This window comes from Salvelinus namaycush, chromosome 25 (genome assembly GCF_016432855.1).
Source record: "Salvelinus namaycush isolate Seneca chromosome 25, SaNama_1.0, whole genome shotgun sequence".
NCBI lineage: Eukaryota > Metazoa > Chordata > Actinopteri > Salmoniformes > Salmonidae > Salvelinus > Salvelinus namaycush.
The window spans coordinates 3,858,701-4,002,879 of NC_052331.1; the positions used below are offsets into that span (position 1 = coordinate 3,858,701).

Genomic DNA, 144,179 nt, shown 5'->3' on the forward strand with positions numbered 1-144,179 from the left:
CTCCACTGGCTCCCAGTCAAAGCTCGCATCCACTACAAGACCATGGTGTTTACCTACAGAACAGCAAGAGGAACTGTCCCTCCCTACCTTCAGGCTATGCTCAAACCCTACACCCCAACACGAGCACTCTGTTCTGCCACCTCTGGTCTCTTGGCCCTCCCAACCCTACAGGAGGCCAGCTCCCACTCAGCCCAGTCCAAGCTCTTCTCTGTCCTGGCACCCCAATGGTGGAACCAGCTTCCTCCTGAAGCTAGGACAGCAGAGTCCCTACCCATCTTCCCAAAACATCTGAAACCCTACCTCTTCAAACAGTATCTTAAATAATCCTCCTCTTCACCTCAACCCCCTCAAATTTTATTGAGGAAACATGTATTTTCTATACCTGTGATATGTGGTTGTCCCAACTAGCCATCCATAGATGAATGCACTAAGTTGCTCTGGAGCATTTTCTAAATGAGTAAATACATTTTTTTTTTTAAATAACTATTTTCCTGAAATTCTACACATTTTGCCAGGACAATATGATATCTGAGTAACAAAATAAATTGGGGCATGTGTACTTTGTGCACAGTGCAGTGCATTCGGAAAGTATTCAGACCCCTTGACTTTTCCACATATTACGTTAAACTGAAATATCACATTTACACAAGTACTCACACCATTTAAAATCAGTACTTTGTTGAAGAACCTTTGGCAGCGATTACAGCCTTGAGTCCTCTTAGGTATGACATTACAAGCTTGGAACACCTTTATTTGTGGAGATTCTCCCCTTCTTCTCTGCAGATCATCTCAAGCTCTGTCAGGTTGGATGGGGAGCACCACTGCACAGTTATTTCAGATCTCTCCAGAGATGTTAGATCGGGTTCAAGTCCGGGCTCTGGCTGGGCCAATCAAGAATATTTAGAGACTTGTCCCGAAGCCACACCAGCATTGTCTTGGCTGTGCGCTTAGGGTCGTTGTCCTGTTGGAAGGTGATCCTTCAACCCAGTCTGACGTCCTGAGCGCTCTGGAGCAGGTTTTTATCAACAAACTATCTGTACTTTGCTCCTTTCCCTCGATCCTGACTAGTCTCCCAGGCCCTGCCGCTGAAAAACCTCCCCACAGCATGATGCTGCCACCACGCTTCACCGTAGGGATCGTGCCTAGTTTCCTCCAGACGTGACGCTTGGCATTCAGGTCAAACAGTTCAATCTTGGTTTCATCAGACCAGAGCATCTTGTTTCTCATGGTCTGAGTCCCTTATGTGCGTATTGGCACACTCCAAATGGGCTGTCATGTGCCTTTTCCTGAGGAGTGGCTTCCGTCTGGCCACTGTGGTACCTTATATAGATAGGTGTGTGCATTTCCAAATCATGTCCAATCAATTGAACTTACCACAGGTGGACTCCAATCAAGTTGTAGAAACATCTCAAGGATGATCAATGGAAACAAGATGCACTTGAGCTCAATTTTCAGTCTCAGAGCAAAGGGTTTGAATACTTACGTGAATAGTGTATTTCTAAAAACCTGTTTTTGCTTTGTCATTATGGAGTATTGTGGAAAAAGTCAAGGGGTCTGAATTCTTTCCGAATGCACTGTATATACATAGGTAGATGGACACCACTTCAAATTAGTGGATTCGGCTGCCACGAGCCACACCCGTTGCTGACAGGTGTATAAAATCGAGCACCCAGCCATGCAATGTTCATAGACACACATTGGCAGTAGAAAAGCATTACTGAAGTGCTCAGTGACTTTCAAATTGGATAGGATGCCACCTTTCCAACAAGTCAGTTAATCAAATTTCTGCCCTGCGAGAGCTGCCCCGGTCAACTGTAAGTGCTGTTGTGAAGTGGAAACGTCTAGGAGCAACAACGGCTCAGCCGCAAAGTAGCAGGCCACACAAGCTCACAGAACGGGACCGCTGAGTGCTGAAGCTCGTAAAAAATAGTCTGTCCTCAGCTGCAACACTCACTACCGACTTCCAAACTGCCTCTGGAAGCAACGTCAGCACAAAAACTGTTCATCGGGAGCTACATGAAATGGGTGCACACGGCCAAGCAGCCGCACACAAGCATAAGATCACCATGCGCAATGCCAAGCGTCTGCTGGAGTGGTGTAAAGCTCGCCGCCATTGCTCTGAAGTGATATATCTGGGTTTGGCGTACGCCAGGAGAATGCTACCTGCCCAGATGCATAGTGCCAACTGTAAAGTTTGGTGGAGGTGGAATAATGGTCTGGGGCTGTTTTTCATGGTTCAGGCTAGGCACCTTAGTTCCAGTGAAGGGAAATCTTAATGCTACAGCGTACAATGACATTCTAGACGATTCTGTGCTTCCGTTTGAGGAATGCCCTCTCCTGTTTCAGCGTGACAATGCCCACTTGCACGAAGCGCGGTCCATACAGAAATGGTTTGTCTAGATCGTTGTGGAAGAACTTGCCTGGCCTGCACAAAGCCCTGACCTCCACCCCATCGAACACCTTTTGAAATTAATGAACAATTTTATGCTGAAATGTCGTGAGTCAGCAAGTATTCAACCCCTTCGTTGCATGGACTCACTCTGTGTGTAATAGTGTTTATTACACACAGAGTAATACACCCACTCACTACAAAGACACATGAGTCCTTCCTAAAAAGGCATCCTGGCTCAGTCTACTTTCCACCAGGCACTGGGAGACAAATGAACCTTTCAGCAGGACAATAACAGCTAGACAATCTGGAACATCTCTTTCTAAAATGATCGCAACCCCTATTACTAGCCTGTTCAACCTCTCTTTTGTATCATCGGAGATCCCTAAAGATTGGAAAGCTGCCGCGGTCATCCCTCTATTCAAAGGGGGAGACACTCTAGACCCAAACTGTTACAGACCTATATCCATCCTGCCTTTCTAAAGTCTTCGAAAGCCAAGTTAACAGATCACCGACCATTTCCAATCCCACCGTATCTTCTCCGCTATGCAATCTGGTTTCCGAGCTGGTCATGGGTGCACCTCAGCCACACTCAAGGTGCTAAATGATATAACCACCATCGATAAAAGACAGTACTGTGCAGCCGTCTTCATTGACCTGGCCAAGGCTTTCGACTCTGTCAATCACCGCATTCTTATTGGCAGACTCAATAGCCTTGGTTTCTCAAATGACTGCCTCGCCTGGTTCACCAACTACTTCTCAGATAGAGTTCAGTGTGTCAAATCGGAGGGCCTGTTGTCCGGGCCTCTGGCAGTTTCTATGGGGGTGTCACAGGGTTCAATTCTCGGGCGACTCTTTTCTCTGCATATATCAATGATGTCGCTCTTGCTGCTGGTGATTCTCTGATACACCTCTACGCAGACGACACCATTCCGTATACATCTGGCCCTTCTCTGGACACTGTGTTAACAAACCTCCAAACGAGTTTCAATGCCATACAACACTTCTTCCGTGGCCTCCAACTGCTCTTAAATGCTAGTAAAACTAAATGCATGCTCTTCAAGCGATTGCTGCCCGCAACCGCCCGCCCGACTAGCATCACTACCCTGGACGGTTCTGACTTAGAATATGTGCACAACTACAAATACCTAGGTGTCTGGTTAGACTGTAAACTCTCCTTCCAGACTCACATTAAGCATCTCCAATCCAAAATTAAATCTAGAATCTGCTTCCTATTTCGCAACAAAGCCTCCTTCACTCATGCTGCCAAACATACCCTCGTAAAACTGACTATCCAACTGATCCTTGACTTCGGCAATGTCATTTACAAAATAGCCTCCAACACTCTACTCAACAAATTGGATGCAGTCTATCACAGTGCCATCCGTTTTGTCACCAAAGCCCCATATACTTCCCACCACTGCGACCTATATGCTCTCGTTGGCTGGCCCTCGCTTCATATTCGTCACCAAACCAACTGGCTCCAGGTCATCTATAAGTCTTTGCTAGGTAAAGCCCCGCCTTATCTCAGATCACTGGTCACCATAGCAACACCCACCAGTAGCACGCACTCCAGCAGGTATATTTCACTGGTCTCTGCTGCCAATGACTGGAACGAATTGCAAAAATCACTGAAGCTGGACACTTACATCTCCCTCACTAACTTTAAGCATCAGCTGTCAGAGCAGGTTACCGATCACTGCACCTGTACACAGCCCATCTGTAAATAGCCCACACAAGTACCTAACTACTCTTTCGTAACCCAGTATCTCGACTTGCACATCATCATCTGCACATCTATCACTCGTGTTAATGCTAAATTGTAATTATTTCGCCACTATGGCCTATTTATTACCTTACCTCCCTAATCTTACTACATTTGCACACTGTACATAGATTTTTATATTGTGTTATTGACTGTACGTTCGTTTATCCGATGTGGCCAATTGTTGTTTTTAATCGAACTGCTGTGCTTCATCTTGGCCAGGTCGCAGTTGTAAATGAGAACTTGTTCTCAACTGGCCTACCTAGTTAAATGAAGGTGAAATTAAACAATAAGCTAAAACAGAAGGCCAAATCTACACTGGAGTTGTTTACCAAGACAGTGAATGTTACAGTTTTGACTTAAATCTACTTGAACATCTATGGCAAGGCCTGAAAATGGTTGTCTAGCAATGATCAACAATCAATTTGACAGAGCTTGAAGAATACATTTTTTTTTCTTCTTAAAGGACAAATGTTGCACAATCCAGGTGTGGAAAGTTCTTAAGAGACTTACCCAGAAAGATTCACAGCTGTAATTGCTGCCAAACGTGTACTGACTCAGGGGTGTGAATACTTATGTAAATTAGATATTTCTGCATTTCATTTCCAAATAAATAAGCAACAAAACCATGTTTTCACTTAGTCATTATGGGGTATTGTGTGTAGATGGGTGAGAATCTATTGAATCAATTTTGAATTCAGGCTGTAACACAACAAAATGTGGAATAAGTCAAGGGGTGTGAATACTTTCTGAAGTCACTGTTTTTTTTGGGGGGGGGGCCCTAAGCGTCGGCTTATGTCCCTTAAGCCCAGGGTCGGCCCTGAGTGCACTACTTTGGACCAGAGCCCTATGGTCAAAAGTAGTGCACTATGTAGGGAATAGGCTGGCATTTGGGATACACCATTCTCTTTCAAAACACATGACCATCTGGGGGCAAGGCCGCAATTCGACAGAGTTCTACAACTTTTTTTTGCTAATGTGTTTTAATGCATGAGTGAGCAAATGAGGGATTGCATTTCGCTAATGGATTAAATTAAGAATGACAGACTTGTAAACACATATGCTTTTTTTCTGGCAGAAAACTAGTCTTTACATTTGCTGTCCACATCATGTAATTTCATATCTTGAAATTTTTTTTATAGGATCAGATTAAAATAATGCTTCTGAAAGAAGAGGTAAATTCATACTCAATCTTGGAGTTAGATTTAATTGAAGCAGGGTACACAGCAACAAAGAAAACTGGTAGGGAGATTGACAAATCATTATACTTCATACCGGTGCAGTTAACTTTTTAACAGTACAAAAATAAAGATTCTATATTTTCACCACAAAAGCAATTGTGGCAAATTATTTTGAGTCAAAGAGTAAAGAAAGCATAGAAATAAACTAGTGAGAATATATATTGCCTCTATTCATGTTTATGGCATATAAAACTTTACACTTAAGGTATCTAAATCACACTGTATGCTACAGAACAATGAATTTGTTAGTCCAGTGATATGGCTCTCTGGGTAACTCTGCAGTTAAGCTAATTTGCCATTGAAAAGGCAGCAAACATTTCAGAACAGGAATGTGCTTTACAATAGCCCAAATGGTATCAACTGCCCCAGAAACAAAAAAAATGACTCTACTTTTAAATACATCGTTAGCTGTGCATATGAGAAAATTTTCTAAAAAATCTGAGGATACAGTATGCCTTGTCATTAGAAAATATAGTTGAGACAGTAATCATGTATCAAATCATAGCATACATTCTTGCTCACACAAAAACAATCATGTTAGCGAGTAACAGAGTGTTCTGGTTGGGATATTGTGGAAGCTAGGGGGTACACACATTTGCCATACAAAAACAAATATTTTTAACAGGTAGAATGAAAGAAAGGCTTAGCAGTCTTGAGCACAGAGCGTATACTGGGTTTATATTTGCACTTGGTGAGAGATGCAACATCAAATTTGGAAACATATTTACCATATTTGAGCAGTGAATACAGAAAATTGGGAGAGCATCCATTTGAAAACTACACAAACAATCCTTATTCAACAAATATACTTAAATACCCATGTAGATAAGGATACATACATAACAAGATTAAATCAGACTCATAATAATAACCCCACTCTCCAACAGATCATTTTGACAAGCATTTATTACACTTAGGCTTAAACCTAAGATTTCTAATGTAGGAATAAGAACTCATTTGTCAACATATTTGTCTGCAAACCGAAATGAGATATTGCACCTCCCTGAACAGAAAACAACACAGAAGAATAACAGGATTAAATAAGAAATTAGACACCATACCAGGAATTTAGTACAAAAGAAAACCTTTTTTCCCAACAATAATACATTACATTTCAATCTCTCAACAACAAAAAAATTCTACGTAAAAACACAAATCATCACAAGCACAAACACATGCTTAAAAACATAGTTCACAAAAACAAAACTGTCATTATACTCAATACTCAAGACTGCTAAGCCAATACCATTTTATTGCTAAAACTGGACAAAATAGATTATACTGCATTTTGTTCAAAGCCACACCGATACATTTTAAGTTCAAGTTTGATCAAAAAAAAAGAAAGTTATATTCTCAAGACCAGAGGGTATTCCAAATTGCCCAGTAAAATATCAGTTTTTAGGTAAAAAAAGAAAAGAAAAGAAAAAGAAAAGAAATAGATTTTCGTTAATAATTTTTTGTTATTCTATAGCTAGTGCATTACAAAAAGGAAAGGTAAGCCGCAAAGTGTTGAAAATATACTTTAGAAACCTCAATAGTACTGTTAATAGTTCTGTTTTCATCATCTCAATGATTCCAAAATCTTCATAAGATGGGCGTCCACTCTAATGCTCCTGAAAGATATTACAAAGAGGAAAACGTTATGTAGTTTACCATGCACTCATTCATGCAACAGCACACACCAATACACGCATGCCTGTAAAATTTTCAAGACTTGGCTTTAACATATACAGTGCCTTCAGAAAGTACTCCGACCCAATTTTCAGGCGACCAAAGAGGAAACGCTGGCATTACAGAGGCAAGGGGGGGGGGGGGGGGGGTCCTGGCGAGATTAAGGCAAAAAAGGAAAACCGGCCACCTCTTTCCCTCCATTCTACTGGCGAATGTAGTCACTCAACAATAAGATGGATGACTGCAATTTTCTTTGCTTTTCTAAAACATGGTTCTCGGACAAGATACCCCCATGGCTATCCAACTCACTGGATTCTCCATTCACAGGGTGGACAGGACAGTGGAGTCGGGGAAATCGAGGCGGGGAGGGGTTTGCCTCCACATCAACTCCAAGTGGTGTGCTAACTCCAGTGCGGTGGAATTGTTTATCGGTCTTGGAATACCTGATGGTCAAATGCCGACCCTTATACCTCCCGAGGGAGTTTTCAGCTCTTATCGTGACTGCTGTATTCCACCAGGATAAGAGAAATAACAAGCTGGCACTTAACGAACTGAACAAAGCCATAAACAAGAAAGAAAACCTACACTGCCGTTCAAAAGTTTGGGGTCACTTAGAAAGGTCCTTGTTTTGGAAGAAAAGCACATTTTTTTGTCCATTAAAATTAGAGGTCGACCGATTAAATCGGCATGGCCGATTAATTAGGGCCGATTTCAAGTTTTCGTAACAATCGGTAATCGGCTTTTTTGGATGCCGATTACATTGCGATCCAGGAGGAGACTGTGTGGCAGGCTGACCACCTATTACGCGAGTGCAGCATCAAAAGGACCTTGCGGCTGCAAGGAGCCACGGTAAGTTGCTAGCTAGCATTAAACTTATCTTATAAAAAAAACAATCAACCTTCACATAATCACTAGTTAACTACACATGATGATATTACTAGGTTAACTAGCTTGTTCTGCGATGCAAATAATCAATGCGGTGCCTGTTAATTTATCATCGAATCACAGCCTACGTCAACTCCGCCAAACGGGGGATGATTTAACAAAAGCGCATTTGCGAAAAAAGCACAATCGTTGCACAAATGTACCTAACCATAAACATCAATACCTTTCTTAAAATCAATACACAAGTATATATTTTTAAACCTGCATATGTAGTTAAAATAAATTAATGTTAGCAGGCAATAATTAAATAGGGAAATTGTGTCACTTCTCTTGCGTTCAGTGCAAGCAGAGTCAGGGTATATACAGCAGTTTGGGCCGCCTGGCTCGTTGCGAACTGTGTGAAGACCATTTCTTCCTTACAAAGACCGTAATTAATTTGCCAGAATTTTACATTATTATGACATAAAATTGAAGGTTGTACATTGTAACAGCAATATTTAGACTTAGGGTTGCCACCCGTTAGAGAAAATACGTAACGGTTCCGTATTTCACTGAAAGAATAAACGTTTTGTTTTTTTGAAATTATAGTTTATTTGACCATAATAATGACCAAAGGCTCGTATTTTTGTGTGTTTATTATAATCAAGTCTATGATTTGATATAGCAGTCTGACTGAGCAGTGGTAGGCAGCAGCAGGCTCATAAGCATTCATTCAAACAGCACTTTACTGCATTTGCCAGCAGCTCTTAGCAATGCTTGAAGCACAGCGCTGTTTATGATTTCAAGCCTATCAACTCCCGAGATTAGGCTGGCAATACTAAAGTGCCTATAAGGACATCCAATAGTCAAAGGTATATGAAATACAAATGGTATAGAGAGAAATAGTCCTATAATAAATACAACCTAAAACTTCTTAACTGGGTGTCACACCCTGATCTGTTTCACCTGTCCTTGTGTTTGTCTCCACCCCCTCCAGGTGTCGCTTATTTTCTCTGGTGTATTTTATCCCTGTGTTTCCTGTCTCTCTGTGCCAGTTCGTCTTGTATGTCTTTCAAGTCAACCAGTGTGTTTTCCTGTACTCCTGCTTCTATTCTCTTTTTGCTAGTCCTCCCGGTTTTGACCCTTGCCTGTTTCTGGACTCTGTACCCACCTGCCTGACCATTCTGCCTGCCCTGACCTCGAACCTGTCTGCCACGCTGTACCTCCTGGACTCTGAACTGGTTTTGACCTTTTGCCTGTCCATGACCACTCTCTTACCTACCCCTTTTAGATATAATAAATATCAAAGACTCAAACCATCTGCCTCCTGTGTCTGCATCTGGGTCCCGCCTTGTGCCCTTTTACTGGGAATATTAAAGACTCATGTTAAAAGGAACCACCAGCTTTCATATGTTCTCATGTTCTGAGCAAGGAACGTTAGCCTTTTTACATGGCACATATTGCACTTTTACTTTATTCTCCAACACTGTGTTTTTGCATTATTTAAACCAAATTGACCGTGTTTCATTATTTATTTGAGACTAATTGATTTTATTTATGTATTATATTAAGTTAAAATAAGTGTTCATTCAGTATTGTTGTAATTGGCATTATTACAAATATATATATATATATATATATATATATATATATATATATATATATATATATATATATATATATATATATATATAAATAAAAATCGACCGATTAATCAGTATCGGCTTTTTTTGGTCCTCCAATAACCGGTATCGTCGTTGAAAATCATAATTGGTCGACCTCTAATTAAAATAACAGCAAATTGATCAGAAACACAGTGTAGACATTGTTAATGTTGTAAATGACTATTGTAGCTGGAAACTGCCCATTTTTTATGGATTATCTACATAGGCATAGAGGCCCATTATCAGCAACCATCACTCCTGTGTTCCAATGGCACGTTGTGTTAGCTAATCCAAGTTGATCATTTTAAAAGGCTAATTGATCAGTATAAAACCCTTTTGCAATTATGTATGCACAGCTGAACACTGTTGTCCTGATTAAAGAAGCAATAAAACTGTCCTCCTTTATACTACTTGAGTATCTGAAGCATCAGCATTTGTGGGTTCGATTACAGGCTCAAAATGGCCAGAAACAAAGAACTTTCTTCTGAAACTTGTCAGTCCATAATTCTATCCTCCTGATTCCTGCTTACAAGCAAAAACTAAAGCAGGAAGTACCAGTGACTCGCTCAATACGGAAGTGGTCAGATGACTCGGATGCTACGTGTGAGAATGCTGTTTATTGACTACAACTCAGCGTTCAACACCATAGAGCCCACAAAGCTCATCTCTAAGCTAAGGACCCAGGGACTAAACATCTCCCTCTGCAACTTGATCTTGGACTTCCTGACGGGCCGCCCCCAGGTGGTAATATTAGGCAACAACACATCTGCCACATTGATCCTCAACACTGGGGCCCCTCAGGGGTGCGTGCTTATTCCCCTCCTGTACTCCCTGTGCACCCATGACTGCGTGGCCAAGCACAATTCCAACACCATCATTAAGTTTGCTGACGACATAAGTGGTAGGCCTGATCACCGACAATGATGAGAGAGACCTGGCAGTGTGGTGCCAGGACAACAACCTCTCTCTCAATGTGAGCAAGACAAAGGAGCTGATCGTGGACTACATGAAAAGGAGGGCTGAACAGGCCCCCATTAACAGGGCTCCCGAGTGGTGCAGCGGTCTAAGGCACTGCATCTCAGTGCAAGAGGCTTCACGACAGTCTCTGGTTCGAATCCAGGCTGTATCACATCCGGCCGTGATTGGGAGTCCCATGGGGCAGCGCACAATTGGCCCAGCGTTGTCCGGGTTTGGCCATCTATGTAAATAAGAATTTGTTCTTAACTGACTTGCCTAGTTACATTAAAAAAAAAACATTGACGGGACTGAAGTGGAGCGGGTCGAGAGTTGCAAGTTCCTTGGTGTCCACATCACCAACAAACTATCATGGTCCAAACACACCAAGACAGTTGTGAAGAGGACACAGCAACACATTTTCCCCCTTAGAAGACTGAAAAGATTTGTCATGGGTCCCCAGATCCTCAAAAAGTTCTACAGCTGCACTATCGAGAGTATCCTGACAGGTTGCATCACCACCTGGTATGGCTCGGCCACCTGGACTATTTACATTGTATCTGGGGAAGGGTATAAAACTATATCTAGATTGTTGGAAGTTTCCAAGAGCACAGTGGTCTCTATAATTGGGAAAAGGAAAAAATATGGAATTCCCCAAACTCTGTCTTGAACTGGTCTCCGACCAAACTGAGCAACTGGACAAGGAGGACCTTGGTCAGGGAGGTGACCAAGAACCAAATGATCGCTGTCATGACTACACGTGAGGATCACAATGGGTCAGATCAGTTTGGCAATGGTGGACAACTAACCAGGCCCTCTCTCACCCACAGAAGGGGGGGGGGGGCTTCTTGACACCTTACACCTGGTCTTACATTTTTTGCAGCAGAGGACTCTCTGGTTCTCTAGTATCAACGATGGCACCAACAGAGATGGTCGCTTCGTAGTTCTTAGGAAACTATGCAGTATTTTGTTATTTATGTACAGTTGAAGTCAGAAGTTTACATACACTTAGGTTGGAGTCATTAAAACAAATTTTTCAACCACTTAACAAATTTCTTGTTAACAAACTAGTTTAGGCAGTTAGGACATCTACTTTGTGCATGACACAAGTAATTTTCCCAACAATTGTTTACAGACAGATTATTTCACTTATAATTCACTGTATCACAATTCCAGTTGGTCAGTAGTTTACATACACTAAGTTGACTGTGCCTTTAAACAGCTTGGAAAATTCCAGAAAATTATGTCACGGCTTTAGAAGCTTCTGATTGACATCATTTGAGTCAATTGGAGGTGTACCTCGATGTACTTCAAGGCCTACCTTCAAACTCAGTGCCTCTTTGCTTGACATCATGGGAAAAATCTAAAGAATTCAGCCAAGACCTCAGAAAAAAAATTGTAGACCTCCACAAGTCTGGTTCATCCATGGGAACAATTTCCAAACGCCTGAAGGTGCCATGTTCATCTGTACAAACAATAGTACGCAAGTAAACACCATGGGACCACACAGCAGTCATACCGCTCAGGAAGGAGACGCGTTCTGTCTCCTAGAGATTAACGTACTTTGGTGGGAAAAGTGCAAATCAATCCCAGAACAGCAGCAAAGGACCTTGTGAAAATGCTGGAGGAAACCGGTACAAAAGTATCTATATCCACAGGAAAACGAGTCCTATATCGACATAACCTGAAAGGCCGCTCAGCAAGGAAGAAGCCACTGCTCTAAAACCTCCATAATAAAGCCAGACTACGCTTTGCAACTGCACATGGGGACAAAGATCGTACTTTTTGGAGAAATGTCCTATGGTCTGATGAAACAAAAATAGAACTGTTTGGCCATAATGACCATCGTTACGTTTGGAGGAAAAAGGGAGAGGCTTGCAAGCCGAAGAACACCATCCCAACCGTGAAGCACGGGGTGGCAGCATCATGTTGTGGGGGTGCTTTGCTGCAGGAGGGACTGGTGCACTTCACAAAATAGATGGAAAATTATGTGGACATATTGAAGCAACATCTCAAGACATCAGTCAGGACGTTAAAGCTTGGTCGCAAATGAGTCTTCCAAATGGATAATGACCTCAAGCATACTTCCAAAATTGTGGCAAAATGGCTTAAGGACAATGAAGTCAAGGTATTGGAGTGGCCATCACAAAGCCCCAACCTCAATCACACAGAAAATTTGTGGGCAGAACTGAAAAAGCGTGTGCGAGCAAGGAGGCCTACAAACCTGACTCAGTTACACCAGCTCTGTCAGGAGGACCGTCTACCCAAGGAAGAGGAGAAGGAAACTCCCCTCTCAGACAATCACGGGCACGGCTGAGTAGCTGTTCTTAGGAAACAGCCCATTGAAGCAACAGACAACTAAGAAAGACATTGTGCCCTCTGGTGGACAATCAGAGCAGGTACAAGGTACAAGAAAAGCCCACCAAATCAACACTCTTCTGAAGGAGGGCTCGCTCCGACAGAGAAACAGCAAACGGCATTCAACACGTAAAAACATTAATTACGTCTTATTCCGAACGGGCGGCGGTTCGTGTGCAAGGTATATGATTAATGTGAGGACAGTCCTAGAATGTATCCCTTTGTCGCTCTCTCTCTTCCCCCTCTCCATCTAACGTTATGTTGTAACAAGCCATCATATCTTGTCAGTCCACTTTGTCTCATGTAAGTGTTTATTCGGTCTTATTATTTAGTTAGCTAATAGATAAATAATTAAACCAATTTGTATGGTACGTAATGATCAGTAAAGCTGGGGTTCTTGCAGATCCAAGAAGGTTACGACAGTTCAGAATGAGACTTACATGAGGTAATGATTAATAAGTGACTCGATTTATAACATATATGTTCTAGAGTTGAATTCAGGAGATGGTAACTCGTTAAACAACTTATTCCGTGGTGCCCCAAATTCCTAATACTTACATGATTAATAAAATAAAAACATTATTATTATTTTTTAATTAAATCGGGTAACAATTAAATGTAGTTAGTGGATTAAATAAATCATCAGATTAATGAAAGTCAAGTCACGACAGCACTGACAGAACAACAGAGTTCATTGTATGAGATGGGAGAACTTGCAAGAAGGACAACAGTCTCTAGAGCACTTCACTAATCTGAGCTTTATGGGAGAGTGGCCAGATGGATGCCACTCCTGAGAAAAAGGCACGTCTGGAGTTGGCAAAAAGGCACGTGGTCTGTGGTCTGATGAGACAAAAACGTAACTCTTTGTCCTGAATGCAAAGCACTAGGTCTGGAGAAAACCAGGCACAGCCCATCACCCTCTTAACACTATCGCTACCATGAAGCATAGTGCTGGCAGCATCATTCTGTGGGGATGCTTTTCAACGGCAGGGACTTGAAGACTGGTAAGGATAGAGGGAACAATGAATGGAGCCAAATACAGGGAAATCCTTGATGAGAACCAGCTTCAGAATGCAAACGATCTTAGACTGGGGCGAAGATGTACGTTCCAAAAGGACAATGACCCCAAGCATATAGCCAAAGCAGCGCTGCAATGGCTTCAGAACAATAATGTGAAAGTCCTTGAGTGGCCCAGCCAAAGCCCAGACTTGAATCCCATTGAAACTGTTCACCGCCACTCCCCATCTAACTTAAGAGTTTGAGAAAATCTGCAAGAAAGAATGGGAGAAAATCCCCAAATCCAGATGTGGAAAGCTGATAGAGACATACCAAAGACGACTCAAAGCTGTAATCACCGCTAAAGGTGCTTCTACATTCAGGGTTATGTAAATTAGATATTTCCTTTTCAATACATTTGCTAAAATGTCTAAAAACAGGTTTTCACTGTCATTATGAGGTATTGTGTGTAGTCAATTTATTCCATTTTGAATTCAGGCTGTAACACAACAAAATGTGTAATCAGTCCAGGAGTTTGAATACTTTCTGAAGGCACAGTACATTTAAAAGGCAGTGCTGTGTTGAGAGGCAGAGACAGTGCTGTGTTGAGAGGCAGAGACAGTGCTGTGTTGAGAGGCAGAGACAGTGCTGTGTTGAGAGGCAGAGACAGTGCTGTGTTGAGAGGCAGAGACAGTGCTGTGTTGAGAGGCAGTGCACTGTTTAGGGGTAGAAACAGAGCTATTTAAAAACTGAGGCAGAGACAGAGCGGTTTAGAAGCATAGCTGTTTAAAAGCAGAAAATCTGTTTAGAGAAGCGAGAGACCGAGCTGTTTAGAGACAAAGACAGAGCGGTTTAGAGACAGAAATAGAGCTCTTGAGAGAGGCACATAAACTCAGCAAAAAAGAACCCCGTCTTTCAAAGATAATTCGTAAAAGTTCAAATCACTTCACAGATCTTCATTGTAAAGGGTTTAAACACTTTTTCCCATGCTTGTTCAATGAACCATAAACAATTAATGAACATGCACCTGTGGAACGGTCATTAAGACACTAACAGCTTACAGACGGTAGGCAATTAAGGTCACAGTTATGAAAACTTAGGACACTAAAGAGGCCTTTCTACTGACCCTGAAAAACAGCAAAAGAAAGATGCCCAGGGTCCCTGCTCATCTGTGTGAATGTGCCTTAGGCATGCTGCAAGGAGGCGTGAGGACTGCAGATGTGGCCAGGGCAATAAATTGCAATGTCCGTACTGTGAGACGCCTAAGACAGCGCTACAGGGAGACAGGACGGACAGCTGATTGTCCTCACAGTGGCAGACCACGTGTAACAATACCTGCACAGGACCGGTACATCCAAACATCACACCTGTGGGACAGGTACAGGATGGCAACAACTGCCCATGTTACACCAGGAACGCACAACTCCATCAGTGCTCAGAATATTCGCAATTGGCTGAGAGAGGCTGGACTGAGGGCTTGTAGGCCTGTTGTAAGGCAGGTCCTCACCAGACATCACCGGCAACAGCGTTGCCTATGGGTACAAACCCACCGTCGCTGGACCAGACAGGACTGGCAAAAAGTGCTCTTCACTGACGAGTCGCGGTTTTGTCTCACCAAGGGTGATGGTCGGAGTCGCGTTTATCGTCGATGGAATGAGCGTTACACCGAGGCCTGTACTCTGGAGCGGGATCGATTTGGAGGTGGAGGGGCATCATCGGACTGAGCTTGTTGTCATTGCAGGCGATCTCAACGCTGTGCGTTACAGGGAAGACATCCTCCTCCCTCATGTGTAACCCTTCCTGCAGGCTCATCCTGACATGACCCTCCAGCATGACAATGCCACCAGCCATACTGCTCATTCTGTGCGTGATTTCCTGCAAAGACAGGAATGTCAGTGTTCTGCCATGGCCAGCGAAGAGCCCGGATCTCAAACCCATTGAGCACGTCTGGGACCAGTTGGATCGGAGGTTGAGGGCTAGGGCCATTCCCCCCAGAAATGTCCAGGAACTTGCAGGTGCCTTGGTGGAAGAGTGGGGTAACATCTCACAGCAAGAACTGGCAAACCTGGTGCAGTCCATGAGGAGATGCACTGCAGTACTTAATGCAGCTGGTGGCCACACCAGATACTGACTGTTACTTTTGACCCCCCCACTTTGTTCAGGGACACATTATTCAATTTCTGTTAGTCACATGTCTGTGGAACTTGTTCAGTTTATGTCTCAGTTGTTGAATCTTGTTATGTTCATACAAATATTTACACACGTTAAGTTTGCTGAAAATAAACGCAGTTGACAGTGAGAGGACGTTTCTTTTTTTTTGCTGAGTTTACAATGCCGTTTAGAGAAAAGGCTGTTTAGGTCATGTTTAGAGACAAAGTTGTTTAGAGGCAGACAGAGCTGTCTAGAGGAAAAGACCACTGCTTAGAGAGCGGTTTAAAGCCATGGTGAGTATACGTTTGGCTGTGTTGTACATTACCTGAAGACCTGGGCCCTGGGTTGCCTGTGCACCCGGCCAAAGGTATGCTCCCTGCTGCCTGTAATACTCTGCCACAGCCGCGCTGTATTCTGGGAGCGAGCTCTGCTGCTGAGATGTCTGACCTTTCAGGGCACAAGCGTAAAGACATTGTGAGAAAACAGCATCAAATAACGCTATCACAATCCTACTTGTAACCTTGACTATGTCTAAAGACAACTGACAAAAATGAATTTCTTATATTAATCCTCCCACGCTTTGCTGTAGTCATGGACAATAATCTGAGCATGGGTATTTTGGCCTGCAAACACAGGAAGGGCCATTAAGGTGGACATGGAGAATCATAACCATTGCATTATCTGTAATGTCTACTCCTGGGGATATACTTGCGCTAAATGCTGAACCTCAAGCTTTGATGCAGTTGCACTAAATTGTCACAATAAAGTAAAGTTACTGAAAAACAAAACTCTTGACTATTGCATTTGTTGGAAAAGTCATATGGGTAAGACGGGGTTCGTACGGTCTCACGGGCACTTGCCTAGCTTTTTATAATACTGCTCCCATGCTTTAGAGTAGTCCATCTGGCCTGCTTGGGGTCCATTGTGACCTGTACCCAAATAATACAACATTGTATTAAACACATGACAAATACCAGTGTATTTAAGACGGGCTGTAACATGTGGGGATATGTTCTTGCTATATAGCATTTGGCCCAAACCTGTCAGAAGTCACTTGATTTGGTGAACAGTAGTCAACTTATGTTTTAATTTTCCTCAGAAGCCCTTCTGACAATTTCCCGGAAAAATTTGTTGTGTTATTTGTAGAACATTTCTGTTTAGCCAACGAAATTGGTTCAAGCCATAATAGACTACCCCCTTCAAATCAACAAGCAAAAGAGGAGTGGATGAACGCTAACCTACTAGACCTGGTTCATTCTAGGGCTGCATGATTCATCCAATTCACATCGAAATTGCAATATTGACACGTGCAATGTCCATATCGCAAGAGGCTGTGTGTGATATTTTGAAACACCCCTCAGCCGCGTGCAACATCTGTTTCTATAGCCTACTCGTTGTTACTTATGATTTTTCGGATGCTCGAGTGGTCTCTCACTGTCCTCCGGTTTCCACGAGTTACCACAGCTACAAAGTCAAAATTAGCTATATTGTAAAGATTAATGAAAACAAACATTGCTTTTTGGTCTTGATTTAAGGTTAGGCATAAGGTTAGCACCATGGTTAGGTTTAAAATCAGATTTTAAGAAGATAAATAGTAGAAATAGGTATTTATGATTTTGTAGCTGTGGTCAAACAGGCAAAGCGTCAATACAGGATTAAGAACTATCGCTGGTCAGATGTAGCAGGGATGGAAAACTAACACGTATTACAAAAGGGAAACCCAGCCACGAGCTGCCCAGTGAGGCAAGCTGCCCAGTGAGGCGAGCCTACCAGACAAGCTAAATGCCTTTTATGCTCGCTTCGAGGCAAGCAACACTGAAGCATGCATGAGAGCACCAGCTGTTCCGGATGACTGTGTGATCACGCTCTTGGCAGCCGACGTGAGCAGACCTTTAAACAGGTCAACATTCACAAAGTCGCAGGGCTAGACGGATTACCAGGACGTGTACTGAAAGCATGTGCGGACAAACTGGCATGTGTCTTCACTGACATTTTCAACCTCTCCCTGACTAAGTATAATACCTACGTTTCAAGCAGACCACCATAGTCCCTGTGCCCAATGAAGCGAAGGTAACCTGCCTAAATGATTACCACCCCGTAGCGCTCACGTCGTTAGCCATGAACTGCTTTGAAAGGCTGGTCATGGCTCACATCAACATCAACATCATCCTCCCGGAAACCCTAGACCCACTCCAATTCGCACACCGACCCAACAGATCCACAGACGACGCAATCGCACTCCACACTGCCCTTTCCCACCTGAACAAAAGGAACACCTATGTGAGAATGCTGTTCATTGACTACAGCTCAGCGTTTCAACACCATAGTTCACACAAAGCTCATCACTAAGCTAAGGACCCTGATGTGCCGCCCCCAGGTGGTAAAGATAGGCAACAACTTAGTCCCATCCTATACTCCCTGTTCACCCAAGACTGCAACACCATCATTAAGTTGATGACACAACAGCGGTAGGCCTGATCACCGACAACGATGAGACAGCCTATAGGGAGGAGGTCAGAGACCTGGCCGTGTGGTGACAGGGCAACCACCTCTCCCACAATGTGAGCAAGACAAAGGAGCTGATCGTGGACTACAGAAAAAGGCAGGCCAAACAGGCCCCCATAACATCAACGGGGCTGTAGTGGAGCGGGTCGAGAGTTTCAAGTTCCTTGGTGTCCACATCACCAACGAACTATCATGGTCCAAACACAACAAGACAGTCGTGAAGAGGGCACCGACAACACATTTCCACCCTCAGGAGAATGAAATTATTTGGCATGGGTCCCCAGATCCTCAAAAAGTTCTACAGCTGCACCACCGAGAGCATTCTGACTGGTTGCATCACTGCCTGGTATGGCAACTGCTCGGCATCTAACCGTAAGGCGCACCAGAGGATAGTGAGTATGGCCCAGTACATCACTGGGGCCAAGCTTCCTGCCATCCAGGACCTATATAATAGGCAGTGTCAGAGGAAAGCCCATAAAATTGTCAGACTCCAGTCACCCAAACTATAGATTGTTTTCTCTGCTACCGCATGGCAAACGGTATGGGAGTGCCAAGTCTAGGACCAAAAGGCTCCTTAACAGCTTCTACCCCAAGCCATAAGACTGCTGAACAATTAATCAAATGGCCACCCGGACTATTTAAATTGACACTCCCCATTTGTTTTTACACTGCTGCTACAAGCCGTCTATTCTCTATGCAGTCACTTTATCCATACCTACATGTACAAATTACCTCGACTAACCTGTACCCCCGCACATTGACTCGGTACCGGTACCCCGTGTATATAGCCTCGTTACTGTTATTTTATTGAGTTACCTTTTATAATTTTTTTACTTTAGTTAATTTAGTAAATATTTTCTTAACTCTTTCTTGAACGGCATTGTTGGTTAAAGGGCTTGTAATTAAGCATTTCACGGGAAGGGCTACACCTGTTGTATTCGGCTCATGTGACAAATACAATTTGATTTGACGACACTGTCCTCCTGCACCAGCTTTGAACACACACCAAGATCGGCCCCTGCAACTCAAGCAGGTAGTACAGTTTCTGACTGTCCAAAGTTATATTCACACTGTCCGCATGCAGTTCTTATATTAATGCATAGTATTGCAAACAGACTTGTGAAAACTACGCAGCTTTCCAATTGCTTCTTAATATGCATCTACATGTTTTCTATTATAACTTTGTGAATCTTACTCTCTGAAAAAAGCTTGTTAGTTGAGGTACTTTTTTTTAATGCTAAATCGACTGAGCTAAATAAATGTGGTATTCAATTATTTTACCAGATAAATTGACTGAGAATACATTCCTGTTCACAGCAACGACCTGGGGTATAGTTACAGGGGAGAGGAAGGGGGGATGAACGAGCAAGCTTCAGCGGCCAGCCAGCAGTTGGATGCAGGGTGGTATGCTGCTGGCAAGAAATTTGGCTAGCTCACAAACGTTAGCTATCTAATACAGACTGGTACCAGTGGTGGTGTGGATCTGAATGTTTGTGCAACGACATGTTCTGAATGAAACTCCTCTGCTTTTTGATTCATTGCATTGCAAAACACCATATTCCAAGTGTCCACTCTATTTCAAACATCGAACTAGAAAATAATATTTCCTTAAGAAAAGGTGTGCTTGCTTGTCTTGAACTATGGTTGTGAAGAAAGTTGTCATGGGGGTTTAAAAACCTTTGTAGTAGTAGTAGTAAGGGTGGTAGGTTACTGACTGCAGTAGTTAAGTAGAGGTACGTAATTGCAAGTCATAACATCAATCTTTCGTGAAATATTAGTTTGTCAAAATCGTGCAGCCCTAGTTCATTCCCACCTAAACACGTTGAAGTCTTATGCCTGGATGGTGTTTGTGGTGGTTTGTGATGGTGTTTAACACTAGCCAACCACATCTACTGCTGGGTCAGAAACATGAACGCATCTCTCCTGTCCTATTCAGGCTCTATTAGGCTCCGGAGTGAAGTCCCCCCCAAGGGACAGATTTATGATTAGCTTCCCCTCCCCCAGTCCTAACATTAACCATTAAGGGGTAAATGCAAAACTGACCCAAGCACAGCAACCTCTACTTCACTGATTACTGAGCATTGCCCTGAGATGATGAAATACCCTGGACAATTCAAACTCTGACTTATCTGCTTGTAAGCATCTTTGAGTCTTAACTTCTTACATTTGAGAGATATTTGTAAGACACTGAAATTAGCCACATTTTGCAGAGTCCATCTTTATATGTCTATTTCATATATATTCTGTGCAAAATCCTTTCAAAACTATGTTTAAGCTGAGGAAATATCGATATCAAGGTATTGCTGTAGAGTTTAGCCTGGTGGAGCCAGCCTGATCGCTGCGTTCACCTTTGGTTTCAATGGTGAATGCCACTTGGGCTCCCAAGTGGCGCAGCGGTCTAAGGCACTGCATCTCAGCTTGAGGCGTCACTACAGACAACCTGGTTCGAATCCAGACTATCACAACCGGCCGTGATTGGGAGTCCCATAGGGCGGCGCACAATTGGCCCAGCGTCGTCTGAGTTTGGCCTGTGTAGGCCGTCATTGTAAATAAGAATTTGATCTTAACTGACTTGCCTAGTTAAAAAAAGGTTAAATGTATATATATATATTTTTAATGCAGAGATCAGGCTGGTTCTATCAGGCTAGCAGAGTTGATGTTAATCGCAAAATACAAGGGTTGCCAAATGTTTACAGGCTGTGCGCTTATGACGAGCTGTAGAGCAAAAGGTGACTTACTGGGGTCCTGCTGGCCTTGAGGCTGCCATGTTTGATAAGTAGTCCCCCATCCTCCTGTCATGAAGGTCTGGGCTCCACTGCCACAACTTATCAAGACAGAAAGCAGAAAGAGCTACAGCAACACAAAGAAAATGCATATAGTAACAACCGACAGGGGCGAACAGAAAGTGTGACTTACTTTTGATGAGTTGCAGGGCCTTGAGTGAAAGGGCTAAACCCAAAATTATTGTTGCTCACTATTCCTGAACCCTGAAAAAAAAAAAACATACATTCAACACTGTTAACCAGAGTAAATAACACCAGGTTGAATACGTTGAAATCATGGCAGTATTTATTTCGTCGACTAACAGTTAATAATTAAAACATTTAGAAAAGTTCAACAATTTGCCTAGGTAGCCCTGTTGACTAATCGAGACAGTCTTCTGACTTATCACTAGAATCGCCAGGCCTGTCAAGTCTATAAGTATCTGCTAGAGAATGTTAGCGGGCGTTGTCATTAGCATACGCCTGGCATCGATGGATCCCCCCATTCTAACAGTCTAATAAACATACACGTATACAGTGCATTCGGAAAGTATTCAGACCCCTTGACTTTTCCCACATTTTGTTATGTTACAGCCTTATTCTAGAATGGATAAAAAACATATAATGAAATACTCAATCTACACACGATACCCCATAATGACAAAGCGAAAACAGTTTTTCTTTCCTTCTTTACATAAGTATTCAGACCCTTTGCTATGAGACCCGAAATTGAGCTCAGGTGCATCCTGTTTCCATTGTTCATCCTTGAGATTTTTTTATAACTTGATTGGAATCCACCTGTGGTAAATTAAATTGATAAGGTCCCACAGTTGACAATGCGTGTCAGAGAAAAAAACCAAACCACAAAGTTGAAGGAATTGTCCAAAAATCTGCAGCATTGAGGTCCCAAGAACACAGTGGCCAAGAACACACTCACCATCATTCTTAAAATGGAAGAAGTTTGGAAGCACCAAGACTCTTCCTAGAGCTGGCCGCCCGGCCAAACTGAGCAATCGGGGGAGAAGGGCCATGGTCAGGGAGGTGACCAAGAACCCGATGGTCACTCTAACAGAGCTCCAGAGTTCCTCTGCGGAGATGGGAGAAACTTCCAGAATGACAACCATCTCTGCAGCACTCCACCAATCAGGCCTTTATGGTAGAGTGACCAGACGGAAGCCACTCCTCAGTAAAATGCAAATGACAGCCCGCTTGGAGTTTGCCAAAAGGCACCTAAAGGACTCTCAAACCATGACAAACAAGAATCTTTGGTCTGATGAAACCAAGATTGATCTCTTTGGCATGAATGCCAAGCGTCACGTCTAGAGGAAACCTGGCACCATCCCTATGGTGAAGCATGGTGGTGGCAGCATCATGCTGTGGGGATGTTTTTCAGCGGCAGGGACTGGGTGACTAGTCAGGATCGAGGGAAAGATGAACGGAGCAAAGTACAGAGACATCCTTGATGAAGCTCAGGACCTAAGACTGGGGTGAAGGTTCACCTTCCAACAGGACAACGATCCTAAGCACACAGCCAAGACAATGCAGGAGTGAGTGGCTTCGGGACAAGTCTCTCAATGTCCTTGAGTGGCCCAGCTAGAGCCCGGACTTAAACCCGATCGAATATCTCTGGAGAGACCTGAAAATACCTGTGCAGCGATGCTCCCCATCCAACCTGACAGAGCTTGAGATGATCTGCAGAGGAGAATGGGAGAAACTCCCCAAATACAGGTGTGCCTAGCTTGTAGCATCATACACAAGAAGACTCGAGGCTGTAATCACTGCTAAAGGTGCTTCAACAGAGTACTGAGTTAAGGGTCTGAATACTTATGTAAATGTGATACTTCAGTTCAGAACATTTCTAAAAATCTTTTTTCTTTGTCATAATGGGGTACTGTAGGTAGATTGATGAGGGGGGAAAACGATTTAATCCATTTTAGAATAAGGCTGTAACTAAATGTCAGGGGGTCTGAATACTTCACGAATGCACTGTATGCTATCAGAAAAACAATAATTTGGTTGTGTTTATGAAGGTCTTAGGTAACAGAATAAAAACATTTAAAAAAATAAATAGCATTTTCATTAGTTTGTTAAAAAACAAAAACCACTAGTTCAAGAGTTAAATCCATCAAAGAAATCCGTTATAATTTAGTTTTGGCAGGTCTAAAGAAACATTGTGGAAATAAAAAAATGTATATTTTAAATCAGATTATGTTACTAGTCCGTGCTTAGTGGTCTGAGAAACACTGTCGCGCGAGTGCTGAACGCACGGACAGTGCTGTTATTCAAAAGTGACGTTTGGAAATAGAGCTGCACCTCTTGAATATTGAGTTATTTGACAAAGGTAAGTGTCATAGAATCTGCAAAATATGCTCTTTCTGATACTATATAGAACACGTTTTACCTGCATGTGACTCAAATTATTTGCTAGAAACACGAGTGCCAACGCTGACAAATAGGCATGACACAAATGTAAAGAATTAATTGCATAAAGAAATATTCGTGAAAATATATTTTCAGGACAAGATATGAAAGCAAGTAATTTATTGGTTGTATCAGACTCTGTATTGTGCCATTACGTGTGCCTTTACGCATTAATTAATTCAGTGAGGAGAGAAATACGTGGGGTACAAAATCAAACGCCAGTGGCCATTGGCCTACGGCAGATCTAGTGTTAAAGGCACTTAGGCTTGGGGGAACTTTTTCAAACAACTACTTACTCCGATCTTGTCATCGATGAGCTGGCGTGCTAGTTCCATCTGTTGCAGGGTGCCTCTGATGGAGAAGATGCGGACATTGGGGTCGGTGTTGTGAGGGGGGTTCCTCTGCAGCTCCACGTGGGCTCCAGACTGCTGGTTGATGCTCTTGATGGTATCTCCGCCTGGACAGACAGCACATAACATCACATGAGACCACGCACGGCTGGGAATAACACATCCTTGGTCATTCTTTGACAGCGCCCTTGCTGTTTTGTATGCAATAGGGTTGGGCCGATATATGATATCGAGTATCGTCAATTTGACCGAGAGAATATATGGTTGAGATATCGTAATGTGCAAGACGATTCTCTACTTGAAGTTTGTAAATTAAAACAGTGCAGTTCTCTCAGACACCAGGCAGGATGGGTCCATGAACTCATGCTGCTTATGCCAAATCCTGACTCTGCCATCAGCATAACTCAATAGGAACCGGGATTCGTCAGACCAGGCCATGTTTTTTCACTTCCGAATGGTCCAATGTTGGTGATGGCGTGCCCACTGGAGACACTTCTTGTTTTCAGCTGATAGGAGTGGAACCCGGTGTGGTCGTCTGCTGCAACAGTCCATTGTGACAAGGATTAAAGCCATTCTCCATTAACCTCTATTATCAACAAGCTGTTTTCGCCCACAGGACTGCTGCTGACTGGATGTTTTAGGTTTATCTAGGGTTTACAGAGAATTGTGAGACAATGTAGTGCAGGAGGGTGGCGGTTTCTGAGATATTACATCCGGGGCGCCTGACACGACGATTATACCATGCTCATTGTCGGTCAAGTCACTCTTTTGCCCATTCTAACATTCAATTGAACTGTAACATAATTTCTCGATACCCGTCTGCCTGCTTCATATAGCAAACTACGGCCACATGGCTCACTGTCTGCGGGACAGTTTCATTTTCAATTACGGGGTGGTGTACCTAATAAACGGGTCACAGTGTACAACACCAGTCAAAAGTTTGGGCACACCTACACTACACTCAAAAGTTTGGGGTCACTTAGAAATGTCCTTGTTTTTGAAAGAAAAGCAATTATTTTGTCCATTAAAATAACATCAAATTTATCAGAAATACAGTGTAGACATTGTTAATGTCGTAAATGACTATTGTAGCTGGAAACGGCAGATTCTTTAAATGGAATATCTACATAGGCGAACAGAGGCCCATTATCAGCAACCATCACTCCTGTATTCCAATGGCTAATGGTGTTAGCTAATCCAAGTTTCTCATTTTAAAAGGCTAATTGATCATTAGAAAACCCTTTTGCAATCATGTTAGCACAGCTGAAAACTGTTGTTTTGATTAAAGAAACAATAAAACTGGCCATCTTTAGACTAATTGAGTATCTGGAGCATTAGCATGTGGGTTCGAACAGAACAGCGCAAACTGGCTCTAACCAGAATAGAAAAAAGAGTGGGAGGCCCCGGTGCACAACTGAGCAAGAGGACAAGTACATTAGAGTGTCTAGTTTGAGAAACAGACGCCTCACAAGTCCTCAACTGGCAGCTTGATTAAATAGTAACCGCAAAACACTAGTCTCAATGTCCACAGTAAAGAGGTGATTCCGGGATGCTGGACTTCTAGGCCGAGTTCCTCTGTCCAGTGTCTGTGTTCTTTTGCCCATCTTAATCTTTTATTGGTCTGTTTGAGATATGGCTTCTTTTTCCCCCCAACTCTGCCTAGAAGGCCAGCATTCTGGGGTCGCCTCTTCACTGTTGACATTGAGACAGTTTTTTTGCTAAAGGCCTGATCCACGCAGTCTCCTCTGAACAGTTGATGTTGAGATGTGTCTGTTACTTGAACTCTAAAGCATTTATTTGGGCTGCAATTTCTGAGTCTGGTAACTCTAATGAACTTATTCTCTGCAGCAGAGGTAACGCTGGGTCTTCCTTTCCTGTGGCGATAATCATGAGAGCAAGTTTCATCATAGCGCTTGATAGTTTTTGTGATTGATCTTGAAAAAAATTCTAATTTCTTGACATTTTCCACATTGAATGACATTCATGTCTTAAACTAATGATGGACTGTATTTTCTCTATGCTTATTTGAGCTGTTCTTGCCATAATAGGGACTTCGTCTTCTACCAAATATGGCTATCTTCTGTATACCACCCCTACCTTGTCACAACACAATTGATTGGCTCAAACACATTAAGTAAAGAAATTCCACAAATTAACTAGGCACACCTGTTAATTGAAATGCATTCCAGGTGACTACCTCATGAAGCTGGTTGAGAGAATTCCAAGAGTATGCAAAGCTGTCATCAAGGCAACGGGTGGCTACTGAGTAATCTCAAATATATTTTGATTTGTTTAACACTTTTTTGGTTACTACATGATTCCATATGTGTCATTTCATAGTGTTGATGTCTTCACTATTATTCTACAAAGTAGAAAATAGTAAAAATAAAAATAAAACCCTTGAATGAGTAGGTGTGTCCAAACTTTTGACTGGTACTGTATGTGTTTTGACTGAATATATAGGAGTGATGTCTGCCAAATGAACAAGTTGATGGCGCAGCCATTTAGTCTCTGCTACTAAGCAGAAAACTCAGAACTTGTTATTGCGTTTCTTTTGAAAAACATTGTGTATTTTATGCCCCTCATAAGCGAAAGCCTCATATGAAGCAAACAACGACGAGTCGTTCTTTGCTGATGTGAAGAAGAAACAATGAAAGAGGGAGGAAAAACCGACAAGCAACATTGTAAATACGGAGGGGAAAAAGGTTACCCGAATTAAATCAAATAATTCCTAATGAATAATTACATGTGTGTTGTGAGCTTGTCATTTTTCCAACACACCTATTAGCCTAAAGCATTAGTTTTTCATCAACAATGTTGAGTACAAGCATATTAAGGCTACCCCATCGCAACTGTATGCCTCCATACTGTAGCAGTAAAATCTGGGGGAAAGGTACCTGGTAAACTAATTTACTGCAGGCTTAAGACCTATGGGTTTAACCTCCCGAATGAATGATTATATTTAAGAAATAAGGCTAATTGTTTTTATGACTACAGACAGTAGGCGATTATTCCAATGAATTAAGAACGATATTTTTATTTTCACAATGCGTCACAGACTCAAAATTGCTTTGAAAGGGCCTTCTAATTACCAAAAGCCTATAGCCGACAAAAAAAACAACAAGATATTTACATTCAATATTGTTTGAAATATTTGAAACTTTAAAAAACTTCCAGAATCAAATATAGACTGCAAAAATGGATTTAGTACAGGCCTACTCAAACATTTACCAGATGCACTGGTTTAAACTGTAAGCCTACAGTCAAAGGCCTTGTGCATGGTCTATGACCGGAAGTCTGAATTATACAACAAATAAAGCTACTAAAACAATAACTAGGCAAAGTAGACAATCTAATTAGCAGACCTATTTGGTCCCGTGTTAAATGTTGTGCAGCTTAAAAAAGGCTTCATAAACACAACCTAAGTGTTACAAATCTATAACCACATCACGCTTTACAAAGGGTTAATAAAATGTGGTATAACTGACACAACAACCAATGTCAAATGTGACATAACCCACTGTTAAATATGACTAACCTGTGCTTTATAAATCATATTCAAGTGAGGCTTCACAAAGCATATAACCCTGTCATGCATCTTGGTAGAGCATTGCAATGCCAGGACATTGGGTTTGATACCTGTGACCACCCAGGTACGGCCTTTTCAAATCTGCTCATATTTTTTGCCTACTTTCAACAAGCCTGGTCTATACAGTATGTCACAGAAAACCTCAAGTGACGGATCCAAGTCAGCCAGAACCAACCCACAAAGTAGCACCACAAGTGAGGGGTTACATTTTACTCTTACAAGCTTTTCGGATTTCAACATGTGTTCAAATATACCTTACACCTTAGATCAGTGTTACCCAACTCTGGCTCTAGAGTATCCCTTAACATCACATATTTTTGTTGTATCACCAGACAACAACAACAAACTGACAGGCAACCACTACTGCAAGGGACATGTCCTGGATTCTATTAAGGGCCATGGTAAACAGGAGACATATGGTCTAGGGTTTGGGAGAAGCTAATCACAGTCATTGTTTTGAAATCTTTGTAGGCTTAGTGAAAGTTACACAATTTCACTATTTTCCAAGTAATGCTTCTCTGTCATTATTTTCAGGAAAGGTAGACACCAGGCAGACTTAGTGTGTAAATCTTATCCGGAAGTTAAAAAATATTGTTAATTGCAGTTTAATTTCTCCTCAGGCACACCCAGGTATAGTATGGTTTTCCCAAAACAAACCAAAAATTTGGTTGCTAAGAAAACTTACAAGCCAACAAAAGACCTTCTAAACTCAGCAAAAAAAGAAACGTCCCTTTTTCAGGACCCTGTCTTTCAAAGATAATTCATAAAAATCCAAATAACTTCACAGATCTTCATTGTTTGTTCAATGAACCATAAACAATTAATGAACATGCACCTGTGGAACGGTCGTTAAGACGCTAACAGCTTACAGACGGTAGGCAATGAAGGTCACAGTTATGAAAACTTAGGACACTAAAGAGGCCTTTCTACTGACCCTGAAAAACAGCAAAAGAAAGATGCCCAGGGTCCCTGCTCATCTGTGTGAATGTGCCTTAGGCATGCTGCAAGGAGGCATGAGGACTGCAAATGTGGCCAGGGCAATAAATTGCAATGTCCATACTGTGAGACGCCTAAGACAGCGCTACAGGGAGACAGGATGGACAGCTGATTGTCCTCACAGTGGCAGACCACGTGTAACAATACCTGCACAGGACCGGTACATCCGAACATCACACCTGCGGGACAGGTACAGGATGGCAACAACTGCCCGAGTTACACCAGGTACGCACAATCCCTCCATCAGTGCTCAGACTGTCTGCAATAGGCTGAGAGAGGCTGGACTGAGGGCTTGTAGGCCTGTTGTAAGGCAGATCCTCACCAGACATCACCGGCAACAACATCGCCTATGGCCACAAACCGTCTGGTCCACCGTCGCTGGACCAGACAGGACTGGCAAAAAGTGCTCTTCACTGACGATTCGCGGTTTTGTCTCACCAGGGGTGATGGTTCGCATTTATCGTCGAAGGAATGCGCGTTACACTGAAGCCTGTACTCTGGAGCGGGATCGATTTAGAGGTGGAGGGTCCGTCATGGTCTGGGGCTGTGTCACAGCATTGTCGGACTGAGCTTGTTGTCATTGCAGGCAATCTCAACGCTGTGTGTTACAGGGAAGACATCCTCCTCCCTCATGTGGTACCCTTCCTGCAGGCTCATCCTGACATGACCCTCCAGCATGACAATGCCACCAGCCATACTGCTCGTTCTGTGCGTGATTTCCTGCAAGACAGGAATGTCAGTGTTCTGCCACGGCCAGCAAAGAGCCCAGATCTCAATCCGATTCAGCATGACTGGGACCTGTTGGATTGAAGGTTGAGGGCTTGGGCCATTCCCCCAAGAAATGTCTGGGAACTTGGAAGTGCCTTGGTGGAAGAGTGGGGTAACATCTCACTGCAAGAACTGGCAAATCTGGTGCAGTCCATGAGGAGGAGATGCACTGCAGTACTTAATGCAGCTGGTGGCCACACCAGATACCGACTGTTACTTTTCATTTTGACCCCCCCTTTGTTCAGGGACACAATATTCAATTTCTGCTAGTCACATGTCTGTGGGACTTGTTCAGTTCATGTCTCATTTGTTGAATCTTATGTTCATACAAATATTTACACACGTTAAGTTTGCTGAAAATAAACACAGTGAGAGGACGATTCTTTATTTGCTGAGTTTAGTTGGACCTGGCAGAGTGTGTGCTGAAAAGATGGGAGGACAAGACAGTAGTGTACAAGAACCTGCTCTCCCATGTACAACTTCCAAGACCAGACAAAGCGAAGATTGTCGCTGCAAACCCGATCCCGATTCCTGCCCCTTACAACTGTAGCTGGAAAAGGAGAAAAATAACATTCCCACTCCATAATCACAGCCATCACACAAATGCTAATCAAAACCAGTTCAGGCCAACTGGAACATATTTTTTGATTTACAGAATAGTAGCAAACTACTCAAGTCCGTATGGCAAGTTTCAAAACATTGTCACATGCACAATTACAATGAAATGCCTTTCTTGCAACCTCTTATCAATGTCAACGTAGTACTATAAAATAAAGGTAGAACAAAAACACACAAAAAAGATAAATAAGAACATGAGAAATTAGGTAAGCTATATACAGGGTCAATTCCAATACCATATTTACAATGTGCAGGGATACGGGAATGATAGAGTTAGATGCAGTATGCATAGGGGTAAGGTGACTAGGCATCAGGACATATGATATAGTAGCAGCAGCATATATGATGATTATGTGTGTGTGTTATGTGTGTGAGCAAATTAAGTGAGTGTGTGTTGGAGGGACAGTGTCCGGGAGTGTGTAGCGTATTGTTCACAGGAGACTTGGTAATAAAATATTTCTATTTTTCAAGATTGAAGCTGTCTTTTTCCATACATCACACACAAACTGTTGCTACTGCACCACTACCTATGCAACAACTACCTCTTCCTTGAATCAACTTCAATGTACCCACCTGTCTTACTGTAAGCAATATCACTATATATTTTACCGTTCAAATCCAGTCACTATCTTACAAACCACCATCTAGCTATCCCATGCTACTGTACCGCACCGATACCGTAGAGCAGGTATTTCCAAACTGGGGTGCAATGCCTTCAGGGGTTTCGCCAAATAAAAATGTGATTCACATTTTACATAGTTTTTTTTGGGAGGGGGGGGAGTTTTATTCCTTCACATTCTCAAACAGTCCATTTATATTTTACAACGGGGCTATACATTTAGGTGAGGTTTTTTTCCTCGCCTGAGTAGCCTCGTTTCACTGTCAAAAATAAAATGAAACCATTTAGTGTTCAGTGAAATAACACAATGTTAAATACAGGTAGCATAATCAAATAATTAACATCCAATCACATTAACCGCTACTCTCTCGCGGGAATTCCACTAACGGTCCGTATGTAGCCAAACGCAGCTGCTGCTCATGTTGGGATCTGTACTGATGGCGCAAAAGCCATGACAGTTGCTCCCGACGCCACTTGGGTACACTGCAGCATCCACCGAGAGGCTCTTGCTGCCAAGGGAATGCCTGACAGCTTGGAAAGACGTTTTGGACACTACAATGAAAACTTTAACTTTGATAAAGCAAGGACCCTGAACTCTCGTGTATTTTCTGCATTATGCAATGATATGGGCAGCGACCATGTAACGCCTTTACAACATACAGAAGCCCGCTGTTTATCAAGGGGCAAAGTATTGACACGTGTCTTTCAATTGAGAGACAAGCTTAAAGTTTTCTTTACTGACCATAATTTTCACTTGTCTGACCGCTTGCATGATGACGAGTTTCTCACACAACTGACCTGTGTTTATTCTTGCCTGAATGATCGGAATCTAGGATTACAGGGACTCTCTTCAACTATATTCAATGTGCGGGACAAAATTGAGGCTATGATTAAGAAGTTGGAACTCTTCTCTGTCTGCATTAACAAGGACAACACACAGGTCTTTCCATCACTATGATTTTTTGTGATCAAATGAACTCAAGCTTACAGACAATGTCAAATGTGATATAGTGAAGCACCTGAATGAGGTGGGTGCGCAATTACGCAGGTACTTTCCTGAAACATATGGCACAAAAAACTGGATTCGTTATCCCTGTCATGCCCTGCCTCCAGTCCACTTACCGATATCTGAACAAAAGAGCCTCAACGGAATTGCAACAAGCGGTTCTGTGAAAATTGAATTTAAATCAGAAGCCACTGACAGATTTCTGGATTGGGCTGCGCTCAAGGTATCCTGCCTTTGCAAATTGCGCTGTTAAGATACTGATGCCCTTTGCAACCACGTATCTATGTGAGAGTGGATTCTCGGCCCTCACTAGCATGAAAACTAAATAAAGGCACAGACTGAGTGGAAAATTATTTAAGACTGAGACTCTCTCCAATACAACCCAACATTGCAGAGTTATGTGCATCCTTTCAAGCACACCCTTCTCATTAACCTGTGGTAAGTTATTCACAATTTGATGAACAAATAAGGTTTTATATTTAAGATGGTTAAATAAAGAGCAAAATTATTGATTATTATTATTATTTGTGCCCTGGTCCTATAAGAGCTCTCTGTCACTTCCCACGAGCCGGGTTGTGACAAAAACTCAGTCATTCTTATGTTTAATAAATGTATCGTATAGTGTGTGTGTGGCAGGCTTACAATGATGGCAAAAAACAACATTTGAGAGTGCGCTGATCCTGGTGCTAGAGGGGGTACGCAGCTGGAGGATGAATGTTTGAAGGGGTACGGCACAATAAAAAGTTTGGGAACCAATGCTGTAGAGAATCCCCTCGGAACCCTCTCTTTGACCCTGAAAGTAAGGGAGAGTTTGTCACAATCTCTGGAACTCTCCTAGAAGGCTCCCTAGTAACCTCCCTAACAACAGAGGTGTGAATTGCCCTCTACTGCAAGACAATCGTTAGGCTCTGGTTGGGTGATGGTAAGCTACTTGATGCAGCCTGAATCACAAATGTCTCCCTAACTCCCAGGATCAGAGAGATGGTCCAGAGGGAATTTTCTACAGATACTGTCAATATATTATTACGGATTTCATCTGTGAAATAAAAGTCATACATGTTCTTCATTCCTCAATTGTAAATGTTAAAGTCTACAATGTATCATTATCCCTCAAAACAATTTGAAGTGATAATACTGTTTCTGGTCTCGTTATACATCCATAGCACAGGTGTCAATTGAGATTTTTCAACGCTATGTGTTGCATGTATAGTACGGACTATTTGATCTTGTACACATTGGCAACTAAAAGTAGAATTGCAGTATAAAAGCAAAACATATATAATGAGAAAAGGAGATATAGAAACTAACGGAAGGGAAAGGTGACGAGCCATGGGTGGAAGGTTGTTCAAAGGATTCTGATGGCGTCATCTGCCTTCTTGAATCCAGCATAGACATCAGTGGGGGAGGGGTAGTTGTTGCTCTTTAAGCCTCAAGTCTATATTGCCAAGAAAACAAACGGAAGAAGAATAAAGTCAGCTCGCTGTGTGAAAGCAGAATAACACTAGGTAGGCCTACTAACGAACATATAGGTGACTAATGACATGTGACTCGTTTCAGGAAACTAGGCGTATGTCGTGAGTCACTACTTCACCGGAGAGCCATTTAGAAGTTTCTTTGCATCAAATATGCGTTTTCTTTTAGCAGAAATGCCTTCTGGAACATGTGAACTTTCATGTGCCTTAATAACAAACTTGTATGCCATCTGTAAACATGAATAAAATTATTAAATTACGAGCCTAGTTGGTTTAGCCACAGAAAAAGCCAGCAACCTTCCCACTAGCCATGATTGGCTGAGATAATGAGTGGGCTGGACATGCCGAGAAAGGAGATCAGATTGGTCTGCCATATAGAAGGCTTCTGTCTATTTGAGATGGTCAGTCTGTGTTGGTCGAACGCGGCTTTTAAATAAAATGTATTGTGTAACGGAGCTGCATAAGTGTTGACCTCCAAAAAGTGGAGTATGATAGCTAAAGAGATGGAGAAAACACCTGTCTCCGGATTACATCTTCAAACTATGGGCAATCATGGCATGGCATCCGTGACAGGGAGACGCATCCATCATGCATGTTGATGTATACGACGGGTAAGATAGTCTAGCTAGCTACATTTTCAGATATTACACATTTCTAATTTTGAAAGAAAGTGGTTTCATTTCAAGCTAAAGTGTACTGTTAGCTAGCTAGCTAACTTTAGCTGACTGGCTCCCTAGCTAACGTTACGTGTATGATATTATTCGTATCCAGAGCCGTTTGCATGGCTAGTTAGAGCCTAATGTTAGCTAGCTAACATTGAACCTGGTTTGTTAGCTACCACTATCAGCAGATTCATGCAAGGCGTAGTAATGTCATGAGTTGGCACTATGTTCATTGTTGTTTAACCTCTAATTCCTCCCAAACCCGGATCCGGGAGCACCCCCATCAGTAAAAAAGTTGACTAGCATAGCCTAGCATAGCGTCACAAGTAAATACTAGCATCTAAATATAATTAAATCACAAGTCCAAGACACCAGATGAAAGATACACATCTTGTGAATCCAGCCATCATTTCTGATTTTTAAAATGTTTTACAGGGAAGACACAATATGTAAATCTATTAGCTAACCACGTTAGCAAAAGACACCACTTTTTTTACTCCACCATATTTTTACTGCATCAGTAGCTATCACAAATTCGACCAAATAAAGATATAAATAGCCACTAACCAAGAAACAACTTCATCAGATGACAGTCTGATAACATATTTATTGTATAGCATATGTTTTGTTAGAAAAATTTGCATATTTCAGGTATAAATCATAGTTTACCATTGCAGCCACCATCACAACTCTCACCAAAGCAACTAGAATAACTACAGAGACCATCGTGTATTACCTAATTACTCATCATAAAACATTTGTTAAAAATACACAGCGTATAGCAAATGAAAGACACAGATCTTGTGAATCCAGCCAATATTTCAGATTTTCTAAGTGTTTTACAGCGAAAACACAATATAGCATTATATTAGCTTACCACAATAGCAAACATCACAACAGCATTGATTCAAGCCAAAAATAGCGATAACGTATAAACCACCAAAATATATTCGTTTTTTCACTAACCTTCTCAGAATTCTTCAGATGACAGTCCTATAACATCATATTACACAATGCATATAGAGTTTGTTCGAAAATGTGCATATTTAGCGGCACAAATCGTGGTTATACAATGAGAAAAGTTGCCAAGCTGCCCAGAAAATGTCGGGAGAAATCTTTGGAGAGGCACCTATTCTAATCAATAAATAATCATAAACTTGACTAAAAAATACAGGTTGGACAGCAAATGAAAGATACATTAGTTCATAATGCAATCGCTGTGTTACATTTTTTAAATTAAGGTTACTACAACATACAGCGTGCGTTAAAGCGAGGCTACACTGAAATTAATGGCGGCTTATGCATTTAACATTTTTCAACAGAACAACGAATTATCAGCATAAATAGTTCTTACTTTTTGATGAACTCCCATCAGAATCTTGGGAAAGGTGTCCTTTGTCCAAAAGAATCGTTGCTCGGTTGTAGAATGTCCTCTTCAACGTTGCAATTAGCAGTAAACATTAGCAATGTGGTCCAGACATCAACTCCCTAGAACGCAACACTTATAAATATCCGAAAATCGCAATATACTGACATAAACTGATATAATTCGGTTTAAAATAACAACATTAGGATGTCTTTAAAACCTATATCGAATAAAAACAGCCGGATATTTCTAAGAGTTATAACCGAAGCTTCTAGCACGATATGCCAAGCTCCTTTCTGCGTCAGAGCGAAGATGGAAAAGAACGCACACCTCCTTGCCAAGCCATTTATAACCTTTCAGATCTGCCTAGAGACTCCATTTCAAGTCTCACTATTCGCTAACAACCAGGGGAAGGCGTATGCAGTGCATCTCAACCAATAGAAGACAGGCACATTTTTAAAATTAAGGTTACTATCTGAGAACAGCCAGCAAAATTTTGCATTCTCACATCCACATAGGAAAATTGCTCTAAGTCCAGTTCTGTTTCACTCACAGATATAATTCAAACGGTTTTAGAAACTAGAGTGTTTTCTATCCAATAGTAATAATAATATGCATATTGTACGAGCAAGAATTGAGTACGAGGCAGTTTAATTTGGGAACGTAATTATTACAAAGTGCTAACAGCACCCCCTATTGACAAGAAGTTAACTAGCTAACGTTAGCTGGCTGGCTCATTAGCTAATGTTACGTGACGTGTATGATCTTACACGTTGTTTACCTAGCTAGGTTCATTGTTTACCTAGCTAGCTAGTTACATGTCTTAAGCTAAAGTGTAATTAAACAACAACGAATAATGACATCATATACTTTTATCCAATGTAAAAAAAAGAAATATTTTAAATGTTGCTACATAAGACTGATTTGAGCCGGTCGGTCACATATTTGACACAGCCTATGAATACTGTAGCGCTGGGAAGTCTATGTATAAAAATAAACTATCACTACTTACTTTACTGACAGCTGGCCATTAGGCCCCTCAGGCCAAGGTCTCTTCTTCCAGTTTATTTTCCAGTTTATTTTTGGCACATGGAAAAAAGTTTCTACATCGGCTGGGTTTATGATAGCTGGAAAATCATTGTCACTGGTTACACAGAGTAGGTTGGGCTCGCAGATAAACGTCTCGTTGCCGGACAATTGTAGATTTTTCACAGCTGGCATAAGTAGGTCCCACTCCGTGCAGCAAAGACACTTGTCTTCAGTGGCATTGCGCACTGGTACACCACCAATTTCCAGATGTCCCGAGTTGGGACATCTGCCTGCTCCGTTTCTCTCTCTCATTTCTCTGTAATCCTCCATCTGTTGAAGTTCCTTGTCTGTGTATTTCGGTTCAAGTAAATAGGGCACGTCTGCAAATTCGAACATTTCCTCCTCGTATTCGTAGTCACAAAGGTCGGTAGCGTAGTAGTTTGAAAGAAAAAAGTATTAGTTGGCTTAGAAGATTAATCGACCGACAGCTAGCTAGCAGCTCAGTGTTTACAGTGGACATGTTGTGGACAGGCTAGTGTGCTTCTGAAACACGACCCACTAACTTACACGCGCAGAGTAGCCACTGAGGTATTAGCAGGAGGGAGAGGAACGAGGGAGTACACGTGCGTGCATGCATGCCAATACGCGCACGCTGGAAGTTATCGGTGCGGAATAGTGTACTTGTATACAAGTTTTTTTATACAATTTATTTTTAAGGTAATACATTTTTTGTCCTCTATCAACTTACATGGGATTTCCTCAAAGCCCCATCGTGACATCACTTCGATTCACTGTAAATGCAATAATGCAACTATTGACACAAATCAGCTGCTTTGACCACTTTGCAACAACTTAGACAAAAAGTTAGTGTTTACACCGTTGTCTGCTACTCAAATCTGCTGTTTGAACAAAAAAAAATCTATATTCTGATAAAAAGTTACAGCTGTTTTAGTAACTGAATCAACAACATTTTCTGTAACTTTTTTTTGCAAACTGCGGTTTTGTCCACTCAACCAACAAGTTAGAGAGTATGACATCTCGCACTACTCCTCTGCTATTCAAATCGGTTTGCCGATCCAAAATATCTGCTACGGATCTAACAATACAGCTGTTTTAGTAACTGCGTTAACACATTTTCAAACTTTTTCCAAACTGCCGTTTTGACCACTCCCCCAACAAGTCAGACGAAAACAGAGGGTATGAAATCGTCGCCGAATTTTCTGCTCGTCAAATCCGAAAACGGATTAGGAATAGTGTCTACCAATTTGTAGATCGAGACATTTTAAACCCATCAACTGTTCTCTTTCTAACAGCAGTAAGTCATGTCAGAAGCTGGCATATTCATTTTTTACCAACAGCTGTAAATTCCAATAAAACTACAGCACAATTTCAAGTTCACTTTCTTTGCTTTGTCTAACACTATCATGAATCTAGAAAATACGTTTTGTGGGTCAGAGTGCAGTATTTAGTTAACATTAAAGCATAAACCTACTGTATGTCAGCATGATTCTCACACTTGCTTTAGCCATAAGGGAACAGTGTTGCCAAGGCTACTGTTGTCTAGCAACGCTTGACTCGCAGGAGACAATGTCTTCAAAGATCTTCAAATTCCCATGATTAGTCGATGTGTTTCAGACCAAACAGCTAGCGCTTAGATTTTGAATGCTTTCCCGGTCTGGAAGACGGAAATGAATAAGATTTCTAAGCTCACTAGCTTCGTTCTCCTTCTCAGGATCATTCTCCATGGTCTAAATAACTCAACTGGCTAGTTTTCCTGTCTCTAAAGAGGAGGGCGTGCTGTACCCCTCTGATTGGATAGAGAATTAGGAACAGCTTCTACCAATAATTACAGCGGTTTGTCTACCAACGGCTGTGTCATCATTGAGCAGCTCAAACGGAACCGTTGCTATGGATACTCTGACGCAGAGGGAAAAAATGATGACGAGGGTTAAGAGTGACCACAATTACTGACCTGAACCACACAACTGCTGACCACAACCGCACAACTGCTGACCACAACTGAAAACACAACTACTGAACTACTGACCTAAACTACTGACCACAACCACACAATTTCTGACCACAACCACTGACCACGCAAAATAATTATTATTATTAGTTGTATGCTACTCCACTTACGTGTAAGATAGAAATGCCATTCAAACAATACAACATGTAGACTGATCTGGATTAATCTACTACTGACCACAACCCCTCAACTACTGACCAACCACAGAACGTCAGACCACAACCACACAACTACTGACCACAACGTCATGCCCCAGAAATATTTACATTGGCATAATAAAAAAAACACTAACAGTATTTCTGCAGCATTGAAGGTCCCCAAGAACACAGTGGCCTCCATCATTCTGAAATGGAAGAAGTTTGGAACCACCAAGACTCTTCCTTGAGCTGGCTGCCCGGCCAAACTGAGCAATCGTGTGAGAAGGCCCTTGGTCAAGGAGGTGACCAAGAATCCGATGGTCACTCTGACAGAGCTCCGGAGTTCCTCTGTGGAGATGGGAGAACCTTCCAGAAGGACAACCATCTCTGCAGCACTCCACCAATCAGGCCTTTATGGTAGAGTGGCCAGATGGAAGCCACTTATCAGTAAAAGGCACTTGACTGACGGCTTAGAGATTGCCATAAGGCACCTAAAGGACTCAGACCATGAGTAACAAGATTCTCTGGTCTGATGAAACCAAGATTGAACTCTTTGGCCTGAATGCCAAGCGTCAAGTCTGGAGGAAACCTGGCACCATCCCTACAGTAAAGGATGGTGATGTCAGCATCATGCTGTGGGGATGTTTTTCAGTGGTAGGGACTGGGAGACTAGTCAGGATCGTGGGAAAGATGGACGGAGCAAAGTACAGAGAGATCCTTGGCTTCGGTGGCTTCGGGACAAGCCAGTGCCCGGACTTGAACCCGAGCGAACATCTCGAGAGACCTGAAAATAGCTGTGCAGCGACGCTCCCCATCCAACCTGACAGAGCATGAGAGTATCTGCAGAGAAGAATGGGAGAAACTCCCCAAATACAGGTGTACAAAGCGTGTAGCATCATACACAAAATGACTCAAGGCTGTAATTGCTGCCAAAGGTGCCTCAATAAAGTACTGAGTAAAGGGTCTGTAATACATTTGCAATTTTTTTTTGCCTGTTTTTGCTTTGTCAATGTGGTATTGTGTGTGGATTGATGAGAGAAGAAAAGATTTTAATCAATTTTAGACTAAGGCAGTAACGTAATAAAATGTGGAAAAAGTCAAGAGGTCTGAATACTTTCCGAACCACACCAACATTCACATATTTACACTATCCAAACATCAAATTCTTACTTTTTAAATCCTTTATCACCATATAAAATGTGCTAAAATTAGCATAGGATAACTCAGGCTATCCTAACTTCAAATTATTTAAACACGTATCAACTATAACTATTGATGGGTTATGAGTTCTAAACTTGAAAATATGAAGTATCCTTATGTCACCGAGGGAGAGAGGGGAATGTAGAATATTTACATTCTGTCAGAATATGTTACGCCTGACGTATCCATTATAACAAGCTACAATTACGAAAGACTGATCTCTGGTGGACAAACCAGAGACTTTCTGTCGACAATCTATTCAGCAGATGAGCCGGCGACCACAGAGAGAGACAACAAAGGCATACACTTGTAACAATGGACCAAAACTAGAGACCAGTTACAGACCACAAACACTCAACAATTGACCACTCAACTACAAACCACAGCCACACTGACCACAACCACACCACTACTGACCACACCCACACCATTTCTGACCACAACACTTCTGACCACAACCACTGACCAGAACCATAAATATTTACCACACAACTACTGAACCACACAACTACAGACCACAACCACACAACAATGGACCAAAACTAGAGACCAGTTACTGACCACAATCACTCAACTATTGACCACAACTGCTGACCACATGACTTTTGACCACAACTATTGACCACAGCTAATGCACACAATACCTGACGACAACCACTGACCAAAACAACAACTACTAACCACGTAATTACTGAATCACACAGCTACTGAATCACACAACCACTTGACTGGGGGAGACGTCTTCATAGCTCGACAAATTCCCAAGATTTGTGTATCCGTTTCAGACCGAACAGCTAACACTAAGATTTTGAATGCATCCCCAGTCTGGACGACTTGGAATGACAGAACATTTCTAATGCTCACTAGCTTTGTCCTACTCAGGATCATGCTCCATGCTCTAAATAACTCGAATGGCAAGTTTGCCTGTCTGTAAAAAGAAGGGCAGGCTGTACACATCTGATTGGATAGAGCAAAGCTTTCTCCGTTCACTCGATTCAAACTTCACCCGATCACTTCACATCGCACTTCGTTCAGTTTTCACATGCAACAACTGTAGTTTAGACCACAACAGCAACTGTTCTAGGTAGATCCAAAAAGGGTTCTATTGCCTCCTTCATATATGGCACCCCTAAAGGTTCTGTACAAACACTGAACAAAAATATGCACGCAAAATGTAAAGTGATGGTCCCATGTTTCATGAGCTGAAATAAAAGATCCCAGAAATGTTCGTTATACACAACATTTTTATTTAGCTCATGTTTGGTGCAAAAAATACTTACCAAATCAACAGACCACAACAACTGAACCACACACCTACTTGCCAAAACAACTGACAACTACTGACCACACTTACTTACCAAAACTACTGACCACAACGAAAAAACTACTGACCACTCAACTACCACAAAACACACAACTGGTGACCACTAACTACTGACCACACTTACTTACCAAAACTACTGACCACACTTACTTACCAAAACTACTGACCACTCAACTACCACAAAACACACAACTGGTGACCACTAACTACTGCTACCACTACTGACCATGGATGGGCATTTGAAACGATTTCACGATTAGAATAATAAAACAAATGAAAAACGTTTTCCGCAAAAATCATTTTAAAGAACTTTAGCAAGCCCCACAACTTCCATTGTAAAGTTACCAACTAGTTAATAATATTATTAGGTGTGCTTGCTGAAGTCAAAGCACAACTCTAGATTTCTTACATACTCTTCATGTTATTATTTGGTTTCTTTAGCATGCTCTAGAGTTTCAATTATTTAAGCTATTAACAAAAAAACAACTTCCAAATGTCCAGACTGCTCCAACTCGGATTGCTTGAGTAAATACTTCAAGGCATTTATACCTTTTGAAATATAAAAATATTTAAATGAGCTCCCAAAGCATGTCAAATTGCAATTTTTTCTTTACAAAAATGTATATTTCCCCAGTTGTCAGGGTCACATCCAAATGTAGGGGAACGTATATGATTAAATATTAAACTATTTGTGAGAAGATGAAATGTGATGTTAGTCTTCTAAATGAGAAAATGTTTTTTCATGTAAAGTTCATCCAGTCAGTGGCCATTCCCCCGTGAGCACAGACATTATACCCAAACGTCATGGAACGCCGCTTTCCACAGAGTTAATAAAAGGACTCGTGACAAAATATAGATTTAGTCAAGATAACGCAGGGACGGGGTCCCCACGTTGAAATGGCTACCACTCTATAGACCAAGCAGACTAAGGCGTGAGCCGGAGTTTTAGACATAAGGAAGTGGATGGCTGAAAACGTTCTACTTTTAAACTAGGACAAAACAGAGATGCTTGTTCTAGGTCCCAAGAAACAAAGAGATCTTCTGTTAAATCTGACAATTAATCTTGATGGTTGTAAAGTCGTCTCAAATAAAACTGAAGGACCTCGGCGTTACTCTGGACCCTGATCACTCTTTTGACGAACATATCAAGACTGTTTCAAGGACAGCTTTTTTCCATCTACGTAACATTGCAAAAATCAGAAATTTTATGTCCAAAAATGATGCAGAAAAATTAATCCATGCTTTTGTTACTTCTAGGTTAGACTACTGCAATGCTCTACTTTCCGGCTACCCGGATAAAGCACTAAATAAACTTCAGTTAGTGCTAAATACGGCTGCTAGAATCCTGACTAGAACCAAAATATTTTGATTATATTACTCCAGTGCTAGTCTCCCTACACTAGCTTCCTGTTAAGGCAAGGGCTGATTTCAAGGTTTTACTGCTAACCTACAAAGCATTACATGGGCTTGCTCCTACCTATCTTTCCGATTTGGTCCTGCCGTACATACCTACACGTACGCTACGGTCACAAGATGCAAGCCTCCTAATTGTCCCTAGAATTTCTAAGCAAACAGCTGGAGGCAGGGCATTCTCCTATAGATCTACATTTTTATGGAATGGTCTGCCTACCCATGTGAGAGACGCAGACTCGGTCTCAACTTTTAAGTCTTTACTGAAGACTCATCTCTTCAGTAGGTCATTTGATTGAGTGTAGTCTGGCCCAGGAGTGTGAAGGTGAACGGAAAGGCTCTGGAGCAACGAACTGCCCTTGCTGCCTCTGCCTGGCCGGTTCCCCTCTCTCCACTGGGATTCTCTGCCTCTAACCCTATTATTGGGGCTGAGTCACTGGTTTACTGGTGCTCTTTCATGCTGTCCCTAGGAGGAGTGCGTCACTTACATTTTACATTTAAGTCATTTAGCAGACGCTCTTATCCAGAGCGACTTACAAGTACATACATTCATACTTTTTTTGTACTGGCCCCCCGTGGGAAACGAACCCACAACCCTGGCGTTGCAAGCGCCATGCTCTACCAACTGAGCCACACGTGGCTCTCCACACGGGGCCACACCCACTTGAGTGGGTTGAGTCACTAACGTGATCTTCCTGTCTGGGTTGGCGCCCCCCCTTGGGTTGTGCCGTGGCGGAGATCTTTGTGGGCTATACTCGGCCTTGTCTCCGGATGGTAAGTTGGTGGTTGAAGATATCCCTCTAGTGGTGTGGGGGCTGTGCCTTGGCAAAGTGGGTGGGGTTATATCCTTCCTGTTTGGCCCTGTCCAGGGGTATCATCGGATGGGGCCACAGTGTCTCCTGACCCCTTCTGTCTCAGCCTCCAGTATTTATGCTGCTATAGTTTATGTGTCGGGGGCTAGGGTCAGTTTGTTATATCTGGAGTACTTCTCCTGTCTTATCCGGTGTCCTGTGTGAATTTAAGTATGCTCTCTCTAATTCTCTCTTTCTTTCTCTCTCTCGGAGGACCTGAGCCCTAGGACCATGCCTCAGGACTACCTGGCATGATGACTCCTTGCTGTCCCCAGTCCACCTGGCCGTGCTGCTGCTCCAGTTTCAACTGTTCTGCCTGCGGCTATGGAACCCTGACCTGTTCACCGGACGTGCTACCTGTCCCAGACCTGCTGTTTTCAACTCTCTAGAGACAGCAGGAGCGGTAGAGATACTCTTAATGATCGGCTATGAAAAGCCAACTGACATTTACTCCTGAGGTGCTGACTTGCTGCACCCTCGACAGCTACTGTGATTATTATTATTTGACCATGCTGGTCATTTATGAACATTTGAACATCTTGGCCATGTTCTGTTATAATCTCCACCCGGCACAGCCAGAAGAGGACTGGCCACCCCTCATAGCCTGGTTCCTCTCTAGGTTTCTTCCTAGGTTTTGGCCTTTCTAGGGAGTTTTTCCTAGCCACCGTGCTTCTACACCTGCATTGCTTGCTGTTTGGGGTTTTAGGCTGGGTTTCTGTACAGCACTTTGAGATATCAGCTGATGTACGAAGGGCTATATAAATAAATTTGATTTGAGTATAGATCAAGAACTGATTAATTAACATAGACCTACTAATCTTAAACAGTCAAATAACTTTCTGTGAAGGACGGTATTTGCGGAACAGCTCTCTCTGCCATGTCTGTTTCCATCCACGCAGCAACGCGCACTGAACTGCCGCAACTCGGAATGTGTTTTCTTGCTCGTCAATGCGCTCGCACCTACTACCATTCCAGAGATCAAATCACGTGCGGGCAAGAAAGTGTTCTCGCTTAGTTGCCTAAACGCTGTAGTTACCTACCTTTGTCGTAATGAAACCTTAGCTAAGGCTCTAACTACAAAATAATAACAAAGACAGTACAGTATTAAGATAGGCTAAAGCTGCTTCTCCAATAGATATCCCCGATCACACTTGAGGGCGATGTCATGGCGACGTTGGCTAGCTAAGCTCATGCGTAGAAACAATTCATCGGGTCTAATGGTTGTCTCGCCGAAATGAACATGTGCAGGCTGTCAAATCAAAGGGCATTCCTTCGAACTAGTTGTTTTTGACAAAAATGGGGGGAAAAAGTGTCAGTTTGTCACTTTCACAAGGTTGAAGCAATAACATGCTTAAAACTACTTCAGGAAAATAGTTCTAGGACTACGGGGGCGGTAGAGAGAAATGTGGTGGTGTTTTTGTCTTACAGTAACATTATACTATGCTATTATATTTGGTTGTCAATAGAACACTATCATTATGTGATCTTGAAGACATTGATACAACTTTGATCTAACTTTATTAAATGAGCATTATCCCTCTCATTAGGCACTTTACATAGGCACCGAATGTCACTTTTAAAAGCCATATACACGTGAGTGCAGGAGGAGGTGGGGGGAGGGGGAGACTGGCCACCCAGCTGCTTCTGGCATAGACTTCCTATGGGATTGACGCACGTTGCGAAAGTGGTCTGGGAGTGGTCTGAGTTGGGAGGGGAAAACTGAAAACAAGCTGTTATTGGCAGAGAGGTTTGGAACTCTTTCTGATTGCTCTATTACCTCATTTACCACCTGGTGATGTCACCAGGCAGGCCAAAACTCCATCCCACCAAAACAGGCAGAAACTTCAGGCGGTCCTTTCAAACAGCTCTTACCAAAAGTTTTTGACTGCACTGGGCCTTTAAACGCAACAAAAACCCAATACATTTGTGTAGGCTTCAGACAAACATAAATATTGCTTAGGCCTACATCTGCTAATAACACATGCCATAATTACAGCATCTGGCTAAAAGATGAGAAAAGTTGTGTAAATACTCAATCCATATTTTCTATAATGGTTCGATACAGTTTTAAGGGAACTTCAGACATCTCAGTGTTCCGCACGATATCCACTTGTGTTTGTAGCTCCGAGGTTCTACGCTGCCCTAGCCTGCTTTGAACACTGAGGGACTGAGTTGCAGTACCTTTGCCGATCACCAGACCACACTTGTCAGCGGGTATTGTGTAGGTGACCTCCTGCAGTCCCCCTGGTGAGCCCATGCCCCAGTCCCCGCGGCCTCGTCCCCTTCCTCTTGGTCCTCCAGAGCCCCCAAAGCCATCGCGCTCCTGCTCCAATCACACATAAGATAACTTTATTATCCCCATGGGGAAATCTTGTTTGCAGCTCTGTTCATACATTAAAACATGTCATCAAGCGAAGACAATGGACATTTCAAGACAATTACAGACAATAAATACAATGAGAATATAAAAGTTAATGAGTTATTCATAATGATAAAACATACAATTCATTATCTTCAAACTTCTTACATACAGCAAGGAGACACTCACCAGCTAGTATAGGTATTATACCCCGGGAGCTTAACCCAAGCATGGAGTGGAATTCTTTTACAATATCCTTGTGATATATCACAGGTAAAATATTTGAATATATTCGATAATGTATCTTATCAATCCTGTTAATTGCAAAAGTGTTCTTTTGCTTGAGGTGGTCTGCACTTACAAAGAGCCAAACGTATGACTAATCTGTTAGCTGTATTTGACTATGAGTTGCAGTACTTATTTGCAGGTCTAAATGGTAATTGTTTTGTATTGGCCACCTGAGCGATACACGCCAGAAAACAAGCAACATGGTACGAGTCCAAAATGGCACACTATTCCCTACATGGTGCACTACTTTTGACCTGAGCCTTATGGTCGCATGTCAAAAGTAGTGCACTATGTAGGGAATAGTTCGTCATTTGGGAGGCAAACATAGGTCAAGACGCAGCATGGGGAAAAATAAATTGACTGGAAAACAAGGATCACGAATGGTATGTGTGCTTGCTTGGTGTGTGTTCTGTGCCAAGTGTGTGTTTGCTTGCGGTGGTGTGATTGTGTGTACACTCTACTTGTATGAAATGTGTGTGTTCTGTGCAGTGTGCGTGTGTTCTTTGCTCTGAGTGTTTACTTGAGAGGTATTTGTTTGTTCTGGGTGTGTGTGTGCATGCATGTGTGTACCTGTGCTGTTTGGATGAGCTCGTTGATGAGATGGACAGCATGCTGACACCTGTCTGGTTGCCCCATCACTTGGGCGATGCGCTCTGGGCTGATGCCATCATCTGTTGGTGGGAGGAGGAAGTAGAGTACGCACTAAGCCAACAGTGGTGACTGAAAGCAGGAGTGCGTTCAGTTCGATTCAACGTTTGCTACGTTGCATGACGGTTTGTACTGAACGACACGTTTACCCAAAACGGTGCACGCCATTCTTCAACAGCCTTTGATGTACATTTGCTTCCGTTTGGTGGGTTTAGTTTATTAGGATCCCCATTAGCTACTGCACATGCAGCAGCTACTCTTCCTGGGGTCCACAAAAACTGGTGGGTGAGGTGAGGTGTGGCCTGATAAATATGAGTGTGACCATTTTACATCTCAAAACTTGTGCAGCACACTATACGCTAATCACCTTCTGGGATACCATAATCAAAGCTTATCAACTGGTCGTTCAGTTTCCGTAGAATTGATCACATCGTTTTGTCATTCTGAATACACCCCAGATACGGCACACACCGACACAAAGTCCCCTTTCCACATACATACTTGGTTATGGTATGATAAGAGACAGGGACAATTGCATTCGCCCCGATATAATTACATCGCTACAATGAAGAGAAACCCTCCTCCATATGACTCGAAATACGTAAAAAGAAACGTTTCGCACGCACCCGGTTTGAATTGGATCCTCACTCCAGAATCAGCCTGGATCTTCTTGATCATCTCGCCACTCCTGCCGATGATGATCCCCACTGCAAACCTGGGCACAGCTACCTATAGGGAGGGAAAAGGTCAGAAGCACGTGAGCTCAAACATCAAGGGTGCGTTTAAAATGTCACGGGACGTGAAATTCACTGGACATCCGGTGCATGCACATTACATTCTTACATCCAAAGTACTTCCGCCTAATCTTGACGCAAAGTCGTTGCGGCTGCTGCGGAAGTCTCCCTGGTCTTTGTCGCGGATGATCTCGATCACAAACTCCCGAGCTTGCTGTGGGGAGAAGAAAGTGATATTCACGTGACGGTGTGTGTGTGTGCGCACCATGGCAGTCGATGCTCCCCGTGATGCAGCAGTCTGACAGTAGTTGCCCTGTGTAATGTTAGTCTGGCCTCCCGCCTCACCTGGACCTTGTAGGGATCCCCAGTGATTCTCAGGGGTTTGTCCGCCCCGGTGGGCATGGGGCCGTCCTGGATCATCATCATCTTCACTCCCATTCTCTCCTGACACACACACACACACACACACACACACACACACACACACACACAAACGGTAAACACGCAGTAGAGCCCATTCCTGAAAGCTAAGACTCTCACATCCATGTCTTCTGTTTCCCTCAAAAGCCATACAAGGCTCATAAGAACAGAGGGTGACAAATCCACACAGAATGAAATGAATTGATACTCTTATAGATCATACACAAAGATTGCTTAATCATTATGCCTGGTGTTTTCCTGAACTTTCAAATACCTTTCAATCACTTCAATGCATACTTCCTTCAGACTGAAATTTTGCTCTGTTATTTATAACTTTTGAGATAATGGCAATAAGGCCAGCATTTTTTTTTTTTTTAATCATCAAATTAATTTCTGATACCACCAAATATCCTAAAATAGACAATCAATCGAGTTGATGGTCCATGTTATACTATCTTGTGGGAAGGCCTGGAGAGGAGAAAGATCAACTGGAGTGAGCTTTGGCAAATGGAGGCAAGCAACATCAGCTTCATCATAAGAGCTGTTTATGATGTGCTTCCATCACCAAAAAACCTACATCAATGGTATGGCGAGGACCCGACCTGCCCCCTCTGCCCAGCTCCAGCGACTCTAAGGCATATAATGACAGGTTGCAAGACCAGCCTCTCACAAGGTCGCTAAACCTGGAGGCACAATCAGGTCCTCAAGAGCCTGGCTGCAGCACTTGAGACCAAGAGGAGTGCAACCAATTCATTACCTCCAAAAACAAGCAATCCCGTCAAAACAACAACATTCATCCGGGAGGGACAGAAAAGGCCCAAGCATCCTCCTACAAAGCCAGAAACTGGACACCTAGGCATGGCCCGGGACTGGAAGATGCTTGTCGATATTGGCCAGCAACTCATTTTTCCACCTGAGATTGCTTCTACCAACCTTAGGCCAGACATGGTACTCTGGTCCCCTTCACGAAAGCCTGTGTACATCATAGAGCTCACAGTCCCGTGGGAAAACTCTGTTGAAGAGGCCTACGAGCGTAAGAAACTGCGTTACACAGAGTTGGCAGCAGACGCAACTCAGCGTGGCTGGAATGCAAAAGTCTGGCCAGTTGAAGTGGGATGCAGAGGATTCGTGGCTTCTTCCACCATCAGGTTGCTGAAAGAACTTGGAATCCATGGACAGGCTCTGCGGCAGACCGTCAGAGCAGTTTCTCAAGCAGCTGAAAGAGGCAGCCAGTGGATCTGGATCAAACGGAAGGACCCTTGCTGGGCTATAATTTCATGACCCCCCACCCCCACCTGAGAACCCAATTCAGATCCCTCCAACTTGAGGAGGGCATATGAGGTATGCGGTCAGCTGTAGGGCTGGCTCAGGGAAGAGGACGCCCCTGCCTTGCATAGTCCCGTGGGAAATCTTAATTGGGCATGGGACACAAGCGAAGGCTTGATCACCCTTTAGCTGGCCACCTTTGATGAGGGTGTTTAGTGATTAAAGGCCGAAACACCCACTGATTCGAAGGCACATTACTGAGGATGTGTCCCAAAATTGACATCTTAACCCAGTCTAAGAAATAAACCTCCCATGCCACTCTGTCAACATCACGGCAAATCTCATGTGAGTGCATACCATCTATTGGCACAATGGACAGTTTTAACATCTCGTCCCGTGTTTTATGATTCTTCAGAAAAATCTATGTTCGAGAGTTCAAATGACTAGACAGGAATGCATTGCATTTTGCAAAATAGTGAGGCCCTTCTGTTGCAGAGATGGTAAAAACATGTTCTATTTTAATAGGGTTTGGAACTTGAAAATATTAGTCTAGAGCCCTGACTATAGGCTGCTGCTTTAAGATCTCTCTGACAGAATGAACCAAACCCCCTTCTTAGGGTAGCCAATATGAACTCAATGTAAAAATGTCAATCTAAAATGTGAACTTGAGAAATATCGCTTCGATAGCCAAATCATCCGTTTAGATTATATGAAGCAATTTGACTGTGTGACCTCCCCAACCCTCTTCTCCAATTGGTATGGTGGCTTGCCCAGTAAGGTAGTTTTACAAAAGTTGCTCCCTCAGAAATATTAGTGACTACCACTGACTAGGGCTGTGGCGGTCACAAAATTTGGTCAGCCGGTGATTGTCAAACAAATAACTGTCAATCTCGCGGTAACTGACCATTAACATAAACACATTTAGCATCTCCTGGCTTCCACACATAGCCTACAAGCCATCGACGCAGACCTTTGGAACATCTACATTTTAAAAAGTCTAATAAATACATATTTGTTTTTAGACAGGTCTAAAGGAACATGATATGAAGAAAATGTAGTCTATTTCAGAAAACAGAACAGCATACTCTGACTTGTCCTTATGTTAGGTCCTGATCTGGCTATGCCAAATACTGTGGGCTACACTATTTAATTTAGCAGATAAGATATGCTTAGAATTATTGCTTAGAATTATTTTATAGTATGAAGAATGCAATTGAACAAAGCTGAATTATAAATATTTTCTCCAAACTATTTCAAGGAGAGAGCACATGCAGATATTCTGTGTTGCGCGGTTAACAATGAAAATGGGTAATCCTATATGCTTAATTTTGAGTTATTAATGTAACTTTAGTTGTTCTACAAACATTGGGCTAAATGTTTTGATTTTTAATATATTTTAAGGCTGCATGATGCGACTAATGATGATTTGAAAAAAGTAGCTTCAAAAAGGCATGAGCTCTGCTTTGTTTTTTGAGCAGGCTGTACACACTTCATTAGTCTCTTAAATCACAATTTGACAAGCACTTGATAATGCCTCGAATTTCACAGCAGCATCCCCTTGGTGTGGCCGTAACGCATCCTAAAAAAAATCCATGCCTTTTGCGGCCAGTGGCCGTTGCACCCTTGGCTCGGAGAGCTGCGTTGTGCCCTTCTCCCAGTGTGCTGCGCGCTCCGAAGCACCTCTCACTCACATGGCTCTCCGTCACGTGATGGGGTCATTCTAACAGGCTACAAGTGAAGACAGAGACGCAAATGTGTGCGTCCTTATCCAATTCCGAGGTGCATATTGAAGATATTGGAAGAGCTGTCCACATTTACTTTGTCAGCCAACAAGATGAGTAGGCCTAACGAACAGCAAAAGCACTAGCCTGTGTCAATCTACTATCACCATAGTACAATAGTTGACCTATTCTGTGAGAGAAATAAATATTCCAAACATAGTCGGGGACAGTTGTGGGATGCGATAGATCCCAAATGAATACAACCACCTGCATCAAAAAAAACTTACAGAACTTACAGCTTTAAATGTTGATAAACTATTAGGCTATTTATTTATTTCCATTAGAAGCGCAGCAATGCGCACAGGGCAGAAGGCTGTAAGAGCAAATGTTCCATTAGAGGGAAAACACCATTATCAAATGCGATTATGCATGTAATGCTTTTATTATAAAGGTGTATTTTTATTGGAAAAATGTACTTCCCCAAACTTGACTCACGCGCTGCTTATGTACGCCACTTAGTCTCTACACCCCTTGTAAAGCAGATTAATGTGCTTAATTTATTATTAAGTTATTTGGCCACTTTTGTTGTCATACAAACCTTAATAAAACATATAGGCCTATGGGCTAGGCCAATATGATTAAAAATAGTAGCTAAAAATAAAAAAGGCTTTGTTTCTTGCCTTGTGCTGGGCATCATTCACAAGTGATAATATATAATTAACAAGGGATAGGCTGTCACCCATCAGACTATTCTTGATTTGATCTCGTCTTTACATATACTAAATAATATGTGTGAAATTTGTTTTGATTTAGAATGGACCATTATCATGCACGTCTCAAAACAGGGGCAGGGGGAAAATACATGTCATCTATGCACCTAAATAGCAAATGGAGGGCGGTTTTCCCATGGTTCATTTTCATGCCAGCCAGGTAGGCTATACTCCTGTTGTAAAGATAAGCATTGTGCTTAATATTAGGAAAGTTGAGAAATAACCATTAGGCCTAGCCTATAGAAAGTTGATGGGATCCTACTCTTTTTTTTTTAGCCTATAGAAATATTGCGCAACATGAGCTCATGAAGTGTTTGATTCGGTTTTCGATTACATTTGCATTGACATCAGAGTGGTTAGAGGGACAATAGAGTGCTGAGTACCAGGTAGTTATCAAGTTTGGTAGGCTAGTAATGACCATCAGCAGCATCAGCGCTGGGAGAAGCCTAATTACCGTGACTAAACGGGCACGTGGAATTAGACTGTCTTCATAACTCGTGACCGCCGGTGTGGTGTAATACGGTCACTGCAACAGCCCTACCACTGACGCAGAGTGACATTAAGTAGGGTGCGTACGGAGAAACAACAATCCTGTGCCAGGACAACAACCTCTCCCTCAACGTGATCAAGACAAAGGAGATGATTGTGGACTACAGGAAAAAGAGGACCGAGCACACCCCCATTCTGCCCTGGCCTCTGACCGCAAGGCACTACAGAGGGTAGTGCGAACGGCCCAGTACATCACTGATGCCAAGCTTCCTGCTATCCAGGACCTCTATACCAGGCAGGGTCAGATGAAGGCCCTCTGAGGAAGGCTACCGCACGGCAAGTGGTACCGGAGCACCAAGTCTAGGTCCAAGAGGCTTCTAAACAGTCGTGGCCAAAATATTTCAGAGAATGACACAAATATTAATTTCCACAAAGTTTGCTGCTTCAGCGTCTTTAGATATTGTCAGGTGTTACTATGGAATACTGAAGTATAATTACAAACATTTCATAAGTGTCAAAGGCTTTAATTGACAATTACATGAAGTGGATGCAAAGAGTCAATATTTGCAGTGTTGACCCTTCTTTTTCAAGACCTTTGCAATCCACCCTGGCATGCTGTCATTTAACTTCTGGGCCACATCCTGACTGATGGCAGCCCATTCTTGCATAATCAATGCTTGGAGTTTGTCAGAATTTGTGGGTTTTTCTTTGTCCACCCGCCTTTTGAGGATTTACCACAAGTTCTCAATGGGATTAAAGTCTGGGGAGTTTCCTGGCCATGGACCCAAAATATCAATGTTTTTGTTCCCCGAGCCACTTAGTTATCACTTTTACCTTATGGCAAGGTGCTCCATCATGCTGGAAAAGGCATTGTTCGTCACCAAACTGTTCCTGGATGGTTGGGAGAAGTTGCTCTCGGAGGATGTGTTGGTACCATTCTTTATTCGTGGCTGTGTTCTTAGGCAAAATTGTGAGTGAGCCCACTCCCTTGGCTGAGAAGCAACCACACATGAATGGTCTCAGGATGCTTTACTGTTGGCATGACACAGGACTGATGGTAGCGCTCACATTGTCTTCTCCGGACAAGTTTTTTTCCAGATGCCCCAAACAATCAGAAAGGGGATTCATCGGAGAAAATAACTTTACCCCAGTCCTCAGCAGTCCAATCCCTGTACCTTTTGCAGAATATTAGTCTGTCCCTGATGTTTTTCCTGGAGAGAAGTGGCTTCTTTGCTGCCAGTCTTGACACAAGCCTCACTGTGCGTGCATTTGCACTCACACCTGCCTGCTGTCATTCCTGAGCAAGCTCTGTACTGGTGGTGCCCCGATCCCGCAGCTGAATCAACTTTAGGAGACGGTTCTAGCGCTTGCTGGACTTTCTTGGGCGCCCTGAAGCCTTCTTCACAACAATTGAACCACTCTCCTTGAAGTTCGTGATGATTCGATAAATGGTTGATTTAGGTGCAATCTTACTGGCAGCAATATCCTTGCCCGTGAAGCCCTTTTTGTGCAAAGCAATGATGACGGCATGTGTTTCCTTGCAGGTAACCATGGTTGACAGAAGAACAATGATTCCAAGCACCACCCTCCTTTTGAAGCTTCCAGTCTGTTATTCGAACTCAATCAGCATGACAGAGTGATCTCCAGCCTTGTCCTCGTCAACACTCACACCTGTGTTAACGAGAGAATCACTGACATGATGTCAGCTGGTCCATTTGTGGCAGGGCTGAAATGCAGTGGAAATGTTTTTGGGGGATTCAGTTAATTTGCATGGCAAAGAGGGACTTTGCAATTAATTGCAATACACCTGATCACTCTTCATCAAATTCTGGAGTATATGCAAATTCCCATCATACAAACTGATGCAGCAGACTTTGTGAAAATGTATATTTGTGTCATTCTCAAAACTTTTGGCCATGACTGTACACCTGTTGTATTCGGCGCATGTGACTAATAAAATTTGATTTGATTATTTAGTTTTCATGCTAGCGAGGGCCGAGAATCCACTCTCACATAGGTAAGTGGTTGCAAAGGGTGTCTTAACAGCGCAATTTGCCAAGGCAGGATACTCTTAGACAGCCCTATCCAGAAATCTGTCAGAGGCTTCTGATTAAATTCAATTTTCATAGAAGCGCTTGTTGCAATTTCAATGATATCGGTAAGTGGACTGGAGGCAGGACATGAAAGGGATAACAAATCCAGTTGTTGTGTCGTCCATTTTGGGAAAGTACCTGCATAACTGCGCACCCAGCTCACTCAAGTGCTTCACTATATCACATTCAACATTGTTCGTAAGCTTGAGTTCATTTGCACACAAAAAATCCTACCATTGTGGAAAGACCTGGGTGTTGTTCTTGTTAATGCAGACAGAGAAGAGCGCAAACTTCTTAAATCATAGCCTCAATTTTATTCTGCATTTTGAATATACTTGCGGAGTCCCTGTAATCCTAGATTCAGATCATTCAGGCGAGAAAAAACATCGCCCAGATAGGCCAGTCGTGTGAGAAACTCGTCATCATGCAAGCAGTCAGTCAAGTGAAAATTATGGTCAGAAAACTAAGCGCGTCTCTCAATTTAAAAAAAAAAACGTGTCCCTTGATATCCAGCATATGTATATATCTGTATATTGTAAAAGCGTTACATGGTTGCTGACCATATCATTTCATAATGCAGAAAATAGACGAGAGTTCAGGGGCCTTGCTTTAACAAAGTTAACCATTTTCACTGTACTGTCCAAAATGTCTTTCAAGCTGTCAGGCATTCCCTTGGCAGCAAGAGCCACTCAGTGCATGCTGCAGTGTACCCAAGTGGCGTCGGGAGCAACTGCTTGCACGCGCATTACCACTCCACTATGTCTCCATGTCATGGCTTTTGCACAACCTTCAATGTTATGTCATAATTCCGTAAAAATTCTGGCAAATTAGTTCGCAATGAGCCAGGCGGCCCAAACTGTTGCATATACCGACTCTGCGTGCAATGAATGCAAGAGAAGTGACACAATTTCACCTGGTTAATATTGCCTGCTAACCTGGATTTCTTTTAGCTAAATATGCAGGTTTAAAAATATATATTTCTGTGTATTGATTTTAAGAAAGGCATTGATGTTTATGGTTAGGTACATGTTGGAGCAACGACAGTCCTTTTTCACGAATGCGCACTGCATCGATTATATGCAACGCAGGACACGCTAGATAAACTAGTAATATCATCAACCATGTGTAGTTATAACTAGTGATTATGATTGATTGATTGTTTTTTATAAGATAAGTTTAATGCTAGCTAGCAACTTACCTTGGCTTCTTACTGCATTCGCGTAACAGGCGGGCTCCTCGTGAGGCAGGTGGTTAGAGCGTTGGACTAGTTAACCGTAAGGTTGCAAGATTGAATCCCTGTGCTGACAAGGTAAAAACCCACCGTTCCTAGGCCGTCATTGAAAATAAGAATGTGTTCTTAACTGACTTGCCTAGTTAAATAAAGGTGTAAAAATCGGCATACAAAATTACCGATTTCCGATTGTTATGAAAACTTGAAATCGGCCCTAATTAAATCGGCCATTCCGATTAATCTGTCGACCTCTAGTCCAGTACTTTAAAAATATCCTCTCCTGTTGTCCTGATTTCCAGTGGTTTGCAGAAGAGGATGTCTTCCTTAATTGACCCCCCATAAACGTAACGGACATATACCAGGAGCTGCGTCTGTTGACTCATCCAGCTGTAACGCATAGAACTCACTGGCTTGTATGTAAAGCAGAAATTGTTTCAAAACATCTCCTGCCATGTCACTGATGCGTCGTGAAACAGTGCAGGTGTAGTACTATTGGTAGTTGCAGTACTACCAGTACTAGAGCTGGTATATGTCTCTATGGACGTGGGCCTTACCTTTTTTTTAACCATTTATCAATTTTCAAGCAAACTGAATGAGCAGCAGCTACGTTTGGCTACATACGGACCGTTAGTGGGATTCCCACAAGAGAGTAACGGTTCATGTGATTGGATGTTAATTATTTGACCAGGCTACCTCTATTTGATATTGAATCTTTATTTCGCTGAATACTAGATAGTTGAATTTTATTTTTTGGCAGTGAAACAAGGCTACTCAGGGGAGAAAAAAAAAACTAACCCAAATGTATAGCACCTTTGGAAAACCTAAATGAACTGTTAGAAAATGTGAACCGCATTTGTATTTGGCGTACCCCGGACGGCATTGCGTACCCCAGTTTGGGAATAGCCAGGCTAGAGGGAGTATAGCCACAGAGATCCTATTAAAATTGCAATTTTTTTCTCTTGGAAGACATACCTGTAGTTGCTTAATGGTGTCCCCTCCCCTTCCAATGACCAGGCCCACTTTGCTGGCTGGGATGAGCATCTCCTGGACTGAGCTGTTGCTCTCAGCCTCGCTGTGGAACCCGGGGCCGTTCCGACAGCGTTCCACTATCTGACCAAGCATTCTCTTGGCCTGCCTGGTGGAGTGCAAATGGTTACATATCAATGAATTATAGATGATGGAATGTACTATCGCCGAAACCAATGAAATATTGTACTGATTGCCTAGAATGACTATCCTAGTGTCTCAAAACTTTATCTGAGTGGTCCACAATGTGGTTTTTAAAACTGTATTATGCATTGTCAAAACTGTAATATTGTGGCGTGACCGTTAAAATATATATGTTTTTACCTAATTCCAACAGGGTTACAGTTGATACTGTGAGCATCTATAGACCGTAAACAAGGGGACTTCCCACATAATATGGGGTCATTAAATGCAATAGGGTTCACTCAAGACGGAAACATATTGTTCTTTTCAAAATGACAAAGAATGTCCACGGTACTTTACTGCTACTGAGTTTATAGAATAACACGTTCAACCGTCTCAATATAGAAACTCACTCAATGCTCTCAGGGGTTCCAGTGAGGGAGCAGGCTCTGTCCATCATACCTCCACTCTCTACCATGACAAACAGACATTACAGTCAGCATCATGTATAGAACAGCTGGCATACAGTTAAAGGAGTCACATTTTCAAGATAGATCCCCTTCAGTATTGAGCAAAAACAGTCATGATAATCCATTTTGCATTGCCGACAGCGCATCAAGCTAGCTGACAACGCTCACACTATATGTTGCTGAGATACTCAATTATCATCTGATATTGGTTATTATATCATGTGAAGGTTGGACGTGTGTGTAGTCAGTCATTATGGGACATATTGATAGCTGCTTACCAGACGCAATTTGAATCTTACACCCGGACTCCAGCTGGATTCTTGTAATTTGTTCTCCTCCTCTGCCTATGACTAAAATAAATGGGAGGAGGGGGAAATAAAAGTGGAATGAGAGAGGAGAAAATAGTTCAGGTAATGTGTCAGACAAAATAAATACCAGGGCTGACCCCGGTAAGTCGACTGGTTGATTGTTTGGTCGATAGGCTGATGGTTTAACAATATTCTATTTGTCGAGCAGTCGCAAATAGATTGGTTTCTTTCATGGCACATGACACCAGTCTGATTTGCGCCTGGCTTAGTGGACTAATCCATTGAGGAGGCCGCGGGGAGATGCCACAGTCCAAGAAGGGGAGTGTGGCTAAGATGCACAAGCCACGTCTCTCTCCAGAATGAGCTCTCTCCTGCCATTTCATTCACATTCATTGTGAGAAATGTTTGCCTTTGATTGTTAGTGTATCAATTCCTCATTACATATCACCAGTAGTAGCCTACATTTACCATTAATTCCCATAATTCCTTATCTACTGTGTTATTTGGTTAGGGTCATTTCTGTTAAGGCATTCAATATATTGTTACCGTTGTTTACCGTTCTGATTTTCACAGAGTAGACACCTTGTTTGCAGAGCTCACAACCTATGCTACTCTTGTGAGAAAGGAGTTGAAGTTTATTTCATTCCGTTTACGAGTTGTCAATTTATTCTTTGTCTTTTGTTTGGAGCGCTCCTGTCAATGCTGAGTAAGGACACGCACCTGATTACGCATTTAGAAGTAGGGCTAGCTACCTAACCTGTGACCTGTGCGCAAATGTAGGTCTATATATGTGCCCATTTTTGGGATGTCTAATAGTATTTCTGATTGTATAAAAGCTGCAATGTGTAACTTTTTGGGTGGCATGACCAAATTCATATAGAAATGTGTGTTATAGATCTGTCATTCTCATTGCAAGCAAGTCTAAGAAACAGTCGATCTGTTTTATGTGCGCTATTTCTATGTTTCCAGGTCTTAACTTTCATTTTGTCATCTTTTACTTTAGGTTTTGTACACCAGCTTCAAACAGCTGAAAATACAATATAAATGTTTTATTTTCTTTCTTCGGGTAACCTATCTTGATCTCAGGCTCCCTCAAATAATTTGCGTGACCTCCTAAATGAATCAAACAGTGTGCTTAAAGCATAACAACAAACTCAGTACATTTAGTTGATTTTATTACAACACAGGCACGCAGTGTGTCTACACATTTTAACATTTCCACCAATCGATTGGTCAAAAGACCACGACTCTCGGTCTGACATTTTTTTCTTTCATCAGGGACAACACTAATAAATACATCCTTTAACATAATTCAAAATAAAGCATAGAAGGACAAAAACATCCCAAACCACATAAGCATACCTCCCATAACATGTACTTACTGAATCCAACCATTCTATCAGGCACTTTAAAGTCTTCTGTCATGACAGCCCTAAATGACAAAAGGGTGGGGTGAAAAGAGACAAAATATATCAAATAAAAAAGCCAGCAGATGTCAAATTATTACATTCCATCACTCCATTCAACAATATGAACAACACCGACCAAAAATATAAATGCAACATGTAAAGTGCTGGTCCCATGTTTCATTAAATAAAAAATGCCAGAAATGTTCCATACGCACAAAAAACATATTTCTCTAAAATGTGCACAAATTTGCTTACCTCCCTGTTAATGAACATTTCTCCTTTGCCAAAATAATCCATCCACCTGACAGGTGTGGCATATCTAGATTCTGATTAAACATCACGGTCATTACACAGGTGCACCTTGTGCTGGGTACAATAAAAGGCCACTAAAATGCGCAGTTGTCACACAACAAAATGCCACAGATGTCAAGTTGAGGGAGCGTGCAATTGGCATGCTGACTGAAGGAATGTCCTCCAGAGTTGTTGCCAGATAATTTAATGTTAATTTCTCTACTATTAGCCGCCTCCAACATCGTTTTATAGAATTTGGCACTGCATCCAACCGGCCTCAACCACAGACTACGTGTATGGCTTCATGTGGGCGAGCGGTTTGCTGATATCAATGATGTGAACAGAGTGCCCCATAGTGGCGGTGGGGTTATGGCATGTGCAGGCATAAGCTCTGGAATACGAACACAATAGCATTTTATTGATGGCAATTTGAACACAGAAATAGCGTGACGAGATCCTGAGGCCCATTTCTTTTTAAGGTATCTGTGACTAACAGATGCATATCTGTATTCCCAGTCATGTCAAATCCATAGATTAGGTCCTGATTAATTTATTTCAATTGACTGATTTCCTCATATGAACTGTAAATCTGTAAAATCTTTGAAATTGTTGCATGTTGCGTCTATATTTTTGTTCAGTATCTGTAATACTTAGACTTTACTATATTTTCAAACAAAACAGTGATGTTGAGCACAAATCATTATCTGGTGTCAGTACTTCAGTGCTATCTCGCTGGGGATCCAATGTTATGTCTTTGGGTTGGATAGTAAGCTAAAATTAAGTGGCGGAGGGGGAATCATCGCACAGATTTCTCAATCAATACCTATATACAGTCTGTCAATACAGCGGGTAAAATGGTGCTGGCTACAGGCTTACCTTTGATGTACCATGGCTCCCAGCTGGTTACCTACTGTGAGGGAAATAGACAAGAGCCAGCAAGGGATGGGACCGGAGCCAGGTGGAGATGCAGTGGAGAGAGAAAAAGATTAGACGTATTAACTTTACCCCCCTTTTTTACTGCCTGCACCCATGTCAAAGAGCCCAATTGCAGGAGTTATGGGCCTGGGCAGAGGGTGAATATTTTGAGATGGATCCGTCAATATTTTTTAAATATCAGACACACAACTGGATGGCGTAGTAAAGTGTGTGCGCCCCGCACCACCCCACTAGGAGATGAGCCTATGACAGGTATAAAGTTGGGTATGCTAGCTAAGCTAACCCCCTCCCAGTTAATAGCATATTAGACATGCCTCCCCCTGGCCAGAACCCAAAGCTAGGAGATGAAGCTTGGGACGGCACCGAGTCCAGCTATTCCTTCACCATTAACAATCCAGAGACAATAACAGGCTACAACAGGCCGAAAACAACTGACGGAGAAGCCGAGTGGGCTCTTCTGAAATGCAGCCTATCATGTAACAGCCCAGATGATTAAAGGATACACTACCCCACTACTTTTTATGATGACTATTAGCCAAAGTAAAACATAAAAATAGTCTCGATAGTCTAATTGAAATGCCCATTAGTTGAATGAAACCAATAGTAAAAATATAGCTGCAAGCAGCAATGAACAGGGTTCGCAGGACGAGATCACACAAGATCAGATGGATAACAAAGCAAGCACTATCATGTAGGAACTATCTTCCTTATTTGCAATCAGTAAAGTTTAGTCTAGTGCTGTAGGTTGATTATCTTTGAATGCAGCAGGTAATCATTCTTAAAGGGATACTTTGGGATTTTGTTAAATGAGGCCCTTTACCTACTTCCCCAGAGTCAGATGACCTTTCGTATGTCTCTGTGTCCAGTATAAAGGAAGGTAGAGGTAGTTTCGCAAGCCAACACTAATTAGAGTTAGCGCAAATGCTAGTTAGCAACTTCCATAAAACTGCATGCAGAGACATAAAAATAGTATCCACGGGTTAATCTGACTGTGGGGAAGCAGATAAAGGGCCTCATTGCCAAAAACCCAAAGTATCCCTTAACGTGTTCACTTAATGTATTGAGTTTATATAAGTGGCAAGTGGCACAGCATCTCAATTCTAGAGGCGTCACTACAGACCCTGGTTCGATTCCAGGCTGTATCACAACCGGACGTGATTGGGAGTCCCATAGAGCAGCGCCGTCAATGTAAATAAGAATTTGTTCTTAACTGACTTCTAGTTAAATAAAACTTTAAAAAGTTGATAGGCCAGAGTGAAGTGAATTTAAAGTGATTTATTAAATGGACACATTAATCTGATTTGTCTGTACCATGGGCCTAAATATCTAATTTGGTGTTATTTGGAAACATTTTTAAGATAGATTTTCTTCTATCCTGAAGGACCTTATGGGCCAGTGAGGCAAATGTGTTCCGCATGAGGAAAAACACTTACATACAAAGTTCCAGGTCTCTAGGTCAAATGGGGCGACGGATATGAGGATTTAAGTGAGGATTTGGCCGGGATAGGCCGTCATTGTAAATAAGAATTTGTTCTTCACTGACTTGCCTAGTTAAATAAGGGTTAAATAAAACAATTTAAAAAGTTGATAGGTCAATGTGGAGTGAATTTAAAGTAGTTTATTAAATGGACACATTCATCTGATTTGTCAGTAACTCAGCCACCTTTTGACCAATCCCTTAGCTTTTCTCAAACTAAATTAAGACATGTACCTACATTCCATTTATACCTATTGTTCATGAGAAGATGTGAAGTATTTTTAGCATATGTGCTAATATGCCTCTACTGGTATAGCGTGGCCATCTTTAAACGCATAAACTGTTGTTTCTCAAACTCTTTAGGGGCTGTTGTGATGAGTCCAAAGACCAAATTCGGAGTTAATTTGACTTTTAGTCCATGAGAAGATTTTTTATGATTATTTGAAGCATTAGTGTAACATAGTCAAAAAAGTGAATTGTTAACAGTTTTCTTATTTAAGATATAAATGCAAAATTTAACATTGTTCATCATGGTATTGTCTTTGATAGCCCTAAAAAGTTCCAAGTTGATAGGCCATTGTGGAGAGGATTTACAAAGATTTTAAATGGACATGTAAAATCAGATTCCCTGATTTATCAATAACTCATCCATCTCTTAACCAATCCCTTAGCTTTTCTCAGATTAAGTAAAGAGCGTTATCATGGGCCTACATATCAAATTTTGTGTTATTTGGAAACATTTCCAAGATACAGGAAAATCTATACTGACGGACCTTATGGGTTAGTGAGGCAAATGTGTTCCGCATGAGGAAAAACACCTACATACAAAGTTCCAAGTCTCTGGGTCAAACTAGGCGACGGACGAGGGTTTAAGTGAGACTGCTTATAACAGCAAGTTACTCAAGGCCTGTAGTTTTTATGTGCCATTTTTATTTTACCAATCTATGCTTGAGTTATTTGACCATGTAAAGGAAAAAAACGAAATAAGAATTCAGACAATAACAATAGGTATCAGCTTCGTTTAGCCTGATGAGACAAAATTATTCCGCTGCTCTGTCGTTCGCTACATACTTTAGTCAGACTGCCATCATTGAAGTCGTTTGTGGTGATGAAGGGCATTGTACAAAACAAAGTCATCAGCGATTGGATCGTCTCTAACCAATCAAAGTACCAAAGCCAATGATGAATTTTCAAACAGCTGTGTTTTTGCACTGGGCCAACCCATCGGTTTTTGGACCAATCAGATGGTCCCAAATGTGTATGCATTCGGTGAAGGGTCGGGGAGGTACTCAGATCCAGACTCATTGCAGAGAAGAAACTAAAGTCCATGGGCGTGCCGAAGCATTGAGTCTGGGTAGCCAGGCAAAGCATCGCTGTGAATCTCTAATAATAAAACGGCAATTTACATTTACGTCATTTAGCAGACACTCTTATCCAGAGCGACTTACAGTAGTAGTGAGTGCATACATTTTTATACTAGTCCCCCGTGGGAATCGAACCCACAACCGTGGCGCTGCAAGTGCCATGCTCTACCAACTGAGCTACACGGGACTACAGTAACATCTAACTCTGAATTTACGAACAGACAATCTGACAACGTTCTGCATTTACGAACAACCCAGAGCACACTGACACACTGGAGGCAATTTATGAACGCACCCTTAGCTAGTTGTCAATCAAATGTATTTATCATTGATCATTTGGGCGGGCAAGTTCCCATTCAGATTTCAAAATGTGGGTTGGGTCAAGCATGCATAGGCAGGCAAGCTGCAATAGGATGAGCTGGCTACTATTCCCCATAATTTATCAGTACAATTTTGACGACCAACTAGCTAAAAAGGCATGAGGGTTTATCTAATGTTTCCTCATATTTTAGCTATTCTAGCTCTGGCTAGCATTAGTTTCTGATCTTGTTGTTGATGAGCATTACTGAGGGAGCGATAGCCTACCTTTTCCTAGTTGTTTCGTCAATAGGACTGTAAAGTTCTCAAATGTAAGAGGACTCCCGTGGTATTTAAAAATTTGCAGAAGTCCGTTAAGGTGTATTTTGTGGCTTTTGGCAAATGCGTACTAATGATCTAAAGTTGCGCTATTGCTACTGCCTGTAAACACAGAGTGCAGTTCAAAGTGAATGATTGCAGGCCTGTGTGGCAATGGATTATTTGCATAAAGGCCAACTGCAGCATTGATGGGCTGCATAGACTCTGGTCCTTGACAAGAGATCTTTTTATTAGGTTTTATTTACTGCCGTGTCTATTAATTGCCCAAACGCACGGCCGCTTTCCCGATCTATATTGCTTCCCAAACATTCAAAGAATTTATAAAAATGTGAAAATGACCATATAAGTGCTCGCTTGTCTGAAAACGTTTTTAAAAAAAGTGATATTCTTCCTGGGGGTGTATATGTACAGATTTTAAAATTATTTCATGTTGCTAAAACACTGTCAGTTCGACTTTAAGTCTACCTTTTTAGCTTGGCTATTTAATACAGCTGAGAATTGCCAAGGACAATATGATATCATCACAATACTTAGGTTCCGATATGATATGTATTGCGATTCAATACTGTGATTTTGAGAATTGATGTTCTAAACATATTGTTCACTATATGTCTGCTGCAGAGAGAGAATGAGAAAACAAGTTTTGATCAGTCAGGGAAATAAGTGCTGAAAACATGTTGGCTGACTATTTAAAAAGAAAATGGAGAACAAGCTACAGGATGAAAGGTTTTACAGTTGCAAAAATAATATTATATATACATACAGTTGAAGTCAGGAGTTTACATACACTTAGGTTGGAGTCATTAAAACTCGTTTTTCAACCACTCCACAAATTTCTTGTTAACAAACTATAGTTTTGGCAAGTCGGTCAGAACATCTACTTTGTGCATGACACAAGTAATTTTTCCAACAAATGTTTACAGACAGATTATTTCGCTGTACCACAATTCCAGTGGGTCAGAAGTTTACATTCACTAAGTTGACTGTGCCTTGAAACAGCTTGGAAAATTCCAGAAAATTATGTCATGGCTTCAGAAGCTTCTGATCGGCTAATTGACATCATCTGAGTCAATTGGAGGTGTACCTGTGGATGGATTTCAAGGCCTTCCTTCAAACTCAGTGCCTCTTTGCTTGACATCATGGGAGAATCAAAAGAAATCCGCCAAGACCCCAGAAAAAGAACTGTAGACCTCCACAAGTCTGGGAGCAATTTCCAAATGCCTGAAGGTACCACGTTCATCTGTACAAACAATACAAAAGTATAAACACCACGGAACCATGCAGCCGTCATACCGCTCAGGAAGGAGACGAGTTCTGTCTCCTAGAGATGAACGTACTTTGGTGGGAAAAGTGCAAATCAATCACAGAACAACAGCAAATGACACTGAAGATGCTGGAGGAAACAGGTACAAAAGTATCTATATCTACAGTAAAACGAGTCCTATATCGACATAACCTGAAAGGCTGCTCAGCAAGGAAGAAGCCACTGCTCCAAAACCTGCCATAAAAAAGCCAGACTACAGTTTGCAACTGCACATGGGGACAAAGATCGTACTTTTTGGGGAAATGCCCTCTGGTCTGATGAAACAAAAATAGAACTGTTTGGCCATAATGACCACCGTTATGTTTGGAAGAAAAAGGGGGATGCTTGTAAGCTGAAGAACACCATCCCAGCCGTGAAGCACAGGGGTGGCAGCATCATGTTGTGGGGGTGCTTTGCTGCAAGAGGGACTGGTGCACTTCACAAAATAGATGGCATCATGAGGAAGGAAAATTGTGTGGATATATTGAAGCAACTTCTCAAGACAGCCAGGAGAGCCAAGTCAAGGTATTGGAGTGGCCATCACAAAGCCCTGACCTCAATCCCATTGAACGTTTGTGGGCAGAACTGAAAAAGCTTGTGCGAGCAAGGAGGCCTACAAACATGACTCCTGTCAGGAGGAATGGTCCAAAATTCACCCAACTTATTGTGGGAAGCTTGCAGAAGGCTAGCCGAAACATTTGACCCAAGTTAAACAATTTAAAGGCAATGCTACCAAATACTAATTGAGGGTATGTAAACTTCTGACCCACTGGGAATGTGATGAAAGAAATAAAAGCTGAAATAAATCCTCTCTATTATTCTAACATTTCACATTCTTAAAATAAAGTGATCGTAACTGACCTAAGACGGGGAATTTTTTATAAGATTAAATGTCAGGAATTGTGAAAAACTGAGTTTTTAAATGTATTTGGCTAAGATGTATGTAAACTTCTGACTTCAACTGTACATATATATATACAGTTGAAGTTGGAAGTTTACATACACCTTGTGATTTGGTCACACCTAATGTTTTTGCTATCTTTCTCATGGGTTTGTTTTGAGTTTTCAGCCTAATGATGGCTCCCTTCAATGGCAGCTCTTTGGACTTCATATTGAGGGTTAAATGCAACAGATTCCAAATGCCACACTTAATCAACTCGAGACCTTTTATCTGCATACTTGTAAATTACCTAATGAGGGGATAACACACACCTGGCCATGGAACAGCTGAGCAGCCAATTGTCCAATTACTTTTGGTCCCTTAGAAAGGGGGGACCACATGTAAAAAGTGCTGTAATTCCTACACAGTCCACCCGATTTGGATGTAAATACCAACAAATTATTCATAATTTAATTTCAACTCCAATATGCTGTGGTAGACAGCTAAAATAATAATTTGGTCAATGTCCAAATATTTATGGACATGTCTGCATATTTCAGATAATTCAAAGTATCCACCCTTTGCCTTGACAGCTCTGCACACACTTGGCACTCTCTCAACCAGGTTCATGAGGAATGATTTTCCAACAGCGTTGAAGGAGTTCCCACATATGCTGAGCACTTGTTGGCAGCTTTTCCTTCACTCTGTGGTCTAACTCATCCCAAACCATCTCAATTGGGTTGAGGTCAGGTGATTGTGGAGGCCAGGTCTTCTGATGCAGCACTCCATAACTCTCCTTCTTGGTCAAATAGCCCTTACACAGCCTGGAGGTGTGTTTTGGGTCATTGTCCTGTTGAAAAACAATGATAGTCCCACTAAGTGCAAACCAGATGGGATGGCATATCGCTGCAGAATGCCGTGGTAGCCATGCTGGTTAAGTGTGCCTTGAATTCTAAATAAATCACAGTGTCACCAGCAAAGCACCCCCACATTTCCTCCTCCATGCTTCACGGTGGGAACCACACATGCGGAGATCATCCGTTCACCTACTCTGCGTCTCACAAAGACATGGCGATTGGAACCAAAAATCTCAAATTTGGACTCATCAGACCAAAAGACAGATTTCCACCGGTCTAATGTCCATTGCTCGTGTTTCTTGGCCCAAGCAAGTCTATTCTTCTTATTGGTGGTCTTTAGTAGTTGTTTATTTGCAGTAATTCGACCATGAAGGCCAAGGCCTGATTCTCCTCTGAACAGTTGATGTTGAGATGTGTCTGTTACTTGAACTCTGTGAAGCATTTATTTGGGCTGAAATTTCTGAGGCTGGTAACTCTAATTAACTTATCCTCTGCAGCAGAGGTAAGTCTGGGTCTTCTTTTCCTGTGGCAGTCACCATGAGAGCAAGTTTCATCATAGCACTTGATGGTTTTCGCGACTGCATTTGAGAAACGTTAGAAGTTCTTGAAATTTTCAGCATTGACTGACCTTCATGTCTTAAAGTAATAACGGACTGTCGTTTCTCTTTGCTTATTTGAGCTGTTCTTCCCATAATATAACTTGGTATTCTACCAGACAGCCCTATCGTCTGTATACCAGCCCTACCTTGTCACAACAACTGATCGGCTCAAACGCAATAAGGAAATAAATTCCACAAATTAACTAGGCACACCTGTTAATTGAAATGCATTCCAGGTGAGTACCTCATGAAGCTATTTGAGAGAATTCCAAGTGTGCAAAGCTGTCATCAAGGCAAAGGGTGGCTACTTTGAAGAATCTCAAATATATTTTGATTTGTAAAACACTTTATTGGTTACTACATGATTCCATATAAGTTATTTCATAGTTTTGATGGCTTCACTATTATTCTGCAATGTAGAAAATAGTCAAAAATAAAGAAAAACCCTGGAATGAGAAGGTGCGTCCACATTTTTGACTGGCACTGTACGTTGAAACAGAAATCAAAATACTAAAGTAGAACAAAAACATTTTAAACTGAGGTAAACCTTAACACTTGAACATGAACATTTCTGTTCCAAAATATTGAAAGCTTTTACTATTGGCCTTTATGGTATATGTTTAGAAAATTGTTACGATAACCTACAAAACATTCATGAACTCGTTTGGAGGTAAAAAGATTAAAACATAGTGAAAACCATAGGAAACTATCCCTTTAAAATCGTCGGCGGGAGAGAAATGGAGGTTACCTCCGTCTTCCACCGAACGCTTCTGGCCCCCATAGCCATACATGGAGGGGTCTACAATCTGCTCATTCCCCATCTTTGCTGCCATCTGAAAGGTGAGGAAAATAATAATTACTTAACAGATGTTCTATACAACAGTTCATCCATTCATTGTATCCATTGTTGCATCACACGTAAATGGCTAATTGGATTACATTTTCCCAAATTGCTAGTGCTATGACCACATTACATTTTAGTCACATACGGGCGCAATTAGGGTTAAATGGATACTTCAGGATTTTGGCAATGTACCTTTATCTACTTCCCCCAGAGTCAGATGAACTCGTGGATATCATTTTTACGACTCCGTGTCTAGTATGACGGAAAATAGAGGTAGTTTCGCGATCGAACGCAAACTAGTAGATACCAGTCATTGCTCTAATGCTAGTTAGCATTTGTTCTTGAAACTCCCTCTAATTTCTTTCTTAATGGACACTTTTTATTTTTTACTTTCGACCAATCGATTATATAGACACATCTATTGTGTTTTAATCAAATAAACTTTATGCACTGAGCTTGTCTGATGCTTTAAGCGCACTGTTTGATGAAATAATAGAAGCACAAGCATTTCGCTACACTCGCATTAACATCTGCTAACCATGTGTATGTGACCAATATTTTTTATTTGAATAATTAAGACAAATGACTAGCGGGAGTCCAACTCAACTTATTTGATTGTGCTGGGCTCGGCTCAGACTTGCTGCACTGGGTTTTAAAAAATGACAGCGAGTGACTAAACTAGCAACCATTGTCTCGCGCTCCTCCATGCTGCAGCGACCACCACAGAACATCAACAGTGTTTATTGCGCTGTCCGTGTTGCTGAAGCTGCAACATAATTACAGCCATTTCCGACTTTAAAGTTCTGTTACTGAAATCCCTCATTTGTTTAGGAAAAGCATTCCCGATTCCCCCAACCCTTGCTCCGTTTACGTGACCCATGCACATGAACAGGGCCTGACCTATAGCATATCATAATCACGTCTCAAATCAATAAATTGGTTATAACAAACAGATGTCTCAAGTTGAGGGAGCGTGCAATTGGTATGCTGACAGCAGGAATGTCCAACAGAGCTGTGCCAGAGAATTGAATGTTCATTTCTCTACCATAAGCCGCCACCAACATTGTTATAGAGAATTTGGCAGTACGTCCAACCGGCCTCACAACCACTGACCATGTGTAATCACGCCAGCCCAGGACCTTCACATCCAGCTTCTCTTTTGTGGGGAAAAACTAATTATGATTGGCTGGGCCTTTCTCCCCAGTGGGTGGGCTTGGCTCCTAAGTGTGTGTGTGTGTGTGGGGGGGGGTCTACGCCCTCCCAAGGCTGCGCCCCTGCCCAGTCATGTGAAATCCATAGATATGGGTATGATTTATTTATTTCAATTGACTGACTTTCTATGAACTGTAACTCGGGTAAAATCTTTGAAGTTGTTGCATGTTGTGTTCATAATTTTGTTCAGTATAATTTTTGACCGTTTAGAACAATGTAAACACTAAATAAATAAGCGTACCAGAGAGTCTGTTGTAACTTTTTTGTTAAGCCTTTATTACAGCAAAGACTCAAAGCAGTTGCATTCATTCTTGAATGCAATTTCAAAAATAGAATAGTTTATTTATTGCAGGCCAGTCAAGTTCATCCACACCGATCTTGACAAACCATTTCTGTATGGACCTCGCTTTGTGCACATGGGCATTGTCATGTTGAAACATGAAAGGGCTTCATACATCTGTTACCTCAAAGTTACCAAAAACGTCATTGTATGCTGTAGGTAGCTTCCCTTCAACTGGAACTAAGGGGCCTAACCCGAACCATGAAAAACAGCCCCAGACCATTCATTATTCCTCCTCCACCAAACTTTACAGTTGGCAATATGCATTCGGGCAGGTAGCGTACTCCTGGCATCCGCCAAACCCAGATTCATCCGTCGGACTGCCAGATGGTGAAGAGTGATTTATCACTCCAGAGAACGCGTTTCCACTGCTCCGGAATACAATGGCGGTGGGCATTACGCCACTCCAGCCGATGCTTGGCATTGGCCATGTAGTGTAGCAACATGGTCTAGGAAAAGGCGCCAACTGAACAGCGCACTGATGCGTTTCAGAACCGTGAACAGCGACCACTATCCAACGCAGGAGAAAGTGCATTTGATATGAAATAATATAATTGTTATTAGCGATGCACCATTGTTCTTAGGTAAAATAACCATTAACAACTTCAGCAGCACATGTCTTAAAGTGATGGACTGTGCCATCCCCACAACCTCCACAACGTATTAGTCAACGCAGACAGGCGCCAATCAGACAGGTGTCTTAGAAGAAACAAAAATGGTAGACATAAAAATTATATCCACGACTTCTCCTGACTCTAGGGAAGTAGATCATGGGTCTCGTTGACAAAATCCCAAAATATGCCTGTAAGTGCCTTTGCTCAAGGGCACAACGACAGATTTTTCACCTAGTTGGCTTGGGGGATTCAAAACAGCGACCCTTTGGTTACTGGTCTTATGCTCTTAACCGCTAGGCTACCTGCCGCCCCACACGTAGGTCCCAACCTGTAGGTCAAAAGCACCATGAGAGCTAGGGCCACCATCTGCTGAATAACAACAATACCAGTGGTCTAAACCAGTGGTAACCAAATTTTATTTTTTACATGACTACAAAAAATATGAACCCAATAAAAACTATTTGTAGGAACGAGTTTTGTGCAGTAGGCCGAATACATTGTCAGAGCATATTACCTGACAATATTGTTCTTCTCTGACCATATTACATTTCCGAAATCAAGCTTTGATTAAAAAAACACATCAGTTGGTGTAGCACGTGCGAGGCATAGCTGAGCATACATTTTTATTATTAGCTTTTTTATTTTACTGGACTGATGTTACCAGCTTCTGATGGTCATGGTGCTTTCAAGACAACTGGGAACTCGGGGAAGAAAAAAAGAGATCAAATCATAACTTTAGGTCGGAAAGTCAGAGCTCTAGAAATATGCCTGATTTTCCGAGTTGGATGACCGTTAAAAACAGTTTTTCCCCAGTTGGATCTAGTTCCCTCCCTGAACTTTGAGATGCCTATGTATGCCAATGCAGTTCTACCATTCTCCTTCCAAATAAATTCTTGTCAACTCTTGAGATGACTTTGAATCTTTCAGGGGCCTATCACCTCTCCATGAGTTTTGGGGCTAAAGAGCTAGTTGTTCAGCATTCTGTCAAACAATGTAATAGATGGGTCAATCAATCAAAACTAAATGTATATTTTGCGTGAGGGAGCACTGTAATATCGGATTTGGCGAGATAGGCTGTCATTGTAAATAATTATTTGTTCTTAACTGACTTGCCTAGTTAAATAAAGGTTACATGTTTTTTTATTCGTAACCTTTATGTAGCACAAACAATAGCCGCGTTAGTTATGGTAGCTAGCTAGTAAAAATATGTTTTGCTCGTCCCGAAAGACACCTTTGTTTTATAAGGTAAAACATAACATAGTACTTTATTAACCTACTCCCCAATCGGGTTCCTAACTAGACACCACCCGCCGCCAAAGTGTATATCTGGTGCTTGCCAGTTACATAATGGAGCTACAAACTTTGACACTGTCTCAACAGGGGAGGGAGGGGCAATTGGATCAATGTTGTCTACCTACAACTGGGAAACAAAACGGATATCTGTTTAAAAACGAGTGGGTGGGTTTGGAACCTTTGACCACTTGTCACAGATTGTTATGGGTTTCAACCCCAGAACTTCAGTGACTGAACAACAGGTTGCATGTGGACACGTGTAGAAAACGTAGCTAGCTAGTTAGCTACCTAGCTGGATTAACGAAGTCACTTGAAGACTTTAACACGGTTAACTACATAAAAACATTATTTCCTGTCGTGCCCTGTTGTATCCAAAATGTACAAGCACGAGTATGCATTGCGAACTCGAAACTATTGTGGTTGTCAACTAGCTTAGCATGCTAGTTAGCCGGCTAGGTAACATTAGCTGACTAGCTAGTGTGTTTTTCCATGAGCGCATAGCACAAACTGGTGATGGGCGAGTTAAAATAAAAGTGTTTTCGTCGTTTAAAAGGCTTAGTTCAAAATCAATCGATTTCTTTGCGAGTGTTTATACTGTTATTACCTGTCGAGCCCGATGTAAAGCGTCGGCGAAGCCGTCAGCTTTCATTCCGGGCTGAGCCACGGAGGCCTGTCCCTGCACCAACTCCGCCATCATCATCATCATCCCCAGACTTCTCAGCTGTTGTTTGTACAATCCGCTTCCGCGTTCAGTCACGTGGAAAAGCACTGCACTGCAAGGTTGTTACCACAGCCACAAAGTCAAAAGGCTATATTAAAAGACAGTACAGTATGAAGATAGTCTAAAACTGCTTCTCCAATAGAAATCCCAGATTACACTTGTAGGGGATGTCATGGCGCGACCTTGGGTAGGAAAATGTACGCGCAGAAACACGTAATGGGGTCTAACGTTTGTCTCACGCCGAATTGCGCATGTGCAGGCAGTCAAACCAGTAACGCCTTTGATAGTTATTTTATACAAAAACACGTCACTTTCACGAGGTTGTAGAAATAACATGTTCAACTACTGAAGACATTGGCTCGAATCTAGGTTGTGCCTTTAGAATGAGAAAATTAACAACTAAGGAAGAATGTTTCACTTCTCTAACCCCAAACAACGGCTTGGTCTGACTTGCAAAGCTTTCCAGAAAGCCTCGAACCAGATATTTCACCTGTTGTATAAACGTGAAGCATCCAGTTGGCGTTTCCACTCACTACCAAATATGGTGATGAGCGGAAGCCCAGTGGCCGGCAATGGGAGAAGGTGGATTTTGGCAGATATTCTGCAAATGTTCTCATCGATAAAACATTTGATCTCCATTCAGTTCTCTATTTCCAAAACTATAATCTGTAACAGCCAGAGTGGACTGAAGTTTGTAGATGGTGTTGTTTAGAAGGAGTACAAGAGCGAAATGAGACATTGCACACGTGTGCTTCACAGAGTAGGCGTTCCCTAATTGAAATATGCAAATATTAGCTAGAACGCGCCAATAGGATCTTCCTAGCTCGTTCTTGTCTCTGCCCACCTCTTCGCTTCTTCTGCCCACTATGATTAATTTGCTCCCATTGGAAAGTAAAGATGACCGCCGTTTTATGATCCCATAACCTATTGTGTATGTTTTTTTTGCGTTATTTTCAACTTATTTTGTACATAATGTTTTTGCCACTGTATCTTATGACCGAAAAGAGCTTCTTGATATCAGGGCAGCGATTACTCACCCCGTACTGGAGGAATTTTTCTTCTTCAACAAGTCGAATGGGAAGGATTTACTCCAGACACCTGACAAGGCCCTCATCCCCGTCATTCGCAGGAGGAAAAGACGGAGGTATCGTGGACGACGGTCCGGGTGCCCTGTAAGGATCCGTCGCTGAGAGGGTAATCTACCTTTACCATCGGTCCTATTAGCCAACTTACAATCAATCAATAATAAAATAGACAAACTACGAGCACATACTGTATATATCCTACCAATGTGACATTAAAAACAATAATATATTAGGGCTGGGCAATATGACGATATATATCGTGTGACGATAGAAAAACGTCTATCATTTCATATTATGCTGTATCGTTTATTTCGTTGTGTGGCAAATTACACTCTCTTCTGCAATATTTTTTGTCAATTGGACGACGCTTTGCGTTCGTGTGGAAGGAAATGTGCAACACAATCAAACATGAGGAGAGTGAACGTGACACAGAGCACGGAGACACGGAGCTCGTACCTAAAAGAGGGGCTACTTCGGTCGCATGGACGTGGGTATGAAAAGTCTGACACGGACCAGAAACCCGTCCTCTGCAAAATATACCGCAGGCCGGTCCGACAACTGGCTCAAACACCACTAACCTCTTTTACCACCTACGCAAGAATCATGTGAAACAGTACGGAGTCTACAGATGAGACCCCAAAAAGTACAGCCGAGTGCTCAAAACAAACCCCCGACTCAGACGTTGCAAGAGGCTTTTGCCAGCGGCACACCATATGGCAAAGAATCACGAAGATGGAAGGAGATATCTGCTGCTGTTACAACTTACATCTGCAAAGACATGGCCCCAATTTACACTGTCGAGAAATGGGGGTTTTGTGAGTTGGTGCTAACACTCGACCCAAGGCACCAAATGCAAATTGATATGTGACATGTATTAATGCCAAAATAACATGCAAAACAGGCAAGCTCCCCCCCCCAAAAAAAATAAATATAAATGTATTTTAGGCCTACATTTATTTTGTTTGCAACTTTATTTGAAGTGTTTTCTAATTACCTTTTAAGATTTTATACGTAATTTTAAATTTTTTTGTCACATGCTTAATTGAACATTTGCACTAAGGTTCTAAATAAAAGGAGAAATAATAAAATATGAGCAAGTACCTTTTATTTGTTGAGTATAATTCAAAATGTAATAAGAAATAGGCCTTTACATGTGGTCATTTTATATAAACTATTTATTCGTTGAATTTACAGAAAATGTGCTATATCGTGATATGTATTGTTATCGGGATATGAAATGACCTATATGGGGATATGAGATTTTGGCCATATCGCCGAGCCCTATAATATATCAAATCAAATCAAAGTTTATTTGTCACGTGCGGTGAATACAACAGGTAGACCTTACAGTGAAATGCTTACTTACAGGCTCTAACCAATAGTGCAAAAAAGGTATTAGGTGAACAAAGAAATAAAACAACAGTAAAAAGACAGGCTATATACAGTAGCGAGGCTATAGAAGTAGTGAGGCTACATACAGACACCGGTTAGTCAGGCTAATTGAGGTAGTATGTACATGTAGATATGGTTAAAGTGACTATGCATATATGATGAACAGAGAATAGCAGTAGCGTAAAAGAGGGGTTGGTGGGTGGCGGGACACAATGCCTATAGCCCAGTTAGCCAATGTGCGGGAGCACTGGTTGGTCGGCCCAATTGAGGTAGTATGTACATGAATGTATAGTTAAAGTGACTATGCATATATGATAAACAGAGAGTAGCAGCAGCGTAAAAAGAGGGGTTGGGGGGGGGGGGGGGGCACACAATGCAAATAGTCCGGGCAGCCATTTGATTACCTGTTCAGGAGTCTTATGGCTTGGTGGTCAAAACTGTTGAGAAGCCTTTTTGTCCTATACTTGACACTCCGGTACTGCTTGCCATGCGGTAGTAGAGAGAACAGTCTACGACTGGGGTGGTTGGGGTCTTTAACAATTTTTAGGGCCTTCCTCTGACACCACCTGGTGTAGAGGTCCTGGATGGCAGGCAGCTTAGCACCAGTGATGTACTGGGCCGTACGCACTACCCTCTGTAGTGCCTTGCGGTCAGAGGCCGAGCAATTGCCGTACCAGGCAGTGATGCAACCAGTCAGGATGCTCTCGATGTTGCAGCTGTAGAACCTTTTGAGGATCTCAGGACCCATGCCAAATCTTTTCAGTTTCCTGTGGGTGAATATGCTTTGTCGTGCCCTCTTCACGACTGTCTTGGTGTGTTTGGACCATTCTAGTTTGTTGTTGATGTGGACACCAAGGGAATTGAAGCTCTCAACCTGCTCCACTACAGCCCCATCGATGAGAATGGGGGCGTGCTCGGTCCTCCTTTTCCTGTAGTCCACAATAATCTCCTTAGTCTTGGATAGGTTGCTATTCTGGACCCACCCGGCCAGGTCTCTGACTTCCTCCCTAGGCTGTTTCGTCATTGTCGGTGATCAGGCCTACCACTGTTGTGTCGTCTGCAAACTTAATGGTGGTGTTGGAGCCATGCCTGGCCATGCAGTCGTGGTTGAACTGGGAGTACAGGAGGGGACTGAGCACGCACCCCTGGGGAGCTCCAGTATTGAGGATCAGCGTGGCATATGTGTTGCTACCTACCCTCACCACCTGGGGGCGGCCCGTCAGGAAGTCCAGGATCCAGTTGCAGAGGGAATTGTTTAGTCCCAGGATCCTTAGCTTGGTGATGAGCTTTGAGGGTACTATGGTGTTGAACGCTGGGCTGTAGTCAATGAATAGCATTCTCACATAAGTGTTCCTTTTGTCCAGGTGGGAAAGGGCAGTGTGGAGTGCAATAGAAATTGCATCATCTGTGGATCTGTTGGGGCGGTATGCAAATTGGAGTGGGTCTAGGGTTTCTGGGATAATGGTGTTGTGGGGGCCATGACCAACCTTTCAAAGCACATCATGGCTTCGGACGTGAGTGCTACGGGTCTGTAGTCATTTAGGCAAGTTGCTTTTGTGTTCTTGGGCACAGGGACTATGGTGGTCTGCTTGAAACATGTTGGTATAACAGACACAATCAGGGACAGGTTGAAAATGTCAGTGAAGACACCTGCCAGTTGGTCAGCACATGCCCGGAGCACACGTCCTGGTAATCCGTCTGGCCGCGCAGCCTTGTGTATGTTGACCTGTTTAAAGGTCTTACTCACGTCGGCTACGGAGAGCGTGATCACACAGTTGTCCAGAACGGCTGGTGGTGTCATGCTTGTTTCAGTGTTACTTGCCTTTAAGTGAGCACATAAGTTATTTAGCTCGTCTGGTATGTTTGTGTCACTGGATGAACGTACTTTGGTGCGAAAAGTGAAAATAAATCCCAGAACAACAGCAAAGGACCTTGTGAAGATGCTGGAGGAAACAGGTACAAATGTATCTATATCCACAGTAAAACGAGTCCTATATCGACATAACCTGAAAGGCCGCTCAGCAAGGAAGAAGCCACTGCTCCAAAACCACCATAAAACGCCAGACTACGGTTTGCAACTGCACATGGGGACAAAGATCGTACATGGGGATCAAAGATTGGAGAAATGTCCTCTGGTCTGATGAAACAAAAATAGAACTGTTTGGCCATAATGACCATCGTTATGTTTGGAGGAAAAAGGGGGAGGCTTGCAAGCCGAAGAACACCATCCCAACCGTGAAGCACGTGGGTGGCAGCGTCATGTTGTGGGGGTGCTTTGCTGCAGGAGGGACAGGTGACCTCACAAAATAGATGGCATCATGAGGAAGGAAAATTGTGTGGATATATTGAAGCAACATCTCAAGATATCAGTCAGGCAGTTAAAGCTTGTTCGCAAATGGGTCTTCCAAATGGACAATGACCCCAAGCATACTTCTAAAATTGTAGCAAAATGGCTTAAGGACAACAATGTCAAGGTATTGGAGTGGCCATCACAAAGCCCTAATCTCAATCCCATTGAAAGTTTGTGGGCAGAACTGAAAAAGCTTGTGTGAGCAAGGAGGACTACAAACCTGACTCCTGTCAGAGGAGGAATGGGCCAAAATTCACCCAACTTATTGTGGGAAGCTTGTGGAAGGCTACCCGAAACGTTTGACCCAAGTTAAACAATTTAAAGGCAATGTTACCAAATACTAATTGAGTGTATGTAAACTTCTGACCCACTGGGAATGTGATGAAAGAAATAAAAGCTGAAAAAAATCCTTCTCTCTACTATTATTCTGACATTTCACATTCTTAAAATAAAGTGGTGATCCTAACTGACCTAAGACAGCAGTTCTACTTGGATTAAATGTCAGGAATTGTGAAAAACTGAGTTTAAATGTATTTGGCTAAGGTGTATGTAAACTTCCGACTTCAACTGTATATATACACTATCAGTCAAAAGTTTGGACACAATTACTCATTCCAGGGTTTTCTTTATTTTTACTATTTTCTACTTAGGAGAATAAGAGTGAAGACATCAAAACTATTAAATAACACATATCATGTAGTAACCAAAAAACGATTTAACAAATCAAAATATTTGAGATTCTTCAATGTAGCCACCCTTTGCCTTGATGACAGCATTGCACACTCTTGGCATTCTCTCAACCAGCTTCATGAGGTAGTCACCTGAAATGCATTTCAATCAACAGGTGTGCCTTTGTGTTAATTTGTGGAATTTCTTTCTTTCTTAATGCGTTTGAGCCAATCAGTGCTGTTGTGACAAGGTATGGGTGGTATACAGAAGATAGCCCTATTTGGTGAAAGACCAAGTCCATATTATGGCAAGAACTGCTCAAAAAATCAAAGACAAATGACAATCCATCATTACTTTAAGACATGAAGGTCAGTCAATACGGAACATTTCAAGAGCTTTGAAAGTTTCTTCAAGTGCAGTTGCAAAAACCATCAAGTGCAATGATGAAACTGGCTCTCATGAGGACCGCCACAGGAAAGGAAGACCCAGAGTTACCTCTGCTGCAGAGGATAAGTTCATTAGAGTTACCAGCCTCAGAAATTGCAGCCCAAATAAATGCTTCACAGAGTTCAATTTACAGACACATCTCAACATCAACTGTTCAGATGAAACTGTGTGAATCAGGCCTTCGTGGTCGAATTGCTTCAAGGAAACCACTACTAAAGGACACCAATATGAAGAGACTTGCCTGGGCCAAGAAACACGAGCAATGGACATTAGACCGGTGGAAATCTGTCCTTTGGTCTGATGAGTCCAAATTTTACATTTTTGGTTCCAACTACTGTGTCTTTGTGAGACGCAGAGTACAGTGGTTCCTCGATTAAATGTTTTGAGATTATGCTGCTGGATTTAGAGGTAATTTGTGGTTTAGTACGTTACCCTGCATCACTGCCTCATTGCTCTAGACCATCGCAAGGGGGAGTTAGAGCACTGAACAGTCAAATGCATTCTCTCCGTCGCCCACACACACTTTAAACATTTGGATAATAAAGCATTCAAAGGCTGACGTTAGTTGATTTTATGCATTCATTAATTAAATCGCTTTTACTGACGCTGCAGTTCATCTGATGAAGGTGCACATGGGCCTATTTATATAATGAATTCTGGGGGGCAGAAATTAAATATTAAAGATTACAACCGCTCACTTGCGGTTATTTGAAAATGAAATAATCTCCAAAATATCGTTATTTTTTAAACAAGGACTTAAACAAGGAAAATTAGATTGTGATCTCTGCAAACAACGTTTCCAGTCTGAGAAGGAGAATGGTAAATGACTGTAATTTATACATTCATTCAATACATTGGAACACAAAATAAGCCATCTATCCATCCATTATGGGCTTTTAGCAGGACAACAGACTCTTGCCAAGAAGGAGGGTAGGGGGAGAATTGTATCGTTACGGATTAATGTTTTCAGTTGATGCCAAACAAGTTCAATCGGGGTTTAAGTCAGGAGACCTATATGTAGAGATGAACAAAACATTTTGTAGATATACTGTAGGCCAACCATAGATGTTGTAGGTCTTTTATTTATTCATTTTTATTTAACCTTAATTTTACTACATAAAGGTCTACTTCAAACCTTAGGGGACGCAAGTGGCATTTCCCGTATGATTGACGAGGATCTCCATATTGCAAATGTACGGTCCCTTACTATACGTCTACCGGTGTTATTAAAACGTCCCCTAGGGCCTGGTCTCCCGGCAAGTCATCATATAAAGTCTCTTGGACATTTGGTTTCCGTGTTATGAAATGTTAACTTTTTGACATTTTTCTGCTGTACCGTAAAATTGCACCAGATGGCGACTGGCTGCTTATGGCAAATGGACAAAACATCACCAAATGGACATGGCCGTTTCTGATAAACGGAAAATACTTTGAAAACGAAACTTGGTGAACACAGGTTTGGCCAAATGTACTTTTAGCCCAGAAACAAGATGGCGTCGAGGCCTCAACGCTCCTTGAGTTAATGCTCACTTTCTAGGATTAAAGGTAGAAAATGGTAATACAGCGCTAATTTGACCACTTCACATTAAAGTACATAAACCGGCAGTGTAGGGAAAAATAGAACCAGCCATTCATCTATCATAATTTACGAGAAATCATACAACGTCCTTTTGATGATGGTTAAACAAATGTTTATTTTTTATTTTTTTAAATATAGATCCAGTTGCGGCGTGTTAAGGCGAATCCGTTAAGGTGGGTTTCATAGCTCTACGTGAGTTCTGTGATTTTTTTCTGTGATTTTCTGTACTCACACACACAGTCAATGTGGAGTGACACAGTGTGGGGCTTACAGACACACAGAGCCTGCAATAGTTACCTGCGTTTGAACCATCAAAGAATTGTCAGACCTCTGAAACTTTATAAACCTGTTCTAGAGCCTAAGTCGGTAGTGCACGGTAAGTTATGTCGCTCTAGGAGGTTCTCAGGCCGAGAAACAGCCTTGTCCATTTGCAATAACTTCAATTCATTTTTAATGTTGCGAAAATTACGACATTTAGAAAAGTCCCAGAATCACAAGACTAGGTGCATTGAAACTGCCGCAGCCCATAGAGACAGACCCTAAAGTTTCTGTCTCATAGCTCTTTCAGTAGCTTTTTCTGTAGCAAAAAGTGAATTTTCAGCTCGGGCTCCGAATTACCTATTGACCCAAAACTTGGGATTCGGCGTCGCCTCAGCTAGGACTACACATAATTTCAGAACTGGAACCGCAGCTAGAACGTAACTATGTGTTTTACATTTTTTTAATGGTTGTTAAAAAAGGAGGCGCTGAAGGCGTGGTGAAATTCAGAAGGCGCTGTGAATTTTGGTCCGGCTCTGAAATATGTGATAGTTGGCTTCTAAACGAGTTGGACAAAGTGGGTTTGGTGTCAGTATGTATCAGTTTGTCAGAATGTTATCTTATTGACTGATGGACGCTGACTTGATGGCTGACTTTTGTCCATTTCCAATAAGTTTAAACAGTGATGAACCATCACCAAATGGACAGGCTGAAATCAACGTTGAAAGTGTTGGCAAATGGTCCCACAGTAGTCTCTAGGCCGTGCCAAGTTCAACGGGTGCCCCACTTGACCGTAGCTTACCCGGTCTGACTGTGCAAAAAGTAGGCCCAGAATGAAGCCTGATTAGTAGTTGTTTACATATGCTTTTGACATATTACGGCTTCTGGGTCACACAGAGACACGCCGTTTTCTTTTGCCACGTTTTCAGGGTCACCTGTACCTATACAGATATCAACATGACAATATTGAATGGTCCCCTTCATATCCTAAAGGGGAAATGTGGACTTTACCATTGAATAGGGCTGAAATCCCAAAATGTGGAGGCTTAAATCATCACAGAAAGGGAAACAAATGGCATCACCATAGTCTCTAGGCCGTGCCGAGTGCAACGAGACGCTCCCCTCTACAGTAGTTCGCTCAGTCTGTTGAGTTTAAGCTTCCTGGAGCAACCGGAAGTGGATTAATTACCCTAAAAGTGGTTTTGATTTCACTACCTACAGTTAGTGAAAAACACTGCATTCAACCCTCTGTAAATCAGTCAGTTTGTGATATATTGTCTGTCTTTCTTGGACTTTTTTATCGTTTCAACTGAATCGTTCATATGAAAAATATCCAAGATACTCATCTCACAACCATGAAGATACCATATCCCTCCAAAAAAATACATATATATATAACATTACATAAAATATGCCTGTGGCCCTTTACAAAAATAATAAGGAAACTTGATTGTTGGGTAAAGTAGAGCATAGGACTGGTGCACCACTACCTCTCTTAGCTCACCTCACCCACAAACCTGCAATCAGGCATTTTGCTGCTCTCCAAGATCCTCTCACCCACTGATCTTGTTGCGAGATCATCCTCACAATACAGTATTTGATCTCTTGAATACTTACATGGGGACTATACCATATAGCCAGACCACCAACAGTCATTATGACTCTGCTTCATTTAGGCTTACCCAATGTGTTGAGTGTACTCCTATTCTAAAAAAAAAACATGTTTTACACATTTCCCATGAACAGCACAGGGTTAGGACTTGATGCCACCTGTGAAGTTTGACCAAAAGTATTGTGCTGATGCCTAGGAGTATTTTTTTTAGCAACTACCTAAGGATTTTTCTTATGAATAGAATCAGCATCATGCATCAACTCATGAAACTCGAAATGTACTGTATAGTGATGACCTTCCCCAGAGCCAGATATTGATTGCTCTGAGCCCTCTAAAGGCAAACCTTGTAACGTCATGGCCTGAGGCCTGACATGCTGACCACGCTGCTTGCATTAAGTGCGCAAACGTTGCAAAATAAATGTACACATACATGTTATTCAATCATTTTCATCCAAACTGCTCGCGTGCATCAATGAGCGTCTGCGTAGCCAGGTGCTACAATAGAACTTGGTTCTATTTTTGATGTTTGATGTGCTGCAAGTCCCGCTTCTCCCATCTTCTCATTGGTTTTTAGAAGCATATACCCACGTGGGTGATTGAAAGATGAACTCTGGTCCACACTCCAGACTAGATGGTGGTGGTAATGCACCTTAAAGTTGGTTGCCAACCGCCATATTAAGTCCAAAGAAGAAGAAGAAGCCTGAAGGAGGAGAGATTACTAGAAACTAATTAGGTTTACCCTTTTACCTGTGGATTCATTGTCGGAGTTGATGACCTTGTGCATTTCAGGTAAAATAACAGCCCAATGTTTATATCCCAGGACAAATTAGCTAGCAACAGCAAGCTAGCTAGCTAAATTGCTGTGAATGTTTCATGTGTTTCTACCTGTCCCCAACTTAATATAGTTGGTTCAGAGTTCGTTTTGATATTTCAAACTGTGTGTCCTGATCGCGTCTGGTGTGGATGGACAAAATCAACATGCTTGCGATGGCCCCTGCGGAAGCAGGCGCGTGCCCGGTCTAGTCAGCCTGTGAGGCCCACATTTAGATCCTTAGACCAATAAAAGAGGCAATTTTAAAGTCATACACATGTTCAGACTCTGGGTCAAGGTTATATTTAGGATTGCACAATCTTGAGGGAACATACTTGGTGAAAACATACTTGCAAAACCTGCCAGCTTTCCTGCTACTTCTGCATTTGACCATCTAGCTATGGAATGCCATTTGGGTCTTTGCATGTCAAAAAAGATACACTTCAAATAACGCTATTTGATGGTCAAATAAGCTTGTTGGCCAATCAGGACCTGAATATAACTGCACATCACTTAATAATTTAACACTTTCATTATTTTTTTATGTAGTTATTACACATTGATTGCACATTGATTACACTATCACTCGTATTTCATATGTCACAGCGATTCAGAGATATGTATGCTATGATGCTGGTAAAGTTTTGTCTCGAGCACCTACTGCTGCTGCACTTGAACGTGCAGATACACTTCCCCATAATATAGAACGCCGTTTGGGTGTTTGCAAAGATACGTCAAATAACACTAGTTTATGAGTCAAATAAGCTTGACAAATAAGTTGACCAGTCAGGACCCGAATATGACTGTGTCACATTTTTATTTATTTATTTTACATTTATTTAACTAGGCAAGTCAGTTAAGAACAAATTCTTATTTTCAATGACGGCCTAGGAACAGTGGGTTAACTGCCTTAGCTAGCTAGCTCACTAGCTAGCTAAGTGTCATCATCTAAAATACCCCTAATTTATAAGACGGTTCTTATTTGATTAATGGTGGTCGGACCCACCTATGTGAAGCTAGCCACAATAAGGATTAGCCACAATAGTGGACTGCGTTTCGCCTTAAAAATAAAAGTATCTAATTGAAAGTAATGCAAATAGTTCCACAATAGAATAGATCATGTTAAACTAGGTTGGAAAGTTGTTATATAAATTCAACAAAAGACAATTAGTTAATTTAACAAAAATCTTTTGAAATCACACTGTGCAGGAATTAGACTTTAGAATTGCATTGGGGGCATACTTATTACACTGTACAGTGGTTCCTCTTTTAAAAGTTGCGTCATACTGCGGCACACCTTGCGTGCTGCCGCAGCATTCTGTGGCACGTCATTTAATTTTCAGCCATTTTTTCTGTTACTGCAAGTTATTGCTAGTTTGACCACCAGAGGGCATCTTTGAGAAGCATTTGATAGTATTCCATATTGGCATTACCAGAGGATTACATTTTTTGTTGTTGTAATAACATAGTATATGGGATTGATTTGAATAAATTTGGCTTAATTAATTTGATGAATATTATGGTGTTTCTATTCAGAGATAAATGAAAACGAAAAGCGAAACCTTCAGGGGAAATATGGCGATGTACAACATGACGGTTGGGAGTAGGCTACAGGATTGGAGGATTCTAAATGGTTTGCCTTCATTAGACAACATTGTTCCAATATTTCTGTAAATCAGTGATATTTATTCCCATAGTAATTCTTTATGGATCCATAACTAAATCAACATCTGCATTTTGAAAGAGTCCCATGTTAACTACAGTATGTATTGTAGACTGCATAGTAGCCTAATAAACAAATAAACACATTTCGTTAATAAAATAATTCAAAAAAATACTCTTTCAAAATGCAGATGTTTATTTAGTTGATTTAGCGCTTTTCAGCGCGTGAGTCAATGACTATTCAAGCCATTGACTCACTGATGAATGAAGATGATGAGCGATCAGCAAAGGCAATCTGTAATCTGCGGGCATCACGGCTCGGTAAGTAATGTTTTATATACATATCATTTTTTTAATTCTCAGAACATTAACCATGTGTGTTCGCTTGTTTTGTACTGTTCTGTAGTTTCAACCCAATGATTCGTCTAACAAACAAAGAGCTTTGCGTCCTGCAGGCCCAGGCATGGATCAAAGCTGGCGAGACATTCAATAACGTCATCTTCACAGACGAATCAACCGTGGCCCTTGAGCAATTTCCTCAAAATTGCTACAGAAAAAAAGAAAGAAGATCAAGAAGATTAATGAAAGCATAAAGATGTTGATGAAGAAATGCTGTTTTGAGTTAGAAATGTAACACTTTAAGAGTACTTAAGCATCGAATACATGGCAAGTTGAGGGATTTTCACAACAGTAGCCGGGCTATAAAAAGTCTATTGTCCTGCTAATAGGAATCATTTGCATGATGGGCTACATTCTTAATTGTAACCACAATGTCATACATAATTTGTATCTACTTTTCCAATTACTTTTAGAGTTTGGGAATTACAAATGTGAGCTTTCTTTTTAGTTACATTGTTTTAGTTTGAACGTGCAGACTTTTTTCCTTTAAATTATTGTTTTATGTAGGATTCTACATTTTTGAGTTGCAATTGTAAGTTGACCTAATAAATCCTACTTCTTAGGCTGTTAAGCCTCATAGCCTATCTCAGCCAATTAAGTTATTTTATATAGGTCTAGGCTCCGAAGAAATAGACTCCAGTTAAGTCCTCTTGTTGTTTGTAAAGTCAAATTAAAAAGGCCCTCGCACAACTGAGCTATCTTTTTTGCAGGTGCATGGCAACAGCCGGATAAGATGAGGAAAAGATGAAGGAACCCGCACATTGCTCTTGATCGTATCACTGATCTTTAATAAGCCTTACATATCGGCCTCACGGCCTTCGTCAGAGCTTTTGTGAGTTTTTTAAATTAGCACCCTTATGTAGACCTAGTCACAGCCACATCCGTTCCACGCATCGAAAGGGGTTGGAGGTGAAGGAAAAACAAATAAGTGCTACCAAATATAACAATATGCATTTCATAAATATTCAAATAAAGTGTGTACATAAAATGTATCAAACATGTCTGTAAAACCACAATGAGGACATGACCTACCAAACAAGTTTTCATGAATCATTGGGTACAGTGTAAAAAAAACATCATAGTAATCTGAAATAGGGGCATAATTCATGTTCAAATTTACAACATAACATACATAGGCATTTTATAATTAAGACCTTTAGGAAATTCGAACCCTGCTTGCTATAATGAATGAGTTTAATACACCTGGTATTGGATACGGCTGATTAAAAAACTTGCTAAATAGCGATTTTCGTAAATTAAATTAAGCTTATGTCGACGGAAGAATGTTTATAGAGCTGTTCTCTTCCGAATAAACTCTTAAAGACCTGGTAATCTTTTATATCAATAGCAGTCAATTATTAATCGTCACCTTATTCAGTCTCATCTGAACGTCGTAAAATTCTTGGTTATCTTCACGAACCCTGGCTAACAAGTTGAATCAGCAATACAATTTTTTATTTATTATTTATTTACTAAATAATCACAAAGAATTACATATACACAGGATGGATCATACATTGATGACTAATTATGTCATACAAGAAAACTCCCTAGCGGACAGAACCGATATGACGGCTGGTTACACAAAGAAAGGGGGTTGGTTTTGAATGAAAGCGCTGGAAGACTGAGGAACAAATAATTTGGTCTCTATCGGACCTTATGAAGTTATGCTATCGTATATACAGAATCTTATGCATTCTAAATAACCGCCCATTTGGAAAAGGAAAATGAAAGAAATATTTACTCTGAGCTGTGCTTCGATAGATTGGTCGTAGATGGAAAGCTGGGTTGCCCAGCAGAGATCTCTCTTGTCCTTTGTCTTGTGGTAGAACGGATACATTGTAGTACCCTGTCTTTCTGAAGATTGTCCGTTCTTTCCTAGCCCACGTTTACAGCTGCTGCTGCTAACTCGGCGTCTAGGATGTATCACTTCTTTAGTGAATAAGAGTTCAAAGTTCATACCAAGTTGCCATACTATAAGCTCATGCTATATTCTGGCTGGTATAGTCGAAATTCATCTTTCCAGCGTGTCGATCGTCACCTCCACATTGAAATTCGCCCTTTTAAACGTATGGACATCAGTCCTCACATCACCGGGACACAATGTTAATTTCGTTAGGTTGTAGTCGTTCAACCATTCGCAACCAGAGCTCACGCTGAGGTTGGCTTAGTTCTGTAGTCGATATTAGCCCTTTTAAACGTATGGACAGCAGTCCTCACGTCATCGGGAACACAAGGTTGACTTTTCGTCAACGGGCTTTTGGAGTGGTGGAGAGAAGGGCGTGATTCATAGTTCAAAACCAATGTCTGTTCACTTGGGTGGGGCCACTGAGTGAGCAGAGTTTACTTCAATGAAAACAATTCTCTCATTTAGAAGCTAAAATTACATTAAATTTTTTCACAAATAGTTTCATATTTAAACATTGAAAATGCACAACAAATCCATGTGAATCTGATAACTAGAATGTGTAGACTTTCCAAGATACAGTTTATGTCATCCTATCATCAGTAATAATGTCTCAGACGACAACTGATCTGACATCATATTCTTTAAGTACCAATGGATATTTTCAACTGGTTGGATTACCGAAATATGGTTCCGTTCCCCACCCTTTTGATGTTACCAGACTCTCTCTATGTTAACAAAGGGCTTTCCAAGAGTCAAATCTGTAGAGTAGAGAGAGGAAAGGGGGAAAGGTATTTATGGGGGTCATAAACCTCACCAACAGGGCAACGTCATGACACTTATAAGAAATTCACTATGCCCTCCGCCAAACCATCAAACAGGCAAAGCATCAATACAGGTGTCATGTTGGTATAAAGAGATCGGGATACAAGCGCAGGAATGCGTAATAGGGTTTTTTATTTCACCCAAATTACAGCGCGCCGTGTGAAGGCATGGGGACGAAGACCAAACAAACACGTATGCAAAACATAGGGTTGAAACCCAAACAAAAGAGCAAGGAGTACCTCGAATATATAACACCAGCATACAATGATTATCACACGAGACGAGACCCGTAATCATCTGCACAATATACGTGGCACGAAAGCCAAAACAACATAGCACAGGTATTCACACAAACCAACAACATTGGAACAATAATCGACAGGACGATGGTAATCAAAGGGCACACTCATACAATTACTAATCAAAGGGAATAGGGACCAGGTGTGTGTAATGACAGTTCCGTGACAACAGGACTAAGATTGAATCATACTACCCTGGCTCCGACGCTCGTCAGATGTGGCAGGGCTTACAAACTATTACAGACTACAAAGGGAAGCACAGCCACGAGCTGCTCAGTGACAAGAAACCACCAGACGAGCTAAATTACTACAATGCTCGCCTCGAGGCAAGTAACAGTGAAACATGCATGAGAGCACCAGCAGTTCCAGACGACTATGTGATCACGCTCTCCGTAGCCGATGTGAGTAAGACCTTTAAACAGGTCAACATTCACAAGGCCACAGGGCCAGATGGATTACCAGGACGTGTGTTCCGGGCATGTGTTGACCAATTGACAAGTCTTCACTGACATTTTCAACCTGTCCCTGACTAAGTCTGTAATACCAACATGTTTCAAGCAGACCACGATAGTCCCTGTGCCCAAGAACACTAAGGTAACCTGCCTAAATGACTACCAACCAGTAGCACTCACGTCTGTAGCCATGAAGTGCTTTGAAAGGCTGGTCATGGCTCACATCTACAACATTATCCCAGAAACCCTAGACCCACTCCAATTTGCATACCGCCCTAACAGATCCACAGATGATGCAATCTCTATTGCACTCCACACTGCCCTTTCCCACCTGGACAAAAGGAAGACCTATGTGAGAATGCAATTCATTGACTACAGCTCAGTGTTCAACACCATAGTGCCCTCAAATCTCACCACTGAGCTAAGGACCTTGGGACTAAACACCTCCCTCTGAAACTGGATCCTGGACTACCTGACGGGCCGCCCACAGGTGGTAAGGGTAGGGAACAACACATCTGCCACACTGATCCTCAACACGGGGGCCCCTTAGGGGTGCGTGCTCAGTCCCCTCCTGTACTCCGTGTTCACTCATGACTGCATGGCCAGGCACGACTCCAACACCATCATCAAGTTTGCCGATGACACAACAGTGGTAGGCCGGATCACCGACAACGATGAGACAGCCTATAGAGAGGAGGTGAGAGACCTGGTCGTGTGGTGCCAGGACAACAACTTCTCCCTCAACGTGATCAAGACAAAGGAGATGATTGTGGACTACAGGAAAAGGAGGACTGAGGACTGAGCACGCCCCCATTCTCATCGACCGGGCTGTAGTGGAACTGGCTTCAAGTTCCTTGGTGTCCACATCACCAACAAACTATCATGGTCCAAACGCACTAAGACAGTCGTGAAGAGGGCAAGACAAAGCCTGTTCCCCCTCAGGAGACTGAAAATATTTGGCATGGGTCCTCAGATCCTCAAAAGGTTCTATAGCTGCACCATCGAGAGCATCCTGACCTGTTACATCACTGCCTGGTATGGCAACTGCTCAGTCTTTGACCGCAAGGCACTACAGAGGGTTGTACCTACAGCCCAGTACATCACTGGGGCCAAGCTTCCTGCCATTCAGGAACTCTATATCAGGCTGTGTCAATACTCCAGCCACCCTAGTCATAGACTGTTCTCTCTGCTACCGCACAGCAAGCGGTACCGGAGCGCCAAGTCTCGGTCCAATAGGCTTCTTAAAACTTGTTAGGGCTAGGGCCTAGTTTCCTGAATTTCCGCCTGACTGATCTGCCCAAAGTAAACTGCCTGTTACTCAGGCCCAGAAGCCAGGATATGCATATCATTGGTAGCATTGGATACAAAACACTCTGAAGTTTCTACAACTGTGAAAATAATGTCTGAGACTATAACATAATTGATATGGCAGGCAAAAATCCAAAGGAAATCCGACCACAATGTTGTTTTTTTCAGCTCCCAGGCTCTTATTATGGAAACCTTTTGCTTATATGTGTCTCCGTCACCCAAATTGCAATTCCCATGGCTTCCACTAGATGTAAACAGTCTTATTCAAGGTTTCAGGCTTCATTTTTGAAAAACGAACAAGTATTTGGAGTTTTTGTAGTAGGACCACCTGAAGCAAATCAGTCTTTTGGCACGCGCTAACGAATTTTCCTTTCCTATTGAACATAGTATTTTTCGTGTGAAATATTATAGTTTATTTACATTTTAGACTACCTGAGGATTGAATAGACATGTCGTTTGACTTGTTTGGACGAAGTTTACCGGTAGCTTTTGGAACACAACTGTGAAGAGTTTACGTAAATATTTGCATCGTAGCTCTTATTGCAGGACTTTGGCAGTGGGAAGTCACCTCCCCAGTCAGCCTAATGTGCGTATTGACATTCATATTGCACTGTACAGCTCTACCTAAGGATTTGGGATCAATGAAATTGGGTATCAGTCTGCTCAGTACCCAATTGCTTTCCCCCCCCAAAGTCCTCAGAGTTATCAGACACCAAAACATCCACATTTTATTGTTTTTCCTCTGGAAGTGATCAAATCAAATCAAATTGTATTTGTCACATGCGCCAAGTACAACAGGTGTAGACCTCACAGTGAAATGTTTAATTACAAGCCCTAACCAACAATTATTTAAGAAGTTAAAGAAAATAAATGAAAATAAGTGTTAAGTGAAAAATAGATAAGTAGAAAATAAAAGTTACAAATAATTAAAGAGCAGCAGTAAAATAACAAGCGAGGCTATATACAAGGGGTACCGGTACAGAGTCAATGTGCGGGGGCAACGGTTAGTTGAGGTAATTGAGGTAATATGTATGTAGAGTTAAGGTGACTTTGTTTAGATTATAAACAGAAAGTAGCAGCAGCGTAAAAGAGGGGTCTGGGTAGCCCTTTGATTAGCTGTTCAGGAGTCTTATTACTTGGGGGTAGACGCTGACTTCTTAGGGCTGGGTGTTCCGCTAGCGGGACACCTGCCGACAACATCTGGTGAAATTGCAGGCCGCGCAATTCAAATAAATATTTGTAATATTAAACATTCATGAACATACAAGTGTCTTATATCATTTAAAAGCTTAACTTCTTGTTAATCCAACCGCTTTGTCAGATTTCAAAAAGGCTATACGGCGAAAGCATACCATGCTATTATCTGAGGACAGTGCCCCACGTCAACATATTTTTCAACCAGCACAGGCTTCACAAAATCACAAATAGCGATTAAATAAATCACTTGCCTTTGAAGATCTTCCTCTGTTTGCAATCCCAAGGGTCCCATCTACGCAATGAATGATTGTTTTGTTCAATAAAGTCCTTCTTTATATCCAAAAAAGTCTGTTTAGTTGGCTCCATTGATTTCAGTAATACACTTATTCAACATGCATACAATCGATTCCAAAAAGTTACTGACAAAGTTCGTCCAAACAAGTAAAAACAATGTTTCTAATTAATCCTCAGGTACTCTAATATCTAAATAAACGATACAATTTAAGACGGAGAATAGTATGTTCAATAGGGAAGATTAATAACGAAGAGCGCGCACCTCATTCACGCGCGCAACAAGACTACATTTCTAATGAGGGACACCTTGGAAAAACTCCAACTACTTGTTCATTTTTCAAGAAACAAGCCTGATGTCACGCCCTGACCTTAGGGTTCCTTATTATTTTCTATGTTTGGTTAGGTCAGGGTGTGACTCGGGTGGGAAAGTCTATGTTTTCTATTTCTTTGTTTTTGGCCGTGTGTGTTTCCCAATCAGAGGCATCTGTCTATCGTTGTCTCTGATTGGGGATCATACATAAATTGTCATTTTCCTTTTGGGTTTTGTGGGATCTTGTTTTCTGTTCAGTGTTTCTGCCTGACAGAACTGTGCGCTTTCGTTTTCACGTTTGTAATTTTGTTTGAGTGTTTTTTTAAATTAAAGAATCATGAACGCTTTCCACGCTGCGCTTTGGTCCACTCTTCCTACCACCAACGAGAGCCATAACACCTGAAACCCTTTCTAAAGACTGTTGACATCTAGTGGAAGCCATAGGAACTGCAATCTGGGTCCTAGTTATTTGTATATCCCAAAAGCTAGCATTGAAATGGCCTGTGACCTCAAAATAAATTTTTCCGGATGGATTTCCCTCTGGTTTTTGCCTGCCATATCAGTTCTGTTATACTCACAGGCATTATTTTAACAGTTCTAGAAACTTCAGTGTTTTCTATACAATGCTACCAATTATATGCATATCCTCGCTCCTGGGCCTAAATAACAGGCAGTTTACTTTGGGCACGTCAGTCATCCGAACTTCCAAACACTGCCCCCTAGCCATAAGAGGTTTTAATAAATAAAAGACACAATGAACACGAAACCCAAACAACGCACCGACATGAAAACAGAGTCAATAACACTTGAGGAACAAATTAAGGGGGTGACAGATATAAGGAAGATAATCAAGGAGGTGATGGAGTCCAGGTAAGTGTCATGAGGCGCTGGTGCGCATGACCATGGTGACTGCTGTGCGGGATAATCAGCAGCATGATGACCAAGAGGCCGGAGAGGGAGTATACGTGACACAGTCGAACAAATAATGCTTTATCACCAACGTGGAATTGTAAACACAACATGCAAATTCAGCACACACAAAATTCTATAATTAAGCAATAAGGCATGAGAGGGCGTGGTATATGGCCAATATACCAAATAAAATAAAAATGTATTTGTCACATACACATGGTTAGCAGATGTTAATGCTAGTGTAGCGAAATGCTTGTGCTTCTAGTTCCGACCATGCAGTAATATTTAACACGTAATCTAACACTTTTACAACAACTACCTTTTAAGTGTAAAGGAATGAATAAGAATATGTACATAAAGATTAATGAATGAGCGATGGCCGAACGGCATAGGCAAGATGCAGTATATAGTATAGAGTACAGTATATACATATGAGATGAGTAATGTAGGGTATGTAAACATTATATAAAGTGGCATTGTTTAAAGTGGCTAGTGATACATTTATTACATCCATTTTTAATTATTAAAGTGGCTAGTATGAGTCAGTATGTTGGCAGCAGCCACTCAAAGTTAGTGATGGCTGTTTAACAGTCTGATGGCCTTGAGATAGAAGCTGTTTTTCAGTCTCTCGGTCCCTGCTTTGATGCACCTGTACTGACCTCGCCTTCTGGATGATAGCAGGGTGAACAGGCAGTGGCTCGGGTGGTTGTTGTCCTTGATGATCTTTTTGGCCTTCCTGTGACATCGGGTGGTGTAGGTGTCATGGAGGGCAGGCAGTTTGCCACGGTGATGCGGTGTGCAGACCTCACTACCCTCTGGAGAGCCTTACGTTTGTGGGCGGAGCAGTAACCGTACCAGGCGGTGATACAGCTCGACAGGATGCTCTTGATTGTGCATCTGTAAAAGTTGAGTGTTTTCAGTGACAAGCCAAATTTCTTCAGCCTCCTAAGGTTGAAGAGGCACTGCTGCGCCTTCTTCACCACGCTGTCTGTGTGGGTGGACCATTTCAGTTTGTCCGTGATGTGTACGCCGAGGAACTTAAAACTTTCCACCTTCTCCACTACTGTCCCGTCGATGTGGATAGGGGGGTGCTCCCTCTGCTGTTTCCTGAAGTCCACGATCATCTTCTTTGTTTTGTTGACATTGAGTGTGAGGTTATTTTCCAGACACCACAATCTGAGGGCCCTCACCTCGTCCTTGTAGGCCGTCTCGTCGTTGTTGGTAATCAAGCCTACCACTGTAGTGTCATCTGCAAACTTGATGATTGAGTTGGAGGCGTGCATGGCTAAGGAGTCATGGGTGAGCAGGGAGTAAGGAGAGGGCTGAGAATGCACCCTTGTGGGGCCCCAGTGTTGTGGATCAGCGGGGTGGAGATGTTGTTTCCTACCCTCACCACCTGGGGGCGGCCCGTCAGGAAGTGCAGGACCCAGTTGCACAGGGCGGGGTCGAGACCCAGGGTCTTGAGATTAATGACGAGTTTGGAGGGGACTATGGTGTTAAATGCTGAGCTGTAGTTGATGAACAGCATTCTTACATAGGTATTCCTCTTGTCCAGATGGGATAGGGCAGTGTGCAGTGTGATTGTGATTGTGTCATCTGTGGACCTATTGGGGCGGTAAGCAAATTGGAGTGGGTCTAGGGTGTCAGGTAGGGTGGAGGTGATATGGTCCTTGACTAGTCTCTCAAAGCACTTCATGATGACGGAAGTGAGTGCTACGGGGCGATAGTCATTTAGTTACTCAGTTACCTTAGCTTTCAGTAACGGCTTTCGTTGGTGGAAGGAGAGGAGGACCAAAATGCAGCGTGGTACGTATCCATAATATCATTTAATCGAGAATGAATACAAAATACAAAAGAACAAGATAATAAATGAAAACCGAAACAGTCCCGTATGGTGCAAACACTAACACAGGAAACAATCACCCACAAAACACAATAGAAAACAGGCTACCTAAATATGGCTCCCAATCAGAGACAACGTCTGACACCTGCCTCTGATTGAGAACCATACTAGGCCAAACACATAGAAATATTGTAACGGCAGCCTTCCTGTAGCAGGGATCGGACCAAGACGCAGCGTAGTTCGTGTTCAACATGTTTAATAAAAAGACGATAAACGTGAACACTACACAAATACAAAATAACAAACGTGGCAAAACCGAAACAGTCCTATCTGGTGCAGAGAACACAAAGACAGAAGACAACCACCCACAAACCCCAACACAAAACAAGCTACCTAAATATGGTTCCCAATCAGAGACAATGACTAACACCTGCCTCTGATTGAGAACCATATCAGGCCATACATAGAAACGGACAAACTAGACACACAACATAGAATGCCCACCCAGCTCACGTCCTGACCAACACTAAAACAAAGAAAACACAAAAGAACTATGGTCAGAACGTGACAAATATAACATACAGAACAAAACATAGAAAAACAACATAGAATGCCCACCCCGACTCACGCCCTGACCAAACTAAAATAAAGACATAAAAAAGGAACTAAGGTCAGAACGTGACACTTTCTTGGGTACAGGAACAATGGTGGTCCTCTTGAAGCATGTTGGAAAAGCAGATTGGGATAAGGATTGATTAAATATGTCAAATCAAATCAAATCAAATGTATTTATATAGCCCTTCTTACATCAGCTGATATCTCAAAGTGCTGTACAGAAACCCAGCCTAAAACCCCAAACAGCAAGCAATGCAGGTGTAGAAGCACGGTGGCTAGGAAAAACTCCCTAGAATGGCCAAAACCTAGGAAGAAACCTAGAGAGGAACCAGGCTATGAGGGGTGGCCAGTCCTCTTCTGGCTGTGCCGGGTGGAGATTATAACAGAACATGGCCAAGATGTTCAAATGTTCATAAATGACCAGCATGGTCAAATAATAATAATCACAGTAGCTGTCGAGGGTGCAGCAAGTCAGCACCTCAGGAGTAAATGTCAGTTGGCTTTTCATAGCCGATCATTAAGAGTATCTCTACCGCTCCTGCTGTCTCTAGAGAGTTGAAAACAGCAGGTCTGGGACAGGTAGCACGTCCGGTGAACAGGTCAGGGTTCCATAGCCGCAGGCAGAACAGTTGAAACTGGAGCAGCAGCACGGCCAGGTGGACTGGGGACAGCAAGGAGTCATCATGCCAGGTAGTCCTGAGGCATGGTCCTAGGGCTCAGGTCCTCCGAGAGAGAGAAAGAAAGAGAGAAAGAGAGAATTAGAGTGAGCATACTTAAATTCACACAGGACACCGGATAAGACAGGAGAAGTACTCCAGATATAACAAACTGACCCTAGCCCCCGACACATAAACTATAGCAGCATAAATACTGGAGGCTGAGACAGAAGGGGTCAGGAGACACTGTGGCCCCATCCGATGATACCCCTGGACAGGGCCAAACAGGAAGGATATAACCCCACCCACTTTGCCAAAGCACAGCCCCCACACCACTAGAGGGATATCTTCAACCACCAACTTACCATCCGGAGACAAGGCCGAGTATAGCCCACAAAGATCTCCGCCACGGCACAACCCAGACAGGAAGATCACGTCAGTGACTCAACCCACTCAAGTGACGCACCCCTCCTAGGGACAGCATGAAAGAGCACCAGTAAGCCAGTGACTCAGCCCCTGTAATAGGGTTAGAGGCAGAGAATCCCAGTGGAGAGAGGGGAACCGGCCAGGCAGAGACAGCAAGGGCGGTTCGTTGCTCCAGAGCCTTTCCGTTCACCTTCCCACTCCTGGGCCAGACTACACTCAATCAAATGACCTACTGAAGAGATGAGTCTTAAGTAAAGACTTAAAGGTTGAGACCGAGTCTGCGTCTCTCACATGGGTAGGCAGACCATTCCATAAAAATGGAGCTCTATAGGAGAAAGCTCTGCCTCCAGCTGTTTGCTTAGAAATTCTAGGGACAATTAGGAGGCCTGCGTCTTGTGACCGTAGCGTACGTGTAGGTATGTACGGCAGGACCAAATCGGAAAGATAGGTAGGAGCAAGCCCATGTAATGCTTTGTAGGTTAGCAGTAAAACCTTGAAATCAGCCCTTGCCTTAACAGGAAGCCAGTGTAGGGAGGCTAGCACTGGAGTAATATGATAAAAAATGTTGGTTCTAGTCAGGGTTCTAGCAGCCGTATTTAGCACTAACTGAAGTTTATTTTAGTGCTTTATCCGGGTAGCCGGAAAGTAGAGCATTGAAGTAGTCTAACCTAGAAGTAACAAAAGCATGGATTAATTTTTCAGCATAATTTTTCTGCATATGTCCGTGAACACACCAGCCAGCTGGTGTGCGCATGCTCTGAGGACGCGGCTGGGGATGCCATCTGGGCCGGCAGCCTTGCGAGGGTTAACACATTTAAATGTTTTACTCACGTTAGCTGCAGTGAAGGAGAGCCCGCAGGTTTTGGTAGCGGGCCGTGTCAGTAGCACTGTATTGTCCTCAAAGCGAGCAAAGAAGATGTTAAGGTTGTCTGGGAGCAAGACATCGTGGTCCGCGATGGGGCTGGTTTTCCTTTTGTAGTCCGTGATTGACTGTAGACCCTGCCACATACCTCTCGTGTCTGAGCTGTTAAATTGCACCGCTACTTTGTCTCTATACTGACGCTTAGCTTGTTTGATTGCCTTGCGGAGGGAATAGCTACACTGTTTGTATTCGGTTATGTTTCCGGTCACCTTGCCCTGATTAAAAGCAGTGGTTCGCTCTTTCAGGTTTGTGCGAATCCCGCCATCAATCCACGGTTTGTGGTTGGGGAAGGTTTTAATAGACGCTGTGGGTACAACATCACCGATGCACTTGCTAATAAACTCGCTCACCGAATCAGCGTATTCATCGTTGTTATTGTCCGACGCTATGCGGAACATATCCCAGTCCACGTGATCGAAGCAATCTTGAAGCGTGGACTCGATTGGTTGAACAGACCTGAGCATGGGTGCTTCCTGTTTTAGTTTCTATCTATAGACTGGGAGCAACAAAATGGAGTCGTTGTCACGCCCTGACCTGAGTTATCTCTGTTTTCTTTATATTTTGGTTAGGTCAGGGTGTGACTAGCGTGGGTACGTTAGTTTTGTATTGTCTAGGGTTTTTGTATGTCAAGGGTTGTTGTAGGTCTAGGTGATTTATATGTCTATGGTGGCCTGATATGGTTCCCAATCAGAGGCAGCTGTTTATCGTTGTCTCTGATTGGGGATCATATTTGGGTAGCCATTTCCCTTTTGTGTTCGTGGGTTCTTGTCTATGTGTAGTTGCCTGTCAGCACTTTTTTGTATAGCTTCACGGTTCGTTTCGTTATTTTGTTAAGTGTTCATTCTTGTAATAAAGAAGAATGTACGCATACCACGCTGCGCCTTGGTCTCCTCCTTTTGATGGCCGTGACAGGCATGGTCAGATTTGCCAAAAGGAGGGCGGGGAAGGGCTTTGTATGCGTCGCGGAAATTAGAATAACAATGATCCAGTGTTTTGCCAGCCCGGGTGGCGCATTCGATATGCTGATCAAATTTAGGGAGCCTTGTTTTCAGATTAGCCTTGCTAAAATCCCCAGCTACAATAAATGCAGACTCAGGATATGTGGGTTCCAGTTTACATAGAATCAAATTAAGTTCTTTCAGGGCCGTCGATGTGTCTGCTTGGGGGGGATTAACACGACTGTGATTATGATCGAAGAGAATTCTCTTGATAGATAATGTGGTCGGCATTTGATTGTAAGGAATTCTAGGTCAGGTGAACAAAAGGATTTGAGTTCCGGTATGTTGTTATGATCACACCACGTCTCGTTAAATATAAGGCATACACCCCCGCCCTTCTTCTTACCAGAGAGATGTTTGTTTCTGTCGGCGCGATGCGTGAAGAAACCAGGTGGCTGTACCGACTGTGACGTATCCCGAGTTAGCCATGTTTCCGTGAAACAGAATGTTAAAATCTCTGATGTCTCTCTGGAAGGCAACCTTTGCTCGGATTTTGTCTACCTTGTTGTCAAGAGACTGGACATTGGCGAGTAGTATGCTCAGGAGCAGTGCGCGATGTACCTGTCTACAGAGCCTGACCAGAAGACCTTCCGTCTGCCCCTTCTGCGGCGCCGTTGTTTTGGGTCGCCGGCTGGGATCCGATCCATTGTCCTGGGTGGTGGTCCAAACAGAGGTTCCGCTTCGTGAAAGTCGTATTCCTGGTCGTAATGTTGGTAAGTTGACGTTGCTCTTATTTCCAATAGTTCCTCCCGACACTATGTAATAAAACCTAAGATTTCCTGGGGTAACAATGTAAGAAATAACACATAAAAAAACTAAATACTGCATAGTTTCCTAGGAACGCGAAGTGAGGCGGCCATCTCTGCCGGCTAAGGGCTGTTCTTAGGGACACGTCAAAACAAAATTATATTATAAACTGGCTGGTTCGAGCCCTGAATGCTGATTGTCTGACAGCCGTGGTATTTTGGCCATATACCACAAACCCCTGAGGTGCCTTATTACTATTATAAACTGGTTACCAACATAATTAGAGTTGTAAAAATAAATGTTTTGTCATACCCGTGGTATACGGTCTGTAATAAACTGGATGGTTTGAGCCCTGAATGCTGATTTGCTGACAGTCGTTGTATTTCAGACAGTATACCACGGGTATGACAAAACACTTATTTTTACTGCTCCAATTCCATTCATAAACAGTTTATAATAGCAATAAGGCACCTTAGGGTTTGTGATGTATGGCCAATATACCACGGCTTAGGGCTGTGTCCAGGCACTCCGCGTTGCGTCATACCGAAGAACAGCCCTTAGCCGTGGTATATTGGCCATATACCACACCCCCTTGGGCCTTATTGCTTAAATATACCACGGCTGTCAGCCAATCAGCATTCAGTGCTCGAACCACCCAGTTTATAATATAATTTTGCAGTGGTGGAAAAGGTAACCAACTATCAGAGTTGAGTAAAAGTAAAGATACCTTAATAAAAAATGACTAAAGTAAAGGTCACCCTGTAAAATTCTACTTGAGTAAAAGTTTAAAGTATTTGGTTTAAAATATACTTAAGTATCAAAAGTAAAAGTATAAATAATAAAACAATTCTTATATTAAGCAAACCAGATGGCACAATTTTCTAGTTTTTTATTTTATTTACGGAAAGTCACGGGCACACTCCAACATTCAGACATAATTTACAAACGAAGCATGTGTGTTTAGTGGGTCCGTAGTAGGGATGACCAGGGATGTTCGGTTGATAAGTGCGTGCATTTGACCATTTTCCTGTCCTGCTAAGCGTTCGAAGTGTAACGAGTACTTTTGGGTGTCAAGGAAAATGTATGGAGTAAAAAGTACAATATTTTCTTAAGGAATGGAGTGAAGAAGTAAAAGTAGTCAAAAATATAAATAGCAAAGTAGAGTACAGATACCCAAAAAAACGACTTAAGTTGTACTTTAAAGTATTTTTTACTTAAGTACTTTACACCGCTGTAATTTTGTTATTTGACGTGTGTCTGTTTTGACACGCAAATACCCAGACAGCGTTCCATATCTAGCCACCTATTGCCACACTCAAGATGGCGTCTTTTTCATTCCACTTTCGACTGCGAGGCGCCTCGCAAGTGTCAAAGTTGTGTTGACAGTAGCTGCAGGAGCTGTCAGGGTGAGGTAGGTAACATCCCAGAACTGAATGGAGTAGTTATCTCGTTATAATTCTTGAAAACCAACCCACCACATTCATTATAACACTGTAAACAGTATAAACCTCCAACAAAGCCATGACAGAGGACCCGAGTGCTCAAACTTGGTCCATCAACAAGGACGATTATGTGCTCAACGAGGTGATTGGTGAGTATGCCGCTAGACACCTAGCTAGCATGCTAACGTCATAGCTAAGCTGGCTTTCTTGCAAGACAGCTAGCTAGCTCGCTAACTTATAGCTGGTCAGCTAAACCTACAGCTAACCAACCTTACTTTTGATAGCTAGCAAATATATTGAAGTAACGTTAGACATAGGCCAAACATCTGTTTCTCAGTTGTGCGTTTCTTGAATTACTAGCTAGCTAGGCAGCTAATTAGCGTAGCTAGCTTCCCGAAGCTACTGGAGCTAGCGAACTAGGTAAATCAGGACAAGTGAAGTGCTAGCTAGGGGCAGGATGGAGGTGGGTGGTTCCCTTTCTTCGCTGAAAGAAGGCATGATGGGGTTTAATGAGTCACTCATACCTTGTGTTAGTAAGGAGTTGGTAGCTCCTATATTAGTCAAATCTAATTTTATTGGTCACATACACACGGTTAGCAGATGTTAATGCGAGAGTAGCGAAATGCTTGTGCTTCTAGTTCGACCGTGCAGCAATATCTAACAAGTAGTCTAACAATTTCACAACTACTACCTTATACACACAAGTGTAAAGGAATGAATAAGAATATGTACATATACATATATGGATGAGCGATGGCCGTGCGGCATAGGCAAGATGCAGTAGATGGTATAGAGCAGAGGTGGGACCAAGTCATTGTTTTACAAGTCTCAAGTCTTAGCACTCAAGTCTCAAGTCCTAAACTTTGAGTTTCGAGTCCTAAACAAGTCATAATGTGCTCTTCCCCAAATGTAATACCATTTCATAGTTTTTATCAAGAGTAATAGTTAGTATATTACATTCACGCAAATCATGAATGCTTAAAAAAATATCTATATATTTATTACTTTCCAAATAAATGTTATATTTCCTTGGAAATACATGGGTAGCCATGAGAAAGACCCCCCTCTCTCTCGATGACAGCGGGAGAGGCGTGGTAGGCTGGATCGGGTCGTGTGGGGTGGTTGCTCTCCTGTAGATGAATTAAGTAGCAGAGTATCTGATGGCAATTCACATAGAAATACATCACCTACAACAGCCTTTGCTGTGTAGAATTGAGTACAGATCTATATATTGCATTTCTATCTGGAAAACTGTCTGAATGCGGTGCCTCAGATTAAATAAGCCGCCGTTCTTCATTCATTATCAATGGAGAAAGCTCAAAACTGCGGAGGCCAGCAGAGAGAGGGATGGTGGGATTTGTGTGAAGCATAAACACAGAGGTTCAAGCACTCGCCGTAATCAGCAGGTTAGGAAGAGTACACAACCATTCTAGGAGGCATTCTGGCCACGTGTTCATTTGATCTTTTCCAGCTCCAAACAGCGCAGTGGCGAGTCAATCTGCAAGTCTAATCTAGGCAAGCAGTGAGGAGGGCACATAACAATACAGGCTCCAGACATCACAAGCCAGCAAAAAGAAACCCATGAAACAAACAAGTTACAAACACTCATAAACACACAACCTCGTGTGATGGATAGCTGTCGGCTATATTAGCCACGACTTACTGTTCTTTGTGCAGCTTCAAATGTCGAACAAAGTTGGAAGTTGTTTCGCCTCTGTCTGTAATTTTCTTCCCGCATGTTTTGCAAGTTGCAATCTGTTTTTTGTTGATACAACGTTGTCTTTATATCCGAAAATAATAATTTTGGGTATCCTCTTTCCAAGGGCTCCATCTGAATTCACCCGTCGACGTTCCTTGGCACTGCCACGCACAATTTGATTGGCTGCTGTCCGATTCTGTAATCCGTTAAATGAAGAGTTGATGCGCTGCACACTTTTTTAATATTTGGGCTTGGGAAGGGTATCATGTCGAGTCATAAGGCTCAAGTCCAAGTCAAGTCACGAGTCATTGGTGTTAAAGTCGAGTTGCAAGTCGTCATATTTGTGACTCGAGTCTGACTCGAGTCCAAGTCATGTGACTCGAGTCCACACCTCTGGTATAGAGTACAGTATATACATATGAGATGAGTAATGTAGGGTATGTAAACATTATATAAAGTGGCATTGTTTAAGTGACTAGTGATACATTTACTACATCCAATTTTTTATTATTAAAGTGGCTAGAGATTTGAGTCAGTACGTTGGCAGCAGCACTCAATGTCAGTGATGGCTGTTTAACAGTCTGATGGCCTTGAGATAGAAGCTGTTTGTTAGTCTCGGTCCCAGCTTTGATGCACCTGCATTGACCTCCTTCTGGATGATAGCGGGGTGAACAGGCAGTGGCTCGGATGGTTGTTGTCCTTGATGATCTTTTTGGCCTTCCTGTGACATCGGGTGGTGTAGGTGTCCTGGAGGGCAGGCCGTTTGCCCCCAGGGATGCGTTGTGCAGACCTCACTACCATCTGGAAAGCCTGTGATACAGCCCGACAGGATGCTCTCGATTGTGCATCTGTAAAAGTTTGTGAGTGTTTTCAGTAACAAGCCACATTTCTTCAGCCTCCTGAGGTTGAAGAGGCGCTGTTGCGCCTTCTTCAACACGCTGTCTGTGTGGGTGGACCATTTCAGTTTGTCCATGACTTGTACGAAGAGGAACTTAAAACTTTCCACCTTCTCCACTACTGTCCCGTCGATGTGGATAGGGGGGTGCTCCCTCTGCTGTTTCCTGAAGTCCACGATCATCTCCTTTTGTTTTGTTGACATTGAGTGTGAGGGTATTTTCCTGACACCATACTCCGAGGGCCCTCACCTCCTCCCTGTAGGCCGTCTCTTTGTTGTTGGTAATCAAGCCTACCACTCTAGTGTCGTCTGCAAACTTGATGATTGAGTTGGAGGCGTGCATGGCCACGCAGTCATGGGTGAACAGGGTGTAAGGAGAGGGCTGAGTATGCACCCTTGTGGGGCCCCAGTGTTGAGGATCAGCGGGGTGGAGATTTTGTGTCCTACCCTCACCGCCTGGGGGCGGCCCATCAGGAAGTCCAGGACCCAGTTGCACAAGTCAGTTAACTTCTTATGGCTGGGGGGCAGTATTGAGTAGCTTGGATGAATAAGGTGCCCAGAGTAAACTGCCTGCTACTCAGGCCCAGAAGCTAAGATATGCATATTATTAGTAGATTTGGATAGAAAACACTCTGAAGTTTCTAAAACTGTTTGAATGATGTCTGTGAGTATAACAGAACTCATATGGCAGGCAAAAATCTGAGAAAACATCCAACCAGGAAGTGGGAAATCTGAGATTTGTAGGTTTTCAAGTCTTTGCCTATCCAATATACAGTGTACAATTTGGTCCGATGGCACTTCCTAAGGCTTCCACTAGATGTCAACAGTCTTTAGAACCTTTCAGGCTGTTTCAGGCTTCTACTGTGAAGGAAGAGAGAATAAGAGCTGATTGAGTAAGAGGTCTGGCAGAATGCCATGAGCTCAGTCTCGCGTGCGCCCGTGAGAGTTAGCTGCGTTCCATTGCATTTCTAAAGACAAAGGAATTCTCCGGTTGGAACATTATTGAAGATTTATGTTAAAAACATCCTAAAGATTGATTCTATACATCGTTTGACATGTTTCTACGAACTGTAATGGAACTTTGTGACTTTTCGTCTGGACCTAATGCTCGCGCCTCATGAATTTGGGTTTGTGAACTAAACGCGCCTACAAAAAGGAGGTTTTTAGACATAAATGATGGACTTTATCGAACAAAACAAACATTTATTGTGGAACTGGGATTCCTGGGAGTGCATTCTGATGAAGATCATCAAAGGAAAGTGAATATTTATAATGCTATTTCTGACTTCTGTTGACTCCACAACATGGCGTGTATCTGTATGGCTTGTTTTGGTCTCTGAGCGCTGTACTCAGATTATTGCATGGTGTGCTTTTTCCGTAAAGCTTTTTTGAAATCTGACACAGTGGTTGCATTAAGGAGAAGTTTATCTATAATTCCATGCATAACACTTGTGTCCTTTATCAATGTTTATTATGAGTATTTCTGTAAATTGATGTGGCTGTCTGCAAAATCACCGGATGTTTTGGAAGCAAAACATTACTGAACATAACGCGCCAATGTAAACTAAGATTATTGGATATAAATATGAACTTTATCGAACAAAACATATATGTATTGTATAACATGAAGTTCTATGAGTGTCATCTGATGAAGATCATCAAAGGTTAGTGATTAATTTTATCTCTTTCTGCTTTTTGTGACTCCTCTTTTTGGCTGGTTAAATGGCTCTGTTTTTCTGTGACTAGGTGCTGACCTAACATAATCGCATGGTATGCTTTCGTCGTAAAGCCTTTTTGAATTCAGACACTGTGGTAGGATAAGTTTATCTTTAAAATGGTGTAAAATACTTGTATGTTTCAGGAATTTTAATTATGAGTTTTCTGTTGTCAAGTCGATCCGGTTAATGGGATCTCAGCCGTAAGAAGTTAAGAAAAAAATATTATTTACAATGATGGCCTACAAAAAGGCAAAAGGCCTCCTGCGGGGACGGGGGCTGGGATAAAAATAAATAAATATATATAGTTGAAATCGGAAGTTTACATACACTTAGGTCGGAGTCATTAAAACTCGTTTTTCAACCACTCCACAAATTTCTTGTTAACAAACTATATTTTTGGCAAGTCGGTTAGGACATCTACCTTGTGCATGACACAAGTCATTTTTCCAACAATTGTTTACAGACAGATTATTTCACTTATTATTCACTGTATCACAATTCCAGTGGGTCAGAAGTTTACATGCACTAAGTTGAATGTGCCTTGAAACAGCTTGGAAAATTCCAGAAAATGATGTCCTGGCTTTAGAAGCTTCTGATAGCCTAATTGACATCATTTGAGCCAATTGGAGGTGTACCTGTGGATGTATTTCAAGGCCTACCTTCAACCTCAGTGCCTCTTTGCTTGACATCATGGGAGAATCAAAAGAAATCAGCCAAGACCTCAGAAATGTTTTTTTAGACCTCAACAAGTCTGGTTCATCCTTGGGAGCAATTTCCAAACGCCTGAAGGTACCACGTTCATCTGTACAAACAATAGTACGCAAGTATAAACACCATGGGGCCACGCAGCTGTCATACCGCTCAGGAAGGAGACGCGTTCTGTCTCCTAGAGATGAACGTACTTTGGTGCGAAAAGTGCAAATGAATCCCAGAACAACCTCAAAGGACCTTGTGAAGATACTGGAGGAAACAGGTACAAAAGTATCTATATCCACAGTAAAACGAGTCCTATATCGACATAACCTGAAAGGCTGCTCAGCAAGGAAGAAGCCACTGCTCCAAAACCACCATAAATAAAGCCAGACTACGCTTTGCAACTGCACATGGGGACAAAGATCGTACTTTTTGGAGAAATGTCCTCTGGTCTGATGAAACAAAAATAGAACTGGTTGGCCATAATGACTATCGTTATGTTTGGAGGAAAAGGGGGGAGGCTTGCAAGCCGAAGAACACCATCCCCCGAGCTTCACGGTTGGGTGGCAGCATCATGTTGTGGGGGTGCTTTGCTGCAGGAGAGACTGGTGCACTTCACAAAATAGATGGCATCATGAGGGAGGAAAATTATGTGGATATATTGAAGCAACATCTCAAGACAGTCAGGAAGTTAAATCTTGGTTGCAAATGGGTCTTCCAAATGGACAATGACCCCAAGCATACTTCCAAAGTTGTGGCAAAATGGCTTACGGACAACAAAGTCAAGGTATTGGAGTGGCCATCACAAAGCCCTGACCTCCATCCTATAGAAAATTTGTGGGCAGAACTGAAAAAGCGTGTGCTAGCAAGGAGGCCTAGAAACCTGACTGTTACACCAGCTCTGTCAGGAGGAATGGGCCAAAATTCACCCAACTTATTGTGGGAGCTTGTGGAAGGCTACCTGAAACGTTTGACCCAAGTCAAACAATTTAAAGGCAATGCTACCAAATACTAATTGAGTGCATGTAAACTTCTGACCCACTGGGAATGTGATGAAAGAAATAAAAGCTGAAATCATTCTCTTTACTATTATTCTGACATTTCACATTCTTATAAAGTGGTGATCCTAACTGACCTAAGACAGGGAATTTTTACTAGGATTAAATGTCAGGAATATTGAAAAACTGAGTTGAAATGTTTTTGGCTAAGGTGTATGTAAAGTTCCGACTTTAACTGTGTGTGTGTATATATATTTATTTATGACAAGAGAGACAACACTACATAAAGAGAGGCCTAAGACGTGGTAGCAGCACTAAACATGGTTCACACATTATTGGGCCAAGACAACAGCACAAAGGGCAAGAAGGTAGAGACAACAATACATCACGCAAATCAGCCACAACTGTCATTAAGATTGTCCATGATTGAGTCTTTGAATGAGATGGAGAGATTTGTTGCAGCTCGTTCCAGTCGCTAGCTGCAGCGTACTGAAAAGCGGAGTGACCCAGGGATGTTTGTACTTTGGGGGACCTTTAACAGACTGTGACTGGCAGATCGGGTGTTGTATGTGGAGGATGACGGCTGCAGTAGATGACGGCTGCAGTAGATATCTCAGATAAGGGGGAGTGAGGATTTTATAAATAAGCATCAGCCAGTGGGTCTTGCGACGGGTATACAGAGATGACCAGTTTACAGAGGAGTATAGAGTGCAGTGATGTGTCATATAAGGAGCATTGGTGTCAAATCTGATGGCCGAATGGTAAAGAACATCTAGTTGCTCGAGAGCACCCTTACCTGCCGATCTATAAATTATGTCTCCGTAATCTAGCATGGGTAGGATGGTCATCTGAATCAGGGTTAGTTTGGCAGCTGGGGTGAAGGAGGAGGAGCAATTACGATAGAGGAAACCAAGTCTAGATTTAACTTTAGCCTGCAGCTTTGATATGTGCTGAGAGAGGGACAGTGCACTGTCTAGCCATACTCCCAAGTATTTGTATGAGGTGACTACCTCAAGCTCTAAACCCTCAGAGGTAGTAATAACACCTGTGGGAAGAGGGGCATTCTTCTTACCAAACCACATGACCTTTGTTTTGGAGGTGTTCAGAACAAGGTTAAGAGTAGAGAAAGCTTGTTGGACACTAAAAAAGCTTTGTTGTAGAGCATTTAACACAAAATCTGGAGAGGGGCCAGTTGAGTATAAGACTGTATCACCTGCCTATAAATGGATGAGAGCTTCCTACTGCCTGAGCTATTTTGTTGATGTAAATTGAGACGAGCGTGGGGCCTAGAATCGAGCCTTGGGGTACTCTCTTGGTGACAGGCAGTGGCTGAGACAGCAGATTTTGTGACTTTATACACTGCACTCTTTGAGAGAGGTAGTTAGCAAACCAGGCCAAAGACCCCTCAGAGACACCAATACTCCTTAGCCGGCCCACAAGAATCGAATTGTCTACCATATCAAAAGTTTTGGCCAAGTCAATAAAAATAGCAGCACAACATTGCTTAGAATCAAGGGCAATGGTGACATCATTGAGGACCTTTAACCTCTCTAGGGTACGTGAGACGGTAGCGTCCCACCTCTTCAACAGCCAGTGAAACTGCAGGGCGCCAAATTCAAAACAACAGAAATCCCATAATTCAAATTCCTCAAACATACATGTATTTTACACCATTTTAAAGATACACTTGTTGTATCTTTAAAATTTCAAAAAGGCTTTACGACGAAAGCAAGCCAAAAGATTATGTTAGGTGAGTGCCTATTCACAGAATAACACAGCCATTTTCCCAGCCAAAGACAGGAGTCACAAAAAGCAGAAATAGAGATAAAATGAATCATTAACCTTTGATGATCTTCATCAGATGACACTCATAGGACTTCATGTTACACAATACATGTATGTTCTGTTCGGTAAAGTTCATATTTATATCCAAAAATCGGAGTTTACATTGGCGCCTTACGTTCAGAAGTTCCAAAACATCCTTTGATTTTGCAGAGAGCCACATCAATTTACAGGAATACTCATAATAAACATTGCTAAAAGATACAACTGTTATGCATGGAATTTTAGATGCACTTCTCCTTAATGCAACCGCTGTGTCAGATTTCGAAAAAGCAAACCATGCAATAATCTGAGTCGGCGCTCAGAGCCCAATCAAGACACAAATATACCCGCCATATTATGCAGTCAACAAAATTCATAAATAGCATTATAAATCTTCACTTACCTTTGCTGATCTTTGTCGGAATGCACTCCCAGGACTCCCACTTCCACAAGAAATGTTTGTTTTGTTCGGTAATGTCCATAATTTATGTCCAAATAGCTACTTTTGTTAGCGCGATTGGTAAACAAATCCAAAGTCACGGAGCGCGTTAACTAAAAGCAGACGAAATGTCAAAAAGTTCCGTAACAGTCAGTAGAAACATGTCAAACGATGTATTGAATCAATCTTCAGGATGTTTTTAACATAATTCTTCAATAATGTTCCAACCGGAGAATTCCTTTGTCTTCAGAAAAGCAAATGGAATGGGAGCAAACTCTCATGTGAACGTGCATGGTCAGCTCGTGGCTGCTGGCAGACCTCTGACTCATTCCACTCTCATTCACCCCCACGTCGAAGCATAGAAGCATCAGACAAAGTTCTAAAGACTGTTGACATCTAGTGGAAGCCTTAGGAAGTGCAACATTACCAATATCCCACTGTATCTTCAATAGGAGCTGAGTTGAAAATCGACCAACCTCAGATTTCCCACTTCCTGGTAGGATTTTATCAGATTTTTGCCTGTCATATGAGTTCTGTTATACACAGACATAATTCAAACAGTTTTAGAAACTTCAGAGTGTTTTCTATCCAAATCTACTAATAATATGCATATTCTAGCTTTTATGGTTTTGTAGCAGGCCATTTACTCTGGGCATGCTTTTCATCTGGACGTGAAAATACTGCCCCCTACCCCAAAGAAGTTAAGGTTGCAGTGACACATCCATAACTTGATCGGAAACCAGATTGCATACTGAGAGAATACTATAGACATCAAGAAAGTCAATCTGTTGATTATTGACAAGATTTTCCAACACTTTTGATAAACAGGGCAAAATAGAAATAGGCCTATAACAGTTAGGATCAGCTTGATCTCCCCCTTTTAAATAATGGACAAACCTTTGCTGCCTTCCAAGCAATTGGGAACCTTCCCAGAAAGGTGAGACAGGCTTGGCGATGATGGGTGCAGCAACCTTAAAGAAGAAAGGGTCTAAACCATCTGACCCAGATGTTTTTTGGGGATCAAGTTTCAGGAGCTCCTTTAACACCTCGGACTTAGTGACTGCCTGCGGGGAGCAACTTTGTAGCGGGGGAAAAAGAGGGAGAAGCCTCGGGGATAGTCGCATTGGAAGTTGTGGGAGATGAGGAAATGTTGGATGGGCAGAGAGGCATTTCTGAGTCAAATAGGAATCCTGACTTAATGAAGTGGTGAATAAAGAGCTCAGTCATGTGCTTCTTGTCAGTAACAGCCATGTCATCAACTTTAAGGGACATGGGCAGCTGTGAGGAGGAGGGTTTATTCTCCAGGTCTTGAACCGTTTCCCAGAACTTCTTGGGGTGAGACCCACAGAGAGAGAACTGCTCCTTAAAGTAACTCACTTTTGCCTTTTGGATAGCCTGAGTCCACTTATTTCTAATTTGCCTGAATAGAGCCAGTCAGCCTGAGTATGGGTGTGCTGAGCCTTTCGCCAAATGCAATTCTTGAGGTGGAGTAGCTCTGCAAGATCACGGTCGAACCAGGGGCTGAACCTGTTTTTAATTCTCATTTTCTTTGTGGGGGTGTGTTCGTTAACAATACCACTGAAAATGTAAAAAAATAAGTTCCAAGCATCTTTGACAGAGGGGATCAAGCTGACTTTATACCAATTTACAGAGGCCAGGTCATGAAGGAAGGCTTGCTCATTAAAGTTTTTTTAGCAAGCGTCTATGACAAATCAGGACAGGTCGTTCAACTGAGCAGCCATTACGAACACAGGCTGTAAAACAGTGATCACTAAGGTCATTACAGAAAACACCAGACTGGTACCTATCAGGATTATTTGTGATGATAACATCAAGAAGAGTAGCCTTTTCTGGGTGTTTGGAGTCATACCTTGTGGGATTGGTAATAATCTGAGAGATTTATGGAGTCCCATTGCTTTAGGACTTGGTCAGATGGTTTAATTAAGCATGTCCCAGTTTAGGTCACCTAGCAGGACAAATTCAGACTTGGTGTAAGGGGCCAGGAGAGTGCTTAGGGCAGGTAGGGTACAGGCCGGTGCTGATGGAGGACGATAACACCCAGCAACAGTCAACAAAGAGCTATTTGAAAGTTTTTAATACTTAAAACCAGCAAATCAAATTGTTTGGGGACAGACTTGGTGGAGACAACCGAGCACTGAGGGTGATCATTGGTAAAGATTGCCACTCCCCCACCTTTGGAAAATCTGTCTTGCCGAAAAAGGTTATAACGAGAAAGGTTAACATCAGTATTCAAAACACTCTTCCTTAGCCACGTCTCAGTAATAACCAACACATCTGGATTGGAGCTCTGAACCCACACTTTCAAAAAACATACTTCTAGTGTTAACGTGCAGAAATCCTAGGCTTTTACGGGAGCAGAAATCAATGAAGCAGATATCAGAGCAAAAGTCAGAATTGGGGCTAGCAACAGTAGATGGGCCAGAGTGTACATGCACATTTCCAGATATCATCAACAGTAATACAATCAGGGCACGGCAGAGGACAGGGAGAGCTCTGCAGTGCTGATTTATGACATCTGAATGTGCATCAGATGGCAACAAGATCATATTGTACAGCAATTTCATCAGGTAACTTGAATACAAAGCCGGCGAGAGGTGGTTAGAATGGGATGGGAGGCCAAAAGTCTGTGTAACCAATAGAGTCAGAGTCCCGAGCATGGGAACAAACAGTCTGTCCCACGGTTGGGTAAAGAAAGTTCGTAGTCAACAAAGCATGCAGGAGTTGTACCCATAGTTTTTATTAGTTCTAGGCTTATTAGTAGTTGTACAACATTTTTATGCTGTTAATGTATATACAGTACCAGTCAAAAGTTTGGACACACCTACTCATTCCAGTTTTTTTTCATTATGACTATTTTTAACATTATAGAATAATAGTGAAGACATCAAACCTCTGAAATAACACTTGTAGTAGCCAAAGTGTTAAACAAATCTAAATATATTTATATTTTAGATTCTTCAAAGTAGCCAACCTTTGTCTTGATGCACACTCTTGGCATTCTCTCTACCAGCTTCAGCTGGAATGCTTTTCCAACAGTGTTGAAGGAGTTCCCACATATGCTCAGCACTTGTTGGCTGCTTTTCCTTCACTCTCCGGCAGTCTTCCCTCTGGAAAATGTGTTAGGGGGTGTCCGTAGTCCAGAAAACTCCCCCAGAAAACAAAATATGTTTAAGTACTGAAAAGCTTGGTTCTGGTGACTTTTTAAAAGTGGAAAAACTCAAATAAACCATCTAAAGTATAATTTCCACCCTAGAAATGAACTCAATAATGTATTGATAAAATTATTATAGTATATAGGATGCAATAACAGAAATAATAATATTTGAAGGGAGAGGGACAAAGAGGATCCTCTTTCACGTTTATATGTTCTTACTCGCTTCATTGCAGAGAAGTCCCTCTCACAATTAACGGAAGACACTGTTGTAGTCTGTTCGATTGCTGCCAGCTGGCTAAGGCAGGGGTAGAGCTGTCCCCACTCATCAAACTGCGAGGCCAGCTTTGTCATTGTTGTCAGCTGGTCCACCCCCGAAATACATGAAAAACCAAAAGATGTAAAACATTAAAGAAGAACCAACAGAGTACCTTGAATGCTCCAACTAGCACATGTTGCTTGGAAAGAGGGCCACTCTTGCAACACAGAAGCGTCTAGCGATTGCAAGAATTGGCTGGAGAGGAGGGTCAGGTTAAAGGTGTTTATCCTCTCACTAGAGAACGCCCAACACACTGAGGTCCCAATACACTGAAGGCCTCCCAGAATCTCCAGGTGTTGGAACCTCCTGTCTAGGCTGTCCTGGAGGCCAGCAAGTTAAGGATCTATGACCTAATTACACAGAACAGAAAATAAGTTATTAATATCTTTTTGTATAACATTGGTTTCATAACAGCATTTGAAAACAGATGTTTTTACCTCCTCTCTGAACCGAGCCCAGAAATCAAATCAAACTTTATTTGTCACATGCGCCGAATAGACCTTACTGTGAAATGGTTACTTACAAGCTCTTAATTAGGACCTCACTCAATGAGCTGTATACGGCCATAAGCAAAAAGAAAAACCCTCGTCCAGAGGCGGGGCTCCTAGTGGCTGGGGACTTTAATGCAGGGAAACTTAAATCCGTTTTACCAGATTTCTACCAGCATGTTAAATGTGCAACCAGAGGGGAAAAAACAGACATAGCATCAATAGAGGACTAAGATTGAATCGTACTACACTGGCTCCGACGCTTGTCAGATGTGGCAGGGCCTGCAAACTATTACAAACTACAAAGGCAAGCATAGCCGCGAGCTGCCCAGTGACACAAGCCTACCAGACGAGCTAAATTGCTTCTATGCTCGCTTCAAGGCAAGTAACACTGAAACCTGCATGAGAGCATCAGGAGTCTTTGACAATTTTTGGGGCTTTCCTCTGACACCGCCTAGTATATAGGTCCTGGATGGCAGGAAGCTTGGCCCCAGTGATGTACTGGGCCGTACGCTCTACCCTCTGTAGCGCCTTATGGTCAGATGCCGAGCAGTTGCCATACCAGGCAGTGATGCAACCAGTCATGATGCTCTTGATGGTGCAGCTGTAGAACTTTTTGAGGTTCTGGGGACTACTGCCAAATCTTTTCATGCTCCTGGGGGGGAAAAGGTGTTGTCGTGCCCTCTTCACAACTGTCTTGGTGTGTTTGGACCATTATAGTTAGTTGGTGGACACCAAGGAACTTAACTCTCAACCCGCCTGTAGTCCACTATCAGCTCCTTTGTCTTGCTCACATTGAGGGAGACGTTGTTGTCCTGGCACCACACTGCCAGGTCTCTGACCTCCTCCCTATAGGCTGTCTCATTGTTGTTGGTGATCAGGCCTACCGCTGTTGTGCCATCAACTTAATGATGGTGTTGGAGTTGTTTGGCCACGCAGTCGTGGGTGAACAGGGAGTACAGGAGGGGACTAAGCATACACCCCTGAGGGGCCCCAGTGTTGAGGATCAGCGTAGCTGATGTGTTGTTGCCTAACCTTGCCACCTGGGGGCAGCCCGTCAGGAAGTCCAATGATCTAGTTGCAGAGGGAGGTGTTTAGTCCCAGGGTCCTTAGCTTAGTGATGAGCTTTATGGGTACTATGGTGTTGAACATTGTAGTCAACGGTTAATATAGTCCAACTGATGAATCTGGGCCCCTATTTCAATAAAAGGGCGCTTTGACACACCCCTCTTAGCAGCCTGCCTATGTTGACGGTACAGGCGGCAGAACATTCCTAGACGGGATATAGAGTGTAGTTTAGTGGAATTACTGGTGGCTTGGGCAATACCTATTGCAGATAGCAAGCATTACAACACTTCACATAATGCTGTGGACTAGTACAGACTAAATTTGCACAAACATTTTTACCCCTAGCCTAATTAAAGGGAATTTGACTGACCATGTGGCGTATTATATAGCCACAGCTTCAGTCTGTACATTTTCAGCCACTTTGGGTCTCACCCGGATTGAAGGTGGTGCACACTTGGCCTTACTCCTCTGTCTTCCTCCACCACTCTCCTTTTATCTACTCTTTCTTCTTCTCTCTGCTCTCCTCTCATTTTCTCCTCCCATCTCCCCTCCTGGCTCTCTCCCCTCAGCTCCATTCTGTCCCTCATGCATTCCTACCTCACTCCTGGGATTCTGCCTCTTCTCTGGCCTCCACAATCACCCGACCTCAACCCAATTGAGATGGTTCGAGATGAGTTGGACCACATAGCAGTGTTTCCTCTGCGTAAAGTAAGCCATACACTTGTTATAAAATGATAGCTTAAGCTTTTAAAGAGTTAGCTAACTAAAGAAAGTTTTATTTAATTCCGGCTGATTTGACGATAGCTAGCTAAGGTGACGTTACCTGACACTCTTGACCCTGCTCCCCCTTTCTCTTTTGCTGCTGTGGCTGGAAATATTTCAATAAACTCATCTGGGGGAAAAAATATCTAATCAAGGTCAGATAAATGTATCTATCTTGCTTGCACTTGATACATTTCCAAACAAAGTAGCTAGCTAACTTGCTAGACTAGTAATGTTAACCATGTTTCTATCCTCAACATACTTGTGGATATTGGATAGCTTATTGCCGTTACAATTGTGGCAGCAATATTATAGATCTAAATTATGTTAGTTTTTATGTGATAGCTAGCTTGTGTAGTTAGCTAAACATGCAAGCTAACTGCAGTTTCTCACGAAGGTGCACTCTGAGGTGATTCAAGTGAATTGTGTTTCGCGCCGCAGAGTGTCTATCGAACACTGGTCACTCGCGCACTGTGTTTCTTGAGTTGCAGGCTACCTCACAGAGCTAAAAAGCAAATGTGCTTTACGGAACTTTATTGAAGCTATGTTTGGTAGACATAGGATGTTTCTTTTCGTGTGGCGGCATGATTCTGCCGCGGCGCAGCGCCACACTTACGCAGAGGAAACACTACTCTGCAGTCCAACTCATACCGAACCATCTCAATTGGGTTGAGGTCGGGTGATTGTGGAGGCCAGGTCATCTAATGCAGTACTCCATCACTCTCCTTCTTGGTCAAATAGCCCTTACACAGCCTGGAGGTGTGTTGGGTCATTGTCCTGTTGAAAAACAAATGATAGTCCCACTAAGAGCAAACCAGATGGGATGGCGTGTCACTGCAGAATGCTGTGGTTGTCATGCTGGTTAAGTGTGCCTTGAATTATAAATAAATGACCGACAGTGTCACCAGCAAAGCACCATCACACCACCACCTCCATGCTTTACTGTCGGAACCACACATGCGGCGATCATCCGTTCACCTACTCTGCGTCTCTCAAAGACACGGTGGTTGGAACCAATAATCTCAAATTTGGAATCATCAGACCAAAGGACAGATTTCCACCAGTCTAATGTTCATTGCTCGTGTTTCTTGGCCCAAGCAAGTCTCTTCTTCTTATTGGTGTCCCTTAGTAGTGTTTTCTTTCCAACAATTCGACCTTGAAGGCCTGATTCAGGGAGTTTCCTCTGAACAGTTGATGTTGAGATGTGTCTTTTACTTGAACTCTGAAGCTTTTATTTGGGCTGCAATTTCTGAGGCTGGTAACTCTAATGAACTTATCCTCTGCAGCAGAGGTAACTCTGGGTCTTCCTTTCCTGTGGCTGTCCGCATTAGAGCCAGTTTCATCATAGCACTTGATGGTTTTTGCGACTGCACTTGAAGAAACTTTCAAAGTTCTTGAAATTGTCCATATTGACGGACCTTCATGTCTTAAAGTAATGATGGACTGTCATTTCTCATTGCTAATTTGAGCAGTTCTTGACATAATATGGACTTAGCCCTATTTGGACTTAGCCCTACCTTGTAGGGCTAATATGGACTTAGCCCTACCTTGTCACAACACAACTGATTAGCTCAAATGCATGAAGAAGGAAAGAAATTCCACAAATTAACTTTTAACAAGGCACACCTGTTAATTGAAATGCATTCCATACCTCATGAAGCTGGTTGAGAGAATGCCAAGAGGGTGCAAAGCTGTCAAGGCAAAGGGTGGCTACTTTGAAGAATCTCAAATATAAAATATATTTTGATTTGTTTAACACTTTTTTTTGCTTACAACATGATTCCATATGTGTTATTTCATAGCTTTGGTGTCTTCCCTATTATTCTACAATGTCGAAAATAGTAAAAATGAAGAGAAACCCTGGCTTGAGTAGGTGTGTCCAAACTTTTGACTAGTACTGTATATTTGTATTATTATTTAATTATTATTATTAGATGGTTGCCTTTACTAATTGTTTCTATTTTTTTATTTTATTTGGACACCTCGATTTTATCCTGCAAAATGTAAAATTAATAAATATTTATTTGTAGTAAATACAGCGGTGTTATAGTGACTTGTTGAGTATTGAAACATTACTGTAGCTAGCTAGTTATCCTGTAAATGTGCAACTTCCCCAACTGACTTCTTATTGGCTTTTGTTGTAGTTGTCGGGTCAATTACTGTAATTTGAGCCCTATCTATGACTAAAAAGAGAAGACTAATTTACAATTGGAGTTCTTTATATCTCTTCGTTGTCAAACACTGGAGTTAAATGATTAGCTACTGTAATTTAAACCCTCATGGTTTACCTATGTGTGTTACATTCTTCCCCCTCTGTCTTCCTCTTGGTTTTGTTGAAGTTGTCTGGTAAAAAAACATTACGATTAGTTAAACCCTTATGTGTTCCCAACAGTGTGTGTGTTATGCTCAACCCCCTCCCCCTCTTGGTGTGTCCCAAGTAATGGTGCCACTGGCTTCCCTCTGGATGTGTGTTACATTCTAATTCTTCCTCCTACGTTTCCTCTTCAGGGAGTGGTGCCACGGCTGTGGTGCAGGCGGCCTACTGTGAGCCCAGGAAGGAGAGGGTGGCCATTAAACGCATCAACCTGGAGAAGTGTCAGACCAGTATGGACGAGCTCCTGGTAACACACACACAGACACAGACACAGACAGATGCATACCACAGATACGCTCCCACACATGCATGCACGCACTCACATGTTTAGAGCACAATGTCTTTCAGGAGTTGACAGTATAGGAATCAATACTATCTAATAAATACTAGATAATAATTTGATAGCAAGCCCTCTTAAAGGGATAGTGTGATATTTTAGCAATGAAGCCCTTTATCTATTTACCCACAGTCACATGAATTGTCAAAATCTCACAATATGGCCTCTGGTATTGGCTAGCTGTAGAGGAGGGGCTGGAAAAGGTGAGAGTGCAGCAGCAGACACACATACACACCACACACCACCCACACACACACAAAATCAGAGGGAAAGACGTTATGACTGCATTGCTGAGACTGATACAGTCCTCTCAGATTCTCTCTCTCGCTCTCTTTCTCTTCCTTTTTTTTTTGCAGAAAGAGATCCAGGCTATGTCCCAGTGCCACCACCCCAACATCGTGTCCTACTACACATCCTTCGTAGTGAAGGACGAGCTGTGGCTGGTGATGAGGCTACTCAGTGGTGGTAAGTACTACTGTTAGAACACATTTACTAATGGCTGCCCCTGCACTGACCTCTCAAACTGTCTGGGATGACATGTAATTGAGATTGATATCAGGTTGTTGCCAGCTCGACTGTTAATATAGTGTTGATAATAGTAATGAAAGTGTATTTGAAATGGAAGTTTGTTCTTGATCTACCAGACCCCATCTCCATCCCAGGTGCCTGCTTACCAGGTTCACTTGGCCACAGAGCAGCAGCTTTTCTCCAGTTGTGGCCTTGACTCTCAGCCCAGTACTGTCCATCCTCCTGGCATGCAGAAACACTGCCAAGAGATAGAAGAGGGATAGGGCATCTCAGCCCAGACTCTCCCTGCTGCCTGTTATGGACACCTCCTTTTATCTTTGTATATTATGTGCTCTAACTTTGCTTGTAATGAAACGTGCACGTGTGTGATAGCTATTTCTGTCCACAAAATCTAAATAACAAGACTTTTGAAGTCAAGTACTATTGACCTAAAAGGACTTGACCAAGAAATTCATGATTTTACTGTTCACCCTCCTATGACGCATGTTGAATCCTACAGCTAACTGATAGTAACCTCTCATTACTTCCGTCTCTCTCTCTCTCTCTCTCTCTCTCTCTCTCAATATTTCTTTCTCAGGCTCAGTACTAGACATCATTAAACACATCATATCTCGTGGGGAGCATAAGTCTGGGGTGCTGGATGAGTCGTCCATAGCCACCATCCTTAAAGAGGTCCTGGAAGGACTGGAGTACCTGCATAAGAATGGGCAGATTCACAGGTGCAGTTGCATGTTTTTTTGTTTTTGACCTAAACTTGATTTTGAACTTGAAATATTTAGCATGGACATTAACCTGTGTTTTGTTCTCTGACCAAAGTCAAATTAAAGGTGCATTTTGCAGAGTTGTGACATTCAAGAGCCAGTCAAAGAAATTGGCACACATCCCATTTAATTCTTAACTTCCTCCCTTCATGTAAACTCCCTCATTCATTCAGTCTTTCATTATTTTATTCATTCAACAGCTTCTCCCCAGGAACACACAGTGATTTGTCATCCAGCTGAAACACCACAGTGCCATACAGCTAAAACAGGCCCTAGACACACAGGATAATGACAACATTTTAGTAGTATGCCCTGATCAGCATGTTTGGCTCAGATTGATGGAGTGCATTTATCAGGAGCAAATAAATATTGTTTTTTTCTGTTCACAGGGATCTGAAGGCTGGTAATATTCTTCTCGGGGACGATGGCTCAGTGCAAATCGCAGGTATGGTCATGTGTCCCAAAACCTCAACTCCCTTATGCATATTAATGCTGGAAAAGTATTATGTTTTTTTCCCTTCTGTTTTTTACCAATACAAATTATACAAAACTTTCTAGCATTTACTCCTCTGGAACAAGTCTATTGGTTGGTTGCCTATCTCTCTGATCTTTCTATCTACCAACTCTCACCTCTCTCCTCCCTTCTGTGTATCCCAGACTTTGGTGTGAGTGCCTTCTTAGCAGCGGGAGGAGATATGACCAGAACTAAGGTCAGAAAGACATTTGTTGGAACGCCATGTTGGATGGCCCCTGAGGTCATGGAGCAGGTGGGTGGCAATCCTCTCTGTTTTTCTTTCTTTCTCTGTTGCTGTCTCTCTGTTGCTCTCTCTCTCTCTCCATCTCTTGCTTTCGCTATCACTCTCCTTATCTTCTATTTCTATCTAACTTCTAGATGAAAACGAATTCACCTCCAAAGAGTAGTGGAGACATACACAATTTCCTCTTGCTTCAGATCTTTTGAGAAGTTACAAGCACTTTATCTGTCGTGATTGTTTGTCAACTACCATTTTATCTGTCTAACTGTTAGTACACATGCTCTTAGAAGATATTTGAAAAAATATCTTACAATTATTCTTCCTCTCTCCTCAGGTCAGAGGTTATGACTACAAAGCAGATATCTGGAGTTTCGGGATCACAGCCATCGAGCTGGCTACAGGCGCTGCCCCATATCATAAATATCCACCCATGAAGGTGATTTATACACATTTACTTGGATAGATGTGGAAGCAGTGTCATCTTTATCCCCCTGAAAATCAGTTTCGGAGACTATCCTGGCTAAATATATATGAATGAAATTGCCAACTGATGTTGTCTTACATCTTGTGTGTGTAATAACCTGGTCATGACCTGGTGTTGTGTGGGTAGTAACCTTGTGTGTGTGTGTGTGTAGGTGCTAATGTTGACCCTGCAGAATGACCCTCCCTGCTTGGAGACGGGGATCCAGGACAAGGAGATGGTGAAGAAGTACGGCAAGTCCTTCAGGAAGATGCTATCTCTGTGTCTACAGAAGGAGCCTGAGAAAAGGTGACTATCCCAAACTCTCATAATAGAATGTATGCCATTTAACGGATGCTTTTATCCAAAGTGGCTTACAATACAGTAGTTGCATACATTTTAGTATATGGCCCCAGTGGGAATTGAACCTACTACCCCGACGTTGCAGGGGCCACGGTCTAACCGACTGAGTCACATCGGACCACTGACTATGTAACTGACCTGAGATGGGGTATTTCTGGAAAGCTTCCCCCTTCAGGCTTTCGCTTCAACCCTAATCTAACAAATGTGATTCTAGTAATCAGATGTTTTACAACCAGGTTGGCGCCCTAATTCCACTGACACAATTTCTCCAAGTTAGCGTTGTCCTTTGTATGGCACACCAGAAAGCAGCTATTATTATTATTCACCTAGTCATCTTATTCTGCGTTACAACTTTTCTTCATCCCATTTTTTGTTGAGTGGATTCTCTTCCCTCATCTGATTTTCCTGCCGTGGTGCGTTTAAGGTCCTGCGGAGTAGTAAATAACTGTCTCACTCTGTCTTTCAGACCAACTGCTGCTGAGCTGCTGAAGCATAAATTCTTCACTAAAGCAAAGGTAAGACAGATACTGTAGATACACTGAGTGGACAAAACATTAGGAACGCCTTCCTAATATTGAGTTGCACCCCCTTTTTGCCATCAGAACAGCCTCAATTTGTTCACTCTACACTCTAAGGTGTCAAAAGCGTTCCACAGGGATGCGGACCCATGTTGACTCCAATGCTTCCCACAGTTGTGTCAAGTTGGCTGGATGTCCTTTGGGTGGTGGACCATTCTTGATACACACGGGAAACTGTTCAGCGTGAAAAACCCAGCAGCATTGCAGTTCTGGAATCACTCAAACCAGTGCGCTTGGCACTTTCTACCATACCCTGTCCAAAGGCACTTCAATATTTTGTCTTGCCCGTTCACCCTCTGAATGGCATATCCATGACAATCCATGTCTCAATTATCTCAAGGCTTAAAAATCCTTTAACATGTCCCCTCCCCTCTATTTACACTGATTGAAGTCAATTCAACAAGTGACGTCAATAAGGGATCATAGCTTTCACCTGGATTCACCTGGTCAGTCTGTCATGGAAAGAGCGGCTGTTCCTAATGTTTTGTACACTATGTGCATCCGTAATATGTAGGACCTTTGACAAATATAATTATTTTTATTTAACTAGGCAAGTCGGTTAAGAACACGTTTTTATTTACAATGACGGCCTACACCGGCCAAACCCGGATGACGCTGGGTCAGTTGTGCGCCGCCCTATGGGACTCCCAATCACGGCCGGTTGTGATTCAGCCTGGATTCGAACCAGGGTGTCTGTAGTGACGCCTCTAGCACTGAGATGCAGTGCCTTAGACTGCTGCGCCACTCGAGAGCCCAAGTAGCTGCTGTTGCAAAGAAAAATAGAACCATGTTGTCATGTGATTTTAATCTTGTCTGTCTGTCTCTGTCATGCAGAATAATGAATACTTGGAAGAGAAGCTCCTGCAGAAAGGTCCATCGATAGGAGACCGATCCAAAAGGGTACGAGACAACACAATTATAACCCTTGGCAGTGGAATTCTACATGACACACAGTCATAGCTGTTCTACACAATGCAGTTCTATAAAATTGTTATTCAGCGATACAGCCTCCTGAACATTCCCTAGTGCTTATTCCAGGGCAGTGTACGTAGTGGCATCAAACACAGGAATCTACAAAGACACATCATGCTTTGACACAATGACTTCCTTCCTGCTATGTACAGCAGTAGTCTAGGCCTACAGTATGGCAGGGAAATGTTGCATTTTGTGTCTATGGCTTTACGATATTAAAAGTTTGTGTGGATGATTTCGAGGGACTGGTCCAAGGTATCTTTTTTTACTCAAACCACACAATGCCATGCTAAAGATAAAATAGTGTGTTTAGGTGCGCCGTGTGCCTGGCTCCAGTGGTCGTCTCCACAAGACAGAAGACGGGGAGTGGGAGTGGAGTGATGATGAACTGGATATGGAGAGTGAGGAGGGCAAGGCAGCCGTGGCAGCTCTAAGGGTGAGACTAACCTAGTTACCCTTAACCTAGCCATCAGACCTAGGTTAAAATACTATTAAATCTTTACAATACTTAGCTTTAGGGCTGGTTTCTCAGACACAGATTACGCCTTGTCCTGGACTAAAAAGCATTCTCAATGGAGATTTTCATCAGAAGTGCTTTTTTAGTCCAGGATTAGGTTCAATCTGTGTCCGGGAAACCGTCCCTTATGGTTTGCTCTAGTCTGCCTGGAGTGGTTTACACTCTTGCAACTATTCTATTGTTTTCATTGTACCAAGCAAGTTCAATCAAGCACAGATATTGATTATTTTAAATGATATCTGAACCCAGGTCTGCTAGCTGTAACTTTAAGTCCTGTAGTGGTTCAATGCCACCTAGGACTCCTCAATCAATCAATCAATGAATCTGTTACTCTGTGGGGAGGGAAAACCTTCATTGTATGTTCTTCTGACGTCTGTTCATCTTTGTCGTATCCCATTCTAGTCTCCCAGAGTGAAAGATGGATCCATTGAGGTAAGCCCTGGTGTTGATATAAATCAGAACACCTAAAAACCTTTTTATTCATTGCAGAAACAATAGGATGCCGGTCGGCTTTAGTTTTGTATGAAAATGTATTAGAAGAGTCATTGCCAAAGACCTGATCTAACTCTTTAATCTGCTCTCCCCCAAAAGAAGTGTATGGACATGCAGATAATGTGGTAACACTTCACTTAAGGCATACAGGTATATAATGCATTATGGTGCAGTCATAATGCATTGTAAGACTTGGCATAAGTATCTATAGCCACGTTCACACGGCTCTTAGCCCAGGGCTGACAGCCTCCTGACAGCCTCATGGCCTGAGAGAATACAGTGTAAAAAGGCTTTACATTTACATTTTAGTCATTTAGCAGACACTCTTATCCAGAGTGACTTATAGTTAGTGCCTTCATCTTAAAGGGATACTTTGGGGTTTTGGCAATTAAGCCCTGTATCTACTTCCCCATAGTTAGATGTACCAGTGGATACCAATTTTTATGCCTTTGCGTGCCTAGCGTTAACGCAGTGGCTTACTAGCGTTAGCGCAGTGACTGGAAGTCTATGGGTAACTGCTAGCATGCTAGTAGATACCATAGACTTCCAGTCATTGCGTTAACGCTTGTTACCGTTGGCTCGCATAACTACCTCTAACTCCCTTCATACTGGATGCAGAGACGAAAATGGTATCCATGAGTTAATCTGATTCTGAGGCAGTTGATAAAGGGCTTGATTGCCAAAATCCCAAAGTATCCCTTTAAAGGTAGCTTTGGTACTATTACCACATAAGGTTGACAATCAAAACCACATCCACCTTAAAAGGTGGATTAATCTCTTTCTGATACAGCATGAGTTTATCTCTTTATCTCTGGCCCACCTCAGATCTTCCCTCCAGAGGATGGTTCTCCCAGTCTGCTCCGTCCAGGAGGGGCAGGGCACGACAAGCCAGCGGAGGCCACCCTTACCCAGGGAGACGCTGTAGCCCAGGACCCTGTCGCCACCAAAGTCCCCATCAGCCTGGTGTTGAGGTTGAGGTACGCATCCAGTGGTGGGTGACATTGTTTCCGTTAGGAAAATGTGCCACCAGGCATTATACCGGCAGCATTTGAATTTACCGGACATTTAAGAAATTTACCAGACCCCCATATGCATTGGTTGCATAACCTGATTAGGGCGCCCACCCACGATTAGGGTGTCCACCCACCCAAAGCTGTGGATTATTTTAAATCACATAGCCTACAGCTGGAAGGGCCCTCAATTTGGACCAAATAGATGATTGTTGAGTTGCGACTGTCAGTGAAAAGCAGAGAGACCCAGCCAAGCATATCGCAATATAAAAAAATACACACAATCGTGGAAAAACAGTTTTGAAAACAAATGGCTATTGCTGTAAAGAGAAGACAATGAAAAGACTCCAATCTGTCTTTTAGTTATCAAAATTCTCAGCTTATTTGAGGGCAAAGTAGCCTGTCTTATTGGCACCAGCGGAGAACATCGGCCAAATCCTTGGTGAGTGTGCATATTCACTGTCTTTATCATTGGGTCAGTGCCACTTTTTTGTTTGTTTTTGGACAATAATTTCCTCCTCCAGGTTAGATGGGTCTCCCCTTTTCATAGGCCTAATGGATCAGACAATGTCGTTTTTATTGTTTCTGTTTGTCAGTGTCAGCAGAGTAGGCTACCCAGTAATTTGTCGTATTAAAAAATATTCTGTTAATGTCTCCTGTCATATAAAGTGTAATAGAATTGCAATCATGAGTGTCAGTGGTCTAAGGCACTGCATCTCAGTGCAAAACGCATCACTACAGTTCCTGGTTCGATTCCAGGCTGTATCACATCCGGCCGTGATTGGGAGTCCCATAGGGCGACGCACAATTGGCCCAGCATCGTCCGGGTTTAGCCGGTGTAGGCTGTCATTGTAAATAAGAATTTGTTCTTAACTGACTTGCTTAGTTAAATAAAGTAAAAAATGTGTTTACAAAACGCAAACATTTTCCTGTGCAAAGAAAGTGTAACATTTCTTCTCCTATCTGATATAGCGTAGGCCTACTCTAAGCCACTACGTGCGCTGCGTTGACGTTTTTTTTTGCGAACAGTGAGTTTTATTATCCTAAATTATGACCATCCAATCTAATCATCACATTAGGAATATTAGGCTATTTTACATAAATCTGCAAATGTGAGGATGCATGGAATGCTTTATTATAAAGGTACATTTTTATGGTGGAAATTATCTTCCCCATACTTGAAACCCATGTGCCGCCTATGTTAGAATAACTACCGAAATGTACTTTTCCTCAGCCAACAAGACGAGTAACGAACAGCAAAATCACTAGCGTACTGTATGTTAATGTACTATCGCCCATAGTAGAAAACCTTACCTATTCTATTGGTTGACTTGTTGTTATGTGCGAGAAACAAATAGCCTATTCCAAACAGACGATAGAGCCCAAATACATACAACTAGTAGGCCTAGGCTACATCCCCTAAACATAATAAAGCAATGAGGCTCATGCAACAGATCAGAACGTTAAACATAAAATGTTGATCATTTATTTTCTCACATAAGCACAGCAATGTGCACAGGGCAGTAGGCTACGTGCGAATGTTTGTTCCATAATGCAATTCATGAGAACACCATTGTGAGCGGTTTCATGTGATGGAGATGGAAATATCCTTTAGAAATGTTAAAAGAAGGGAGATCTAAATATGCATCAACTAGCAGGGTTACTAATATGACTAGGATTATCATCAACTAGCAGGGTTACTAATATGACTAGGATTATCATCTATTAGCAGGGTTACTAATATGACTAGGATTATCATCAACTAGCAGGGTTACTAATATGACTAGGATTATCATCAACTAGCAGGGTTGCTAATATGACTAGGATTATCATCTATTAGCAGGGTTACTAATATGACTAGGATTATCATCAACTAGTAGGGTTACTAATATGACTAGGATTATCATCAACTAGCAGGGTTACTAATATGACTAGGATTATCATCAACTAGCAGGGTTACTAATATGACTAGGATTATCATCTATTAGCAGGGTTACTAATATGACTAGGATTATCATCAACTAGCAGGGTTACTAATATGACTAGGATTATCATCAACTAGCAGGGTTACTAATATGACTAGGATTATCATCAACTAGCAGGGTTGCTAATATGACTAGGATTATCATCAACTAGCAGGGTTACTAATATGACTAGGATTATCATCAACTAGCAGGGTTACTAATATGACTAGGATTATCATCAACTAGCAGGGTTACTAATATGACTAGGATTATCATCAACTAGCAGGGTTGCTAATATGACTAGGATTATCATCAACTAGCAGGGTTGCTAATATGACTAGGATTATCATCAACTAGCAGGGTTGCTAATATGACTAGGATTATCATCAACTAGCAGGGTTACTAATATGACTAGGAGTATCATCAACTAGCAGGGCTGCTAATATGACTAGGATTATCATCAACTAGCAGGGTTACTAATATGACTAGGAGTATCATCAACTAGCAGGGTTACTAATATGACTAGGATTATCATCAACTAGCAGGGTTACTAATATGACTAGGAGTATCATCAACTAGCAGGGTTACTAATATGACTAGGAGTATCATCAACTAGCAGGGTTACTAATATGACTAGGAGTATCATCAACTAGCAGGGTTACTAATATGACTAGGAGTATCATCAACTAGCAGGGTTACTAATATGACTAGGATTATCATCAACTAGCAGGGTTACTAATATGACTAGGATTATCATCAACTAGCAGGGTTGCTAATATGACTAGGATTATCATCAACTAGCAGGGTTACTAATATGACTAGGATTATCATCAACTAGCAGGGTTACTAATATGACTAGGATTATCATCTATTAGCAGGGTTACTAATATGACTAGGATTATCATCAACTAGCAGGGTTACTAATATGACTAGGATTATCATCAACTAGCAGGGTTACTAATATGACTAGGATTATCATCAACTAGCAGGGTTGCTAATATGACTAGGATTATCATCAACTAGCAGGGTTACTAATATGACTAGGATTATCATCAACTAGCAGGGTTACTAATATGACTAGGATTATCATCAACTAGCAGGGTTACTAATATGACTAGGATTATCATCAACTAGCAGGGTTACTAATATGACTAGGATTATCATCAACTAGCAGGGTTGCTAATATGACTAGGATTATCATCAACTAGCAGGGTTACTAATATGACTAGGATTATCATCAACTAGCAGGGTTACTAATATGACTAGGATTATCATCAACTAGCAGGGTTACTAATATGACTAGGATTATCATCAACTAGCAGGGTTACTAATATGACTAGGATTATCATCTATTAGCAGGGTTACTAATATGACTAGGATTATCATCAACTAGCAGGGTTGCTAATATGACTAGGATTGTCATCAACTAGCAGGGTTACTAATATGACTAGGATTATCATCAACTAGCAGGGTTGCTAATATGACTAGGATTATCATCAACTAGCAGGGTTACTAATATGACTAGGATTATCATCAACTAGCAGGGTTGCTAATATGACTAGGATTATCATCAACTAGCAGGGTTGCTAATATGACTAGGATTATCATCAACTAGCAGGGTTGCTAATATGACTAGGATTATCATCAACTAGCAGGGTTGCTAATATGACTAGGATTATCATCAACTAGCAGGGTTACTAATATGACTAGGATTATCATCAACTAGCAGGGTTACTAATATGACTAGGATTATCATCAACTAGCAGGGTTGCTAATATGACTAGGATTATCATCAACTAGCAGGGTTGCTAATATGACTAGGATTATCATCAACTAGCAGGGTTACTAATATGACTAGGATTATCATCAACTAGCAGGGTTGCTAATATGACTAGGATTATCATCAACTAGCAGGGTTGCTAATATGACTAGGATTATCATCAACTAGCAGGGTTGCTAATATGACTAGGATTATCATCAACTAGCAGGGTTACTAATATGACTAGGATTATCATCAACTAGCAGGGTTGCTAATATGACTAGGATTATCATCTATTAGCAGGGTTACTAATATGACTAGGATTATCATCAACTAGCAGGGTTGCTAATATGACTAGGATTATCATCAACTAGCAGGGTTACTAATATGACTAGGATTATCATCAACTAGCAGGGCTGCTAATATGACTAGGATTATCATCAACTAGCAGGGTTACTAATATGACTAGGATTATCATCAACTAGCAGGGCTGCTAATATGACTAGGATTATCATCAACTAGCAGGGTTGCTAATATGACTAGGATTATCATCAACTAGCAGGGTTGCTAATATGACTAGGATTATCATCAACTAGCAGGGTTGCTAATATGACTAGGATTATCATCAACTAGCAGGGTTGCTAATATGACTAGGATTATCATCAACTAGCAGGGTTACTAATATGACTAGGATTATCATCTATTAGCAGGGTTACTAATATGACTAGGATTATCATCAACTAACAGGGTTACTAATATGACTAGGATTATCATCAACTAACAGGGTTACTAATATGACTAGGATTATCATCAACTAACAGGGTTACTAATATGACTAGGATTATCATCAACTAACAGGGTTACTGATATGACTAGGAGGCAACCAGGTTTTTAGCTAAAATGTCCTGATACTCGGTAAAGTTCATGATGCCGTTGGACCAGTGGAAGCGAAATAGCCCCATAACATTCTCAATCATATTCTCAGTCACAGCTTTATGAGAAGTTTAACAAATGAGGATGAGGAAAATTAAGCAATTATTATCCAGTTCTGAAGACGGCAGACTTTGCTGCTATCCAGCCCATGATTTATAACCTAACTCACTATGGCAAGACCGCCCATTCGTCATCAGTTGACTGTCACTTTGCTCCGTCGTGTGCGTGCCACACAGACACAAACCTGTTCCATGCCCAAGCTCCTCCACCAGCAAGGAATATTAGATAATATTTGCCTGAACTTAGTATCTGTCCAGGCTTTCAACATTACATTTTGTCATGTTTCGTCCAGTTGTAGCACCCGGTTTCGCACCATAGCCCAACTGTGTTTTTTAGCTGGGTTGTTTTATTTATATAACAAACAGTGTTGGCCAATAGGGGTATATCACAATGTTTTATGAGTAGATAATCACAATTGGACAATGGTTGACACCGCCTAACCTGAATGTCCAGACCTCCTCCTAACCAGTTCTAACTCTCCTCTTCCCAGGAACTTGAAGAAAGAACTGAACGACATCCGATTTGAGTTCATGCCTGGTAGAGGTAAGTGTCTGTCTGTCTCTGTGTGTTAGCTATTTCCTGTTTTTCCCTCCTCACACTCACCAACCTATTGCTGCTCTGTTATGTTAAACTGGAGCCAACAGAGGGAGCTAACTGGCTGACTTTTGGCTGGTCTTGCACTCTTGTTTGCTTGTTAAAACATACAGTGCCTTCAGAAAGTGTTCACACCCTTTGACTTTTTCCACATTTTGTTGCGTTACAAGTGGGATTAAAATGGATTTAAACCCGTAGAGGCGATTTCCACGGCCCTGCGGAAATCTAATCCCTATCGAAATCCGACAGTTTAGGCTAGAGATGTTTTTTTGCATTGGATGCGTCTTAATCTACCGCAGGTATTCTCAGACTGGGGGGCGTACGCGCAATGCTGTCGGGGGTACGCCAAATAAAAACGTGATTCACATTTGAAAACATTTGTTACATTTTTTAAATTCGTTTTTCTTCACATTTTCAAACAGTACCTTTTTATATTTTCCAACGGGGCTATACATTTGGGTGAGGTGTTTTTCTCGCCTGAGTAGCCTCGTTTCACTGCAGAAAATAAAATGAAACCATCTAGTGTTAAGAGAAATAGCAACACAATGTGAAATACAGGTAGCCTAGTCAAATAATTAACATCCAATCACATTAACCGTTTCTCTCTCACGGGAAACCTTCACTCTTGGGCAGACATTTAGAAACGTAACATGACAATTTGAAAAATAAACCATAGGAGTTTGAGCGAGAATAAAGACGACTTTCGAGTAGTAAGACATGTATAAAAGCAACAGATACCATTAATAAGAAGGGGCAAGAAGCGTCTTATATGGTGAGCTACCGAGTGGCTAGGACAGGCAAGCTCCATACTATTGTGGAGGACTTCATTCTTCCTGCTGCTGCGGATATGGCTGGGACAATGCAGGGGGAAAAGGCCCCAAAAAATATACAGACAATGCCTTCATCAAACAACACTTTCACAACACATCAGTGACATGGCAGGAGATGTTTTGAAACAATTACTGCTTTGCATACAAGCCAGTGAATTATATGCGTTACAGCTGGATGAGTCCACAGCCGTGGCGGGCCTGGCACAGCTTCTGGTATATGTCCTTTATGTTTATGGGGGGTCAATTAAGGAATACATCCTCTTCTGCAAACCACTGGAAACCAGGACAACAAGAGGATATGTTTAAAGTACTGGACAGCTTTGTGACATTAAATGGACTTTGGTGGTCAAGATGTGTTGGTATCTGTACTGATGGCGCAAAAGCCATGACAGGGAGACATAGTGGAGTGGTAACGCGTGTGCAAGCAGTTGCTCCCGACGCCACTTGGGTACACTGCAGCAGCCACCGAGAGGCTCTTGCTGCCAAGGGAATACCTGACAGCTTGAAAGACATTTTGGACAGTACAGTGAAAATGGTTAACTTTGTTAAAGCAAGGACCCTGAACTCTGGTGTATTTTCTGCATTATGCAATGATATGGGCAGCGACCATGTAACGCTTTTACAACATACAGAAGTGCGCTGGTTATCAAGGGGCAAAGTATTGACACAGAGACGAGCTTAAAGTTTTCTTTACTGACCATAATTTTCACTTGTCTGAGTCCCTTGTCTTACAGGGACTCTCAGCAACTATATTCAATGTGCGGGGCAAAATTGAGGCTATGATTAAGAAGTTGGAGCTCTTTTCTGTCTGCATTAACAAGGACAACACACAGCTCTTTCCATCATTGTATGATTTTTTTTGTGTGCAAATGAACTCAAGCTTACAGGACAATGTTGAATGTGATATAGTGAAGCACCTGAGTGAGCTGGGTGCGCAATTACACAGGTACTTTCCCGAAACGGACGACACAAACAACTGGATTCATTATCCCTTTCATGCGCTGCCTCCAGTCCCATTACCAATATCTGAACAAGAGAGCCTCATTGAAATTGCAACAAGCGGATCTTTGAAAATGGATTGGGCTGCGCTCAGAGTATCCTGCCTTGGCAAATCGCTCTGTTAAGACACTGATGCCCTTTGCAACCACGTACTAGAGCTGGGCGATATGGCCAAAATCTCATATCCCGATTATAAGTCATTTCATATAACGATGCATATCACGATATAGCACATTTTCTGTAAATTCATTGAATAAATAGTTTATATAAAATGACCACACTTTTGGCCTCATGGTGAAATCCCAGAGCGGTTTCCTTCATCTCTGGCAACGGAGTTAGGAAGGATGCCTGTATGTTTGTAGTGACTGGGTGTATTAACACACCACCCAAAGTGTTAATAACTGCACCATGCTCAAAGGGATATTCAATGTCTGCTTATTTTTTCACCCATCTACCAATAGGTGCCCTTTGCGAGGCATTGGAAAACCTCCCTGGTCTTTGTGGTTGAATCTGTGTTTGAAATTCACTGCTCAACTGAGGGACCTTACAATTATCTGTATGTGTGAGGTACAGAAATGAGGTAGTCATTTAAACATCATCTTAAACACTATTATTGCAACTTATTATGTGACTTGTGCAGCACTCCTGTTGGGGCAAAATGGTTATGTTACAATCTAATGCTATGTAAACGCTTGAGTTGAATCGTACACGGAAGTTTACGTACACTTAGGTTGAAGTCATTAAAACTTGTTTTTCAACCACTCCACAAATTTCTTGTTAATAAACTGTAGTTTTTGCAAGTTGGTTAGGACATCTACTTTGCATGACACAAGTAATTTTTCCAACGATTGTTTACAGATAGATTTTTTTCACTTAATTCACTGTATCACAATTCCAGTGGGTCAGATGTTTACATACACTAAGTTGACTGTGCCTTTAAACAGCTTGGAAAATTTCAGAAAATGATGTCATGGCTTTAGAAGCTTCTGATTGACATCATTTGAGTCAATTGGAGGTGTACCTGTGGATGTATTTCAAGACCTACCTTCAAACTCAGTGCCTCTTTGCTTGACATCATGGGAGAGTCAAAGGAAATCAGCCAAGAACTCAGAAAATAATTGTAGACCTCCACAAGTCTGGTTCATCCTTGGGGAGCAATTTCCAAATGCCTGAAGGTACCACGTTCATCTGTGCAAACAGTAGTGCCCAAGTATAAACACCATGGGAGCATGCAGCCGTCATACCGCTCAGGAAGGCGACGCGTTCTTTCTGTCTCGAGATTAACGTACTTTGGTACGGGAAGAGCAAATCAATCCCATAACAAAAGCAAAGGACCTTGTGAAGATGCTGGAGGAAACGGGTACAAAAGTATCTATATGCACAGTAAAACAAGTCCTATATCGACATAACCTGAATGGCCTCTCAGCAAGGAAGAAGCCACTGCTCCAAAACCGCCATATAAAAGCCAGACTACGGTTTGCAACTGCAAATAGGGACAAAGATAGTACTTTTTGGAGAAATGTCCTCTGGTCTGATGAAACAAAAATAGAACTGTTTGGCCATAATGACCATCGTTATGTTTGGAGGAAAAAGGGGGATGCTTGCAAGCCGAAGAACACCATCCCAACCATGAAGCATGGGGGTGGCAGCGTCATGTTGTGGGGGTGCTTTTCTGCAGGAGGGACTGGTCCACTGCACAAAATAGATGGCATCATGAGGCAGGAAAATTATGTGAATATATTGAAGCAACATCTCAAGAAATCAATCAGGAAGTTAAATCTTGGTCGCAAATGGGTCTTCCAAATGGACAATAAGCCCAAGCATACTTCCAAAGTTGTGCCAAAATGGCTTCAGGACAACAAAGTCAAGGTATTGGAGTGGCCATCACAAAGCCCTGACCTCAATCCTATAGAAAATTTGTGGGCAGAACTTTTTCAGTTCTGCCCACCAGCTCTGTCAGGGGGAATGGGCCAAAGTTCACCCAACTTATTGTCGGAAGGTTGTGGAAGGCTACCCGAAACGTTTGACCGAAGTCAAACAATTTAAAGGCAATGCTACCAAGTACTAACTGAGTGCATGTAAACTTCTGACCCACTGGGAATGTGATGAAAGAAATAAAAGCTGAAAGAAATAATTCTCTCTGCTATTATTCTGACAGGATCACCTCTTTATTTTAAGAATGTGAAATAACTGACCTTAGACAGGGAATTCTTACTCGGATTAAATGTCAGGAATTGTCAATCTGAGTTTTTAAATGTATTTGGCTAAGGTGTATGTAAACTTCCGACTTCAACTGTATATCACTGGTAATTTTTCACAGCTGTCCAGTACTTTCTTCACACACCGCAACAAAGGAGTGATTTGTTACTGGCTCCTTATCCTTAGGGCACCGAAGGCCCAGCCAGGCTGAATTCCTGTTCAGGATCTAAAGATCTTATCACTCCCCTGTCTTAGACACATAGGCTGTGAGAACCGGTTAGAACCAGTTCTTTTTTGTATAACGCTTTAAGGGATTGCAGCCAAGTACCCCTTATCGCGTATGTAGGGGTAAGCAGTTCTTTGTGTAGGTGAAGTACAGTACCAGTCAAAGGTTTGGACACCTACTCATTCCAGGGTTTTTCTTTATTTTGACTATTTTCTACAATGTAGAATAATAGTGAATCAAATAAAATGTTATTGGTCACATACACATCGTTAGCAGATGTTAATGCGAGTGTAGCGAAATGCTTGTGCTTCTATTTCCGAAGACATCAAAACTATGAAATAACACATGTATTTCCCACTGTAAAGCATGGAGGAGGTGGTGTGATGATGCTTTGCTGGTGACATTTTCAGTCATTTATTTAGAATTCAAGGCACACCTTAACCAGCATGGCTACTACAGCATTCTGCAGCGATATGCCATCCCATGTGGTTTGTTATTAGTGGGACTATCATTTGTTTTTCAACAGGACAATGACCCAACACACCTCCAGGCTGTGTAAGGGCTATTTTACCAAGAAGCAGAGTGATGGAGTACTGCATCAGATGACCTGGCATCCACGATCACCCGACCTCAACCCAATTGAGATGGTTTGGGATAAGTTGGACCGCAGAGTGAAGGAAAAGCAGCCAACAAGTGCTCAGCATATGTGGGAACTCCTTCAAGACTGTTGGAAAAGCATTCCAAGTGAAGCCGGTTGAGAGAATGCCAGATTGTGCAAAGCTGTCATCAAGGCAAAGGGTGGCTACTTCGAAGAATCTAAAATATATTTGTTTAACACTTTTTTGGGGTTACTACATGATTCCATATGTGTTATATCATAGTTTTTATGTCTTCACTATTATTCTACAATGTAGAAAATCGTACAAATAAAGAAAAACCTTTGAATGAGTAGGTGTGTCAACTTTTGACTGGTACTTTATATAAATGACTGCGATTCTGTAGATTTGTTTGTTCTTCTGTATGTCCTGAGTGAACTTCCTTGCAATTGTTTTAATAAACTGGATAATGAGCTCTTTTTTCCTCAAGTTTTCCTCAACAATCCTGCACTTATTTAGGCTTGCCATAACAAAAAGGTTGACTACTTATTGACTCAAATGATTTTACCCATACATTTTTTATAATTTGTAGACATTTCTTAAAACATAATTCCACTTTGACATTATGGGGTATTGTGTGTAGATCAGTGAAACAAAATATGAATTTAATATATTTTTTAATTCAGGCTGTAACCTTACAAAATGTGGGAAAAGTCAAGACGTGTGAATACTTTCTGAAGGCACTGTATCTAAACAAAAGTCGACCATCGCATTCACCCAAAAGTCTGATTGTTACATAAAACCAGTGACTCCAGATTAGCAAAAAAAGTGTGATGGGATTCGCACTCAGAAATATGTTGCATAAAGCTAACTTTTACTTTAACTGCTTCAGAACAGATTTTTCAACTTATGTCTTCGTGTAGGTTAAAATCTTTTCCTATCAGAAACAGCATTTATAGGGATCAACAGGTGAGAAGCAGGTGTTTCTAATCAGGGTTGCCAGTCATCTGCATATCAGGGATGTGGCTTTTCTGGTCGACCTGTTAATGGGTTACAATCACATATATGGACCCATCACACTTTTTCTCTTCTCGCATAACTAACCCCTCCTGCTCTGTTTATCTCTCCTCCATCTATCTCCATATCTCTCGGTTTTGTTCTCACTCACTCACCTACCTTCCCTCAGATTCCTCAGATGGAGTGTCTCAGGAGTTGGTATCCGCAGGTCTAGTCGATGGGAAAGACGTAGTGGTTGGTGAGTATGAAACCAGAGCTTAGAGAGATCTACTGTAGGATAACATGTCCCTGACTATGGTAACTTGACCAAAGCTACTAGAGGTCAGTGAAGTCACAGGTCAGGCTGAAATGACTGGGACAACACATTTTGGTTATGTGGAAATATAATATTTTATAGTGTGACATTTAGAAGATTGAGTATGCTTTAAATGCCAGGATGTCATACTCATTTTGGCTTTTCATCTAGTAGATTAAGCTGCACACTATTGAGGAAGAGAATCGTATTTTCAGACCCATGTGTGTTTGACAACAGCTGATAATCAAAGAAGGGACAGGCTGTAGAAAAATGAACAAATGGCTGGAAACAACGCATTAGATGACACATTCTCAGTATGGGTGAGCCTAGTGTCGTGTCTTTGGCATCATTAAAGTGAAGACTTATTTTATCAAATCAATTCTCTGTAATTATTACTACGTGATTTAAACTAATCATGTAAATGTAATTAACCAGGAAATCGGGGCACCAAGGAAAATCTTCAGATCTGACCAATTAGTCTTCTAATTAATGAGTCATTCTTTACCTCACGTTAGTCTCATTCCAAACATCGTAAGTTATCTGCACAAACCCAGCCTTCACTATGAATCATCCATACATAAATTGTCTTAGTAAATAAATGATTATTTAAATAATCACAAATGCATAAACAAACAATATACACTGCTCCAAAAAATAAAGGGAACACTTAAACAACACAATGTAACTCCAAGTCAATCACACTTCTGTGAAATCAAACTGTCCACTTAGGAAGCAACACTGATTGACAATAAATTTCACATGCTGTTGTGCAAATGGAATAGACAACAGGTGGAAATTATAGGCAATTAGCAAGACACCCCCAATAAAGGAGTGGTTCTGCAGGTGGTGACCACAGACCACTTCTCAGTTCCTATGCTTCCTGGCTGATGTTTTGGTCACTTTTGAATGCTGGCGGTGCTTTCACTCTAGTGGTAGCATGAGACGGAGTCTACAACCCACACAAGTGGCTCAGGTAGTGCAGCTCATCCAGGATGGCACATCAATGTGAGCTGTGGCAAGAAGGTTTGCTGTGTCTGTCAGCGTAGTGTGCAGAGCATGGAGGCGCTACCAGGAGACAGGCCAGTACTTCAGGAGACGTGGAGGAGGCCGTAGGAGGGCAACAACCCAGCAGCAGGACCGCTATCTCCGCCTTTGTGCAAGGAGGATCAGGAGGAGCACTGCCAGAGCCCTGCAAAATGACCTCCAGCAGGCCACAAATGTGCATGTGTCTGTTTCTGACCGTTTGAGCAGACTCCATGAGGGTGGTATGAGGGCCCGACGTCCACAGGTGGGGGTTGTGCTTACAGCCCAACACCGTGCAGGACGTTTGGCATTTGCCAGAGAACACCAAGATTGGCAAATTCGCCACTGGCGCCCTGTGCTCTTCACAGATGAAAGCAGGTTCACACTGAGCACGTGACAGACGTGACAGAGTCTGGAGACGCCGTGGAGAACGTTCTGCTGCCTGCAACATCCTCCAGCATGACCGGTTTGGCGGTGGGTCAGTCATGGTGTGGGGTGGCATTTCTTTGGGGGGCCGCACAGCCCTCCATGTGCTCGCCAGAGGTAGCCTGACTGCCATTAGGTACCGAGATGAGATCCTCAGACCCCTTGTGAGACCATATGCTGGTGCGGTTGGCCCTGGGTTCCTCCTAATGCAAGACAATGCTAGACCTCATGTGGCTGGAGTGTGTCAGCAGTTCCTGCAAGAGGAAGGCATTGATGCTATGGACTGGCCCGCCCGTTCCCCAGACCTGAATCCAATTGAGCACATCTGGGACATCATGTCTCGCTCCATCCACCAAAGCCACGTTGCACCACAGACTGTCCGGGAGTTGGTGGATGCTTTAGTCCAGGTCTGGGAGGAGATCCCTCAGGAGACCATCCGCCACCTCATCAGGAGCATGCCCAGGCGTTGTAGGGAGGTCACACACACTACTGAGCCTCATTTTGACTTGTTTTAAGGACATTACATCAAAGTTGGATCAGCCTGTAGTGTGGTTTTCCACATTAATTTTGAGTGTGACTCCAAATCCAGACCTCCATGGGTTGATAAATTTGATTTCCATTGATAATTTTTGTGTGATTTTGTTGTCAGCACATTCAACTATGTAAAGAAAAAAGTATTTAATAAGAATATTTCATTCATTCAGATTTAGGATGTGTTATTTTAGTGTTCCCTTTATTTTTTTGAGCAGTGTATATGGTTACAAGGAAATGATAAGAGAAGTGGGTGTGGACTGAGAAGGCCGGGAAAGACGAGTCACTACACAGTGGATAATTATAATAATTGAAATGCTAATCCTTTGCACATGAACGCTCACTCATTCGGGAATAATTGCAATCAATATATATATTTACGCTCAGTGTGTCGTCGTGATCTCTGTTGGAATCGTCCTTTTCTGTTGGAAAGTTCATCCGAGATTCTCTCTGCGTCCCTGGAGTCTTTGGTTAGAACATTCAGAAATGTTCTTATAGAATAGATGTTTCGGCGGTTGTCGGTCTTCGCATTCCAGGTAGACATAAATTCTAGCGGCAGACTAGTAATTAGTATCGAAGATTTGCTCTTATTCTATCGGTATCGATAGTCTCAGAGTTGAACCATTTCCACTGGTGTAGCCAATGTTCTACGTGGTTTGGTTAAGAATTCAACAACCGAGGAATGCATGGTCTCTACTCAAACCTTAGCCCTCTCGGTAATCGAGGTACGCTTGGTCTGAAGTGGGCTTCTCCAGGTGGGGTTTATATTCGGAACAGCAGAAAAGGGCTGTCCCATGACACCAGTTCAATGTCTGTGCTCATGGGGCGGACCAATGACCTAGTTACATTTTAAAGGGAATTGGATTCTCTTTCATTAAACAGTTTAAAATCACATTACATAATTTCACAAATAGTTTCATCTTTACTCATTCATTTTATACAATAATTAGATGCAAATCTCATAACGGAGACTCTTGTATAAACAGAGTTATGGTAATGTGGCTGTATTGTCTCTCATGAGGTCACAAACATTAGACAAAATGGACCGGTCGTAGCTGGATTCTCCACCGACCGTTTACACATTCTCCAAAACATGGATATTGTTCAGTTCTCAAGTTCTGTGAGTTAGAAGAAGTTCCTTTGTTCTACTGTGAACCCTCTCTCTCTATACTGCATGAGGGAGAGAGTCTCCTCCAGGAATTTACCTGAGATAGCAGAGCCTGGGTGTAGGGGGAGGAGAGAGGTGGTGGGAGAGAGAGAGTTGGTGCTTGCTATATCTAGAGGGCCACGTCATGACACTAGTATGTTGATATTTGTTGCTTAGTGCATACGTTTTACTAAACAGTACGTTCTAAATAGTATGTAGAACGATTAGTACACAGTATTTAGTTTTAGTAAGTAGTAGGCAAGACAAATTTCAGACACGGTTATTTACTCCAGAGATGGCAAAAATTATGCTGTTTTTAGAGAGGTTCAGATTCCTTATTCCACATCTGTATTCTTTTCAGTTGCTGCCAACCTGCAGAAAATTGTTGATGATCCTTTCAACAATAAAAATGTAACTTTCAAACTGGTAAGTTCAATATTTTTGGTTTCAATCAAAGCTTCCATTTTTGTCCTGTTGAAACCGCATGCCCTGCTCAACATTCTACAAAGAGAGCTGCATTGAACATTTATTTTTCTTTCTTTCTCAGGCATCTGGCATAGATGAGTCGGAGATCCCTGACGATGTCAAACTGATGGGTTTCGCTCAGCTCAGCATCACTTAACTCAATATTCCGTCAACAAAGGAGAGAACAAACAGTATTGCACAGCAGCATAGTTCTAAATTCCAAGACACCACTACTGCCAAAGAAGAGAGCCACAGTGCATTTGTCAACCTGTAGGGTTATTTTCTTGACTGAAACCTGCAGTGTTAGTTAAAATGGGCTCTGAGAATGGGACCAGTGTAACAAAAAGACAACAGTTAGGACAGGAACAGTAAATCACACTTGAAAGAGTTTACAGCAGTGTATCTGGGAGGGAGGACGGTGGGCGTCGCAATCCACATAATCATCAGACTTAAAAATAAACAACAAATGTTTCTTATTTCGTTTTCTACATTTAGCTCTACAATCCAAAACATATTCTGATATAACTCTTGAGTTTTGGAAGTGATAACTTACAGTGCCTTCAAAGTATTCAGACCCCTTGACCTTTTTCCACATTTTGTTATGTTACAGCCTTATTATAAAATGGATGAAATAACAAAAAATCCTCAGAAATCTACACACAATACCTCATAATGACAAAGTGAAAACAGGGTTTTAGACATTTTTGCACGTTTATTAAAAATAAAAAACAGATATACCTCAGACAGGATTGTGTCGAGGGACAGATCTAGGGAAGGGTAACAAAAAATGTCTGCAGCATTGAAGGTCCCCAAGAACACAGTGGCCTCCATCATTCTTAAATGAGAGAAGTGTGGAACCACCAAGACTCTTCCTAGAGCTGGCCGCCAGGCCAAACTGAGCAATCAGGGGACAAGGGCCTTGGTCAGGGAGGGGACCCAGAACCCGATAGTCACTCTGACAGAGCTCTAGAGTTCCTCTGTGGAGATGGGAGAACCTTCCAGAAGGACAATCATCTCTGCAGCATTCCACCAATCAGGCCAGCATTCCACTCCTCAATAAAAGGCACATGACAGCCTGCATGAAGTTTGCCAAAAAAGCACCTAAAGACTCTCAGACCATGGGAAACAAGTTTAATGAAACCAAGATTGAACTCTTTGGCCTGAATACCAAGCGTCATTTCTGGAGGAAACCTGACACCATCCCTACAGTGAAGCATGGTGGTGGCAGCAGCATGCTGTGGAGATGTTTTTCAGCAGCAGGGACTGGGAGACTAGTCAGGGTTGAGGAAAAGATGAACAGAGCAAAGTACAGGGAGATCCTTGATGAAAACCTGCTCCAGAGTGCTTCGGACCTCAGTCAGAGGCGAAGGTTCACCTTCCAACAGGACAACCACCCTAAGCACACATCTGTAGTAGCTGAGATCTGGAGAACTCTGGAGCAGGTTTTCATCAAGGATCTCTCTGTACTTTGCTCCGAGTGGCTTCGAGATAAGTCTCAATGTCGTTGAGTGGGCCAGCCAGAGCCCGGACTTGAACCCGATCGAACATCTCTGGAGAGACCTGAAAATAGCTGTGCAGCAACGCTCCCCATCCAACCTGACAGAGCTTGAGAGGGTCTGTAGAGAAGAATGGGAGAAACTCCCCAAATACAGGTGTGCCAAGCTTGTAGCGTCATACCTAAGAAGACTCGGCTGTAATCGCTGCCAAAGATGCTTTAACAAAGTACTGAGTAAAGGGTCTGAATACTTATGTAAATGTGATGTTTACGTGTTTTTTTAAATTTATTTATATAACTTAGTAACATTTTCTAAAATCCTGTTTTTGCTTTGTCATTTCTGGGGTACTGGGTGCAGATTGATGAGGAACCAAAGCAATTGAATAAATGTTTGAATAAGGCTGTAACCTAACAAAATGTGGAAAAAGTCAAGGGGTCCGAATAGTTTCCGAAGGCACTGTAAATGCCTGTTTAACAACTGCCACTGAACCGACGCACAACTGAGTGTTGTGTGTAATAGCCACCACTATTAGGCATCCTTGTACTGTTATCTGAATTATATAAGCTGCCTCCCCAATGGCCACCTTAGTCCCTATATTGCGCACTCCTTTTGAGCAGGGCCCTGTTCAAAAGTAGTGCACTATGTAGGGGAGGGGTGCCATTTCGGATGCCGACTTAGTATATTACGAAGTGTAAAGGAGTTATTTAGTGAGGATCTATTACAGTATGGATTTGTAGAAGAGTGAGTGAATGGCTGATGAAAAGAGACTTCCCTTGATAACCTTATTGATATTGAACTATAGGGGCCTCCAGTCATGAATCAGAAATAGCTGGCATCGTAGTGTATATCATTACATGCGCTGACATAAGCTTTCTTAGGTGTCATATGCTTTCCTTGGTCTATCTGTTGACATAAGCTGTTATAAGCTCTCATAGGTGGTTTAAAAGTTGACATTAACTGTCCTAAGTTCTTTTCCCTGTTATAACCGCTCATTGGTGTATCATTACGTTGATAGTGGTTGTTAGTGGAGCTGTTAGTGGTTCAAGATACCCCAGACAGACCGATATCATTGCTCTAACAAGGAAGGGGTCTGTTCAGAAGGGAGCAATATTACAGGACATAATGAAACGTTTGGATAGATATATATTGTGTGGAACAGATAGGATTGCATGTCGTATAGATTTGGGAATCGGGTCTGCTCTATTCATTACGTTTCAGTCTGAAAACCATTCTGAACGATTATCCAGAGTTAATACTCAAAGACAGTAAAACAATAACTTCCTAAGATCTTGATTATGGTCTTGGGACTATGCAATTTTGTCTCTGTGATGTTCATGACCAGCGGTTCACTAGTTATTGGACCTCTGTACTCCCGCTAGCTACCTAGCTAGCTGTCATCGTGATGGCTGTTTCTCCTTCCTAGATGGACAAATTCATTTGTATCGTAGCCTTGTGCTCCAATCCATCCACACTCACCTCAAAGTCACTCCTACTTTACGTTCTATGTTTGTTTGTTTTTGTTGGTTGGTATGTGTGTTTCTGTAGAGTTCCAGGGGCTGTGTGTGTGGGTTAGCTAGTTCAGGTACTGTTGTAAATCGGTCTATTTAGCAGATATTGTATTTCCAAAAAGGTACGGTTACATTATAATGGCAAGCTGGTGATGCCACAACACGCACAGCCTTTCACACGCGCTCCCAAAGGTATGTATGGGATTAGGAAGCAAAGCAAAGTAATCAACTGTTTCTGGAGTACATTTCTAATGGGGAAAGAATGCTCTTTAGTTGTACAAATGATTGTGGCCGATGAACAACTGGTATACTTGATCAGTAGCTCATCCAGTATCTCTACAGGTTGAAATAATTGCTTGTTTTGTAGATTTTCCCACTAATTCTGAGTTTTGTTGCTAATCGTGCCACGTGATTTGCTGAATTGGTACCTTATTGATATTAACGTACATATTTGCGTTAGTTAAGAATGGCTCATCTTCTAGTTCACATTCTATGCTTTTGTTGTCATGGAGATAGTAATACGCAATTTGTGTTTTGTTTTTTCCCATTGAGACTTTTTTAAATCACTGAAACCTGTCGAATTCTGAGTTTCCTGTAGAAATACAAACTGGGATGATGTTCCTCAAGAAATGTAAAAGTAGGCCTAGCTAACTAACAACAACATGACACAGAACTGACACAATTCCCGCTGGTGTGATATGTTGCTTTCAGACTGAGCAATATGTTGAAGAATGTTAGCCCGTGTGTCAGTCTGTTTGTGCCAACTCCCTGTTACTCATTGTCTTGCCAAACAATACAATTGGCATTGGCAAGAGCATAAACATATCTTGGACACCCAGGCTAGAAGAATGTGTGAGCTGATAGCATAATGTCCTGGGTTTTAATCTATTTTCCCTCTATTGTAAAGCCAATGTTGTCAGGTAGATATCGGTCACAAGGCGAACTCTTTGAATGATTAGTATTTATTATGACACTTACTTGGATCTGATTGAACTTTTATGAGTTTATTTTTATTTGTTGGAAGTTTTTTTATGTTTGTTGGAACGCATATATATTTTCGACATTATGTGTATCATCATAAACTGCGCAAGTGATCAAAATGGAATAATGCTGTTTGTGAAACCTTAGCATTAAATGACAACTTGATGTCAGGATTTAAAAGCACTTTGCAGAATCAATGTTATAAATGGTGGTTAAAATTGCCATCACACAAAAACATGAAAATAAATAATTCTGCTCAACTATTTCTAAAATAGGTGAAAAGGTAAATAAATTCACATGGTTTGAACCAAGTCCCATGAGTTTGTTTTCTTTATATACAGTGCCTTCCGAAAGTATTCACACCCCTAGACTTTTTCAAAATTTGGTTGTTAGAAAGTGAGATTAAAATTATATTTTTCTTTTAAATACCTTGTCAAAGTGGAAGAAAAATTATATATTTTTTAATGAAAAATAAAACGTCTTGATTAGATAAGTATTCAACTGCCTGAGTCGATACGTGTTAGAATCACCGTTGGCAATGATCACAGCTGTAAGTCTTTCTGGGTAAGTCTCTAAGAGCTTTGCACACCTGGCTTGTAACAATATTTGCCCATTATTCTTTTAAAGTCTTCAAGCTTTGTCAAGATGTTTCTTGATCAATGCTAGACGGCCATTTTCAAGTATTGCCATAGATTTAAAACCCGATTTTAGGCCACTCAGGAACATCCAATGTATATGTGACCTTGTTTTGTGAAACGGTCCTACTACAAAAGATGCAGGTGCTGATGAGAGGTAATGGGCGACACTATTATAGACTATTAGGCCAGACAAAATGTATTCACTGTTTTAACGGATTCTCTCCCCCCCCCCCCCCCCCCCAGAAAGGGAGGCGAGCGAGCAAAAAAAAAAAAGTGCATAAGGAATAACAGTACATTACCACATTGTCCTAGGCACTTGTACAGGCTGTAGGCCTACTGTGAGCTTCAAGAGTTATATTATTCCATGCGAAAGCCTACACTATTTTTCTTAAAAAGAATGCAGATGTTACAATGTTATAACCATGAGAAATGAAACACAATGGGAAGTATAACTTGCGACAGTTTCTTTATTCCTGTTAAAAAGAAGTGTAATCCAATCTCGTCATTTTATGTGACGTATAGGGTAATAGAGTAGACTAGTTAACATGATTTTCTAATTCAAGAATTATTGACAAATAATTGTAATCAAATTAAAATGTTGACGTATAATGAGTCCATTACCAGAATGCATCTCGATAGCCTATAGGCGTTAACAAAATATTCATACAAATATGATTAGGCTTCTCATAAATCCAGCCATGGTGTATAGCCCATCAAAATAAAACACGTAGTTTATAACATGCACATTTAGAAACATCAATAAATATAGAGCAAGCTTGACTAAATTCGAGCCCAGTAATTTTGCTCACCCCATCCTCCTTCGATTGTCTCGTCTGGCTGCCACGAAAAGCCCCCACCTTGGAGACAGTCGATCCCATCATTGTGAACCTGCTAATCTGCACGAAGTGTGTGCGTGCCACTGTCGATGTACTTTGCTGGACATGCTAGTTGTTCTCGGCGGCGCATCTTCACTTCAAACGCATTCCGTCTTGGTGTTATCGGTTGGCCTACTACTACCTGGTAGTACCGGTAAAATGTTATGAATCGCAAATCCCCATACAGCTGACATACTTCGATTTGGTTGTCCAAAATACTATCAGTTTGCACTGCGTATTTGCTGATGAATGCCTTGATCTCTGGCCAGTCAATTGGTTAAATTACATTGTTGTTTCGTCTATTAATCGCTTCTAATAGATATGAAAATAATGCATTAACCATGAATTTAACCGACTGTTTGTTTATGAGGGACGCCCTACGTTTAACCTGGATACGTAAATAGTAGGAATGTGCGCTGTATTCAGCCAATACCGCATGAGAGAGAAATGAAACATCTGCACGTCGCCTGCAGTTGAGAGCGTGTGTGTTTCACTGTCCAATCTGAGCTCGAACATGATCTGAGTGTGTGATCTAGGGCTGTTTGGTCTCTTGCGCATCAATTTGGCAAAGCCTCAAGCGGGAGCGGACAGTGGATTATAAACAAAGCGCTGCATAAATTGCCCAACAAAATAACACATCTGATTTTTTTTTAAATTATCGGTGTGGAGAAAAGTAAGGCGGGGCATCCGTTAAACCGAAATTCAACTTTGTCCCGCTGTCACGTTCCTGACCTGTTGTCTGTTATTTTTGTATGTGTTTAGATGGTCAGGGCGTGAGTTGGGGTGGGCATTCTATGTTTTGTGTTTCTATGTTTAGGTCGTTGGTAATTAGCCTCATATGGTTCTCAATCAGAGACAGGTGTTTGACGTTTTCCTCTGATTGGGAACCATATAAAGGTAGGGTGTTCACACTTTGTTTGTGGGTGGTTGTCTTCCGTGTCTGTATGTATGTTCGTACCACACGGGACTGTAGCGTTTTTTGTTTATAGTCTATACCTGTTCGTGCGTTCTTCGTCTTATTTTGTAAGTTCTCTAGTTCAGGTCTGTCTTCGTTCGTTTTGTTATTTTGTAATTATTCCAAGTGTTGTTT

General features: G+C 42.0%; 2 protein-coding genes across 4 annotated transcripts; one reads left to right on the forward strand and one right to left on the reverse strand.

The window, feature by feature from the left end:
• Positions 1–5,334: 5,334 nt before the first annotated feature.
• Positions 5,335–72,080, reverse strand: LOC120020137 (far upstream element-binding protein 3-like). 2 transcript variants are annotated; one of them, XM_038963608.1, is made up of 18 exons: positions 71,773–72,079; positions 67,614–67,698; positions 59,690–59,723; positions 58,496–58,545; positions 57,084–57,155; positions 56,749–56,806; positions 56,159–56,321; positions 47,542–47,640; positions 47,306–47,410; positions 47,089–47,191; positions 46,385–46,485; positions 45,349–45,490; positions 24,038–24,198; positions 21,475–21,545; positions 21,297–21,382; positions 16,914–16,982; positions 16,379–16,500; positions 5,335–7,008 (listed from the first exon to the last, which is right to left on the reverse strand). In XM_038963608.1, the coding sequence occupies exons 1-18, from the start codon at positions 71,872–71,874 to the stop codon at positions 7,000–7,002; spliced, it is 1,632 nt and encodes a 543-aa protein (XP_038819536.1). In that variant the 5' UTR covers positions 71,875–72,079; the 3' UTR covers positions 5,335–6,999. The 2 variants fall into 2 exon arrangements, with proteins under 2 accessions (XP_038819536.1, XP_038819537.1); XM_038963609.1 differs by lacking the exon at positions 16,914–16,982 and having other exon boundaries at positions 71,773–72,080.
• A 27,175-nt stretch (positions 72,081–99,255) lies between these two features.
• LOC120020191 (serine/threonine-protein kinase OSR1-like) lies at positions 99,256–138,227 on the forward strand. Of its 2 annotated transcripts, XM_038963685.1 has the most exons (17): positions 99,256–99,454; positions 115,889–116,001; positions 116,448–116,556; positions 117,197–117,338; positions 117,770–117,825; positions 118,038–118,147; positions 118,470–118,571; positions 118,771–118,904; positions 119,425–119,473; positions 120,371–120,436; positions 120,822–120,944; positions 121,428–121,457; positions 122,343–122,494; positions 127,734–127,786; positions 133,874–133,942; positions 137,488–137,552; positions 137,674–138,227. In XM_038963685.1, exons 1-17 carry the CDS (start codon positions 99,385–99,387, stop codon positions 137,746–137,748), a joined length of 1,518 nt encoding a protein of 505 aa, XP_038819613.1. In that variant the 5' UTR covers positions 99,256–99,384; the 3' UTR covers positions 137,749–138,227. The 2 variants fall into 2 exon arrangements, with proteins under 2 accessions (XP_038819613.1, XP_038819614.1); XM_038963686.1 differs by lacking the exons at positions 133,874–133,942; positions 137,488–137,552; positions 137,674–138,227 and adding an exon at positions 132,618–132,658.
• Positions 138,228–144,179: the final 5,952 nt, after the last annotated feature.

Coding starts and splice junctions, on each gene's coding strand:
- LOC120020191 (XM_038963685.1), top strand. CDS start 99,385: ATGACAGAGGACCCGAGTGCTCAAACTTGGTCCATCAACAAGGACGAT. Junction 118,905..119,424: donor CAGAAGGAGCCTGAGAAAAG/GTGACTATCCCA, acceptor TCTGTCTTTCAG/ACCAACTGCTGCTGAGCTGC. Junction 120,945..121,427: donor CAGCCGTGGCAGCTCTAAGG/GTGAGACTAACC, acceptor ATCCCATTCTAG/TCTCCCAGAGTGAAAGATGG.
- LOC120020137 (XM_038963608.1), bottom strand. CDS start 71,874: ATGATGATGATGATGGCGGAGTTGGTGCAGGGACAGGCCTCCGTGGCT. Junction 56,322..56,748: donor GGAACCCCTGAGAGCATTGA/GTGAGTTTCTAT, acceptor GCACTCCACCAG/GCAGGCCAAGAGAATGCTTG. Junction 21,383..21,474: donor GGCCCTGCAACTCATCAAAA/GTAAGTCACACT, acceptor TGTCTTGATAAG/TTGTGGCAGTGGAGCCCAGA.